The 144,179-nt window shown below is 40.8% G+C and overlaps 4 protein-coding genes across 5 annotated transcripts; 2 read left to right on the forward strand and 2 right to left on the reverse strand.

Annotated features, from left to right (window-relative positions):
- Nucleotides 1–31,092: 31,092 nt before the first annotated feature.
- pcare1 (photoreceptor cilium actin regulator 1) lies at nt 31,093–34,916 on the reverse strand. Its single transcript, XM_029494298.1, has 2 exons — nt 31,840–34,916; nt 31,093–31,216 (listed from the first exon to the last, which is right to left on the reverse strand). The coding sequence occupies exons 1-2, from the start codon at nt 34,914–34,916 to the stop codon at nt 31,093–31,095; spliced, it is 3,201 nt and encodes a 1,066-aa protein (XP_029350158.1).
- Nucleotides 34,917–36,992: 2,076 nt separating this feature from the next.
- On the forward strand, nt 36,993–39,950 carry spdya (speedy/RINGO cell cycle regulator family member A). The gene is made up of 6 exons (XM_029494299.1): nt 36,993–37,242; nt 37,349–37,407; nt 37,497–37,582; nt 37,669–37,840; nt 38,460–38,817; nt 39,889–39,950. Exons 1-6 carry the CDS (start codon nt 36,993–36,995, stop codon nt 39,948–39,950), a joined length of 987 nt encoding a protein of 328 aa, XP_029350159.1.
- Nucleotides 39,951–40,461: 511 nt separating this feature from the next.
- On the reverse strand, nt 40,462–44,899 carry trmt61b (tRNA methyltransferase 61B). Of its 2 annotated transcripts, XM_029494174.1 has the most exons (8): nt 44,864–44,899; nt 43,218–44,240; nt 42,988–43,090; nt 41,985–42,175; nt 41,760–41,851; nt 40,841–41,043; nt 40,671–40,754; nt 40,462–40,585 (listed from the first exon to the last, which is right to left on the reverse strand). In XM_029494174.1, exons 2-8 carry the CDS (start codon nt 44,004–44,006, stop codon nt 40,551–40,553), a joined length of 1,497 nt encoding a protein of 498 aa, XP_029350034.1. In that variant the 5' UTR covers nt 44,007–44,240; nt 44,864–44,899; the 3' UTR covers nt 40,462–40,550. The 2 variants fall into 2 exon arrangements, with proteins under 2 accessions (XP_029350034.1, XP_029350035.1); XM_029494175.1 differs by lacking the exon at nt 44,864–44,899 and having other exon boundaries at nt 43,218–44,245.
- A 162-nt stretch (nt 44,900–45,061) lies between these two features.
- wdr43 (WD repeat domain 43) lies at nt 45,062–58,449 on the forward strand. Its single transcript, XM_029493821.1, has 18 exons — nt 45,062–45,287; nt 46,166–46,300; nt 46,719–46,840; nt 49,255–49,375; nt 49,608–49,726; nt 49,829–49,931; nt 50,123–50,187; nt 50,464–50,623; nt 51,657–51,743; nt 51,837–51,962; nt 52,106–52,255; nt 52,528–52,614; nt 52,747–52,778; nt 52,978–53,041; nt 54,014–54,127; nt 55,128–55,197; nt 57,375–57,427; nt 57,536–58,449. The coding sequence occupies exons 1-18, from the start codon at nt 45,081–45,083 to the stop codon at nt 57,683–57,685; spliced, it is 1,965 nt and encodes a 654-aa protein (XP_029349681.1). The 5' UTR covers nt 45,062–45,080; the 3' UTR covers nt 57,686–58,449.
- The last annotated feature ends 85,730 nt before the right edge of the window (nt 58,450–144,179 follow it).

A 144,179-nucleotide genomic window follows, 5' to 3' on the forward strand; every position in this document is an offset into this window, starting at 1 on the left:
AGCCCAACTCATGGACTCACCTCTCTCTCTCTCTCTCTCTCTCTCTCTCTCTCTCTCTCTCTCTCTCTCTCTCTCTCTCTTTCAGCCCCCCCCCTCCTCCGTTGTTCTCACCAGCTTTCAGTCTTTTTCCGGTATATCTCACTCTCTTTTCTCAGAAGTGGGAGAAGAGAGTGGCCGTGTTGGTGAAATTGAATCTCTGAAATCTTAAATTAGTTTGAGTGCCTGTATGAGGATTGAATGCCGTTAACACACGGCACCACAATCAATAATATTGGAAGAGGTGAGACTTGATGGATGCGGCGCAGGTGTAAGGTGGTTTTGATTTTCAGTTCACTGCCCGTCTTAATGGGGCTGAGCAGACTCCCTCTTGTTTGCCTGACTCTCATGATCCAGCGGTTTCGTTTTGGGGCGTCACAGCAAAAGCGGGCAAAGGAAAGAACCATTGACAGTCATTTTTATTAACAGCAGCATATGGGCACAATACGTCAGAAATCCGGCATTTAATTATTCTGCAAACTATGTAAATAGATGGAGCTACAGTAGAAGCGACACAGCAGGTGGAAACACAAATGCGTTTTTTTTTTTTTTGTTTGGTTGTTTGTTTTTTTTTTTCGTTTTTTTTTTTTTTTTCAAAAAGCAGAACAGCAAAAGCAGCCAGAACACACACGGCAAGCATCCGTCTGTCTCTGGTGTCCGGTTTAGATTAACCTTCGTCAAAATGTGGTCTGTTAAGCAACCGGGGTGGCGCAAGTAATATCATGTTTTAAATTTAGCGACACAGGGACCACAGAGCCTGGTCGTTTGTAGTGCTTGTCAGGATTTCCATATTAAATGAAATTATATGTAGCTGCAACCAACAGCCTCGTGCTTCTGGACGGAAGATGTGATCTATTTAGGTAAATACAGTGTGATCAAGCAAATCACACAAAAACAGATGATTCCAGTGGGTTCACCTATGATGCATCAGTGCATACACATTCTAATTGCAGTACAGCAGCGTGTATTGTACTTTAAGTCCCTGAACGTTGCTCTCCAATGGCCGAAAAGTTGACCCTGGATACTTATTCACGACAGTCACCTTCTTCGCTTGGCAGCAGAGCAGGGATCGGGGCTCGTGACGCTGTTGATCAGGGAAGGGAGGGCGTGCTGTTAGCCCCAGTGGCAGTGAATTTCCATTTTGCATGATACAAGGGGCACTTAGAGGAAAGTCCAGCAAAGCAGCATGCAGATATTTAGGCATTTAGTCAGGTCTTGCTTCATTCATTTCTGGTGAATGTGCAGTTGTAGCGTCTAATTAAGCACAACACTACCCCGTCACATTCACACACTGCTTCCAGATCCGTTCCTGTTGGTCCGCTCAACCACCCAGCTCTTATCACCTACGTTTCCCATAGCCCAGCGGTGAGCCTCTGCATCAGCTCTACCTCCAGACAGCTCCACTGTGTTTTATTTGGTGCTGTCACTGTCCCTCCTGAGCGCCTCAAATCACCGCTGAGCTTATGGCGCTGGTGTCACAGGTCTGATTCAATAAAGCTTCTATGACACACCCAAAGTCACACTCGATGTTGGAACGCTTGTGTTAGTTGCCTGTTTAATGGTCCCACAGACTGATGACAGTTGCTATTGTCACCACTGCAGACTACTAAATTATTCTATTGACTTGTTAGGTAAGCCTCGCGGTCAGTCCTTTCTGAGGCTATGGTTGCACAAGCAGATGGGGTAAATGTCCTAACATGAACCCCTCTAGGCGACATTTTTTGAATTACCTCAAAGGGTAAATAAAGTATCCATCCATCCATCCATCTATTCATCCATCCTTCCTTCCAACTCTGTATCCGCTGCGTTTATTTCATCTAATGCCACAACCATTTACTGTGGCAGTAGTGCTTTAAGTATGGCTGATTCCCAGTTGTCACACACTTCAGCTGTGAATTAAGACGGATGTAGCTGCTGTGATGTCACTGAAGAATGGATTTGAAGCTCAGAGTGAGACTGCACGAGTTCTTGACCCCTTCCACATGACTGCTGGGACTGTTTTGTTTTTATTCTGCTCGACACGATAGAAAAGGCACAAACAGAGCTTCCACCTTCGTGCAAACAGTGGATGTACTAATAGCCAAATCGACGCCTGTGTGAGAGCTACACTAATTATTCTATCTGAAATCACTTTCTAAGGAAGCTTGGTTGGTTCAGTGTAAACATGCAAATGCTTCATGGATCTCTTTTTAAACAGGGTTGAAAGCACCTGGCTTCTCTTTTCTCTGCAGCTTACTTCACTTGGCCGTCATTCTGCCACATTATGGCTCCCCAGCGGTTGGCTGACCTTTCCTCTTCAGTCGGAACAATAGCGTCAGTAGAACTCATCCATTGTCGCCTGAAAATTATTTCCCTCCGCAAGTATTTTATGTCAGTCTCACCGAGATACCTCTTTTCAGCCCAGCTCACTAATCCCGCTCTCTCTGAAAATAAAACAAAACAAACAAAAAACAGTGCTATTCTCCCTGCTGCTCCTGTTTCTTAACCTGGTGCTTTCCACTTACATAGAAGCTCAGTGTTCAAAGAGAAATGTAAAGACGTTATGACTTTGAGTTTTGCCTTGTGTTGTGGTGTTGTGTGTGTGATTAATGGCTTTCTCTTGTAGATGTCAAACAAAGTATGATTACATATTCTATTTGTATTGCCACACACTGGTGGGCCAATAATGTAAATAAATACAACGAGGAATCATGTTCTCCCTGGAAGAACAAGGTTCTATTGTCATTCTGATGGGAAAAAGAATAATAATAACAAAAATAATATGCTGTAGAGTTACTACCTCCCCTGACCGATGGAGTTAATTCATAGCATCATTTGAGATGAAACGCTTTATGGTCATAATATCTGCAGCAGGAAACATTTTGATCATAGAGATACTGCGTGGCTGTTGCGGAAATGTCCATCAGCCATCTGCAGTTGTGTTGGTATTTTGTCTTATCTGTTGTGGAGTTCTTGGCCACTGGTGTTCCCTCTCTCCCTCTACGGTGCAGGTCGGAGGCGTGGCAAGCAGCAGGCAGCCCGGCTGAGTCCCATTCAGCGTTCACCCTCACTGTGCTTCTGCTCCGCAGCGGTCCTCACTGGTTGCCAGATTGTTTCGTCATCTTTGGACTCGGCTTACTGGATGTGAGTGAGGTGTTGCTGTTATACTGCTGGTAGAGATCAGTGAACCTAGATTCCTGCCCGCCCGCCTCCTTTGGTTATGGGCTCACAGTTTGTGAGACACTTTCTGTTTGCTATTGTGTTTTCCTTCTGCGTGAGTGATTTTCTGTAAAGACACTGTTTTTATTGTTTAATGGCCTCCTCAAGTTTGGTCTCTTTGTCTTGGCCTTTAAGTGAAATTGCTTTAAAGTTTAAAAACCTTAGCAGCAGTACGGGTACAATCTATTTTAACTGGCTAAATAGTTTTGTTTGGGCTCAATGCTGGCTGGCAGGCCACTCAGGTGGAGTCAGGCACTGTGGTAATAACTTTACTTTGAGCTGTAAAAATCACTCCTCAGAAATCTTTGGGAGGTGTCAGAGAGGAACAGAACATGTATTATCATATTAAAGAAATATATATTATATAATATATATATTTGAAAACAGCTGGTCCATTTGCTCCTGCCACCCAGTTCTACTGCTCCAGGGAAATAACTAGCTGTCAAATTGATGTAAAGTCTCCAGATATGTTTTTACTAGACATAGAAACAAGAGAAATCCTTTCTCTTCATCAAGCGTAATCCATATTATCTGAACATGACCATCCCCCTATACTCCGACTGCCATGAGGAATTTCATATCAGAATACTGTTTCTTTCTAACATGTGGAAGTCATTCATAGACATGTATTCAACTAGAAGATAGAAATGTAAAGAAAGAAGTAATGCGCAATAAAAGCATTTATGTTATCAGTGGTCTGTCATACAATGTTTGAGCAAGAGGGGAAATTGCATAATCGTTTTCGATCATTTATTCTGTGCTGCCTTCATGTTTCATTATACTTTTTGTCCCAAGGTGAATCCTGTGTATGAATGAAAAACACTCCATTGTGTGAAGTGACTTCATTTAGCATCACTTATGCAATAAATTTCAGCCGTTGATAATTCAGATGTGTCCAGCTAACATTAAAAAGACACAGTATGTATATCCTCTTGTATGCAGCATCTACATGGCAGGGCCTTGTCGCAGCACACCAATAAGCTGAAATCCCCGCTGAGATGAGAGCCACCACTTTCTATATTTACAGGCATCAGTGTCTTTAAACGGCGAAACCATACTGACAAGCTGATGCTGTGTTACATAGGGCAGCAAGATGTAAAAAGAATTTAAATTAAGACTGGAGTTTCTCAAAAGATGTAGGGCTTCTTGTCTTTCAGCAAAGAAGCGGATTATGTGAAATTCCATTTTTCTCCTGTGTCGTGTGTTGAAGTATTTTGATATCACTAGATGGCAGAAACTGCAGGGGAGACTGATGCAATAGGGCTTTGTTATTGCCTACTCAAGTATGCGGGGCGTTTTGGACAAGTGAAGTTACTTTCCAGTATTTTTGCCTGGAGGACATTATGAATTTTTATTTTTTTTTTTTTTCATTTTATTGCATGTCGTCAGAGTCAGGCAAATTTTTTATGAGCCACTGTGCACTGCTGAGAAGCAGCAACAAAAAGAGGTAAGGAGGCACAGCTCAGCCAGGAGAGTCTCATAGCATCGAATATAACACTAATTCACCAGACAGAGAGTGACCGGCGAGTACAGTTAAGCATTCCTCATACGCTAACCCTAACCCTAACCCGCTGGATATGTTAGTCGGGTGTTTACTGCCATTATTTGTCAATTGTATCTTACCGTTAAAGCATATCTGCAGTGAAAATGAAGTCACATAAAAACAAGCCCGACCGAAAGTTTGCAATATCCCACTTATCCACGTTAACTGAACAAACAGATTTCACCTGTGTGTCGGTCACATTTTGTTTGGTCCAAACAAACCTCTTACCTGAGTTTGGATCTGACTGAGTCCCCAACATGTAGCCCACCGCATGGATTTGCGTTACTCTCTCACCGGTCAACCTAGCAAGAGGAGCAGTATGATGTGCCATCATAGGCTGAAACTTCTGGCTGACCCACTGTTTGCTTTGCTCAAGGTCTTGGGCACTGGTTGGTACTGATCCAACACTTAAAACCACTTTTAAAACCAGATTATTCATGAGCCAAAAATCTGAATTGCGTGCCATGATGTCAAGTCTCTGCTAACTAACAGTCAGTTGAGCACATTTGCTCTCTGAGCTGGTCTGGACTCTCTCTCTCTCTCACTCTCGCTGTAAATATATATATACATGATAAATCCAAAAGTTTTTCCCATTTTGCCCTCCCTGACTTATTGCTCAGTCCTTCCAGGGGTCCAGCAGAAGGAGTCTGGATGTTGCAATTTTCTTCTATTCAAGAATGATGGAGGCAGCTTTGCTCTTGAGAGCCATCAGTGCAGCAGATGAGCTCTGCAAGCGGCTCCTTCCTCCACAAGGTTTGGTGTTTGCTCTGATACACAACGTCACAATTAATATAAGGTGTGTGTTTGTGTGTTTCCAAATTAAGTGCAATCATCAGAATAAATTCCACATCTGAAATCCACAAACTTTTCAAGGCTAATTAAGAGAAACTGCAGGAACCTGGGCTAAATTGGAAGTGTCATAGAAAAAGAAAATATTAATAATAAATTTGCAAGTTTAGGGTACTGAGTGTGGATTTATGCGGCTACAACCAAGCAAAATATGGAAATCTATTTGATCTTTTTCTGAATGCACTGTATACTAACACCAATGAATGATGCTTGAGGGTTTGACCCATCATCCATTCATCAGTTTATGCAGATTATTAGAATTAGAAATTATGTACTTGCAAACAAATCATTATCTGATGACAGACAACAGTAAAAAAAAAAAAAAACAAACAAACAAACAACAACAAATTCCTTCCCAATGTGTGAAGTGTCTTTTCTCCTCCCACCTAACGGCATACAGACATAGCAAGCAGAGGAAGTCATGAGCTTCATATAGCTCAAAGCGGTTTTAGATTAGAAAGAATATATAAAAACAACTGTTTTGCACTTTTTGGACCAAGATCTGAATTACTTTCCTGAAGCAGGCCTTGCAGTGTGGCAAAGCAGTGGGAAGCTGCACTTTGATGCCACGGGAATAAAAGAGGACGGTGCGACATCTATCTATGTTTCAGTTGTTTTTTCCTTAGAAAGATGTAAGATGACTTTTCAGAACTAGAAAACAGAAAAAAAATGATCTAGTGCCGACTTCGTATGTTGTCTAGACCTCAGCCGCCAGCAAAGAGAAGAAGGAATAGAGAGTTTTTTGGGTTTTTTTTTCTATTTCTAAAAATATTCCAAAATAATGAAGTAGCTTTAGGTGAGTCATAGATGCCTGCTGCTCTTCCTAAGTTTGGAAGTTCTTAAATATTCAGACGCGTTTTAGTTTTTGGCATGACGTCAGATTTCATTCGAAATCACTTGCCTTCAGCTATGATATTCGCCTTTCTTCTGCGCATCCACGGTGACAACTTCCTCCACAACTCGGAATGAGTCTCCAACAAATAGCGCTGTCAGGATTCTAGCTGCATGTTTTCTGTGCAGTCTTAACACAACACGGCCAGTTAGCACGGCTGCCACGAGCTGAAATGCTTTTTAAGATTTATGAATCATCACTGCTATCACATATGGTGTTCAGAAATGATAGTAGTGAGTATGTTTGTTTGTTTGTTTTTCATATTTTTTACAAGCGGCACTTTTCACAAGATTAAAATTTCATTTCATCTTTAATTTTCAACACAATTTGGCACATCTGACATGGACAGAAATTTATATTATATAACTCTATTGCTACATGCCAAGATTTAAGCTGTGTCCCGCTGTCGTAAGAGGTTGTGGTAAACCAGCAAGACTAAGCTCGTCATTCAAAAGCTGCCGTAAACGTGACTCAAGACACAGGTAGATGATTTGTGGTCCAAACTAGCTCAAGTTTCACTGCATGATTATGAAAATAAGGCAACACAGTACGTGTTGGATTTCAGCTCAGTGCGAGAACAACTGTGAAAACAAAGTGTCGCAAGATTCAAATTTTTGTGGAAAAAAGTTGCGTGGCAAGGTGGCAGGCAACACATTACTGTACAACGTGAAACAGCTTGTGACACCCAGTGAAAATCCTCCACAGGCCAGACTGTGAAGGCTGCATTGAAACATACCACATCTTCACAGCCTGCTGCCCCTGATGGGTCCAGCCCCTGAATTGATGAACAGCATATGAGACTGAGCATGTGTGATCTATAAGCATATTAATATATTTTTTTTTTTAGTAGCAGAAGGCACAAGGAAGTGCAGATGAGGCCCAGCCAAATGGCTATTTGTTGATATTAGACAAGATGTTGACATTGGACAAAACATCATGGCTACTACTATTAATCCTCTGCGAAACACAAAATCTCGCCCTTCCATTATCTATACCACCTGTCAGGGTCGAAGGGGCTGTTGGAGCCGATCCCAGATGGCAATAGGCAAGGGCGGACCTCACCATGGACAGGTCGCCAGTCTATCACAGAGACTGACAGAGATGAACAACCACTCACACTGAGACGTGCAGGCAATTTACCTTATTTACCTTACCTTATTTATTCACCAGTCATCCTTAAAAATGCATTGAACGGTGGGAGGAAACCACCACAAGCACGGGAAGAATATGCAAACACCAAACCTTGAGGTCCCTTAGGTCCGGGAATCAAACCCACGGCCTTCCTGCTGTGAGGCAACTGCTCTAACCTATGTGCTAACCAGCAACTCAATAAGTTACTTTTAATATCCGCTGCCCAGCATTTGCTCTCTCCATCTGCATTAAATAAATAAATAAATAAATAAATAAATAAATAAATAAATAAATAATAGAAAAAAGAAATAAACATTTTCAAAGACTAGTCCTGGGGAGGCAGAGAGATGCACTGGAGCAGAGGAATTAGCAGAGCAGAGTGGCTCGGAACTTGAGAAACTACACCTGGGGAAGTTGAACAGTCAGTGCAGCATGATTAGCTACAGCATCCAATTAATTTGTTGTGAATATGTCCAGGCTTCATCTAGGCGTGCTGTGGCAGGTGAAGCAGCAAGACAGGGTCGGAAAGGGACAGTTATAGCTAATGAAGAGAGAGATGCAGAGGACAGGAGGAGCAGCCGCCAACATGCTGCTGGGGGAGAGCCAACCAGAACTGAAACCATGTTTTTGGAAGTAGACGTATTTTGGATACGCTTCACTGAAAGTACTACAATGTCTATATTGTCGATATCACATACTTGTGCTTTCTTTTCTTCTTTCTTTTTTAATTGCTGCTGTCCGTATGTTTTCTACCATCATGTCACTCTGCAGTTTTCCCTCTCTTTCTAAGTTTTGTCTGTGAGTTTCTGTGAAGCTAGCTGATTGCGGATCCTTCATTCAGTTTTATTGAATTCAGTTGTATTTAACTGATTCCAATGATTAATGGCTCAGTTTACACCTATACTGAAACTGAGTTTTTAAAGAAATCCATCGCGTATGAAACAATTCTTGATTCATACATTTTTATTACCATATCACAGACAAACTAGGTTTGTACTAACCTGAAACAGGAAGCAGATAAGCCATTTACTTTGGAGTCAATTAGTTTTAAAAAATGTCACAAAGGTGGAACAGTCCTTGGTCCTAGAATTTTTTTGAAATGGGTGTGCAGGACCTTTAAAAAGTTTGTTTGGGAATGTGTGGGAATCGTCTAACTCCTATTTATTTACCCAAGAATATAAACACAGATCACCCACCCAGTCACTCATTACAGTAATCAGTAATCCCTCTGACCGCATTTTCTAATTAGCAGCTACTTATCATTACAGACTTGCTGTTTTTTGCAGTCTTCTACTGATGCGAACAAATAAAATTTCAATTCAATTCAAAACAGACTAACTGGACAAAAACAAATGTATTGTGATATTTTTTTAATGCCAAACCCCTGGTACATAGCAGGAGAGACATGTCTCACCCAAAAAGACACTTTCAATTCTTCTACTTATTCCCTGGGAGTCGAAAGTGAGTTTCAAAAGCACAAGAGATCAGAGAGTGTTCATAAATCACATAGAAGCATAAATACTGAGTTATGATTTCAGGTCTCTATAAAAAGAAAATCAAAGAGTGACATTACACAGTTCATATGTAACAACGGAGCCATACTGTCCTGCAGCAGGATGGATTTCCCTGATGCTGTTCCTGTGCCTCCTTATGTGCCATTTAGCAGTGCTTGGCCTTTCTGACTCCATTAAACACTCATGAGCTCACATGACAGCCTGAATATACCCACGAGTGGTGAGCAGTGATTCAGTCTTTTTACTGTGTTTCATTGGATTAATTATCGTAGCCTTGGAGGCTTTAAATGATTCAGTACTTCACTGAGGGGGAAAAAATAAAACCGCAAAAGATGATCATCGATGATTTAATGAAGCACAAATATTATCTTGTTTTTCCTCTTACTGCCCCTTCGGTTGGTCTTGTGACTCTTACGCTGCTTATTTTGACTCCCAGCTTCAGTAATCCCCAGATCAAACGCTTCCACCTTTCTTCAGAGGTCCATACTAAACCAAAAGCCCCTAAATCCAGGTGGCAATTAAGTTGTCACACCACTGGAGTCAAGCCCTCCCTCCATGACTGTGATTGTGTCTTTGTGCCTAGCAGGAGTAAGAGGGGAGTCATCCTCTGCTTCACACTCACACACACACACACACACACTTGCATACGCAGTAGAGTTCCCGTTGACACTGGAAAAGTGTTAAATAAACGCTTTGCACTGATTCGCGTGGGGACGTAGCTCGGAGGTAAAGTGCAAACCCCAGCCACGAGGCGAACCACTCGTAGTCTTGTGCCGGTTCCAAGCTGGGATAAATGGAGAGGGTTGCGACAGTGAGTCCAGCATATAAACATATAAATCAATCAGTCATGTAGGTCACAGAGCTGATTTGCTGTGGCGACCACAACGACAGGAAAAAAAAAAAAAAAAAAACAGCTTCTATTTCTTGAACATTCACACGCATTCTTATCGCTCTCTCACTCTTTATCCCACGCTGAAAGATGCTCAGGCAATTTTAAGCTGATGAATCAATCTGAGCATCATTCACACACTTTTGTCATAGCCTCTTTATAACTGACACACTCACATGCACTCACTGACGTTTGTCTCCGTAAGCTCTGCTTTTAAAATGAGCTTAATTAGCGAAAGGGCACGAGGCCCCAGCCGAAGCGTGAAAGCAGCATTCATTCACAGAGGTGAGATGTCAAAGACTATCAGACAGCTCGGTCTATGATAAGTGCACCTCACTTTATTTAGCGCTGAGTCCACAGAGGTTGCAGATGGAGGAGGACTACTACTTTTTTAACCCTCTCCTAACGTTAAAAGTTTCAACAGATCACGGTGGATGGAAGCTAAACAGTTTTTATGACCAGATTTGCGGCCCCTGTTGGCTGCGTCCTCTAGACACCAATACAAAGTGCCTGTCAGCTCGCTAACCCCATCAGTCCCCAGAGAGTGCTGGACTCCTGCTCCCACGCAGTGAAGTGTATACACAGAGCTGGCTGGTCAATGGAACTGTCAATCAATATATCAATAGCCCTGAAGTAAATGATTCACGCTTAGATATAACTTCTCTTTGCAGGCTTTAATGGCAGCATCACCTTTGGGTTCTGATTAATGGGGAATAAACAGTTTGACTATTGCCCCATGCGTTATTCATTGGGTGTGATGCTTTGGTGACCCTTGACCCCTATGATGTCAGAAAGGTCGGAATGAAAGATGGAGGTTCTTTGAGTAGATCTCTGTTGCTGCTGACTTTGAGCTGTTTGGGCCAACTACAACCATTCATCTAAAAAAAGACGGATGACTGATTTGCCAGCAAAAAACTAAATTGAATCCGGTCAGTCCGATATTTTCACAACTGCAGCCTGCACCTAGTTATTCTGAGAGCGATTCCGGGGAGAGAAAGAGATTGTGAAATGTGCTGTGCATCCATATTAAAACTGTCGTGCCAGTTCCAGAAAGGAACAGAAACAACACTTTCTATTTTTCAGCACAGTTTCAAATTTGAATTGAAGTCACTTCCCTTCAGCTCTAACATTCTTTTCTTTTTTTTATCCACACGGCTACGCTGACACCTTATAACATTTTACAATGAGTCTCCAACAAACATTTCTTTAATGAAGCGTAATAGAAGAAAAGTGCCTGTCACTAGTTTTCTCAACACACCCAGTTGAGACGCGTTCCATTGGAGACACACAACAGTTTTCCTTTTTACCGCTGTGCGCTGAAATGACTGGAGCATGATTTTGGAGTATATTTTCCACTAAGATTCATTTCAAAAGACTTTGTATGGTTCGCGTATCTACATTGACAGTAGTGCGCACTCTGCTAACCACTTTGAAGGATGGCCAGCCGGACAGAAGCACAATTCAAATAGCAGATTTATTTTTAGGACTCAGACAGGAGCAACGCCTAAAACACCAATTAAAGCACAGCTAAGGTAAACTCTGGACTTACCTACTTGATAAATATCAAGAAAACCAAACGTCAAGAAATCAACCTACCTCCTGATTGAAAGACAGGAGAAAGCAGAGCACAAAAGGAAAGGGCCTCTCCCTCCTACGCACTGCTCCTGCGCTAAATGTAATGGGTAGATTTCACATATTCACATGTATAAAGCAGCAATACAAAGTACAACTGAGCGAAGCTTTCACAAAATTGAATCAACCTATTTGCCAACACAGCATAGGGAGCAGTTCACTACGTCTGACAAACACAGCAAACACACAAACCACCCGACTGCATGCCTGGCTATCACTGGCAGTGGGAGGAACAGGGGCTTGAAGCATGCTGTGTCGAGGCTTCCCCTAAACCAGGGACATCACGCAGCAAGAATGGTGGGAACAGTGAGCATGTTCTATGGGCTGCTGTGGTAAATAAACTGTGATGATTAACGCCTTTTATTTCCACGCTGAAAAAAAAAAAAAAAATATATATATATATGTATAGTAGTTACATTCACAGAAGTTTACATTTCAAGTTAGTGATGGAGAATGATGACCTTAAGGACACATTCTTTAATTGCCACTGAACATTGATTTGGAATCTGTCACCATGGATGTAACACCTGCCATAATAGGCTGCAAAAGTCCAGGTCAGTATAGTGCATATTTCAGGTGAATCTGCCAGGACCAAGTCTTCGCTACACCACAGCCGCCTCCTTTCTGGACCTCACTTAAAATGCCAGACATTGCGCTGACATTATTTTGGTCGCCTATTAAGGTGACTGTGGCCTGAGGCACTAAAAAGTAAATATCCAGGTTTTCTCTGTCAAACAGAATGTGATTCACACACACACACACACACACATCACCTTCATATGTGCAATTCGCTCATTAAAAACAATAACAACAAAAAGCTGGTATTGCTGCCTGGTAGCTGTATACAACAGACTAGTTATGGACCTTCATGGATCCCACACTGGTCACAGCATTACTGTGTGTGCAGTTCTCAGTTAAAGACAAAAATTGATTTTCCTTACTTTAACAATAAAAAAAGGTCCAGCTTCAGGTTGATCATTATCTCCACATTTGATCTAAAGGAGGAAAAAATGTTGCTTATCCACCACCTGGTGCACTAAACATGCAAATACCACACAAAGAGAATTTGAACATTAGCAGCTGCAACTTGTGGGAACTCCAGGTATTCTGCCTTCCTCCCAGAGTCCAGAATGTTCATTCATCCATCCTCTTCTGTGTCGTGAGGGGTGTTGGAGCCAATCCCAGCTCACTCTGGTTGAGGGCGGGGTCACCCTGGACAGGTCACCAGTCCATCACAGGGCCAACACACAGAGACAGACAGAGACCAACAACCACTCACACTCACACTCTGACCTACAGACAATTTCACCAGTCACCAGTTAACCCAAACATGATGTCTTTGGGCCGTGGGAGGAAACCGGAGTGCCTGGAGGAACTGAACCCGCAACCTTCTTATTATAGGGCTGCAGCGGTAACCACTACGCCTGTCTCATGTAGATTACAATGAATTCAAAGTCAGCAGAAATGCAATGAAATCTGAAGTGCATCTGAAAGATCGTGATTTGCCTCTCCCTGATGAAACCTCTGGGCTCGGCAGCAGATGTCTGTCTCACATATGAGGTCACATAGAGAGTCCAGCCATCAGAGCTTGCTGATCTCAGTCTCAGTGGTACAAACAGAGGAATCATGTATATTGCCTGCAGTGTAGTCCATCTCTGCAGTGGGATTATCTGACATCTCAGACTGTGCTGCACGCTGTCCACCTACCTTCAGGGCCAACATGAGTGGCATGTTTCTGAAGTAAGAGTAGCTGTAAACCTGTTCGATTTTTTTACTTTACTTACTTCATTGCATTTCAAGACTCCAAACTTTTTGTGTTAAACCAAGAGACATTTTACCATCTGCCGCCTCAGATGAAGATAGCAATATAAACTCAGCTTTGTTCTACGGTGGAGCGTGAAAAAAGTGACGCCCTTGAAATCCTCCATTTGAAATCTTGACCTGTGCCATGCCCTTTTAAATGCAGGTGTTTAAAATGAAGATTCAATGAAATGTTAACGACGTCTGTTCTCGAAAGGATAATGCATGCATTAATTCATCTGCTCACAGCCGATCTGAAGCACGCTTTTGTCCACAAATCACCACTTTCTCAGTCAGTTGCAACAGAGGCAATATCTCCACGGACCAAAAACAAACAGCAAACAGTTATATCTTCCAGGCATGTGGTTGACAAAACTCCAGATCAGCGGGTGTCAGTTTATTTACAAAACACATATAAGTTATAACTTGGAGTCAAATAGAGCTTCAAAACTCAAGAGTTTGTTTTTGTGTGTTTTTGGGGAGTGGAGCCCTGGGGAGGACCACTGCTGTTTGTGTGGCTGCTGTTTTGAGACACAACATTGGCTTAAGATCATCCCTTCCACAGTAGGCCTGTGCTGCAAAACAGGATTTTAGGAAACTTCTGGTTTAACTCTGACTTTTCATTCCTACAACAGTGGCTCACTTGTTTCCAAGGTAAGTCACCATGGTAACCAATGCTGAACGTCCATCCTGCAATGCTGTGCAGTCCAACTACCGACCGATAAGACCTTTTAGAAAAACTCATTCATCATGTCTACAGGAGTCAAATCACTCTGCTGTTCCCATGAGTTTACTCTGAATTTAAAACAGAGCTTCTAACAAACAGAAGGAGAATGAATAACCCGAAATTAAAACATGATGACTATAATAGTTTCATTTCAATTGAACAAAGATGACTTAATTCAACAGGATTTGTGATAGTAATGAAGCTTTTACAGCTCTGCTGTACAGGTTGTCAGAAAGCCAGAGTTAGGTTAAATCAAATGATGAAAAGTTATCCTGGTTATGTTGATCGCTCTTCATGGTAGCTTGAATGCAGTGGAAATAAAGAGTGTGAATGAGAGCATTAAGTGAATGCATTGATGGCATCCAGACATGAGTGCATGATCTTCTGGGAAGATGGAGCTTTTTTACCAAAGTGGATTGTGGGCTCTCGTTCCCTTTGTTGTCACATTGTCTGGTTGAGGCGAAGTATGAGCTGCTGCACTATTTTTGCTGTAATTTATTCCTTTTTTCCCCCCATAACAAATCTATTGCACTTTATGGGCAAAAGTAACGGCTTAGATTTTTTTCTTTACTCATGGTTTTTGTCAGGTTTTCCGTTTTGTCGACCTTTTCTGTTAAGTTTGAACTATATATGTTATAACTATCATAGTGGATGAGACTGAAGATAAACTGTATTAAACTGATAAACTTGTATGGCCAAGGTTTATTGTCACCCCAGACCTGATATCTGCAGTGTCAGGATGTTGAAATGAACCTTTTATTCAGAAAAAAATGAAAAAGGTTCATTTGTGACACTGGGAAAATGACACTGAATGCTGAAGGCATTAATGATTTACCTTTTCTTTTTTTAAAATGTGAAGATTTCAGAACAATAATAAACATCACCTTATAGCAGCACTTATAGGAATGATTTTTGTCTGTGAAATATTTCTATTTTATTCTTTTCTAAACCTAATAGCCACACTTTAATCTGCTGCAGGTAGAGCAGATATATAGGATCAATGAACCGTTTACAGTCTACTCTTGTTAACCAACGACCAAGCAGCACGAGCACAAACATTTCCTAAAGAACCTGTTTTGCCAGAAGGATAATCAATGTTAAGGATTTGGGGAACATGGATGAACAGGGTTTTAATCTTTGCTTCTTTAAAAGTCTGAGGGCAAAACAGTACAGCAGAGAGAAGCATCGATGAGAGTGAACAGACGGCAGGCAGCACGGTGGCAGCATAGTGGTTAGCGCTGTTGCTTCGCATTCAGAAGGTTGCAGGTTCATTTCCCGCGCCTGGTGTCTTTCTGTGAAGAGTTTATATGTTCTCCCCGTGCCTGTGTCGGTTTCCTCCCACTGTCCAAAGAAATGCATGGATAGGTGAATTAGTGAATCTGTCCGTAGGTCTGAGTGTTAGTGGTTGTTGGTCAGTAGAAGATGGATGATTTCAACTGTTATATCTGATGATGTACACAGATCAGCCATCCCATTATGGCCATTGACATGTGCATTGAATAACATTGATTATCTTGTTACCATGAATACCTGTCAGTGGGTGAGATATATCAAGCAGCGGGTGAATATTTAGTCTCAAAGTTGATGTGTTGAAACCGGAACGATAGTAAAGTGTGAGGGTGTGATACACTGCAGCTCTGTGGGAAGATCCCGGTCTAGACCAGGACCTGTGAGAGGTGATCTCCCCACTAAACATCACTGCTCATTGATGTTTGCTGAGGAGCGATGGCTGGACCGCGTGATCCGGTTCAACAGAACAGCTACTGTGATTCAAACTGCTGAAGAAGTGGATGCTGCTTTTGAAAGAAAGGTATTAGAACACACAAATTTCCCCAGTTTGGGGTTATGGAGTTTTGTAGCTGCGGACAAGCCAGGGTGTCCGTGCTGTCCACCACCAAAAGCTCCTACAATGCACACATGAGCATCAGCACTGGCCCTGGAAAAAGGTGGCTTGGTCTTAAGTATCAATGTCAGAGTTTCTTTTACACCATCCAGATGGTTTAGTGTGTATGTCTGTCACCTGGGAAAGACCTACTATAGCACCAGGATGCATCATGGGAAGACTAGTGGTGGAGACAGTGTGATGCCTTGGACAATGTTCTGTTGGGAAACCTTGGGTCCTTCATTCATGTGGATGCGATTTTGACACGTAGTGGAACCTAAATTTCATTGAAACAGTATTCCCTCATATCACTGGCTTCTTTCAGCAGGTTAATTCTCCCGGCCACACTGCAGCAGTAATTCAGGAATGGTTTGAGGAAAAACAACCAGTTCAAGATGTTGATTTGGCTCCAAACTCTGCAGATCTCAATCTAATTCAGCATCAGCGGGATGAAATGGACAGCCCATGGAGGCCCCACCTCACAACTTCCTGCAGTCGTGGTCCATATAATAAAGCTCAGCTTCGGAGGCCTAGAAATAAAAAATAAAAATAAGGGAACCAACACAATGAAAGGCATTTGGTCATAATGTTAAGGCTAATCGCAAGGAAGTATTTTTCCATATTTTAATAATTTGATATTGACTCTTGATGTCAATGAGTGCATTCAATATTTGTCTGAGAGGATGCTCAGCCTGCTTAGAATAACAACATCATGTCACAGCAACCTTTTGCAAGCAAGCATTTCAGCTATTCCAGCCGCCACTTCAAACTGAAGAAAAAAAAAAAAAAGAAATTTAATGTACGACCAAGAAATATACACAAAGGGAGATGAAAACTCATTTCCATGGAGAGTGAAAAAAGTCTAGTGTGGCGCCAGTGGTACAAAGATCCAGTAAGTCAATTCTAATTAAAAGTTTTTGTAAGGATACTGGATGCATCTGAATTTGGCGGGACCAGATAGCATCACTAACCCTGGGACCCAGCGGCAAAATGGTCAATAACACTGATATGAGTTCTAACCGCACATTTCTGATTCGGCAAAAATAAAATAAATAAAAGAGAGAGTAAAACTGTTTGACTGCTGCCGTGTGCTCATTAGCTTCTCATCACACCGAACAGCCTCGGATGAAACAGTGAACCGAATAAGACCATCAGGTAAACATTATTATAAAAAAAAAAAGTGAACTGCATTGATCAATATTTTCATGGTAACAATGAGTCAAATTACTGTGTTTCATGCGAATGGGGTCACTTTTAGAGACAAAGAGTTATCACCTGAAACTCCTTATTCTTCCAGTGCAGTCCGGCTCATTGTTTTAGTTTCTACAGATTTGCTCTTTAGATTCGCTCACCGTGCTTGTTGACCTTGTTTCCAGCCGCAGCAGGCAGTTCTTTATAACAAAGAAATAAGCGCGGTGATGAACTTAATCGCACACCACCTTCACCGAACAAGCGCCAAACAACAGACGGAGCAAAGTTGGCAGCTTACTGCTGAGCAGAATGGAGCACTGGCCTGTCTGGCCTGTTTTTCAGACGGATCATTTAAAGCGAGAGAGCGAGTATTGGGCTTAACGTACAATACTGTTAGTTACAGCTCTTAAAGTTTTCCCCGAGAGGTCATAAAAGTCTATGAAGACTGCCTTTAAATTGTTATGGGGAAAACCTAACATCTGACATCTTATTATGATGAGATGAGTAAGATGGCAATAACAGAGGCAAGCAGGCTGAAGGCTACGCATGTCTTGAAGCTACCCTCATAAATATCACACAGAGGAAACACTTGACAAAAAAAGAAAACTTACCTCCCAGCAGTTTTGCATTAATATGAAACCCTTAGGTTGGAGGAAAATCATACAGTCCTTTTATGCCGTCAAAATATTTCTTTCAAATCTGTCATTTCCACTTTTAACGTTTCTCTTTCTCTTAACTTGTCAGCATATTCAATCTTGATTCAAACACGATTCAATTGCAAACTAAACTGAATGTGCTGCAAAGTTTAGAGAAGTCAACATGGGCGAAACAGAGGACGTCCATCAGTTGAAGGCGCGAGCTGAAGGAGGGAGACATGCTGCTGACCCTGGGTTCGGCCATGGACCAGTACTGGCAACCTTATGTCAAAGCTGCCAATGGTCGTCTTCTTCCTTTTTATTTCTTTCTTTTCTTTCTGCCACACAAAAACTTCCCCAAGTACTGCATGACAATTCTTTGACCTGAGTCCATTAAAACTCTCCATTCAAATATATTATAATGAAAGTCTTACCACAGCAGTTTCTGTAGGACTTCTTCCCACTCTTTAGATTATATCATAGTGAATAAAATATTAATGCCAGAACAAAATCATATTTTACTGCGGATTTTAGAGCTCTTCCCATACAGCTGGGAAGCATAACTTGTCATGATGCTGTTACCAAAACACTTCTTTCTGGTTGTCTGGTTATTCTTATGACAACATGCCTGTAAAACAAACCTTACCTTGTTGGCTGTTGCCAGGTCTGTCGTTTAGTCCAGGATTTGACGCTTCCTTTTATTGCTCCTCCATGGAAGGTGATAGCAGAGTTTGCCAGTCCAACAAAGCTATAGGCCAAGGGTAGCAATAGCCCAGAACAACTGAAGTTTTAGTGTAAATTAAATGTTTGGGGTTTAAGAAGAGTGGGCGATGTGCATCCAGTTCATAATGAAATGTTTATTTAAGGTGTAGCAATCGCTGTGGACAAGGAGGGACAATCAAGCGCAAGTCAAATCCTTTTATTTCACAATACAATAAACAACTAGAACAGCCGATCGGCTGAAAAACAAAATGACTTGACTGGGATGTAACGCACCCAAGAGGACTTGTGATTCTGATGCAATAGACACTGTACACACCGCAGGGAGCCTCGTCACAGAACCCCCCTCAAGGAACCCCACGTGTGTGCAAACGGATGAGTAGCAACACAACAATATGCATTGTAGAGGAAAGCAGACCTAGAGAGTGATTTAAAGAGCCCACCACAGTGCACGCAAGGAGGAGTGTGTATCCCAGGAGAGTTCCCAGCATGCCTGACGGAAGAACAAGAATGAAATCAGACAGTGAAATTACAGTTAAGTCCAGCTAAAAGAACAGTTGGAACATGGACCAGGCAGTCACAATGAACTGGTTCAGCAGCACTTTGGGAGAAAATCCTGCTCATTATAGGACTCTGCAGAGTTATCTATAGTCTACAGAGCCGGTTCTACGCTGCATAATCTGGATCAATCAGGACGCGGCCACAGCAAGACTAGATATACAAGAAATCTTATTAGGAGGTCAACCCATTGTTTCTGTCCCTTACTTTCACAAACAGGCCCTCCTTACCACACATCCATCATGCTCTAATGGCCTACACCTTTCCTTATTGAAGGGAAGAAGCTCTCTAACCATATCTAGTGGAGCGCATCTCCAGCTCTAGAGCCCTGAACTCACATTTAGCCTGGCCCACTCAAGCACCTATTATCTCCAACTGCAGCACCAGCAACCCTTGCAAGGTCCTTCACCAGTAGTGGAATAACCCCACCAGAGAAGGTCCTCTGTCAGTCATATCAACCCTTGGGACACCATGACATTTGGCGAGTAGAACAATGTCACAGCGGCTCACCTGACCTTTCACAAAGGCCCCTGCAACGCCGTGTCGGAGGAGGAACGGAGGAGTTGCTATCGGATGCATTTGTGGACCTGGCAATCCCCAACAACAGTTCAAGTTGTGCTCTTGACTAATAGCTGCAAAGATGTTTGCATAGGTTTCCTTATTAAGTTACTACTGACATGTCTCTGACATTTTCAAATATATATATATGTATACACACAAAGAAAAGAGAGAGATAGGCAGAAAACAATATGGGACAAATACATGTTTAATGGGAACTTGTTTGCTGCTGCTATAATAGTTCCATCTTTACTTTTATTTATGTCCTTATAAATGGAACGTTAATGTGTACCGCTAATGGCAGCAAAACACGGGCAGAGTACATGCTAAATAATCTATTCCTGGAAATAGTCAGGCGTAGAGCAACATGCCGAAAATCATTTTGCTAACACTGCCACCCAGTGCACATGGAGACTCTTACACCTATTTCTCTGCAAGATAGCAACACTCTTCAGCACCACACTGAGAAAAAAGGCAAAACAAAACAAAACAAACGCAAACGATAATCCTGCTCTTCCATAATGCCAAACCTCAGTTGTTTTCTTCATCTATCATCATACGAGTAACAGATATTATCCAAAGATTAGAAACACACAAGTTACCAGGGTTTCTCCACTGCATTTATCTGATCAATCCTGCTCTAAGTTTGCCAGGGTTTTTAGCCCAACAGAGTTTACAGACCTTGAATGCTAATGCTATTATTGAGATGCAGAGCATGCCAGCACTGTGCTGGGACCTGAGCCTTCATGCAGTGAGCGAGTACAAAGCCCAGAGTTATGCACACATGCTCCAAACTAATAGCTTAGCCTATGCAATATAAACACACTATTTGTCTTTAAGGATGTTAGGTCATCTTTAAGCTGAGCGATCTTTTCCCTCTATGCTGATTCCCTATTCACTCTGCTCTGAATACCAATTCTGCTGACCTGTTTGCCCTTCCCTTTCCCTCCGCTGGTATTTATTTTCATTATTACTCATTGTCATACAGGCAACTGATTAAATCTGTTCCTGTTAATCATCAGTTTTCATCCGATCATCACTTTGAGACTAAAGCAATCTAAGAATTCAAACTGTAATGCCTTCTCAGATTTTTTGATTGTGTTGTCTATATGCAAATGTGCCATCAAACTTGAAAGTGGTTCAGCGCGTAGTTAAAGGTTGGGAAGGCTGTACCGGCAAAACTCTCAACATCATCTATTCAAAACAGCCAAGCCATGATTTCAATATAAAGAGACTATCAGGGCACGTGAGAGTGCACAGATGTTGATAACCCTATGGTTCATCATGTCACAGCAGAGCAGGCAAATCATCCGCAGGACACACACTCACATCTCATTTGTAGGTTTTAGAATTACGCTGACATTATCCTGCATTTCATTAAAAACTGATTCAGTATTTTTATTTATAAATATTGAAGGGAGGGAGCGCATTGAATCTTTTACTTCACTTTACTGGCTTGCCCAAGGTTTTGTTGGTTTAATATTTTAATATTATTAAAAAATATGACTAACTTGCGTTTTATTGACACAATCCTTTAGTTTATTATCACATATTTAAAACATCACTGAAAACTAATACAGAGGCCCTCTCTACAATATTACACCTTTGATGAATACAGAAATTTATCACCTCATGTATGTAATTAGTTTTGTTTTGGACCCTGTTTAGCCTCCCCAAGCATGAATATGTAAAACCCTCCCCCAAAATACAGTTAATATTTAGTTTTATGCTTAAAATTTAAGCTTGAAAATGAAGCAAATGCATGCTTATTAGTTGGGATTGGAAATGTTTCCATATTCATGGGAAACCTTGCAAAAAAATGAATATTACAGGTACTGTAATATACTGTTTGTAAATGATGATAAAATTTGATTATTATATAAAATTATCCCCCTAAAATCTGGTTTTGTTAGTTAGTTTCCATCCATCCATCCATTCATCTTTATCCGCTTATCCGCTAGTTAGCTTCCTGGGATATGTATTTTTAATCTTTTGAGAAAAAGACTCATTACAAGCGAAAGGAAATTGATAGTAAAAAAAAAAAACAACAGTGAACCCTTTGAACTCTCAAAAAAAAAGTTAGTAGTTTCGCCATTACTTCAGTAAAAAGAAAAATAACAGAACCCATCATTTTTTTTATTTCTATTTTTTTACTTACCCACCACCACCTGACAATTTTTGTACGATTGTGTACAATCCCTAACATCTAACAAGAGTCCTGTTTCCAGTACCTGCTTGCGGGAACAGTAATCGAACCCTTTACATAACTATCAACACATAGAGTCTGCAGTTTGAATGTTCCCAAGAAAGCAATCAGCAAAAATTAGCATCATGAGGCTCAGTTTGAGCAACAGTGCAAAGAGATGAAAGAGTGTCAGGGCCTCAGGGCACACAGACAACAAAACAAGAAGCAGCTGATCTGCAGTAGATGAAAGCCAGTGCTATATGCAAGTGATATGAAGATACCTCTTGCGAGCACATTAGCATATGGCATCGTAATATCAAAGCTGAGGACTATAGTTTGAAAAACACTGATTTGTGCTGTGGTTTTTAGGACTGCTTTTTTTTTTTTTTTTTTTTTTTTTTATCCAGCGAGCACAATAGATGACGCAGTGTTTCATTTCTGCTCCATTCACTCATAGTTCTGAACGGACCATGGACCCCTGTTGCCACTACACCTCAGCTATCACTGCTGCACTGATCAAATAAACACTGTCAGTATTTTTGGGAAGAATCTTTATATATTGTGCTCATTTTGGAAAATATCAGGGTTGTTCTTTGAATAAGAAGAGGGCACTTTGTCATGTTCATTCATAAGGGCTTTTCCACCTGCCCTCAACTTAATGTGTTAAGGTTCTGCAGACTGTCTTCAGGTAAATGTTTAACCAGCGAGTTCAGACAGCTTTCACATATATTATCCTCCATATTTATGGAATTGTTTAAAATAGAAGCTAGATTCGCTGTTGCCCCTGGATAGTTTTAACAGACTTCATTAAAGAAATGTTACATTTTAGTTGACATCTCTGTTCATTGTGTCACATTTGTGTTGTAAACTCAGCACAGTTGTAGACGAGGGATCCTCTTCTGTATTCTTTACAAATAATGAATTCAGTTAATGAGGACTCCCTTTCAAACAAACACCTCAGGTTTTTATAGCTGAAGAATTTAACTCAAGATCATTTCACAAAAGCTTTCTCCCTTGAGGGAAATTATCAAACCTGCTTTTTTCCTTTAGCGGTATCATACCTATGCAAAACTGCGAAGACATATAGCTAAATTCATTTACAATTTAGCTGTTTATTATGAAGCATTATGTGGAGCCTGTAATTTATAATCATAATTTTACTTTTGATTTTGCTCTGATTATCAACATTGGAAGCAAATTACGCTGCACGTTGTGAATAATTACTCGAAAACATGTTGTACCAAATTCTGAAAAATGACTAAATCAAATAAGATGAAACGTTCACCCCAGTAATCTAAACTTTTCCTTGCAAGATGACCTAGTTATAGATCTTTCTAGGGAGTGTGAGGCAATGAGTCTGTCCTGAAGTTGAATTATTTTTGATTTATGTGACACCACAGCTCATATCTCTTCACAAAAGATGAGCTACATTAAGACATATTTAAAAAGTAGGATTAAAAATAAAGAAGAATGAAACAAAAGAGGGGATTCAGAGCATGTGTGTTGCCACCCTTACAGCTGTTGCCATGGCTCATACTTGCAGTGATGCATGACTTCATGTTTGTTGTTTAAACTTAAAAGCAATAGCCCCTTTTTGTCACCAACGGCAGATTAGTCCACATCGTGACATGAGACAAAGATGTTTTCTATCTGAAGTTAATCAGTGATTCAGTTATGCAGATGAGATGTTTCAGTGAGCCCTCTCGCCAAACATTTCTGCATGCTCATCACACCTAACTGTCCAAGACAGGTTTTCTGCATCAGAGTTCACCTTCAGGCGCTGGGGCCATTTGACACGATCGGTTATCACATAGTATTATCTGGGAGCTGCCATGTCCGAACCAGCGCTGAGCACACAACAAGGACTGATAAGAGGCATTCATGGCAGCTGGTGTGTCATGTTTTTTTTTCTCAGCACCACTGGACCACAGAGTTCACTGACTGCTGGCCAGCCAGATGGGTGAGGCTGTGCAAATGGGATAGTGGACTTATGTATTTGCTGTGGTCTTGGATTCTATGTGATGAATGGAATTTGGGCCAGTTTAGCAGCACAAGGACAGTTTTGGATCGTTAGAGTTTTATTTACTCCAGTGTCACAGATCTGCTGAAAAACAGCTGGTCCCATCTTGGAGGAGTCATTGGATCATTGGTTACAGATTTCTGATGCTAAAAGCTGCATTGGAGGCCCATGAAGGAAAATGTGAATCAGAAACAGATTCAGTCGGACAATATCCAAGTGAATGACCTGAAAACAGACCTGATTTAGTAAAGTTGGAACCATGCTGATATATGCTGCAGGTTATAAAAAATTCTATTCATTTATTTACCATAATATTAAAATGAATCATTTAAGAAATAGCATCCTTGGATTTATATTTATTTATTTACACACAACTTTTTGACTCCTCCAGGGGGCGTCAACTTCTGCCACTGATGTCGACACGTTGACAAATCGACTATTCTGTTAATGCCCTAATACATACAGTACAGGCTAGAGGTTTCACTTTCCTATTGATTTGAATGAGAAGGTGTGTCCAAACTTTTGGCCTGTGCTGTATAAAGATCCTTTTCCAGCTGCGTCGCTGCGTCTTGTCCATTACTCAGAGTCGCATGGGATCAATTCCACAGTAATTAGAGTTAACCTTTAGTTATGTGTCATTATTAATGTAATGTATGCGTCCAATCGCTGGATTCAGGTCTGCAGGTGTTTGTTTTGTCAGCATGGGAGCCGTTCTAGGTGAACTGATGTGAACCTTTCCAGACCCAGACCAATAAATACAATTGTTGGGACCATGACGTCCATTGAAGAGCTGAAGAGCAAGGCAAATGTTGATCTCACCTCCTGACAGGCTGTGCAAATATCCAATAACAATGTGGACAAGCCAATTATGACAAAATGTATATTACATATATACATATAATGTATTTGTATAAATATATGTTATGCCCAGCTTATAGAGGAGCACAACAAAGGAGGGGGGACAAGACTAAATATTCTGCTTTAACAACTAATTTATTAAATGAACCTCTATTAAGACAACTTATGGTGGTGGTGGGACTGTTCCACGTTAATGTCATCTTCAACCACTTATCCATTTCCGGGTTGCCGGAGGGTGGTGGAGTCAGTCCCAGCAGGACACGCCCTGGACAGGTCACCAGTCCATCACAGGGCCAACACACAGAGACAGACAGAAACCAACAACCACTCACATTCACCAATTAACCTAGATCTTTCTATCTTTGGATGGTGGGAGGAAACCAGAGCACCCGGTGGAAAGGGTTAGGGTTAGGAGAACATACAAACTCCACACAGTTCCCAGGCCGGGGACCGAAACCATGACCTTCTTATTGTCGTGCCATATTGCTAACCACCACACCACCAGGTTGCCCAGTGATGTGGATGTAAACAACAGCCTAATAAAAATTTCAATCTGTAAATATCACTTTAGCTCCCTCTCATTGCGAGGGAAATAAAGCATAAATAATGACAAGCATTAATACATCATTGAACCCATTTTACCTCCAATTATTAAGATGGCACAGTTCCCATTGTGATTAAGGAGTGAAAATATGATGCTAACTGTACTGGGAACTTTCTAAAGACTCATCCTCAGCGACAGAGAGACTGTTTTTTTTCCCACTTTGGTGAAGGTGCCTACTCATTTATTTTTACATCTATAGACACCAGGTGCGTTGGCAGTCTAATCTCTTTAAGCATTCAGACACGACTAAAAATTTTTGTGATTATTTGCTATTCAGTTATTCTCAAATGCTAATATATATACCAACTGATCATATCACAATTTTCCAATATTTTGTCATTTTTTAAATGGCATCACTTAAAAATCTCAGAATTCTCCAAGATTAGTTTTTTAATTATTCTTCTTGCTGCTTGTCTTACTGTTTCAGTGTTTTACATCTCCAGGTCGTGGCAATCTGAGAGTTCCTCTATTTTGTAAATATCCTTTTGTTATAATGTTCAAGCCGGAGTGCAGTGCTGCCATGCTGAGGAAAAAAATGTCCACTGATTGCTGTGTTTATGATGAAAACTGTTTCTGTTTAGCCGAAAGTGGAAGGCATGGACAGGATGAGATTTCCCAGTGGGGGACAAAAATTGGAGTTTCCAAACTATATGGCTTTCACAGCAGGTTTCTGGAGACTGTTGGGAGGCTCTTTAACCTTCAAAGTAATTACCTCTTCTATTGAGATATATACAAAGTAAAGTTTGCACACCGCAGTGTACACACCTCAGGTGAATAGTGTCCTTTGACTTTGTAATTGCATTTTTACTTAGATATGTAATTTCAGACCCTCATAATAAACTGAATCGCCCCTATAAATCATATGTTTGTGCCTTAATTCTCCTCTGTAGCCTCTGTAGCATGCTGTTACCTCTGCTGTGACTTATTTCTTCTGAAAGTGAAACTATGCACCTTGTAAAATATTAACTGTCCCGGTAGATTAAGGTTAGCGGACAAATTTCCCAGCTGTATGATGCCTTTTTGTTTACTATACAACTCTGTGCTGTGTTGCTTTTATATGCTGTTGTTTTTAGCATTTGGCAGGTTTGTGTCATTGTTGTGGCTGCTGATTGGCTGACGTCCTCTAGCCTCACTACAGGAGCTGTAAAGCCTTGAATTGTCTTTCGCACTGCACCGTTGGTTTTAACAGCTATCATGGTCTTGATAGAAGTTTCAGCCAGAGGTCAGAATATATCCTTTGATAATACATCCTGCGTGCTTCTTCTTCATGACTGGACATTGCAGTCCTCAGTATAAGAAAGGGACTGGTCCATATGCTTGCTGCTGTGCCAGTTGAATACAGTTGTGTTTCTGCAACCACCCCCAGCTAATTCTGTGACTTTGATTAATATATCGCTTCATTTGTTCATCAAGGGGGTTGCCTTTCAGCATAGTCCAGGTATTTTGCTTTTAATAAACCATATTTGCTATGTTTATTTGGTAAAAATATCATTTCTGTCCATTTGTTCCATGGGGTTGTAAAGTCTGACCTCAGCATAACACAAAGCATAAGACATCAAATCTGGAGATGGTAGAAATCCAGCATGGATGAGCTGTACAGACAGGAACAGGAACACATATGTCTGATAATGAAAGGGGAAAAACTGGGTGTTATCTCATTATACCCAATTTTTCTATTATCGCAACTGGTGCCAATGTAAGGAAGACAACTTCAAATTCAAGAAAGGTCAAATTATACCCATAGGTAATAGTATGGCGGTTGTTGCCCCCCAGTGCTCATTAAACCATTTAACATGAGGATTATTATGGAGTAGGCAATGGCTAATGCATGAAGGCCAGTGAGATGGTTTTTATTGGAATAAATTGCTCTTTCAGACAAGCTCAGTTACTGCATTTACGATGTACTGAAGCGCACTCGCAAGTTATATTTATGTTTAAAAAGAATTAATGTTAATATCATATATACAAGGCCTGTGATTTCTCTCTCTCTTTTCTTTTTTTTTTAGTAACATAATAATAATAATAATAATAATAATTTCTAAATGTAAACATGAATTTACTCTCCTGGAATTGTTTGTCCATGGGGACATTTGAAATAGAAGAATATGAGTACAAATCACAATAGTCAAGTATAATGCTACTATGGGTTTATTCGTGGCTTACTGATGGCGGAATATGTCTAACCACATGTGAATTCTCCCTGCTTCTCTGCATCCGAACTCAGTTTCATTTGTCTGCGTGGGAGTGGTGGGAGATGGATGGAGTGGTGAGATCGTCCTCTGGTGGAGGACACATTTTATTGCACCCCGTCTGTGTTACTAAATGAGATACCCTGAGGGCAAATAATCAACTCTGCTCATTTGCTGTGGTGGTTTGCTTCAGGTAAGCAAAAAAAGTTAATGAATTTATGTTTGTAGAAAATTTCATTTCGCACTAAGTGGGCAATATATAATATATATGTTTAGTGAAAAAAATATGTATATTAACTTAATTAATATATGAAGAATTTTATTGTTGCGTACTTTCTGTTATCTTTTTGTATGTATGTTTTTAAATAATTTTAGTCCAGATTTAAGATACTAGTTTTTTTTTTAGGTTTTACTATTACTACATTGGTACACACCTCAATATACACAGAAAGCAATAATAAAAACAACACAACCGTAACAACTGCTAAGGAAAACCTATTGTAAATCTCCCGAATAAGAATTCACAATGAGGAAACATTACAACAGAAAAACAAATATAAAAAAGAGTGATAAAGATGAAATAATGACAGAAATAGAGTCAAAACCAAATCGAAGAAAATAATAATGATAAGACAATAACATGCTGAAAGAGGGATGTTTCGAGGAGAATAATTATAAGTAACAAAATGTGAATGTAAATTACCATAAATAGAAATAAGGTATTCCAAAGAATAAAATCAAAACATATAGAAACAACTTGCAATGGACAACCAAATGAAGAGATTTAAGCCAGCCAGGCTAAAAAGGTAAGTCTTGAGTTTGCCTGTGATAATTACCTTCACTCAGGTCTCAGAGAGGTGAAGGCAGCGCCACTCATGTGGGCCATAATAACCAAAGGACTCATCAACATGTGGTGACTTTGCTTAAAATTAACGAAATGTGGCATGAACATGTTCGCTAACATGAACAAAATGCCCAAGGGGCCAGTTTATTTAAAAAAAAAACAAAAAAAAACAAAACAGAAGAAGGACTAAAACCACTGAGAGCTTTATAACCCAATAAAAGGGTTTTAACACCAGCCAATGAATACATTAACAATCTGTCCAGAAGAAAAGGTCTCAGGTTTTTCTGCATCAGACTTCACTCATTTTCGGACTGTCTCCAGTACTATCGTGCAACAGTGAATACAACCTGAAAATAGATAAAAAGAGGACAGTACATGAATGAAAATCTGAAAATATTGTTTCAAGATTATTGTCATTCAATAAAATGTTTTTTTTTTTTTTTGGGTTGTTGTTTTGTTTGACTCTAGGGAGTCAATTCAAATAAATATTTTGAATAAGTTAGAGTCCATTCATGTTATTAGAAACACCCCTTGTCTTAATATACACCCATATTTATATATGTGGGATGAAATGTATATATTTCAGTGATCCAAGAAGATCCCAATGAATGAATGTTTACTTTTTACATGAAACATACATTTATTAACATTCATTTGACTCTTAATACTATCAAATTGATGATGTGAGTAAATATTCATTGTTCATTCCAGAGAGAGTAGCACGATATAACTCCTTCTGTCAGAGAAGATCAAAACCTCCACCAAAGAGGAAGAGTTCCATTGACTGACACTGAGTTTGTACGTCATGTCAGTTTTTATCAACTGACAGCTTTCATCCTCATTGGAACTCAAAACGAGATTATTTTTCATATCGTTTTTTTGCAACAAAAATGTTTCCAACGTTCATTCACTTCTTATCCATTTCCAGGTCGGGGGGCACTCAGACCTGCGGACAATTTAGAGTCACAGTTAGCCCAAACATGATATCTTTGGACTGTAGGAGGAAACCATCAGAGGCACAGGAAGAACATGAAAACTCCACTTAGAAAGGCCCCAGGCCGGGAACCGAAACCACAACCTTCTTATTGTGGGGCAAAAGCACTTAGTTATGCCGCTGTGCTGCCCTCCATAGCCCATATTTCAAATACAGATGACATAAGTATTGTTTTGGTGGCCAATTTTATTCTACTGATGTATTTTTGTACTGTTGTATTTCATTACTAATTTAAATAGTTTGAAAAGGAAGCACATGTTTTATTCATTATAGGAGAAATGATCTTTGGAGCAGCTTCATTTCAATGCATGGAAAAAGGCTTAAAGCAAGTCGATGCAGACACAGTCACAGGTGGTGAACAGGAAATCATTTCCACTCTCAGGTTCTTCATCAGGACAAAACAAAGTGCAGACATTGCTGTCATACACTTTCAACTATGTCATCTGAGCCACTCTGCATTTGATGATATTTTTTACGTAGCACGGGAACCCATACTCTAACTCTAACTGCATGATGTTTGTTAGAAGAACCAATTTCCAGCTTTACAGACTCTTTCATACTTCAGCCACATGCATGATATTTGAGAGGGCTTGCTAAAGGTCTGCAGCGCAGTTTCCACTGCCCAGTGGAATTTTACATCACACATTATTTATTTAGAGCTTTTTCCTGTCCCCAAATATTCAGGGACAAATTTTTACAGATTGCTGTTCAAGGGTCATATGGTTTCCTCCTTCATGAATTTGTTTTGATTTGACCATTATAAGCTGTAGCTGACCACAGTTGGTAATGTGCTGATGTGAAGATTATGATGATGATATGATAGTATGATATCAAATCACCATCAAATGATTGGTGTACAATAATGAATTGAAGACCTAAAGTAGCACAACTACTTGTACAAAATCTAATTAATCTAATCTAGTTGATAAATAATTCTTGAAAGTTTGGACCCAATAACAATTATGAAACATGCATGTTGGAACGATGGAATTATTACTTGTGTCTTTTATTAACAAATGTTACAAAGGAAAGATAAAACACAACAACAGCAATTGATTGATGCAACAATTTTCTTGAAAATAATGGCAGACAGGTACACTTTTGCTTGCAGCACAGAAAAATAAAAATAAAATGCAAACATTTAACACTTCAATGAAGTTGAAGATAATCAGTCCATCATTTTATTTCATTATTGATGATGACATTATTGCTTGAATCTATATTTTTTTCCAAAACCCCCGACATTTTCCTCATTTTGATGATATAAACAGTGATATTAGTATATTCACCTTGCTTAATCATTATTCATTTCTAAAACACCTGCTGACACATTCATAAATTGGGAAGTCAGATAATGAGCTTCATATAATGTAAACATGAAATTAGCGATGTGAAATGAAATGTGTTCCTCTCTGAAATAGCTGTGCACAAACATATTCAAGACCACGTTTATGTGTTCAAAGTCGGGCAGGCATAAGAAATGAACCCTGAAAGCATTTATTATAAACACTGTGGAGGCGTGTGCCTACACCGAGTGGACAGAATTAGCTCTTCTTCTCTTCTTAGAGGCAGAAACACCATCAGCAGCAATCCTTGGTAAGGCTTTCTAATCCGTAATCCTACTGGCCCCTTCTCTGGCCCCTTTAGTCTCTGTGCAAAGCCTGACCAACAACACACAGATCTGGGTGTGATGCAGAGCGTGGTGTAGCTCTGAGGTCTGACTGGCTCCCCCATATGTCATCTTTACTGGTTGGTTCACCGTCCAGCCTATAAGAACGAACAGAGAATGTTTTCATTTGCAATTGAGGAAGTGGGGGAGGTAGGTTTGAGGCAGCTATAAACAGAGGTGGTGCATTACTGTGATTATGGTCAGTCACTGGAAGGAAACATGCAAGCAGGGGCAGAGGTGTATAACCCCCTAAAATTGGACAGTAAACTTTAAAATATTGTTTTAAGCTTCTATTGTGACTTAAAACAATTCAAGCATTCAATCCAGCAGGAACACAACAAAGTACGAAAGAGTAATTGTTGTAGTTTAACACTGCCCAATGCACAAATTGTCATTTCTTAATTTTACTTTTTTTTTTTTTTTTAGTTCAAGATTATTATTTTTTTCTTATTTGATCATATTAACAGCTTTGTTAACTCCTACTTATGTTATTTGTTTCTGGGTTCTTTCTGAAAAAAAAATTTATTAAATGAGTTAATACATGCCAGCCAAGCAAATTTCTTAAGAACCAATCACTGTGTAGCAGAAAATGTTTTTCAAATTCAGATTTATTTAAGATTTTAGGAGAATAGTATGAAAATGTGGTTCTTAAAAGACTATGAAGGAGGGAAGAGAATGCAACACTGAAGGACTTACTTTGCATAATGTTGAAATTACTCACCCCTGTGAACATATTGCTGGTTCGCTCCCACAGGACTCAGCCACTGAGATGCCTGGTGATCTTGACAGCAGATTTAGACTTGGCCTTCGGTCTGAATGACTTCGTCGGACGAAGGGTCGTGGCCCCTGAACAGACACAGGAAACGTTCCCCGACTTCCAAAAGGACGCGAAAGGAAAGATACTCCAGTAGCAGTCCATGCTTCAGGTGGTCGTGGAACTGAACAAGGCTGGGCTTCAAACAAGGACCGTGATGCTGGGCAGAAGACCGAACGTGCATTATTGAGCATCCGAGCGCTAGATGAGTCTTCACTGCCACTCTCTCTGGACCATCTTTGTATTTTTGGCGAGGCTGGCGGAGATGGTGCTTTGAAGGGGTATGATGAGGCTGAGTTTGAGGTTAAGATATTTAGCTTTGCAACAGGTGGGCTTGGGAGCCTCCTCTGAACAGCTGGTGGTGTGGTGAGTTTCCTGTTAACTGGGGGGCTTGCTGAAGATGGAGGAGACGGTGGCTTTCTGACGTTGTGGGGACTGGGAAGTCTTCGGTGCAAGCTGTTTGGTGTAGAGGGTGTGGATGGTAGCATTCGACCCCGAGATTTAGGTGTTGTGGCAGGTGGTTGGCTAGTAATTGCAGAAAAAGGAGGCAATGTGGACACTTCAGTATTTGGTTCAGGCACTGAAAGGTCATTTTCAAAGTTTGTGGATTCCTCTTGTCTGGCAGGCAGACTGACTTCTACATTTGTTGACAATCTGTCTGTGTTTGATCCTGAGTGTAATAAGTGTATAATCTTTTTGACTTCATTGTTCAATGAATCCTTTTCTTTTCTGGGGTCTGCCTCTAGTTGAGAAACTGGTTGATTGACCTTTGACGGAGCCAATGCATTTTGCTGATCTGGTCTCGGAAGGGAAACAACCTTGGAAGCTTGTGGAAAGCCTCCTTTGCTTGGCAGCACTGACTGAACTGAGGCCCTCAGTCGGTGTGATGCTACAGTCCTTTTTAACACAGGTGATTTTCCTACTTTTCCAGCCCCATCAACTGTTACACCAGATGAATGACTGTGGGCACCTTCAAAAGAATTGTCCATTAATACTTCCAATGGAGGCGGAGGGAGACTATCAAGATCTAAATCATCAGTTTTCTCCGATGTGATGGGTTCAGGCCTGCAGATGGTTAAACCGGTACTAAGCACAGCTTCCATGTTTCCTAAACCCGGTAACACAGGAACACCACACTTCTTTACTCCTTTGAGCGGTCCCAAAACCTTGGGACTGTCGAGTTCATCTATTCCTTGACTAAAGGTATCAATCAGTTTTTTGACAGAGTTCCTGCCTCTGCGGAGGCCTGATGATGGCCGGGGCGATGAGGGAGGGCTAGGGGGTGGAGTGGCCTTTACAGGACCCTTGGATGTTTTCTTGTCTTTCTGCTTATCATCTTCAACATCACTGCTTCTCTCCTGTTTTTTATTGTTGTGCCTTGTTAAGTCTGCATCGTATTTACGTAGTTGGCTGTTCTGCAGAGACGAATGCTTGCAATTAATTGCCGGTGACTGTGCTGGTGAGCTTCCCTGTGTTTGCTTTGATGGAATAGTCCTAGTGTTTACCCCTGCCTTGCTTTTACTCATCCTTTGTAGCCTGTGGCCTAAATCTTTCTGAGTCCTTTCTAGTTCAAGCAAAGTGGGGTCTTCACCTTTGCTCCTCAGGGATTCTGCTGACCGGGAACGTTGCTCCCTAGCCACTGGAGTCTTCTTTGCCACTGCCTTTTGGACAGGTGCTGCTGCTGTCTGAGGCCTCTTTGGAGATCTGTGTTCCTCATCTGCCCACTGTCGTCTACTATTTTTTGGGCTTCCTGCTACCTTGGTTTTGGCACTGGTGTTCTGTGATTGGACAAACTGTATCCTACCACTAATAGCATTTTTCATTTTGAGAGTCATTTCTACATTTTGAGGATTCTCTATGCGCTTTGGGGGTAGGCGGCGTGGGTGTTCATGATCTGCAGGTGAAGAATCTGACTGCTTTCTAAAACCTACAAACATGCCTCTATCTATTTCCTCATAGTCATCATTGTCGTCCTCCTCCCCATCATCTAAGGATACTGACCCTAGCAATGAGTCTCTTTGGTCATTTGCCATTATGGTACATGTTGAACCCAGTGAGTTGAGTGAGGTGAGGGAAACACTTGGACTTATTTGGCTTAAAAGCTTTTGCCTTGACACTCCTTGTCTAATGTTCATGGATCCCATAGGACTGACAGGAGTAGTTCTATTTGTTCCAGATGATTCACAGCTCTCTCGTCTATGGCGTCTTTCAGATCCGGCAAGTGATTCACTCTCAGCGCCAATACCACTGTCCTCACTAAATAGAGCAGAGTCCTCTGGACCAGGCTTGCGTAAAGAGGCCATTTCAATCCGACACAAGAGTTGTGACAGCCTATTCTCCACTGCACGTTTGGCTTTCAGTTTTACTCCTAAAAGCTGTGAGACTGAAGCAAAGTACTCCACTGCTTCTTCCAAAGCAGAGTCTCCAATTCCACCAACAGTCTGGCTCACATTTCGCATTCGCTGTGTTGTGTACTGAAGCAGCTGTTGCAACAGATCTGGTGGGGGCTCGGCATTAACAGAACCAGACTTCAGAGGAGAGGAGGATGACAGGTTTTTCAGCTGACTTGGCCAAGCGAGATGCTCTCCATTTTCTCTTAAAACTTTCTCTCCCTCATCTGCCATCTCTTCCAGTCCCTGAATTATTTCCTGGTAGCGGAGGGCCAAAAAAGCAACCATAGGGGTCACAGAAACCTGAGTTTGGGTTGCTTGTTCCAGAAGTCCAAGCAGGATGTCATATTTGTTTATACTGGGATTCAAAAAGGCATAAGTGGCTTGGTGAGCTTTTACCAGAGGTTCTGGAAAATCCACTTTTTGTTCTGTAGATTTATCTTTTTCTTTCTTTTTAGGGACCTTACCAGCTCGGATGTTTTTCTTTTGTTTTTTGACAGGCTTTTTTTCTGATACATCCTCTTTATCAGAAATTTTCTCTTTTCTCTGGGACACTATGTTGTTTTCCTTAGCTTGATTTGCCAATTTATCCATGTTCACGGCTTCTGGGGCAGACTCACTGACAGATCTCTCTGTTTGTGGTATTATATGTGAATCTTTTTGCAATACCTGGGTTTGTCCAGCTGCTTTCTTCTCTTTTCTATCACCATCTGTACATGTTGAATTATGACTCGCTTCATCTTCCGGCGTGGATTGTGTTGGCCTCTGTTGAGGTGGAGGGGGTAACATTCTATTCTTCCTTATGGAGCCCAGGGTCCCAAAATTGTTCCCTTTGGATGGTGAGCAGCCCATTTTAGAGTTCTTTCAAATACAAGCAGACTATCCTCTTAGAGAACCAACACAATGCAGCAGACAGTGCAGTGAATGATGTAAAAAAAATTGCCAGTCCTTTAGCCACCTGCTATATCTGTCATTCTCAGATGAATGAGGTTGTTGAGTCTGATAATATTCCTTTCCAGGTGTACGCTACCAAAACAAAATACTGATGAATCCATTTTACGACTTTCTTCCAGCTTTCATAAATAGGCAAATTAAATCCAACGATGATCATCTTTGGAAAAAAAATCCTTGTTGCATTCCCAGAAACACATTCTTCAGTGCCTTACAAAGGACAAGCAGCTGAAAGGATTAGTGAGGCTTTCAGTGAAGTCCTCAGTGAGCACATATGTCACGTTAAAGCATATAAAACTCACCTACTCGTAAGACCATAAGCTCATTTGGGTAATGAGGGCTGGCCGCAGGTGGCTTTTTATAGCCAAGAAAATAATATCTCCCTATTTAGAGACAACTGGAGACATTTCCACAGCAAAAAAGAAGAACCAACTTATAGCAAGTTATTTGTAAAAGTGTGTCATTTGCAATCGAGCTCATTGTTGAATTCTGTTGTCATTTTATGAAAAATTATAAAACAGTAACATCAATCATGTTACAAGACATTTGATGAGTACAACTGTGATATTTTCATTGACTGTATTATCCAAAATCCCTAAAGTCAGTTAATCAATCAATCAGTTAAGTAAGTGAACTGAGTTACTGGTGTCCATCTTGTATTAGTTCATTTGAATATTAAGGCAAAATATTATTTTAGAGCAAATGAAACGGTTTTCTATTAACTCAAACTTAAAGGATGGATGATTGATGAGTATGAATTGTGGTAAAACTAGATTAATAAATAAAACATTTCCTATCTTTTGAAATTACATTCCCATGATACCACTTTCTCTGAATTATCACAACTGTGTACCATGGCGTTCTTGTGCAGAATTTGTTGATGTGAATTATTTTAGTACTGTTGTGTAATTATTGACATGACAGTGGACGTGTCGTGGAGGTCATTTCCGGAATCATCAGTGAGGTCATGTCAGCCATTAATAAAGCAGAAGAAGAAGAAGGTGCGATTGGTATGCGCGTCCCCGCTGCAGGTGGATCGGCAGGCTCGTGATGCGCGTTCCCCAACAACCATCTTCTCCAGCCGGTGAGTTAGAGGAATGGAGGCTGAGCTATCCCCAGGATAAGCGGGTTGAAACGAGTTAGTTGTCGCCAACCTCACCTGTTCTTGAGGACACAACGTCTCCTACCGGAAATCTGGCATTTATGTTTGTTTGTTTTTTTTAACCGAGATTCAAATCTTGTTTTTTCTCTCGACTTCATTCACTGAGGAGAACCGGAAAATTCACCGGGTCGAGTACTGGGTTGAAGGACTTTTTAGGGTTGAATCTAAAGTAACTTTCAGTTTGACCATACCAGCTGGCAGTTACACATAAGTAATTTTATTTATTTATTACATTAGAGCGGACAATGAACCCGAAATAATGTAGGAGTTAGCTTGCTTGGAGCAGTTTTGCTAGCCGGTTGACCGAGAGTCTGGCAGCCATATTGAAATAGCACTAAACCCGTTTTTCATGTAAAAAAAAAAAAAAACAACTCACTTTGGGGTGGCACTTAATGTTATTTATTAATTTTTTGTACCTCGCATGTCCTTCATTACATCCCAGACTGTACCATTATCACTTAATGTTATTTCTTATTTTTGTGCCTCACACCTGTCCTTCAGCACCTATCAGAACACACCACAGGCTCTTGGCTTCAGCAGTTCCAGGCTGCAGCACCATGAAACACACACGCACATGGTGCCAGACTCCCCCCTCAGCAACCCTGCGACACAAACCCAGCAGCACTCAAACTGCTCAAAGCAGAAGAGGTCTCCGACTAAAACGAGCCAAAGTCCAAGACACCCAGGGCCCACCGGGAAAGCGCCTGCAGAACCAGCATCAGGATGAGGTGCATCGTACCAAAATGGCCACGCCTCCAACTATTGTTATCCAGCTGCAAGAAATGTCATCGTACTTCAGACTTTTTGGTGAATAACAATCAAGTAAAAATCATGTTTGAAATCAGCTGCATCAAAATGAATAATTAACTGCAAATAAGCCAAAGGGGCTCATTTAAAAATAACTCTGTGACAGATGATGACCTTATTCATGACTTCCTGTGGATGGACTGTTGTCGTAAAATGACAGACAAGGTAAGGCCAAAATTTTTGCTTCATGTTCTCTTTGAAGTTTGACGATGCTTATTTTTAACTGACTCAAGATTTTCTCCATGACACACCAGTACCTTCTAGCAATGACCTTTGTGTACTTCAAAAGGGCGCACTTCACTATCGCTGAATACACAAGACGGAATTTTTTCATTGCACTGTAAGTTTGAGAGAGAAAAGATTATTAATATTTTCACAACTGCCACTGATTTATTTATAAAATGGCTGGCTTTACTCCATGTCCAGGTATCTTGCCAACACCATGGAGGAGGATGAGGAGGAGAGCAAGTATGAGATTTTTCCATGGGCACTGGGGGAAAACTGGCAGAAACGGTTTCCCCGATTCCTCAAGCAACGAGACAAGCTTTGGGGTCGCATCCAGTACAGAGCTGCTGTCAGCAGACGCTGCTGTGAAGAGGTACACATAACTGAAGTTGAAGAGACTGATAAATGTTTTATTTTATTTTATTTTATTTTTTACTGGGAATTTCAATGGGTTTCCGTTAGCTGCAAATTGCAGTTGTTGTGTTTTAAAGTCAAAAATGTTACCCTGTTTAGTGCCAGCCACAGCTGTGGCTGGTGTTACGTCTTCAGGTTGTCCTGTTGTGTTAAGCTCTGATGTGCACTAAAAATTAAGAATGCCTCAAAGGAATTAAAATTTCAAATTTGTCATGAGCATTCACTAGGATAAAAATGATAAAATCATTTAATGTGAATTCTTCCAGTCTTCACCACTTTTATTATGAATCTGGAGACATGGTTGAGGCATGCAACTGTGAGGCAGCACAGTTTATCAGTGACATGATTTATTTAGGGTTTTTAATCCCTCCTTTCTGGCAAGTTAAATTTTAATTTTGGGTTGTCCATCTGGCTGTGGATGCATTATCTTAGTATTGCTTCTTGGATCGTAAAATTTGGCAAAAACATTCAGTAGGTTTAAGTAGAAAGGGATGTAATGTAAAACCAGCCTAGGTGGCAGAGGGATACATCCGCAAAGTGGTAATTCTTCTTGTCTGTTTCACTCCCTTTCTTTGTAGGTGATGGCCATTGTTCCGTCTCACTCTGTATGGCTGCGAGAGAGATCAGAGCACCACAGTGGTGCCCGGCGACACTATGGTAACCGAGATGATGTCAATATACCCCGCGGGCCCTCAGCCTCCCCAGTCTATTGTGCCCTCTGCAACTGCAGTGGCAGGCTACGTCAAGGCCTGGGCTCTTCCTCTCCCTGTAAAGGTTTCTCTGTACAGACCCAAAACAACACCTATCCAGACCCATTCCCCTCCTTCCAGACCACAGAGACCACCCCACCTAGAGATAGGGCCTTGTACAGGAAGAGGGTGGGAACTAAAAGCCCCATGCAGTATTCCTCCTGCTGCTGCACTGAAGAGGTTCTGAGTAAGTATCATAATGGACATGGGTGTCTCAAACAACCACAGCTGGCTAAAAAGAATAACACTACTACAGTCAAGTCACAGACCTGGAGAACAAAAATAACCCTAACCCTAACCCTCTATTTCCAGAAAGCATCTTAAGGCTAAGATGATTGTGGAATTCATCCAGAAAATGTATTAAACTAAATATTAAAATTCTAAATATTTCTCTGTGTGCTGCTATGGGTAATATAGGCCAATGAAAGCTAACAGTGGAAACTTGACTCCTATTTCCATCTCTGACTTCTGGGTGTCTTTTGGGATGGTGGGCAGATGTGATTTAGCAGGATTACACCTGGGATGAATTTCACAAATCTGGATTACAAAATAAAACTGGAAATGAATGTGTTATATCCTAGTGACTGACTGGAGACTGAATCTGGGGTTGATGAATGGGATTTATTCTAGCATGTAGATGAGTCTTAGAAAACCATTTGAACATTTTTCATGTTTCTATTCAAATTCATCTCGCTCACATCTTCTTAGAGACACCCCTGGAATATATTAGCGTTAGTAGAATAAAAACTTGAAAATGGAGACAGTAGCCAGGCTGCTGTCCTTTTCCTCTTCTGGTATAATTTGAGTCCTTTGACATTTTTAACATTTTTCCTTTTGGTCTGTAAAGGCTCAAATGCCATACAACCACTGAGCACTGTTAGGAACACCTTTACACCTGCTTATTCTTGTGATTATGCTCACAATCATGTGGCAGTAGTACCTAATACATAAAATCCTATAGATAATGGTCCAGGAACTTTAATGTTCAGGATGGTTAAACATGATCACAGTGAGCAGCGGCATTGGTCAGTCTTCATGAGCAATTAATATTAATGGCTCCTTCCAGCATGACAGAAGTTGTTTCAAATTGGTCTCAAAAAGATATATCTAGGACCCTTTCATTTATGTCTCATTTATTTCCTACCTCCAGTGTCTTATTTTAAATGATTGACTATTGGTCGCAAGGATTGGATTGTCTTAGACACTAACAGCAAAGCTCACTTGTATTAAACCTTTTCCCATCTTCACTCTTTGTTAGGGGATGAGTCTTCTTGTGGATCTGCATACGACACCTCGATGGACTGGATTAGTGAGGAGTAGGGCCTCACCACCTCGGCATCTTCTCTCCTCCTTTATAGAGCTTCAACTCTAAAGGTCTGAATTGGAGGTCAAACTATTGTTTTGTGTTAATCTTGCCAAGAATGCTATTTTTATCATATTATTCAATTGACAGTAAGAATAAACTAATGTTCTGAAATATTCATTAGATTAATGTGATGCACTACGGGGTAATTTAAAGAATTTAATCTGCACTTTCCTACTATTTATTTATTTATTTGCTGAAGCACTTTTTTTTTCTTCTGAAAACCACTTAGTCACCAATGATAAAATTAGTTGAAAATTAGCTTAAGTTTAGTCACTGATCGATACAAGTCTTTGCATCTTGGGATTCTTCTTGGTGTGTTAATGTTGAAGTTGCCATTGTGCCTGTTAAATGATCCATTGCTGCCTCTGGAGTTTTCAATAAAGAATTTAACTGAATTTTGTCATCATGCGATTCATTATTGTATCCTGTTTTGTGCAATGAATTATCAAAATACATTTGATACTATGATGCCAGTTTTTATTATGCATTATTTACAGTAACGGTATGGGGGGGGGGGAATAAATCTTTGCCCAGGGTACCTGGAGGCAGAGCAGCTACGGAACACACTTCCTCAGTTTCACTAGGAATGCTGAAAATGCAAGAAAAGACAATGAGCATTTCTGCCTTCACAACTTGTCAACTCAGGGCCCATGTGAAATGTGGTCACATCTCACCCGTGTGGCTTGGTTGATGAGGGCGAGGTCTGGCAATGTAGGGAACACTGCCAAAGGCTGGGTGTTCATCTGCAGTCAAGCCTTCTGAAATACATTAGTAACATTTCAAGTGGCAGAAAACCTCAACCACATCATGGCCTCCATATGTCTGCAAGGTTACTTTAAATTACCTTTGTCAGTCTGAGCTCCTCTCCACTCCCCTTCCTCCTCCTCTGCTTGCAGGATCGGAGCTTTCCGGGTGCAGTACTGCCCATTCTTTTGCACGGCTGAGGTCACCAGCCAGTGTCGGATTGGAACCTCAACGATGTGTTCACACAATAATGGGAGCACTGCAAATCGGATGCCCTCTAATAGGTCAACCACCTGTGTTATACTGGACAATTTGAAAGAAATGTTACAGGGGAGAGTGAATAAAACACATTAGTATTAATAAACACAGTCACAGAATAATAATGTAAGATAGAAAATGACAGTGTTCAATCATCTTAATTTCTTATGTGCTCATTTAAAAATTGTATGGGAAAGGTTTGGAGAGCACAGGCATTGTATGTGCATACTGAGTTCTACAAAGTATATGAAGCATTTAGTACATACTTTGAATCTATAGGTAAAAATGTGACATGCTTGTTCTTTTTAAGTGCATTTCCCTTTAATGCACCGGACAGCTAGAGCCAACAGCTGCTTCTAAAAGATGATGAGTTGTTTACAATTTAACTTCTTCTACCTGAAAGCAGTAGAGAGTAAGCCAGTCTGCAGTAAAATTTGCTGAAAGTCACTGATTCGTGTGGAGAGTGATATAGTGAGAACATGGAGCAAATACAGACTTACACAAAATATGGCACACAATTTCAAGCTGCTAAAGACTGATGGAATTTGTTGGACTCAACAAGGCTGGTTATTACCATTTATAATGATAGTGTATTCATAATAATCGTAAAACTTTCTGTTTTCTGTCATCATGCCTCGTTAAGCTTCACTAACTTGCTGCTGGCTCTAGCTTCAAGTTCCTTTCAGGAAGTAGTAAGCCACAGGAAGTATAAGCCCACATCTTAAGACTTGCTTTAAAAGTGACACATTATATTTACACACTTGGCGAGGTAGATGGCACATACAGCTCCGGGGTGCAGATGTGGAGTCACAGCAGGTAACACCAACTGAGGGTTTGTTAAATCAAGAGCCATCTGCAACAGAGATAATCCATGCTGACGTCACAAAATGGAAATTCCCAGGATCTGAATATATTTCTTTATGTAATGCTGCATTCTTGTTAAGAATCCTGCACTGTGGAGCACCATATTTAAACCTGACACTGACCGCATGGAATCCCTGACCAGCGAGGAGAGAGGAAGCCGTGCAGAGGTCAGCGTTGTGAAACTGGACATTATCGGGCCACTCCTCCCCACGCCGCAAACTCCATGATGTCCTCCAGAGGTTGTAATTCAACACAGCCCTCTTTAGGTGGTCCTGCCGGACCTCCACACTCAGGACGCTGCCCTTTGACCCAACTGGTGAAACAAAAAAAACAAACAAACAAGTTAATTCAGCAGAAAAAAACAGCTTTAACAAATGTGACATTATATCACAGCTGCCTCTCTCAATCACATATTATATTCCTTCACCTAAAAGAATGAATGCAGCATGAAAATGATTTCAACTGTTACAATAATGACTGGATTTTCCTCACAGAAGAATCCTGAGAATAAAAACATGAAGTGATTTCCCACAGAAATCATGGCCCCTCCCTGTCAACAGCCATCCCTCAGGGCATAAGGTTCAAATCAGACTTTCCTCAGCAGTAACTCTTACATGAACCTCTATTCTTGCTTTATTATTACTTCACTGATTTAACGCGCCGTTCTTGTTACTTTAATAAACGTCTTTACTTATTTACTTTATGTGTAAGCAAATTCTCCTGCCTAGTTTCTCATGGCTCTCGTATCAAGCAATACCAGTAATTAATAGCTTCTAATAGTCATATGTAATATAAAATAATAATATAATAAATAAATAAAAACAGCTCCTCAGAAAAAGGAAAAAGAGAGCAGTTTTTAGTCAACAGCAGAGACTGTGACATTGTAATGTTTAAGATTAATACATTTCACCAGTCCTATATTTATTAAACTGCGATGGGCTGGTGACCTGTCCAGGGTGTACCCTGCCTTCGCCCTGAGTGAGCTGGGATTGGCTCCAACACCCACAGTGACCCAGGAACAGAAAAGCGGGAGAAGATTGATCCAAGAAATGTTCATTTTTAAAACTGTTACATTTGTCCAATAAGAGGAAAGCCAGAGAGAGCCAGAAGTGGAGCCCTGCAGACCTGCTCTGGATAGAAACAAAGACATGGCCCCTGACCCGGAGCCTGATTCCAGCACGGAGTCCCCCTCCGCGACGTCCATCATCATCATCATGGTGGCTGCATCCTGGGAACAAATGTTGGCAGAGAGAGAGAAACACTAAGGCACAATGTGATTGCGGAGAACAGAGGAGTAATGCTACCCTGAGACACTCTCAAAATAGCATGCGATGAAGAAATGACGATATGGATACCTTTGGGTAGGCAATGGCAGGCCCCCTCTTCATATGCAGCACAAAATCCTCCAGGCTGGCTCGTCTTATGAGGATGGGGACACCTATATGTGTCTTCAGGACCTGTCCTGCAGGCTGTCCTGCGATGTCGTCATGCGAGATAAACCCCCAGTTGCTGTGCAGATGATTACTTGTCTGAAGCCTGAACATCTTCTTGAACTCCACTTGCTCTTTCTTGTAATACTCAGCGACAAGGAACTCTCCGAAGGTAAGCAACCTCTCCCCTGGGAGCGTGGCTGATATCAACCCCCTTGAAGGGTTTGGTGTCACTACTATATCAGACACATGATAGTTATCTGATTTGTCTCCTACAGGCGCTGACTGCTCTCCCACAAGTGTCTCAGGATGTCCGCTCTTCTCTTGTGTGCAGTGTGTGACAGATCCCAGGATGCCAGTCCCCTCCTCAGCTTCCTGCTGGCTCTGCTCTCGCAGCTGCACCACCTCTGGGCTCAGGGCGTCCGGAGGCAGCAGACCACTGATCCTCTCCAGGGGGGACAGGGGTCTCCTCCTCCTCCTGCCCACCAGTGCCTGCCTGGATGTCGATTTGTCGCTTTGGGCTGAAGAGTCCGAGTCTTCTCTTCTGTTGCTGTTAAACTTCACAGGACCAGTTGAGAATCTTCTTATCTCCTGTATCCCTTTAGTAAAATTTACAAGCACATCTCTTTGTCTGTGATGTCTTTGACTGGATGTGCAACTTCTCACCAGTCTATGCACAAAGAGTAACATACTAAAGGGCATTTGCACAGCCATTTCTTCTGATTACAATTGAATATCTAACGATCCCATTTAGTGACCTACACCTCATAGAAAACAGCTGCAACGAGAAACAACGGCATGTTTTCCTGTTGAAGGATCAATGGCTCAGAGTCAATCTGATGTTGAGCCTTATACAGAATACGCGTAGTCCATTTACAGCTACAGTTCACAACGACGCGGTCTCCTGCTTGTCACGACCGGACTGCTTGGGGAAAGAAGGTCACCATGCTGTAAAAACACACGTGAATGGCGTCATAACTGGGCGACAACTGTAGTACTTGGAGTCTACCGGCAGAAGGAGACATGCACACAAAGAACAATACCTCTTTTACAACCAGTCACTAAGGAAAATCAATGTTCTTCCATAACAGAAGCTATATTAAATTGAATATCTATAATTCCTGTCACAAGTGCAATGTGCGTGTTCTTGTTCTGGTCTATTAGCAAAACTATAGCCAAGAAATATAATTCACTTTTAAAGTGCAGAACAAATGTAATACATTTTTTAAGATTCTTTACGTGAACTAATGCAAATTTTAAGGTTTTTTTTTTTATCATTTTAAAGAAAATCAAATAACAGATCTGTCTCGCAGGAAATTTTCGAATTCATGAAACACGAAAGTTGACAGATTGGTTGACATGGATATGTTATGTTATGGATAATGCCAATATGATATTTTTTACACCAAAAACGAGTCCGGGAATATTAGATTCCTAGTTTCTGTTTTTCTTGAGACGTTTATTTATGTTAAAACGTCGTAATTAATTTCACTGTGCCGCTTTCCTTAATAAATCGAATACACACACATTAAATTAATTATTTTACAATGAAAATCTATTGAAATGCTTACTTGTCTTGTTTTGTTTTCTATTGTTTTTATTTGAAAGGACGTAGCTAAACCGATCGATCACTGAGTGAAATATTTACATATTGTGACTGCAGCCTCGGTTGACTTTGAAGGCAGCATCAGGGAGGGCGGGGCTCCTTACGCTCTAACGCGCATGTCCGCAGACGGCCACGCGTGGTTTGTGTAAACCACGCACGCAGACGCAAGCAGCCTTTCAGAAATGGCGGCCGACGCTGGCAGCTCTCCGCATCAGCTACCCTGCGTTTTTTCACCCAAATCACGACAGTACTTAGCATTGTGTGCGCAGGATGGCAGACTCCGTGTTTGGAACACAGACAGTAAAACACTTCACCAAGAGTATGTGCCTTCAGCCCATTTGAGTGCCACTTGTACTTGCATATCCTGGGGACCATGCCGGACAGTCAAGGTACGTGAGGCTGATGAGGAATTCTCTGTTAGCTCCGTGAGCTAGCGAGGCCTGGGCAAGCTGTCTGTGAGGGAGCTTCTTCTTCAACTGTTCGCGTTTGAGCGAGGAGAGTATTATTATCCATAATCATGCACCAGGACGCCTTCAAGCCCTCGGCTGTTTATTGGTGCAGGACGCGGTCACCTCCCGGCAGCATCTCGGTTAGCGGGAGAGCCGCGTTAGCCGTTAGCTAGCTCTCAACAGCTGCGCAGAACGCACATGTTAGTCCCACATGGTAGTCCAAGAAAACACGGCCAGTGTCCTAACTTGGCATCTCATCGCTTACTAACGTCAAAGAATGCGCTAATCGGTCACACGAATCCCCCCATTTAAATTTCAAGCGTCTTTGGATTTTTTTTATACTGCAAATAAACTCCTTATTTTAGTTAGCATTAGCACGCCGAAGCTTCAGAAGCGTGTGCCACCATGACACGTTAGACATGGGACTTTGTAAAAGTTTTCTTTAACTTTATATGGTGCCAGTTTGGAAACCTGCAAGCGTAATTTAAGGCCTACGTAAGACTTAAAAATACACTTTCACGTGTTTTAGTACTGTCTTGGGTTTGTATATTGCGCCTACAAAGTTGTACCATAGCAGCGCATTTTACTTAAGTACAAATTTCTGAACAGCTTATTATTGTTTGAAGAATCGCTAACATGTAGTCAAAGATGCTATTTGCTATAATTAGCAACCTGTGTGCTGTTGTAGAGTTCAAATTAGTTTCTGTTAATGAGATCAGGATGAAAGCTAAGTGTTTTAAGCATGCTCATACTTATGACATTACAGTAATGATGTCATCCACATTATGGGATGGTTAACACTTTGTGCTGTGTTTCAGGAGGGACCTCGGCGGAAGAAGAGGAAATCGGAGATGGGGCAGGTGGAGGAGAGGACAGACCTGTTGGCAATGGGCACAGCAGCGGGCACAGTGCTCATATACAGTACCACAAAGGGAGCATTGCACTGTACCCTGGTAAGTTTGACAGGGATCGTTGTGATTTATTTCATATAAGTAAGTTAAAAAAAAAATAATAATAATAATGTATACTCTACCCGACAATTTTTCTCTGTCTGGGAGAGGTTACTTCATATAGCTATTCAGTTGTGCACTGTAAAGCTTTAGTTTCCTAATTTGTATGACAGAGTGAGAAACCTTTAGCATTACTCTATTCATAATCGGAGCTGCAGTGATTGCTCTCAGGGAGGGAAGTACATAATACTGTTTAAAAAATATCAACAGCACAACAAATATATTTTTCAATCAACACCTCTATTATTTTAACTAAAAACTTTTTGAGGAAATGTAGAGCTGTTCTGAAATAACTTGCAGTGGTACATTGCCAAAACTTTTTTTTATACAAGGGTTAACTGTAATTTTCTGTCTCTGCCAGGATGGTGGCCACAGTGGAGGAGTGAATTGTGTTCAGTGGCACTCTGATGACAGTTTATTATACAGTGGTTCAGATGACACAAATATTGTTGAGTGGGACCTGCAGACAGGCAAGATGCGAAGGTTAGTATGTACTTTATCAAAGAAGATGGTATTTTGGGAAAAAAAAAAAAAAATCAGCATGGAAAAGATCATAGCAGTGCCTCCTGATACATTGTCTTAGAATTGAAACAGGATAATGCTGTGACCCGTTTAGAACAAAAGCGCCCTCTAATTAAAGCTTTATGAACTCAACACTGTTTGAAAACAACCTCTTTGAACTATAGGTTTTCTAAAAATTTGAAATCCACCAAAGTCTTTACTACTCAACTATCTAATCAGATAGAAAGATGATATAAAAACCCTTTGAGGTAGTGATATACAATAATCCCAAATGTTTAATGTTTAATATCTACAAGTATTAACACAAGCACACAAATTTTCTTCTGAAATGGCTCTCCCTCTGAGCCTTTATTTGCAGGTTGAAGTCAGTGTGCAAACTTTCTAAGACATATCCATTTCATCTGGGCAACCTACTCCAACCATTATCATCCAAAATGATTTGTGAAATGTTTTTGGGCCTAAAATTACTTCAGGGGAAAAAAAAAACCAAAACAATTTCTATATTTTCTGGGTTTTACCCTCCTGTTGTAAATTTAATTTATTTTCACAGTTATCACAGAATCGCCCAATTGCGATAATTTGAGCTGAGAGCAATCGTTTCAAATAGTTCTTAAAATTATTCCATTCATCTGCAAAAATAGCTGAATGAAACTAACTGAAATGTCATATTTCCATCACTATTTGCACGTTATTTTTCACTGAGGGTAGACTATGGCTCTCTTAATGGCATCTTCTCATTGTGCCCCCTTCTATTGCTACGGTTTGATGGTCCACGAGGAGAGAATTCATGCCACAAACCAAAGTGCTTAATTTCTAATATTTGACGGCCACATTTCGACAGGCATTTATTGACATTGGTGTTTGCGGCTTTACTTGTGGGTGTATGCTAATTAATACATAATTTATTAATACTATAATGAGTTATACTATAATGGTACACTGAAATGATTAAAAAGGCAATTACATTTTTAAACGGTCAACTAAAATTTCATGATAGTGACAGCCCTACCAAAAACTTTTGTCATTGCTACTGCTTATTTATCCAAAGGTTTGATGTTTACAGACTTCGAGATTTCAAGTGACTGAGCCAGTCGTCTCAAATTTTCCCTCTTTTTAAAAATTCACAACTAAAATGTCTTTTGTTGAGCATGCTGTCCTTCATACTTTAGAAGGGGGGGGGTAACTTTTTCATTCCAAATGTGAAGTGAACAGCAGTTTTTAACCCAAAGCATATCTGTTGCATCACACTCAGAATGTATTCAAACTACCGCCTGTTTTGTATTCATGTCTGAAATTTTCTCATCCATAAAGATAGGTTTCAGTGTTTTTGTTTTTATTTTAGTGGATTGTCAGGCAGACCTGCCTTACAGTATAACTCAATATGAAGTCATTGTAATCTCTCAAACAGAAAAAGGATTTCTATGGCCACATTTAAGTATGAATACAAAAATAAATCAAGCTTAAACTGCTTCTCTGCTACTTGCCAATAAAAGTGAGAAAATTTACTATTCTCGTCAGTACTTAATACACTTGAAGTGCAAAAAACTATTTTCTATGAGGAGTTTTCCAGGGAAATAACACTTATTGTGGAAAATATTGTCAAGTCAGAAGAAGAATTTGATTACAAATCACTGAGCTGTGTATGGCCCTGCATTAAAATTAGGTTTTGGTTCATTATAAATGTTGGGAGTAAATTGACTGTGGTACAGGGTGTAAATTGAGTAGATGGTCCCTCCACCACCTCCAAATATCCATTTTTCAATCTTAAATCTGAACTGAGAGCTGTTCTCTTTTGCTTGGATATTAATTCTGGCTCAGGATCAGAGTGCGGAAGCAACTTCATTTTTATAAAGCTCTAGCACCATATTTCAAGATGTGAAACCTCACTTCTATGTGGTAAAATACCCCATAAAGCCTATTGTACTCTATTCTATCATGCATCATTGTCATTGTATTTCATCCGAAGGACCATTTCTCTGGAGGCTGGTGTAAGGGAAGTAGAGTCAGTTGGTACAATCATGACCTGTAATGTGACCATGAATCCTCACTTCATGCTCACTAAAGCCCTTTTGTGGCTCACATAATGGTTTTGGAGAGTAGTGAGTGTTTTGTGTATTTTCTGCTGCTGTTGGGTGGAGTGCAACAGTAAATACTTGTGTAGAATGTGTCTCCAAGATTTCAGGCTCTTCCCTTTAAATATGAAAAATACTGCAATAGAAATAGAGGAAGGGCTACTTGGATGTGACAATAATGTGGAGTTAAACAAATACTGCTGAAGGGCCTGTTGAGTTGTGTCAGAAAGAATAGGAGAAATCTAATAAAAATGGACGAGTGCATGAACCAACCACTGTCATTGTCTTCTCATCCTGACACAGTAAGTGGAAGGCCGACCGTGCAGCGGTGACCAGTTTGTGTGTGAGCCATGATGGTAAACTGCTGCTCTCAGCTGGACAGATAATCAAGATGTGGGACTTGGAGACCAAGGAGGTTTTCAGGGTGAGTCTTTATTTAATGTGATGGTTAACATTTCGATGTGTTGATTTATTAGACTGTGTTCTACCAATAGCTTCCTTTTTAAATGCCTTATAAATATAAGCTACAAACTTGACAAACCAGTAATAAAAGATTTCCACATGCATTTGAGTGTTAAGACAGAGAAAAGGGTTGTAATAATCATGAAACTGTCTAATGTAGCTTTTTTTTTCCTCTCCCTTCCCAATCTGAGTAGAAATTCACAGGCCACTCCACAGCTGTGACGACCCTGCGCTTCGCCACCACACGACCCCCTGACAGCAACGGCCTCTATTTCCTGTCTGGTGCTGCACACGATCGACTGCTCAGTGTTTGGTTAGTTCTCATCCCAAGTCGTGACATGCTATCTTAAAACTATTCTTCTGTTACTTTGCCGTGCTCTCATAATCATACTAATGCGAAGTTGTGTAACTATAGGCAAGTACGAGACGATGGAAAGGACAAGAACTCAGTGGTGTCCTTCACACTGACAGACGAGCCACAACACATTGATCTTGTGATGTCCAACAGCAAGGAAGAGGTGAAATATGATGGACCTGAATGAATAATGTTACATTGAGGGTAGTTGTGCTGAAAGGGCTCTGAGCACTTTGGAGCATGGGCTTTAAGCATTCAGTGAGGGGAATGTGTATTGACAAGTAGATTTTTTTTTTTTTGAAGCTCTGCTTTATATAACTTATTTATTGTGTTCAAAATTTTCTGTGTTCACAGGGAGTGAGGCTGGCAGTGGTGTGCAAGGATGGACAGTTGCATCTCTTTGAGCACTTTTTAAATGGGTATGCTGTGAGAACACTGGTGATAGAGCTCAGCTCTGCAGAATTAGAGACAGGTGTATTTTTATATCTAGAGCACCTCAAGGAGCTGGGAAGTAATTTTCATATTTGTTCATAATCAGAGTTGGTGTGTTTGCTCCATAATTGCTGTTAGGGTACATTCCTAACAGATGAAAATTTCAACTTAATCACCTTGAATTGTTGCAATATCAGTTAATTTTAATCAATGCTCCACACTTTCCATTTTAATCAGTTCTGCAAAAACTCTGACACCTACAGGCCCTGTAAGAAGCCCCTCTCACCCATATGTACGGTGCAGATGTCAGACACAAAGGACTCCCCAGTGCCGATCCCCCTGTTGGCAGCAGCCCTCGGCACAGATACTCGCTCTGTGCTTCTGGCCTATGGCACGCACCTACAGCCTGTAATGGAAAGAGTGGTGAGTACACAGGAGGCTGTGTGCAGTGTGCTACCATTGGTATTACCCACCTGCATTCACGTATGTAAGATTATGAGGTTTGTCATACGAGTAAATTTCAGCTCTTGCTAACATTTATTTTTACATAGTTTGTAAGCATTTACACAAGGTAACATGAATGTATGCATGCATTACACGATGAACATTGCTCATCAGACAAACTATGATATCCGGAGAAATAACAAACATTTTTACTTCTAATAACAAATCTCTATGGACTACTTAGGCTGTTAATCGTGGATGCTTCAATTTTTACTGTTGAATTTCTCAAGTGCTTTGAACAACATTTCTCTCTACACTATATTCAGATAATATGGGTACAGTTGTATTCTATCACACTGTAAGAAAGGTGGTGAAATTTGCTGCTCATTGATGTTAATATGAAGCTTGGTAACCATTTTGTGTAGAGAAACAGGAAAAGGGGGGAGAGAGGGAGAAGAATACAGCACAACAATTAGGCAGGCTGCGAGTCAAAATAGGCACTCATCTGCTCAGAGCATATGTGCCCAAATGAGAGGTACCCAGCCGCTGAAAACTTTTCTTTGGGCATTCTTGAGACTTTCTATTAGAATTAGGCAGCCCCATGTGGTACATTATTCCTTTTTCTCTTTTGTAAATTGACTGGCTACTGCACGCCCACAATGATGTGGGTGAGACCACTATGAAGAAAAACGTGGGTGTGTTTTTGTTTTTTTCATGTATTAATCTGCATAAACAGTCTAAGGTTATTAATGTAGGTTTTATCACACCAGGTAAAAACACATTTCCAGCTAATCAATAATGTGCTCTTTGCCTTCCATTTTAGATTGTTAGGGCTTAGTTTACTCAAGATCTTCCCCTAAGTGAAATACAGTGATACTATTTCAGTGAGTGGCAGCTCAGTGCAACTGTCCCCAGGAAAATTGCCTCATGGTGAAATACAGTGATATTTTTACAACAGTGTACAGTTAGTAAATCTGAATTCACTGCCACCACCCCCTCTCCATTTTTACAGGAGATCAACACAGCAGAGAGACATGTGTGTCTGACCCGGGATGTTCAGACCAGTTTGTCCCTTTCCATGGAAACCACAGTTTCCAAGGTAACAATCACATCTTAGTTTTAATCTTAAGAATTTCAGATTAATTCAAACTTAAACTTAGGCTATAGTTAAACATATTATACCCTGTTTCAGGTGAAAACCCCGGTTGTTAATGCCAAGAGCAGACTGCTGGTCCCAGGACTTCCTGGCCACCAAGCCCCAGTGAAAGGCACTGCACAGGGATCGGAGAAAAGGAAAAAGGACATAGACACCAAAGAGGTGAAATCAGTGCTAATTATGAAAATTCACCAAAGAATGAATTGACATTTTACTTTTCCTGCTGCCAGACTAGTTTTATCTGATGGGCTAAAGGTTGAACAAGTTCCTGTGTAAACTCACTCAGACTAAATGTTCTTCTCTAGATGTCCATAGCAGAGCGGCTAGGTGAAATTGATCTGTCTACAGTTCCCACTGAGAAGGGAGCCTCTAAAGGGATGGCCTCTTTGCAGACAGACAATTTTGCAGTGCTGCTGGTACAGGGCCTGGAGAGCAATGATGCCAACATCCTAAATGTAAGTTCTCCTCAGTCTTGAGATCGGAAATGAAACCACTGGTTTCTCATCCAACTGAATTTCTGAAGTTTCTTCCATGCAGAGAGTTAAACGCAGAATGTAATACCATCGTAAACTCTATTTGACTCAAAATGTCTTTCAGATAAACTTGTGCAATAGTGAAGCAGTGTTTTTTTTTTTTTTTTTTTTTTTTTTTTTTGACTATTTTATGTCTTCTAGGTCTAGACATCTGTTTTACTAGTAAAATCAATTTTTCCCTTTGTCTTTAACAGAAGGTTTTCCAGACTCGCAAAGATGTAGTCATAAAGAAAACGGTTGCTCGGTTACCCCTCTCAGCTGTTTTACCATTGGTGGAAGTGGTGCGTGTCAACTTAATTGCATTTGATTTTGTTGTTGCTCTTGGTGACATCAGTTAGCCCAGATCTTCAGTCACGCACCTATCTTTTTGATGTAAAGTTGTGATAATTGGGCTTTTATTTCCTTTCCTGTAGATCACAAAGAGGCTCCAAGGACATCCTTTTGCGTAAGTAAAAGCTCGACAGACACTCTTAAGCTCTTAACAGGCCTGGCCTTGGTATTTCTGTACGTTCAAATCTGTTTATAATGTAGACACTGATATTAGTTACAATGCTTTTACTTTCAAGTATTAAAACCTTACGGATAGATACAACCAAGAAGTAAGTTCCCCATTTGACAGCACATACCCTTGTTCCTTCTTACAGGGCGGTTTTAATGGTACGGTGGCTTAAGGCAGTCCTCATGCACCACACCTCATACCTGGCATCGGTGAGTTTGCTTCAACGACCTCCTGTCCTCCTAGTAGGGCTGCTAGGCTATTTGACTTGTACCTTGCCTCCTTCTGTGTGGACGTAGACTTTATTACACCTGAGCACCACACACATCAGTTTGAATAACACAAGCATTCAAACAAACACAGAGCACCCTCCTGAGTCGGCTCTGCTCTCTGACATATTTAATCTCATTTTGATCTGCAGTCATTACCTCCAACACTGAGATTATAGCATCCCTCACGCACGCATGCTTGTCTTATTGCAAGCAAAATATCTCCAAGCAGTAGCTGGATATTCATTCATTACATGTGTTGAAGCTCCAAAGGCAAAATATATGTAAATATTTTAAGGTATCCTGTGATCTGTAGCACAGCTTAATCAGCTCACTCTGATTGTCATGACATATTTGAAGCATTTTTGGTTACCTTTGACGTCAGTCCATGATACTCTTGTCTACACCAGTGTTATCGTTTTAAAACAAAATGGATTTCATCCAGATGACTGCTTTAGCCCTTATCCTTACACCAGGTCTGAAACGATTACTCAAGTCATTCAAATAATTAAATCAAAAATAATTAAGGCCATTTTTCTGGAATGAAAGCATTAGTTTCACTCACATTGTACGACATGCTCTGCAAGTGTGTCACATAGACGGTTAGTGCTGACACACATTTCCGAATTCAGTGGTGCGATAATAGAAAAGATGGGGCAAAAAAGCCTCAGATTTAGGTCTTCGGAAACTCTGGAGTGCAGTGGACAGCAGGTGTAAATGTAGCAAATGAGATGGGTTTGAAAGGGAATAGTGGTCGTGTGGGTGAAGCCTTACATCTTGCTCTGTTGCTGCATAGAAGAAGTGGTGAACTGGCGAGACTGAGGCCTTGGCAGAGGTTCACTTGTTGTCAGGTGCCATCTTTTTGTGTGTGCTTGTGAAATACTTTTCAACTGATCCATCTGCATATCTCAACAGCTGCCAGACCTGGTTACCCAACTGGGAGTGCTTTATCACATGATTGAGAGCAGAGTGAAGATGTTCCACAAGCTCACAAAGCTGCACGGGAAATTATATCTCCTGATGACACAAGTGAGTATTTTAATGTATAGCTAATGGGCACTTTATCTGTCTTGTTTTCTCACAGTTGGGTTCTGGTGTTGAATGTGTGAAACTACATGTTATAGGGTCCACGAAAAGATAAAAAAAAAAAAAAACAATTTTACTCAGCTGACTGTTTAAAGTTTGGCTGTAAAATGTGTTGAAACACCCCAAAACACCCCAGAGTAACAGATGTGTAAGATGGTAAAAACATGTTAAGTATATATTGATCAGTGCAGTGAGTAGTTTCCTGCAATCTGCAGCTTCAGGAAATCAATATTGAGTAACAATTGTGATGGTCTACAAAAAATGTTTGTGATGAATCTGGACTCATTCTTGACCCACTGCACAAGGTTTATTTTGATTTGAACTCACTATATTTGTTAATTGTCCCAAGGCACACTTCTCCTAAAACAACCATTATCAGTCCAAAAAAACAATGTTATAAAGTTAAAGTTTCCAAGTTTTATCAGCGACCCCTTTGCTTATGAACACACTGCTCTTTTGTCTCATCAGTTCTGTGTATGCAGCATTCACAAAACTGATGTGTGGTTGTAAATTGTCAAAAAAACAAGTTGAGAATCTTGTCAAAAAGCTGAGCTGCACAAATTTGATGGATCAGTCCAAAATAATGTTGCTGTGTATTTGCACCAGTAATGTGATGGCACATCAGCTTTTGCTCCACTTCTGCTCTGATGAACCTAATCCAATGAAGATAGTGTGTAGACACAAAACAACCCTAGGTGGATCAGATGTTCTCAGGACTAAAGAAAACCTGCTGAAAAAGTGCAGATGAAACAGTCAATTGTTTGCTCTTGCCCTCAAGAATTATTTTAAAGAGACAACAATCACTGATAGTTGAGATTTCCAGGTGATGTACTTTTAAATGAAACATGGCTTCATTTTATGTTGAGGTCCCTGTCTTTGTGAAAAAGAAATTTAATTAAGAACGTACTTCTGAATTAACACCTCCCTCCCTCTACACCACTAGGTGGCAACAAGTGACAGCAGTAACACAGTGACAGATGTTGACCACACAGCTAAGCTCGTGTATGAAGAGGGTAAGCTGTGTTCTTGTCTTCCTTTGTGTTTGGCAATGTTAACCCTTTGACCGAGGGTTGTTCAAACAGAATGTCACTAGATTTGTGACCTTGTTCTTTGAAGTCTCAGTGGCATCTGTATCTTCATACCCTGAAATCAATCATGTTAAGATGCTCTTAACCTCAGTCTGTTTCTGAGACACATGAATGAACTTGTTGCGGAGAAAGTGATCTCAGGATTCAAATGACCTGTTTCCAGCTTCAAACTTTCACTTAATTTCAGGACTTCAAGTTTAGTGACTCCTGACACATGTTGTTGTTGTGCAACAAGTCACACTGACATCCTGAAGTATCTGCCCCATCAGATTGTTTATGCCCTCTGTCAGTTTACTATACTTCTATTTACATGAAGGTACTGCATCGATTACACTTCACGAAGGCAGACAGGCCCCTCATGCAGTCGCTCTTGGCAATGCACTGCACGCAAACATGACTCCTGTTGCCTGGCAACCTGACCGGCAGCGTTCAGATCCTCCCCTTTGAGCGGAATAACAAGGCCCCGCTCTGTTCACTCTCATTTCTCATTACCGTACTGTAGAAAACGCTTTATTGAACCACCTAGAAAATTGGCCTTCATGAAATAATTAGCCTGCACCTTAAATTCCAGCTCCCCTGTCAGTAGTCCAAGATGTGAGGGTTCATTTAAAAAAAAAAGGTTGGGGGGGGGGTGTGACGGTGACAAAGCTAAGGAGCAGGAGATGGTTACAGGGATGTGTGGATGTTTCTGTGCACTGAGCTTATTATGGCTTCAAGATGAGAATCTGACTGCAAGCTTCAGAGTTCAGACTAGTCAGTGAATGAGTTTTTAACCAGGTTTGGAGTCAGGTTTCCTTTTGGCTGCAGACAGTTGCTGTGCTCTCTAATTGCACTGATTGTTACCTGTATGTGTAACATTAATTAATAATCCTGTAGCGTGAGCCAGAATAATTGGACGGTAGCTGCTGAAATGTCTGTCAGATGACAGAATTAGATTTGTGCTTATATAATGTACATCAGCCACCCAGAGGAGATGCAGATAATAGGACTGCCACTTTCAGAAATTGTACATTTTATCAATTTGTTATTTAACAGCTGCTATTGCATGCAGCAGCACAAACATTTTAGCCTTGACGTGAAGTGATTTCGCTCACTGAAGTGATGTATGAATGTTGTTATAATGGTCAGACTCTCACATTGACCTATTTCAGTCTCTGCCTTGTGATTCAACTTTAAATGTGTGCAGGCTTGTCATGTCACCAGCATATGCTATGGAGTCAGAATAGTCTCATAATGAATGAACTCTTGTGGGGCTTTTCACAAATGCACATGCTCTGTGTCGTAGTTGTATTTCGGACTTCATTAATGTAATTTTGAGGCATACTTGTAATATAAATTCACGGAGCATACAAATTGCTGAATGTGCATTTACAAAATCTGTACGCAGAATTTTTGAGACTGAGCTGACGTCACAGGTCAACCAATGTCACCATTTCGCTAAGGCAGCATGTAACATACTGTCACACAGTTCATGTTCATTCCAACATTTAATTTTTAAGTTTCTCCATGCAATTGGTCTGAATGCAAACAACCCTGATTGGCTGATGAATCTGTCAATCAGAAGCATATTTTATTGACAGCTTTATCAGCCAATGGTGACGTCAGTTGATCTGCAAAATCAGATCAGCCTCAAAATTCTACGTACAGATTTTGTAAATGCACAGTCAGCAATTTGTATCGTTTGTGATTTTATATTACAAATGTGTCTCAAAATTACATTGATGAAGTCGGAAAAACATCTACAACACAAACCATGTGCATTCGTGAAAAGCCCCACCAGAGTTCATTCATTATGAGACTGTTCTGACTTCATAATACGTTCTTTATGAAATGGTCTTTAGCATTTGTCACATCATTGGCTAAGCACAAGCCCTGTCCCTGTAACCATTTGGTCCATATCATGTTTGAAAATGTCATGTTAAGTCTTAACATTCATAGTAACAAGCATATAAAGATTACATTAGTAACCTGGACAGTAAAGTCCAACATTAACTGTTTTTGCAGCAGACTGGTTGACTGAAACTCAGTGCAGCTATTAATGTGACGAAAAAGTTTTGCAGCATCAGCTGATGGATTTGTTTTTCTCTGCTTTTTCCTTGCAGAATCATCTGAAGATGAGGCCTCTGGTGACGAAGGTCTTCCTGATGATGACTCTGTAAGTATGCAAAGGAAGAGCGAACAATAGTGCTGGGCAAGGTGGATGAACTGGATGACCAGAAGATGTGGAGCCGAGCACTCATAGAATTTTTTTTTTTTCCCGCAGAATTGGGAGGAGGAGGAGTTGATGGAGGAGTCAAAAGAAGATAAGAAGGATTTCACAGATGAGGAGGATGAGGATCCAGACAGCAGAACAGAGTGCAAAGCAAACGGAGAGGAAGACATGGAGCATGAGAATGAGAGTGAAGAAGAATGAATGAAAAAGATGCCAATCACGAAAAATGGACCTGAAAGAGTTATATATATACTTTCATTTTATTTTCTTGCTTTTGATTTTACCAAAACAAAATATGGTTTTACAAAATTGAGGGACACATTGAAACGTTGGCCAGCTTGGCTCGGCCCCCTGCCTCGTCGCAACTTGGTTCATCTGAAGGTTTGCGATGTGATGCTTTCTGTTTTATCCCCATCTGAGTAACAGATGCAACATATTTTGGAGGAGGGCAAAATGTCCTGTAAAAACAAATCTGATGCAAGTTCTGCTGCCCTGTCAGATCAGTCTGCATACCAGCTCTACAGCACGAGTCTGACTTAAAATGACTGTAAAGATCATTTGGTTTTCCAGTTAGCCTACACTGCGGTCTGCATTCCAATATCTTTATATAATAGTGTTAGTGTATTGTATGTCCAGAAATATCATTAGATGAGACAGCAGTCTGTCTGTAATTGGTTTACTCAACTCCGTAGGTCATCTGGAACAACCTCACTCCCTCCCAGAGCTCCCAGATGCAAACAGTCAGGCTCAGGTGTAGAGTTGGGATGTAGGTCCCCTGGCCGTTGGTTGTACAGATGTGGGCTTACCAGGCAGGACTATACACCATGTCTCCACACAGTGTAAATCTGTATGTACAGTGAAGTGTTTGTATGAGCTCTTCCCTCTACAGCTATTCCCCAGAAATCCTTGGGATTAAATGAACTCCTGTAAAGTCTCTTGAAAGATGTTTGGGTTTTTCTGTAGTTTTTCTCTCTACATTTGTTTTAACTTTTTTCTTTTTTTTTTTAGTTTCTGGGCATGCCCTCATGTCCACTGCCATGAACCCCCAGTCACAGGGGAAGTTGATAAAAGATGTGAATTTTGCGCTATTAGGTGAATAAATGGGTTTTCAGAAAGGTTTTACTTAATGTGGTGACAGGAGAGAGAGGACTGCTGCTTTTTACATTTACCTGATGTTAGCATGGCAAAAAACAAAGTTTTTGTTGAGAGGGGCAAATTTTATTCACCAGATGACTGAAAATTTGAAGTGTTTGTTGGGTTAAGGCCAGGAGCAGGCCATGTAGATAAAACTGTCTAGCATCTAATGTTGAGTAATAGTACATGTGCTTTATTTTGATAAATTTAGGCAAAGATGCACATTTGCACTGATGCCAAAAAAATATTTAATTTCATAATGACTATTGAGCCACTGCGGGCCGACACTCTCAGGTCTGTGTGGGCAGCCCTCACGACTATTTATCAAGAGAGTTTCTACTTTAACAAATACATATTATGGCGTAATGAAGCAAAAGAATAATTCAGGGAAAAAAGTCCAGAGGCAGTGAAGAGCCTTATTTCTATTGTTTGTGCTGTTTTAGCACTGTCTCCCAAGTGTCCTCAACTGTCATTGATCATATACAACATCAGAATTTAATTTGGAAAATGGTGTGAATTTATAATTTGAACTAGAAGCTGTGTGCGTGTGGTGCCCTCCTGTGCTGCAGCACTGCATTGTGATTTTAGGTGGATAGGACAGTTGGGGCGCTCTGAATGTCCTGTAAAAATGTCTCTGATGTCTTGCCTTTTTTCTTTTTTTATACAGTAAAGGACAAAGACCCTTATTATACCTCATCTCAGGAGCCATGGCTGCATACCAACCCTTTAATGTCGTGAGTGCACTTGCACAACAGAAGATGGGGAAACTGCAGTTGCTTTGGATATATAATATAAAAAAAAAATGAATTTTTCACAAAAGTTTGGTCGTCATCAACCGATAACCATTAGTAGTAAATCTCTCTAATGTGGTGGGGATTTAAGACCATGTATCTTCTCCATGGTCCAACTGGTCATTAGGCAAACAGCACTTGTGGATGTGGACTGATCTGTGGTGGAAAAGCTGGGTTCAGTTAGCGAATGGAGCTTCCTGAGTCGCCTATCAGGATTGGCGAGGTCTTAACTGACACCAGGTAGTTAAAAGAAATTAATTAGGGGCACTAATTAGGCATATGAATCCAGTTTTAGTGATACAAGCCCCTGGATCAGTTAACCCTGTGTTTACCAGTGCGTTCATTATTTTTCCCAAATAATTAAGAAGTCCTCAGTATGCTTAACCTGCGTCAGGGATATCCTGGATGCTACTTTCCTCATTTACTCTGAGATTTTCCACATTGTGTCAGACATTTTTCCTACAGAAAAGACAAGAGAATGTTCTTGACTGTGTCAGCATACTTTTTGCTGGCGGCTTCACTTTTACTGTATTAAACTTGCATTCACCTAATGTCCCACGGCAAACGGTAACGGTGGGTGTCAGGGGAGCACTTCCACCTGTGTCTGAACTTCTGTTTGTCACTGGAAGTGACAAGAATTTTTGACATTGAGGCAGTTACCGCAGAGTCATTTATTTAAGGACACACGGGAGTAAATTGATGAGACACGCACAAGATGAAATTATTGTTACATTGCTTGACACCTGTTAGTTTCTTTCTTTCTCCCCAGAGGTAAAGGAGGCTCTCACTGAACTGCTGGTACCGATCACTGAATGAAAATCATTTGCAATATGAGGCAATGTTTTTAAAAATAGGAACATTTTAGCCTCAATCAGAATAATCTGCAACACGTTCAGCACCAATGAAAGCTTGCTGGGATGGGAGATAAACATGAGCCCGGTGCAGAGGACCCCACACGGCCCATCTTCACATCTGAACTCTTGCTGCTGAAGAGGTCTTCCAGACACTTAAGGGATTTTTTTTCCAAGACTGAAGTACTTCTAAGCTCCTAAATGTTCAGCTTGCCAACTGCTACACTTCTGGTCTGGCCTCAGTGGTGAAGGCTTTAAACCCCTGGTATCTACCAGCTCACTCCTCTTCCCACAGCGTGCAGCTCTGACTGAAAAAGCCTCGGCAGAGCTAGCACTGCTGCAGATTCCCCCCCCCCCCTTCGCAAGCATCCATCTGCTTGTTGCCATATGTTTGACACAATCTGCTCTCTGGTGATGTGCTCCAGAGTTGTACACTTGGTCAGGTAGACATATCTTACAAGTAGTGGCAGCATTATGGTCCTTGGCTGCATGTTATAGCTGTAAACCAGGCGTCCTACAGCCAGCTTCAGGTGCCTCCCGCCAAGTGTCATGGGAGTGAAAGGCGGTGGTGGAGCCTGAGCGCCAGGTGCAGATATTGGTCATGGCCGTAAGGTGCACCAAACGGATTGGGCAATGTTCCTCTGAGCTCCAGCTCATACCAGTCGTATCGTCTATCAGCGCATCAAAGGCAAATTAGTCTTGTTCAAGTCAAATCTGAGTTTCTAAGAACACATCACTAAAGTTCTCATTCGAAAAGCTCAGTCCAATGGGCCACTGTAACTCCTCTCTGCTCTAAACCACAAGTTGCTATATACAGTATATATATATATATATAAAAAAAAAAAAAATGCAGCAGCTAGTCCTTCCTTGGCATTTATAAGACATTATCCGAATCCTCTCCCACACGAAAGAAGCATTGTTTGATAAGTCTTTATTTATAAAAATGAGTGAGTGTAAGAAATGTGACACTTCTTACAGCAAACCAAATTTAACAACTGATGCAAAGATGGTGACCTTCCTATGATTTTACCAATTATCATCTTTCTTTTTTTTTTAAATAAAGAGTCCAGGCTGCACAAAAGGCATTTTAACCCCCAGGCAGAGGCTCAGGCAGTGGCGCTTGAAGGGTGCACTCGACGTGAAACGACCTGCATGAGAACACAGCGACTTCTGTTAGAAGTCATTTTTATAAATTTGCCTTAGTCACATATCACCTTTTTAAAATTGTGCTTTTATCATTTTTATTGTGTGCTGCTGTATTCCTGATACAAGTATCTTTTATTGCATTGAAGCACATTGCCCATCTTCTCTCTAACTTTATTTGTCCTGCTTTTGCTTGACCCTCACTACAAAGCTATCACAGGTTTAGGCAGGACTGAAGAACAGCACAACAGCAGGAGCATAGATATAAAAAGTCAAGCAACAGGAATTTTCTCAACGGTCAGAGTTCAGTTAGTGCCTCTGCCAGGATGTGAACCCTCTTCTGTGGCGTGACAGCCACTGATAATACCAGTCACTGACAGGACAGGCTGGCTGAGGCGGCAGCAGAAACAGAGTCTCAAAAGAAGTAGCAGGCAACTCCTCCCAGGTTAGCCAGAGCCACCAGAACCAGGAGACACACAGGATGAGGTCAGGGCAGAGACGATGAGACGTGCTCAGGGGCAGGAAGAGTCAATACCTGGCGATCAGGCTGGAGAGTAGTGCGTGACACAACAACCTTCTGGTGGTGTCGGTGAGGATCTGGGCCAGTTGACGTACTGGCCGGCTGATGAGCGGAGAAGAGCTTCAGCTGGGAAGACCAGGTGCAGGAGATTGAGACTGATGAGGCAGGAGGTGAGCGAGCGTGACACAAGCTTTTGTTTGCATTGCTTTCGACCTTATTATCTATGTCTGATTTGAATTGAATTTTGTCAGTGCACTTTGTGAAATGTTGCTGTATCAGTAATTATTATCCCCTCTGATTGGTGGGTTGGGGTTAGAATGTGTCTGTAAGTGGTGCTGCCTTTTTCCTCCAGCAAGACATTTTGAAAGCCGCTGCACATGTTTGAAAGACAAATACTTTATATCCCTGTGTTCAGCAGAGTGTCCCGTTCAGGAAAACAAAGCTTTAGCTGGAAGGATTTCATAGTGTTTGATTGCTAAGCTAGAGTTCAGCTGAATCCATGTCTTACAAAAAGGGGTGGTGCAAAGATAAATGAACCCAAAAGATTCGGGAGTCTTTTACAGAGATCAGAGACAAGGTTTTTAATACAGAAACAGTTGGTACACGGATAATCCAGCAGATCAGGCGAACAAATCCAAGCGAGTAAGGCAAGACACAAGGTCAATGATGAAACAGGCCAAGAAAACACGCCAAGGCAGAACATGAGGAAAAGGCTGGACCACTTGTTCCTGGAGAAATGGACAGAGGACAAAGTAAAGGGCAGGTATATACGCACAAGGGAGGCAAACGCAATCAGAAAACACATTAGAGCATATAATCACGAGGGAGGGAAGACAGACAGGAAGTGAAGACACCTCAGTGTGGGAGGTGGGTTTGACACAATGTCTCATTCAGTGGAGATGGCAATCCCTGGGTACAGGCGGACACGCGCTGCTGATTTACATCACTTATTGAGGTGACCAAGGTGTTTATCAACCACTCTTATATCTGACATTTCTAATATCCCCATAGATACTACTCCGACGCTTCATACAAGACAGATTCAAACACCCTTTAAAAGAAATGTGCTTCAGCTCAGTTTTGGTTAGGAATGAATTCAGTATTTAATTTCAATTTGGCATTCAGACTTTCTCCACATTGACACATAGGATGCTTCATCTTATTATTGTATTATTGAATTATTGTTTCTAAACAGCCAGCAGCCCAGTTTAACATCGACTTTCACAGACGCTTTGATTCCCACCAGAGTGTAAATCTATTGCATTCCAAAAAAAGATTTTATTAATAGGGCAGCACGTCAGCATAGTGTTAGGCGTTGTTGTTCCACAGTAAGAAGGTCACAGGTTCGGTTTCCGGCCTGGGGCCTTTCTGTACCACCCACCGTCCGAAGACATGCATGTTTAGGTTGATTGGTTAAGTGATTAATTAATTAATGAACTGAGTGTGCGTGTGAGCGGTTGTTGGTCTCTGTGTGTTGGCCCTGTGATGGACTGGTGAACTGTCCAGGGTGACCCCCTCCCTCACCCAGAGTGAGCTGGGATTGGCTCCAGCACTCATGATGAAGATGAATGAATGAATAAATGGGTATTTTATTTATAAATGTTCAAACTTTCCCCCCACATTCAAAAACATAACAAAATATTTTAAAATGGGAAAAAAAAATTCACTATATAACACATTATCATAAAAAGGAAAGCATGTTGCAGCCAGTAGTTTATATATTAGTGACCTCACCGAACAAGAGGTTGAGGTCCCATGAGGCACATGTCTGTTCCTTCTAAGCCTCTGAAGATGTTACTTCCCTGAACCATGTGAGGAAATAAGGGGGGCTGGTAGCGTTCATTTTCTTGATGGGAATGATCCTCTTTGCATTAAAAACAGCAAATGTGACAGAGCTTTAGAATAATGCAAAATCTAGCAACTGCAAGGCTTTGAGCTGAATCCCTGTGATGCAGCATTGCTTGAACCCTAAATGGGTGAGAGTCAGCGGAGGTAAAGCCGATGACGCATGTGTGTGATTATTCTAATGTTACATAAATGGCACCTCCAGTACAGTGCGTGAACTGGAGGAGCTGCAGATAACTAAATCAAATCATTTAACCTCTGATGCCTTAAGCTGTAAGTCTATTGCTCGACCAACTTCTTCTGGCTTTTTGCTACGTATAATTCCCCTGCTCTCTATAGCTCCCTTCCCTGCCTTTCTTTATCGTCCTGTCCTATGGAGGCATTAAAATGTGCAAGTTCTGCACAGCAGTGCTGATTGTGAGGATTTGGTGGATGTTCGATAAGTTTGTTCACTGGGCTGAAAAAGTTTGAGAAGATTTTTAATAAAACACAGTCTCAGTTGATTTATTTATTTGATCCACACTCCCCAGGAGCCAAAATTCATATGTGAGAGGCTCCAAGTTGACTGATTGGTAATGCTCGTGCAAACAGCGAGCTACAGAGGGCTTATGAGCTGTGTTGAACTTTTTCCCCCCAAATTTTCTGTTTCATAAAGATAACCATCCATCCAGAATAACCTGGTTCCAGTCTGGCTCATCTTTTAAAGCTCGCAACTTAAGACCTGCTCGGTTTGTCAGGGTCACCCAAGTTAGTTTTGACTCTGTGCCTCACTTTGCTGAGCCTCCTTCATTAAACCCCACCTCTGTTCGACCACATCATCCTCCCAACTCTTCTTTCCTGAAGCTTGGAACGGCACACGTTTGGGTTAAAAAGCAAATTTATCTTAATAGAAACCACAAAGGCACGCCGCTCTCTTCAGATATACGGCCACTGCCCTCAGATTTGCCTGCAGCATCTCTAAGATTAAAGGGAACTGTCCGTACAGATTCTTCCTGTCATGCTCTTGACACTGCTTCCTGAACCCTGACTGAGGACAACGGACAAAATCAATCTTAGCTCATTAACAGATCTTGTGTTTGAACAGGTGTTAGAAGAGTTCAGCCAAAGGATGAGAAAACTTTGTTTTGCAAAGGATTGGTGATAACCCAGAGCCATCAGTATTGGTGGTTAACCATGTATGAACTGTTACATAAAATGTACATTTTCCAGAGAGGCTATAATTGTGTGCGCAGACAATGGACTTTTCGCACATTGAATAATGCATTTATGAGTGTGCATGAATAATGCATGGCATGCATAATTCAGCGTTCAGTTACAATAGTTTAAACTTCTTAACATTACATCATTTAAATCACGCAGCGGGCCTTGGTTTGTCGTTGCATTTTATCCCACTGTCAGCGATTGGACGGACAACAGCTCTTCAAGCTCACTTCGGGCAAATGGAAACTTTCAGTTACACATGGCGAGCTGACCTACGGTCTGGCTTCAGAAACCAAGTTTATTTATTCAGCCAGTCTGTGAAATAAAAAGAAGCTTCAGTCCACCCACAGCGGGGATGAGGAACATCAGCTAACCTTCTAACAGAGCAGCAATTTTAGGTGAACTAACACCTCAGGTGAGATACTGCATGGCGATATGGACTGGAGACTACTGAATGGACTAATTTGTGAAAAAAAAAAAAAAAAGGATCTTCGGTGAAATGACTACATCTTTAAGCAGAAATACTGAAATCGATTTAAAAAAAAAAAATCCTTTTGAAAATGAGAAATCCATGGATACTGCAGTATTGACTATTCCATCGTGTCACAGTGGGCATTTCTTTTTGACTCACTTTTTAGACACACAACAGCCATGACTGCATGGCTGCAAAGGGGCTCACAGGGGGTGAATAAAATTATATTAGCTGCTGGGCTGTAGAATTGTTAGGTTGAAGGAGCCATTTGGGGCTCCAGAATCGTGGGTCATTCATATTGTTTGTGGACAATTTTGGGTGAGCCACAGTTTAATCACATCTGTAGCTTCATCTGTAAAATATAAATGAATACTCGTGATAAGTCAAATATAGTAAAACCTCAACATAAAAAAATACAAAATGAAGTGTGAACTCTAACTTTCCAACTAATTGCAGCCAAGAAAACACCCACAGATTGCGCTGTGTGAGCCAGTGGTGGCAGCGAGAAGGCAAAGTTTACACTTTATAAAGGATTTCATAATCTGCGGCGAGAGTGTGAATTAATAGGTTCGCGTAGGCAAACTTAACAAAGTGCCTCTGACTGCCTTCTCTTGCCTCAGCAGCCTGACTCTTATGTACTGTGGTGTGTAGTTCCATCTGCAAAAACAGCTTGGGAAAAAGATTTATGAAACAAAGATGAAAACTGCAAAAGCGTGATCAAGGAAGACATTAAAGACATTCAGATATGCTGCGTAATTATAAAACAATGTGCTATGATGAATATTTAGTTTAACATGGTTAGCTTTCATAAAAACTGATCTACAAAAAAAAAAAAAATCTAACTGCCACACACTTCAGGTTGACAAATAAAAAACAGTGGGTGTCAAGATGATTAATTAGTTTTTACCCAGCGGGACGTGATACTGTGTCAGTAACAAACTCTGCTCAGTGTAATGACAGTGATTTGATGATCAGTGAAAGCAGTCGAGAGGTTGGATGGTTAGTGTTATAGGAAACATCGACATGTTTGTGCCGCAGCGAGATCCAGACTCAGCCGTGAGCTGATTGTACTGTTTGTTAACTCCGACTGACAGCAGGTGACACGGTTCATGGTTGTGCGCCCCCCCCCCCCCCCCCCCCCCCCCCCCCCCCCCCCCCCCTTACGTTATGGATGGTGATGATTGTTTTAATCCGGTTGTGGTGTTGGCTGATTATTTCACTCATAGGATAGAAAGAAGCTTTATTTTCACTGGATAAAACGTAGATAACAGAAGCAGGACCCTCTTCAAGGCCCTCATCACGCTGATTGTACTGCTGTAGAATAAATTCTTAGAGTTAACACAAAAAGCCCGGAGCTGTTGGGCCCAGCAATCTCTGTTTAACCTGTTTGTCATCAAACCGTTGCCTTTGATTCATTTGAATCTTTCAAGAGTTAGTGTCATTTCTCACTTAGCCATTCAAGTTGCCTTTGTGCTATTTGGTGCTATATGTATTGTTTTAGAAGCGTAACAGGTACTGAATCTGTCTGAATTGGTTGTCTTATCTCAGCAGCTAAAATCCACATATCTACTCTCTGCAGGTATCGAGCAGCGCTGCAAGAACTAGAACTGGTGAACAGTAAGTAAGTGAAAACCACAACATCTACACACATTCATCTTCTACCGCTTATCCATTTCCGGGCCACGGGTGATGCTGGAGCCAATCCCAGCTCACTCTGGACAGGTCACCAGTCCATCACAGGGCCAACACACAGAGACAGGCAGAGACCAACAACCACTCACACTCACACTCAGACCTACAGACAGTTTAGAGTCACCAGTTGACCAAACATGATGTCTTTGGACGGTGGGAGGAAACCGGAGTAGCTGGAGGGAACCCACACAGGCACAGGGAGAACATGCGAACACCACACAGAAAGGCCCCAGGGCAGGAATCGAACTCACAACCATCTTAATGTGGGGCAGCAGCGCTAACTACTACTGCTGTGCTGCCATTAAATCCCCGCTGAGGAGTAAAAATATCATGTGAATGAAAATTATCCATCCTGTTATCCAGTATAAAGAACAGAAAAGCATAAATCCACACACCCAGTCGTGCAGGCTTTAATATTTGATTTTTCTCTCCATGTGGAACAGAGGCGTGGAAAAGTTTTAACTCTCCACCTGGCTTCAAATATTATTATCTTCATACTTCCATTTCCTTTGTAAGAGAATGGAATAAAGTGATCCACCAGTCTCCGGAGGCAATTGCACTCCCACAATACCTCAGCACATCTGTCAGAGAACCCCTGGATGTGGCTCTGCCGGAGTTCCCTGGTGAATTTCTATAAACCCCTGCATGCTTTGTCCCATTTGGGCTGAGCAAACCCCAGGAGATGAAGGGGCAAAGGGCACCGCAAGATGTGCTTCAGCTGCCAATAGGAAATGTCAGTTCCTCTCACAGAGGAGGAATAACAAATAGCCTCTTGAGCATCTTGACAAGCGATGGTGGCTGCAGCACACTTACTTCGCCCCTATGTCCATAGAGAATTATGCGTGACAAGAGAATTAACCGCCTCCTGCTATCTGGGAAATTCATCTCAACCAGCGCCTGACGAGATTCTGACAAGAGTTTCTTCCATATTTCATCACATTTCACAAGTAACGCAGCCATACCAGCATCACAAGTAATAAAAAGGACAAGATTTGACATTATTTACCTTCCATCTGAAAGCTGAGCATCAGCCTGTTATTTATGTCGGTGCATTGGCAGGGCGGTGAATAATTTTCCATTTTTAATACAGCATTTTACTTGTTAGACCGAAAACCCATCACACACCAATGACTGTTGAGTCACCAGTTGAAATTGGGCACCATACACAACTTGTTTTGCTTTTTTTTTTTTTATTATTATTTTCCCTACTACTCCTAAATTGTTGCCAAAAGTAATTTCCCACAACTGCAACCCCTTTTAGAACCTTTGAAAAATATTTCTGGCAGCACACAAACAGATGCACATCAAAAGGAAAAATAAGCACTGATGGCACTTGACATTTTAATTTGAACCATCTTGGTGACACAGAAATTACATTCATTCTACACAGTGGCTGCACTTTCTTTACCGTGTAGGTCGGCGCCGCGTCCACCTGTAAATTGCCAGAAAATATTTGAACAGTTTCATCTCAAAAACTTCAAAAAAAACGACATCTATGCCCCAAGGCTCCAAACTAAACTTGATCACGACTTCCAACTCATGGGAGGTATTAGACTATATTTCTTAAAAGTGCAGATTTCAAATTTTTCTACTTATTAATATTAAACATTATGATGAACAATATGAATCACCGCTATGTCTCACTCTGTGGGTTGTCATACTTTCCATTCTGGTTTGTGCCCTGCTGTTTTGAAGCTGTCATTTTTCTTTTCTTTCTTTCTTTTTTTTTTTTTTTTTTTTTTGTTTTTAAACCAGAAGAAACCATTTTTGGTAGAGGGTGAAGCTGAGGAGGAGTGATGGTTGGAGCTGACCTGCTCTGTATCTTTTCTGAGTAGCCACACAGTATCCACGTCCTCATTCATACTCTGTATTTTCCTCAAAATCATTTTGAAAAAAAAAAAACAAAACAAAACAAAAATAGCTTCATGTCGTGCTGCTAATACATCAAGTGACTTCAATGCAATCCGACTCCTTTTTAAAAACCTGTGGTCTTGCTCTTTGCTGGTCATGATATAGAATGCAGGTTTAGCGCTCCTCATGGCTTCACTTTACAAACTTGGAAACCTGTAGACAGTCTGTGGTTTTAAAAGGAGACACACTCAGCAGGTCGGTGGATCCATGGTGACAGTGGCAAAATCCTGCACACTGTCTAACTTGCAAAACAATCCCTTTAGAGTAGAGACTGACCCAACAGTGTGTAACATGATGTCAGCGTGGCCTGCTGTGAGCATGTTATTGAGTCAAAAGCTTAGATTGCAAGAATCTGTCTCTCTTCTCGCTCTGAAAATACTCTGGAACAATCTTGTGGGGTAGCGTGCTGAACAACTTTAGCTTTAACGTTGGTTTACATATTTAAGTCTATGCTGTCCAAAGTGTCTGGAAAAAACGTTTGAAAGCCCTCAAACATGCGCGGCAAAGATGCAAAAACTGAAAAAGAGACAAATGTGTTCAGTCACACATTCCTAAAATAACAGCCGACTGCAGGTCTTCACCTCTTCTGGTTCTGACCCTTTGATTTTCACAAGGCACAATGTCACAGCTGGGGAAAACAGAGTGGAAGGAAAGGTCACGGTTAACTCAGACGTAGACAGCTACAAAGTTTAACATAAGGAGAGCAGAGGTGGCTTGCAGGACCTGCACTTCAGCATTCGTTGTTTTCTCATTGGAGCTGCAGGTTTTCCTTCTGCGTACACAGAATAAATGCTGGCAAAGGCCTGGAGGCTCTTGACCCGGCAACCTTTCCTTCAGCCCCTCAATCACTCCAACCTTTTGCAGCCCTTACACAAACATTGTCCTCAGCCCACTATAATGTTGTCTCTGATAATAACAGCTGGGGAGATGAGTGAGTCGTAACAGAGGTCTCTATTCCAGTGAGTGCTTTCTTGCTTAGCTTGTAAATTTGCATCACGCTCCAGCAGTTCGTGTTAAAAGTGGAGGCAGTTGAGTCCCGGTTAGAGTGTTTATAATCAGCATTACTGCAAGCCGCTGATGATCACAATCACATTCAGCCGCGATAAACAACGTCCTTGTGTCGAGGAGGTGAGCAAAATTACACAGCAGGCACACACACGCACGCACTCTCACTGTCAGTCACACAACAATGCACATCAAAAGAATCGTATGTTTGCAGTTGTTGTCTCAGGGCAGTTGGGAAGGAGAGTGTTTGAGGCAGCTTCTTTGCAGGAAATTGCCTTGGCTATCAGGCTGTGACTAATACACAATGTTGAACAAATGTAAAATTAATTCTAAAATATTATTTATTCGAACTCCTCTGGACTCCTGCAGAAATCAAGCCACTTTTATACATAGTGGTTTGAAATTAATGAATCTGCCGACAGCTCCGTTATTCATATTTTAATACACAGCCTATGTGGAGTCAAAAGTAACACCATATAAATACTGACTGAGAGTTTTGTCTGATAATTTTTTTCTTTAACCCTGATAATTTTTTTTCTCCACTCTGAATGATAATAAACGTGAGAATTTGCAGAAATCACCTCCTACACAATCCCTTGTTAAATAAATTCTCGCTTTGTCCTTTTGACTTTGTTTGACTATAAAGTTATGATTTAATTTTAACTTATGTGATTTGTGTCTTCAAATTGTATTTGTTTTTGAGCCTTTATCTGAATACACGTGTTGGTTCTGTTCAGCGGGCTACAGCTAACTCCCCATCTGAAGCATGGAACATTAATGCAGCATTTTAGTAATTACAAAGGAAAACGGTTCTGATAAAGGAATCAAATCTGCAAAGTTGACATTGATACATTCAAGACATTGAATGAAGCCAAAGAAGAATTATCGGCATTCAATTGTTTGCATTTCTGGAACGGGAATGTAAGGGAAGGGATGGCAATTATTCCACAGTATTTACAGACAGACACACAGCTTCCTGTAATCTAAGATACTGGCTCAATAAAGGAGATTGTATGGCACACTGTTGGGTGAAGTCGCGCTTCTTTTAAAACCATTCACTGCCTACAGAAATGAATGTTAGTTTCAAATTTTTTAAAATGAAGCCAATGCTGGGGAGCCCTAAACCTTCACTCTATTAAATAACCATCAGGGGTGACTCCACTGGTTTTAAAAAAAGAGTCCGATTGTATTGAAGTCTATGGGAAAATGTCCATACTGTCACTTGACTTACCCATTCATTTGTTCATCTTCTACCGTTTATCTGTTTCTGGGTCATAGGGGGTGCTGGAGCCAATCCCTGCTCACTCTGGGTGGGGGCGGGGTCACCCTGGGCAGGTCGCCAGTCCATCACAGGGCCAACACACAGAGACAGACAGAGACCAACAACCACTCACACTCACACTCAGACCTACAGACAGTTTAGAGTCACCAGTTAACCCAAACATGATGTCTTTGGATGGTGGGAGAAAACCAGAGTACTTGGAGGAAGCCCATGTAGGCACAGGGAGAACAAACACCGCACAGAAAGGCCCCAGGCTGGGGAATCAAACAGGCGGCCTTCTTATTGTGGGTCAACAGCACTAACCACCATGTTGCCGTGCTGCCCTCACTGGATTTCTTTTTTACAATTTCCCTAATGAATTTATGGTCTCAGTCTCTAGTTTCAAGTTTTGAACATGTTCTTTTTTAAAATGACATTCCTATTTATAAAAAAATAGACCGTAAAGCAGGGTATGGGCTAGAGGGCGTGGCTACTGTGTGATTGACAGACAGTACCACAGAGCATGTCAGATTCAGCCCTCAGTCCTCCCGAGCTCAACCTTTTCCACCAAATATGGTTTCTACCGCTTTCTTAAAACCAAGATGATAATGGCCAAAGTACAAACAGGAGGCTTCAAGATGTCCGTTCATCAACCAACATCATAATGGGATTTTTTTTTTTTTTTTGCATTATGTTAATCTTGAGAAGCTTTCTGTGTCCCCTCTGAAAGCCTGAACCTTTGCATACAATACCCGGAGGAGCACCGTGTCTGAACACTAAATGTCCAAATCAGTTGAAGGGCTCATTAAACCGACTTTACTCTGTCAGCTCCTGTGTATGAAGTTTGCATAATGTCTGATCATAGGGATGTGTGAATACAGCTGTCCTTTACAAGCTAGTTCACAGAAAGTTAGTGGGTTTGTTTGTGATATTTCTATCCTGCTTCCTGCTGGACACTGTTGAGTTCAGCAGTTTTTTTTTGTTTTTTTTTTTTTTAGTAGGCATAATCTCAGCTTGCCTGAACAACCTCTAGGTGGTGTGCTGCGCGTTTTAATCAGACACTGTGTGGAATTACTCAGTTTGATCTTATATTTTGCTGACTGCAATTTAATAATAGGAGCAACAAGCCATATCCTGCAGTGCTGGAATAATAGTGTTTCTCTATTTGTATGGTTCAAGTGGTTAAAATGCTTTTCCCAGCACATCCAGCTTCACACTCAGTGCTGAAGCGTGATGTAGTTTTATATGTTTTATCATATTTTATAGGTTTTACTGTGTAACAATGAGTCAGCTTGAAAATTTAAATCAGCATCAGATCGTTGGGCCAACATTTGCCCGCAGATGTAAAAATCCACTAGACCGTTGCCATCTAATTTTGAGAAGCTCATTTTAGTCTCTATAACACCTGAAATCAAGAACCTGACTTTTACATAACTACCTCAAATAACCAAATGTCAACGATATTAAGGAGTTAGTGTGATTACTTATTCATTGTCCGTGGGTGGGTTGGTGAACCGATCCTCTGCTCTGCTTGATGCTTCCTCCCACAGGAGAGAGGAGACAGAGGACTGACAGAGGGGGTTAGGGTGTGGAGGTGGGTGGGCGGTGGGGTTGTCTTAAGATAAGGCTAGATACATTTATTGAATTGCATTAGTAAGTCAACAGCATACAGATGTTGATTATCCGGAGCAATGAAATTATTAGAACTGTCACCTCCGCTTTCCCCAAGTCAGACAGGACAGGCTGATGTTGTCATCCAGGGAAAAACTGGAAATTGGATTCTTATTTCTGCAAACATTTTTCAGAGCAAGCTGTTGGGTGTCAGATATTTGTTCAGTTAAACCTCAGTGGGGAAACAGTTTATGAGTGAGGATGTCAAAGAAACGAGAGTATGGCAAAAAAAAAAAAAAGAAGAAAAACAATAACAATAACAAAACAAAAAAAAAAAAAAACACAACCCAAAACAAAAACCAAACAAACTGAAAAACTACTTCTTTATTACTTTTGTTCCTCCTGGGGCTCTATCAGATCTTGGCTCTGAGGTTTGAACTTTTTACCGCCACAGCCCTGTCACATGTGGCCCTTCATTATTCCCAATGATTTCTTTTAATTTAACAACACTGAATGTGAATCAAAGCTATTCATTATATATATAAAAAAAAAAGTATTTATGTAGGGTATTTCATACAAAGAGAAAGTGCTTTGCATTAAAAATAGAATTCAAAAAAAGCATAGAAAAATAAAAGAATCATTCAAAATGCATCAAAAAAATAAGAACAAAAGATGGAAGAGTCGGCGCAATTACTAGCAGATGTACACATAAGCCTTTCCAGTTTAATATATAATATATATATATAATAATGTATAATTTTTATACTGTGGAACTACAATAGACTGGAAACCTGTCAAGGGTTTATTCATCCTGGATAAAGAGGGATGGCAACTGGAGCCGATGGGACTGCTGCAGTGTTAACTTGTTTGATAGTTCTCTATTATTTTTTTATTTTTCACTTTTCATTTCAAGTTGAATTTGTGTCAGTTCTGCTGCTGCTAAGCTGCACACGAACTGTTCTTTTTTTTTTACTATCATTATTATTATTATTACTTTTTTTGCACACTCTCAATCATAACTTTTGGAAGTATAACTGGCCGGGGGTGGTGGGAGATGCGCCTTATGCCGACAGCCTATATAGTTCGTGTTTATAGTCACAATGTAGAAACTGAGTAGCGGCCTCACAACATTTCTTTTTTAAATTAGCTGAGCCACTTCACATTCTCTCCACATCAGCCCTGGTGAGGGGAGATGTACCGCTGCAGATTGTGAATCACTGAACTAGCCGGAGTTGCCTCTGAATATTCAGGGGAAAGTGTCCGCTGACCTTGAAGTGGATGTTATTGGTTAAACGTACAGGTCGCTGGGACAATGCAGTCCACACTCTTCTGTGCTTTTTCAGCCCCCAAATATTAGACGTTTTGTTAACAAGGATGGATGCTCCCTGATTGGGTCTTATCAGCCTTGACTTTGGTGGTAAACCCACCATTAAGGAAGAATTACAAGTGTCACTGACCTTGTTGTTGTCTTTTCTCGCAGCTGTTGTGCAGTTAAATTCCTGCAATTTAATGCTGCAACTGTTATCTTGTTATGGACAAGGAATTGGGCTGAAATGAATGAAACCAATAGAGGATTTGTTTTTTTTTTTTAAACATTGATCATTTGTATTAGAATAATTTTAAGTCGGGCAGCACAGTGGAATAGTGGTTAGCGCTGTTGCGTTGTTTTCCCCACGCCTGGGTGGGTTTCCTCTGGGTACCAAAGACATCATGTTTGGGTTAACTGGTGACTCTAAACTGTCTGTAGGTCTGAATGTGAGTGTGAGTGGTTGTTGGTCTCCGTCTGTCTCTGTGTGTTGGCCCTGTGACGGTGCACCCCGCCCTCACCCAGAGTGAGCTGGGATTGGATTGAAGATGAATGATAATACAAAGACACATAGTTTCACAGCAGACACGCTGGACCAATATCAAGTAATGGACTGTATACACTGGCATATTTTCAGAAGTGCAGTGATTCATATGCGCATCTTCAGTGTGTCCAATGAAATAAGGAGAAGCATCTTTAATGTAGTTGTTGGATTTTGAGACAATATCTGAGTGACCAACAAAAGTGAAATTATACGACGGTGTCTGTCAAGGTTAAGCTATTCAGCACCCTGTCGCTTGTTCAGTTGGAAGACTTATTTAGTAAACAAAAATGACTTTCAGGAGAAGGCAGACTTGAATATATATGGGTTGGAAAGCGTAACTGAAAAAAAGTAACACACATCAGGGCAGCAGGGAAAACAAGGCAAAGGCAGGAAGTGAAACATTTAACAGAAACACAATAAAGATTAAAAAGAAAATAAAAAGAAAGGAAGTAAGCAATAAATACAAAGTTCCAAACAAGAGTCCCATCAGTGAAAGGCTGCGACAGTGACTACTAACTATGACCACCGGCCCATAGTGATTGGACTGGATTCATATGATAAAGTAAGAGAGACTTTTTGGTTTATTGGCTGAATGGGTCCTATTTACACGATTTGAGTAAGTGGATAGAAGCACAACAGGAAGCATGGGATGTGATGATGAGTAAAAAAGAAAGACCAAATCACCATCTTGATAATGTTAACAAGGCTCCATCCGAAACATCATGCCGGCGATATCGCTTTCTATGATGATGCTTTCTATAGAAAATGAGCACTATTTTCCAGTCTCTGCTTGGTACTCCATCAGGAAAATATTGAATGTTCGGGATGTTTGAGGGAATGTTTCCCTCTTGATGGTAAGAACATTTTGGTGAGAGCTTTTCAAATTGCCAAATGTGAATCATCTGTCTTGACATCACGGACTGAGGTTGCACTGAAAATGGTCGATTCAGTCCAGAGGGAAGACTGGAAAAATGATTTTCTCTCCTGTAAAGAAGATTGAGGACTGAACATTCAGAAAGTAGCGAAAAGCCCAGAGTACAATGCAAGACACATCAATGTGTTGTGGTTGCTGGGTAACTCACAAAGGCGACGGTGCCACTAACAATGATGTGGATTTTTGGTCCCAACTTCCCCTCGCTCATGTTTACTCTTCAGCGCTTGTCACCGGTCCTGATGATCTGTCTGCTATGAAGTAGCATCTTGCCTGAAACTGAGCTCACCAGAGTCCATTAAGTCAAAGCAGATGGTGAACACAGATAATTTGCAAAAAAAAAGAAAAACAATGGTATTTGTCGTATTGTGGCTAAATGTAACGGCCTGCTCATCTTCTTTGTGTTTCCTGCTGTTTTCCTCAATTCTTGGTCACGATAAGTTGTATGGTTTACGGCCAAAAATTTGATAATGGAGAACATACCTGAGGCATATAGCAAATCAAATCAAATCAAATCAGATTTATTTGTATAGTACCAAATCACAACAAGGTTACATCAAGGCACTTTACATATAGAGCAGGTCTAGACCAAACTCTTTATAAAATTATTTAAAGAGACCCAACAGATCCCCCGATGAGCAAGCACTTGGCGACAGTGGCAAGGAAAAACTTCCTTCCTAGGAAAAACCCTAACCCTAACCCTAAACCTCGAGAAGAACCAGGCTCGGGGGGGGGCGGCCATCTGCCTCGACCGGTTGGGTTGAGAGAGAGAGAGAGAGAGAGAGAGAAAGAGGCATGGGGGGAGCAGCAGGCGTTCCAAGAACACGGGCTGGTGATGATTCATCACCTGCAGGATGGGGACAGGGAGAGAGAGGAGAGGAACTGGGAGAAACAGGGATTTCAGAGAAGCATGGTTACTGGTATGTCAGCGCATGTGAGGGCGAGAGAGGTGTTCAGTCCTTCCCCCAGCAGCCTAGGCCTACAGCAGCATAGCTAAAGAGAAGATGGACTTTATAACTATACACTCTGTCATACAGAAAAGTTTTAAGCCTTGAAAATTGCTAAAGAGTTTGCCTCCCGGACCAATAGTGGAAGTTGGTTCCATAGAAGAGGAGCCTGATAACTGAAAGATCTGCCTCCAGATCTACTCTTGGAGACTCTGGGAACCACAACCATAACATAAGTAAACCTCCATCTAGAGAGCCATTAAGAGCTTTATACGTTAGAAGAAGGATTTTAAATTCTATTCTGAATTTTACTGGCAGCCAATGAAGAGCAGCTAACAGGAGAGATGTGATCTCTTTTCCTAGTTCCTGTTAATATTCATGCAGCAGCATTCTGAATTAACTGAAGGCCTTTTAGAGATTTGTTTGGACATCCAGATAGTAATTAGTTACAGAAGTCCAGTCTAGAAGTAACAAATGCATGGACTAGTTTTTCTGCATCATCCTGAGAAAGGATGTTTCTGTTTCTCAGGTGGAAGAGAGCTGTCCTACTGGCTTGTTTTATGTGAGGGACAAAGGACAGGTCCTGGTCAAAGGTTACTCCAAGGTTTCTTACAGTGGAGCTGGAAGCCAAAGTAATACCATTAAGACTGATTAGATAACCAGTGCTATGATGGGCTCTAAATCCTGACTGAAACTCTTCAAGCTAACCATTCCCGTCCAGACGGTCATGTAATTGGTTTGCTGCTGCTTTCTCAATGATTTTAGAAATGAATGGAAGGTTTGATATGGGTCTGTAGTTGGCCAAAACATCTTAAGACTCTGGGGTACATAACCCAAAGATGAGGTCAAATTAATCAGATATAAAATGAACGGCTCAATCCAATAAAAAATCTCTTTAAAGAGAATAGTTGGTACTGGGTCTAACCCAGACAGGTTGACGGTCTGGATGATGAAACTATAGAAGCTAGCTCTGAGAGATTCAGAGGTGAGAATGATTCCAGATGGGAAAGAGGCGTTGCAGTTGATTCAGGAGTTGCTGTATTCAGTAGAAGATCGTTGTCTAATGTAGGTAAGAGCTGATGAATTCTCTCTCTGATTGTTATAATTTTATCTGGAAAAAGTCCTTAAAATCATCACTGCTGAGAGCTGAGAGCTGATGCTGAACTGAGCTATGGCTCTCTGTCAGCCTGGCTACAGTGCTGAAGAGAAACCTGGGGTTGTTCTTGTTTTCTTCTATTATTGCTGAGTAATATGAGCTTCTAGCACTGTGGAGAGCTCTTTCATATGTTTTTAAGCTTTCCAGGCTCTGTGAGACTCTTCCAAGTTACTGAAACGCCAACATCTTTCTAATTTCCTTGACGTCTGCTTTAAGGCACGAATTTGGGAATCATACCACGGAGCCAGCCTCCTCTGTCTGATTACTTTCTTTTTGAGAGGAGCAGCATCATCAAGATTTGAACACAGACTGCTAATCACAAGGTCATCAACCTGCGTATGGGAGAAATCCTCATTTGAATTTAGATATGGCGTCGTTGGGAATGATGACCGAATGTTCTCTTTAAATTTAGCCACAGCATCTTCAGATACCAAATGAAAGTAAACTCAAATGTAATGAGGTAATGGTCAGTCAGGAGAGAGTTTTGAGGAAAATTTGTTAACTTGTCAGTTTCAATGCCATGTTAGAACAAGGTCAAGGACATGATTGAAGCTGTGAGTGGGTTCATTCACATTCTGGGAAAAGCCAATTGAATCTAATAAGGAAAGAAACCCAGAACTAAGGCTGTCGCTTTCTACATCAACATGTATATTGAAATCTCCCAGGATAATGATTTTATCTGTACTGAGTACTAACTCTGATATAAACTCAGAAAACTCTGATAGGAACTCTGAGTACGGACCAGGTGGACGGTACACTGTAACTAACAGAACTGGTTTTTCACCTTTCCAGTCTGAGTGGGAAAGACTAAGAGTCAACCTGCGGTCTGGGTTTTGGCTTTCTAATAAACTCAGCCATATTCCTAGATATGAGAGCAGCACGACCCACGAAGGGATGGACACTATCTCTTCTAATCAGACCAGGGTTGTGTCCAAAACCACCCCCTGATCACCATATAGTGTACTATATAGTGAGTTTGTCATTTTGTAGTGGTGTCTGAATGTTTAGCTACAAAATGTTGTGCACTCAAAGTATCCCACAATGCATTGTGAAAAGTAGTGAATACCCGATGGTCACTAACCCAAGATGCATTGTGCTCGCGGCAAAAATTGAATATTAATTATTTAATGGCGATTACAAATTAATTATAATCATAGCGAGGGAAGTTTATTCCATCGTTTATTTTATAGGACATTTAAAAAAACAAGGCAATTAAATGTACTGTTTACATGAATGTAATGAGCATTAACGTTGTGCAAAACACAGTATAATCAGATCGTTAGATTACAATTCAGAGCTGTTACCTAAGAGCCAGGAGAATAGAACATAAAAATATAATAAAAGAAGACAAAATATGAGAGTAAAAATTACAGTGCAGTGCAAGACTATCAAAAGTCTTGAACGAAATGCAGTGATAAACATATATTTATTTTTTTTTTTTCTGTCTTTAGCTGTGAGTTGGGTACGCTTTTATTGCACAACAGTGATGACGCAATTAACGGCGCCAAAAGTAGTGTCTGAAACACTACATTAATCTCCCTATATGGGGAGTAGGGAGTGAGGAGGATATTGAGTGATATTAAGTTAAAAAATATATATAGATATTGAGTGAATTTAAATGTTTGGGTGAACTATTGCTTTAAGATAAAATTTCAGACATTTACCCTTTTTAAACCCCAAGCTGTTGAGTTAACATTACTGGGGGAGTTGGGGAATATATTCAAGTTGTTTTGTTAGCTACTTTTTCTTTCTAGATGGGATTTTAACATACCCATCAGAAAATGTCCGGATTTAGTAATGTTGATCGGCACACAGACATTTAACAGAGGCCACCTCCACAGTAATGCAAAGAGATGGGGGACCATTTAACTCAATAATCGTCCTTCTTAAAGCCAGTCAAATCTAAACATAAAACATATGTTATCACTGTGATTAAACTCCTTGAAGACATATCAAGTGTAGTTTGTCAAATCTGTGTCAAAAGCTTTGAAATCCTATTTTTAAGTTTTCTTCGGTGATAGTTGGCTGTGCATTGTGGCTGCACTGCAAACAAGAGCTGCTAGCTCGCTCTTTCATCATTTTAATTGCTTTAGTTTGCCAAAATGCAAACAGGTATCGGCTGACAATAGGGTGACCAGATGTCCTGACAAATTTGGGAAAGTCCTGAATTACAAGTAGTTGTCCCTACTACTGTCATTTTTGTCCCCAACATAAAATGTTATTCTAATCAATAATGAATATGATATGAATTTGTGAAAATAATCTGATCAAATCACTTATGTAGATTATAATTCCTGCTTTTAGCTGTTAAAATATGTATTTTCTCAATATCTGGTTTAAACCAGATGACAGAGAGTGCAGCAGCCACCATGGAGGGAGTTTATGATGTCGAATGTGCTTAACTCCTACAATTTGACAATTTTGGGTGCTGAATAGACTTCTATAATGACAGCAACACCTGTGCCAGGACACTGCTTCATACCGTCATCAGAATCTGAAACTGATCTTTATCACACTAATAACAAATGATGTTGATCTAATTTGCTCAGTTTTACTCCTTCTGACATGACAGCTCACCCCGAACCTGTACTGAATTTATTCTCATGTGGTCCCCCAGGACCGGATTAAAATCTCTAAGCAAGGCAGGTAACTCATTTATACCCAGTTCCCAGAAATAAAAAACATCATCATCATAAAATTTTAAAGTTAACTTTAGACAACTAGTTAACTTAAGAAGTTTGGGAATCACCAACTTAAGCTAATGTCAATGCTAATGTGCTGTACCGTTAGCTAGCCTGACTTGCCGTAATTGCAACTTTCAGAAATGAAAATGGCCTTATCTGTGGTCGGTGTTATTTTACCAGTAAAACAAAATGACATATTACATATATTTTTGAGTGTATAGTCTACTTACACGCCTTCTGACGTTTAGGGTTAGGGTTAGTGACGTTTCCCTGCAGAGACTCTGCTGTGTGCTGACTGTTTAAGTTAAGAGACGGGTCAATTTGTTTCCCTCAGGGACGGCGCATGTAAAACATCCTTGGTAAAAAATGTTCTTAAGAATAGTGCTAAACCAGAGCTAGTCAGACATCTCAGTAAGAACTGCAGGTTTTGTGCGTGAAACCTTTCAACGGTATTTAAGTGGCTCTCTAGTGCTGTCTGCAGTGTTGTAAAATGAGTTCTGCAATCACGTATAAATTGTGCCCTCCCCGCAAGCGTCGCAGCCAATAGGCCCCCTGAGGTGACACATCAGGTTAGATCACATCAGTCATCGCAGTTTCATACACGTCTTTGTGTGTCTGAAATCACTCCCTTGTTCCTTCACTCACTGCTTCCTAATAAAAGTTTGGCAGTTAACTCAATAGCAAGAAGGAAATTGAAGTTTCAGCCACTTGTGAATCGTTAGTTTGTGTCATCACTGACGAGTGTTGGGTCACAGGAATGTAATTTTCATATCGACAAAACTAACTGCAGCGCCTGATTGCTGGCAGGAAGTGGCACATGAGCAATAAACACTTCATTATTGTTATATATTGATGGTCTGACTGTATGTAATTGTGTAAATTGATATACAGTGATCTATTCGGGGTGTAATGGTACAGGGTGGTACGAGCAGGCCAGCCTCACTGAGCTTCAGCTACCAAGCAAATAAGTTAAGTAATCTGACTAACGACCCAGTCTAATGTTAGTAAAGATGAGCCACGAGGAGCCATCTGGCAACTGGTTTGTGAGGAAAATATGAGCATGTGAGTTTTGTTTCAACTTGCAAAGACAAAGAGTTTTGTTTTGTTTTTTTTTTTTCATTTAACTGAGCAGTTTGAATGTGAAGTTAAAAATGCTTCCAGTATTTTCTACATGCTGAACATTAATTGATCTTTATTTTGTTACTTATTTTCTTTTTCCCAACTAGACCCAGGTATGTTTTTATTTAAAAAGAAACATCCTGTGATCAGAGAATTGTGTTATGTTTAATGTGTTCCCTCTTTTATGATTTCAATTTGATAATAAATGGAAAACAAGATCACGTTTTTGTTTTTATTTTTTTTATTGGATTTTTCTGTACTGAGAATGTAACAACGTTGTAACATTTTCAAAACTGAGGTACGTAACAAACTATGGCTTGATATTGTTACACCACTAATATATGGTCTACCAGTGATATATGGTCTACCAGTGATACTTATTTTTAGCTTGCATTGCTTCTATGAGTTTTGTGCGATGAAATATTGAAATGGAAGATGTAGGACTTTGTCTAACCACAGAAAAGGCTTCTTTTTCACAAACATTTCTTTTTCGTAAAGTTGATCTGCGTAACAAGTGTAGTGTGGGACAAGACTAGAACCTTGAGCTGGTCACAGTTAAAGAAAACCTTCAAATGTGCAGTTTTATCTTGGGAGAAAAAAAAAAAGACAGTGTTTGGCCGCTGAACTCGGATTGTGCCACAAACGTTTATTTCAGCAAATGTCTCCATGTACCCGGCGTGGCCAACACTTGGCTCATAAAGTTTAAAGCGTCCAAACTTCCCCCATGCAGCTGAGGGAAGTTTGGAAGTGGTAATTGGAAACTCTGTTATGTTTCAGCCTGAGGAATATAATCTGTATTCTGTCGGTAACGTTGACAGGAGTTCACTGACAGCATCAGAGTCTGTTACTGGTGTTTTCTGTAGTATATTTATACTCATGCAAGGCTTACCCTAAATTATAAATATAGACCTATAACCACAGAAGCATTTTTGTCCAGACTCAGGAAAGCAGCTATATCTGCTTTTTTCATAATCCCCGAATGATTCTTTCACTCAAGACCAGGACATATGCTCAAATCTAATACAATTAAAGTAGGAGTAGCTTTCCAAATAAATCCCATTGGAATGTTGCCTAAGTTATACAGCTTTGGTGACTGTCTTTCATATTCATATCACATTAATAGAGGTGCGGAGCAGTTAAGCGACGGCGTAACTGCTGATTAGAACAGTGTCTTTCCACATGAGTGCCACAGGAAGCATACACCGGCAGTTTTCGCTCTGTGCACTGTCGCGTGGGATTGTGGGGATGAACTATTTGCTCCGGATGAAAATTGAGGTAAATCAATTTTCCATTTTCTTTTAGGACTTCACTTCTATCTGGTGTCAAGCTAATGACAACAGGAGCCACTGGGACAGGAGTCATTCATCAAAGGCATTTAAAAGCAAACGGCGAGCCAGCTTCTCTCTCACTGCTCATTAGTTCAAACAAAATTACTTCTGAGGAGAGCTGCTTCCAGCTATCGTCCTCCACTTGTACAGAGGAGAGGGGAATGAGTGAACGAACTGTGTGAAGACAGCGGGCTCCCGGTTCAGCGTAATGGTTGTTCTATTTATAATGGCCCTAAAAAATAAACAAAGTCAGTGTAGATGTAGCAGATGAGCGAATAGCTGTGGGTCAGGTGGGGTCAGGATTTAAACATTTATAAAAGGCACTTAGGCTCAGTCTAGAACTTGTTGCTTTCTGAAGAAAATCTGAGAAGCTACAAGAATATCAAGGATAAAAGCATGGAGAAGGGCAAACGGGGCTATCACTGATTGGTTTTAATATGAAAAAGATGTGTGTATAGTCTTTGGAGTCTATTTTCAACTTATTTGGAGCTCACGGCCTGATGTTTTCAGTGACTCTGACAATCTGTCAAGGAGCACTGAGGCACCAAGGCCCCCAACTAATACTGACTTGTGATGAAGGATTAAATTCTTTTTTGTGGTTGGAGAAAACCACGCAGCTTGTGCGAGCTCCAGTGAAAGACAGTGGGACAGTGTTTGGATGTAAAACTGGGTCTTATGTAAAGCCCAGACACAAATTTACAATTTAAAAACAAGTGCAGCGCAGCATGCACAAAGATATTCTCACTATTGATTCATACATACATTCATACGTAGGTCAAGTTCCCCAAACGCTGAATCCTACACCTCCCATAGTGCATCAGAAATCTGTCCGCAGAGCACACACAGATGTGTGTATATACAGCTCCACATAATCAGTTTTTTACATCATGCTGCCTCTGCAAAGAGAAAAAAAAAAATCCTATAATTCTTTTAAAGGCCTCTTCATGGTTTGTAGTTTGACTCTTAAATTTGATTGCTTTTGGCTTGAAATTGCAATGACGCTTTATAATGAACTCTTCTGTGCTGTCCTGCTGTACTTAATTGTTTGGCAGGATGTGAGTTTTTGTAAATCCTGGCCGCAATAAAGATACTTTGACCTTACGGGAAATTAAGACAAGGTGTGAAAATATTTATTCAGGAAGTGCTAAAAAGTGCCTTAGAATGGCAATGACTGTAGTCAGGTAATGTTTTTCACACTAGGGTTGTGTTAAGGGTTGTTGCTATGTTGACCTGAACAAGCTAAATTTAGTGTTTGTGGATGCTGTGAATGCGTCCAGCTGCCACAGTTCACACACAATAACAAGCTCAAGATTTCAGCATATTTTGCAGACGTTTTGAGGCTAAAAGTTAACTGAAGCTTGCTTACCCTGAGTTCTGCGCACTGAGTTTCGTGCCTGGAGTTGAATTACTTAAATAAGTTTGAGATGTTTCCTCCGTTCATTTGAAATGCTCGGTGTTTGATTGTGTCTCCGATTTGCATCAAAGACCAAATATCTCCTTGCGAAAATCTTGCTTTGCAGTCAGCCAAAAAGAGTTCTTTTCAATCCTGAGAGAGACGAGTTTCCAATATCTGTGTTAGCTCTGGTACATATTTTCAGAAAATTTGGCATCAACTTGTCGACCAAAGTGTTGCATCTTGTGACATCCCTGATTGAACCGACTGTGATGCATAGTAAAGGTAGTACATAGTAAATGACGCTACCCCATTTTTGGCTTGGAGTCCATACACATAGAAGGCCAGGGTCCACCAACTCAGACACCAGGACTCCTTCATCAATCACTGGGCACATCTAGTCAAAGCTGCATTAATGAGCTCCAGTGAACAACTGGTGACTCCTGAAAATGAAACATTTAGCCAGTTTCGATATTGTTACAAATTCATGGTAATTCTGTCTCTGGGGGAGCATCCGGTGCTCATCTATCACTCAGTGGCCACACTGCTCAGAATAGAGGAGTAGGAGCTAATGTTACTTCATTAAAGTATGATTTGACACCGTGATTGGAGCTGCATATTGACTTGGAGGTAGGCCTAGTCCTTGCTGGCCCATGACTTCTGGCTGCACCACGAGGGAAACAGTTGGCTGACTACAGTTCGATGATCTCGGAGGATTCCTATGGTAAAGTAGATTCAAAAATGCATTGAGCTTTAAACCCACTGAGAGATTTATTGGCAAGGAAAAGGAATGTAAGAAGTAATAAACGTTTTTGAGCAAAACCCCGCAAGCCAGTGCAGAGGCCTGCCATCGCTTTGTCTTTTTTCAAAGTCGTTTTCCAGTAAAATGAAATCTAGAATAACATCACAGAGAAATTCTGAGGAATAATCATCGAAAGATAAAGTGCCTCATTTTACAAAAATGAAATAAAACTAGAGTCTCCTTCTTTGTTCTCTTTTGTTAACACTATTCCACATCTTAGCGGTTTCTTTTGATTGAATGATAGCAACTTCCTCACCTTCTTATAACCCCCCTCTCCGACAACTGCGTGTCTCCTCTCGTCTCTCCCCATGTGGGTCTATCTCATGACCAGTTGTCAAAGTAGCATCATGTCAGCATCTGCCAAAATTGAATCAGTCTCAATAATTCACGGGCACATGTCTGAGGAGGGAGGAGAGAGGAGGTTACAGTTTAGTGCCCTTGGCGATTGTCCAAAATCACAAAAAAACCGTTAATGCTTTCACATAAAAAAATCTGAATTCCCTCTTCTTTGTGATGCTGGAATATGCCTTTTTTATTTGCTTTTGTTAGGGACTGTGGGGGGAGACAGGGAAGGCAGGGAAGAGAGAAAAGTTACAAACAGTAAAGGGCTCAGACTGGATTCATACCCAACCAACAACCTGGAGATTTCTGGTAAGTATGGTAATTTAATAAATGTTAGTCTCCAGTAATTGATCAAATCTGAACTATTTTCTGTGGGGTGGATAAACAGATGGACCATCTTAAGTTTAGCCAGACGATATAATTGTGTTTTTCTTTCATCTTTTAAAAACTGCTTTAGAGCAGCAGAGAACACGTTACTGCTGATTCTCCCCTCAGTGAGTAAACATATCTTTCATATCGAACACTGTTTCCTTCCCTTTACAACACAGCTGTTTCCTCGGTTACTTAAAAGCTGATGTAAGCTTTTCAAAGGGCAGAAAGTGTCGGTTGCATCACCGTACCATCATCAACTAACATCAGGTCCACAATAGAAGTCAATACTTGGCTGGCATCACGATCGCTATCAAATCCAATAAATGTATTACAGTTGAATTTATTTAAGCTGTACATGTCATGCGAGATGAGTATGAGGAAGAGAGCTAAGGGAGTACCGCCGAAGTAGAACTGCCAGGGACATGCTGAAAATGCACCACATTTCAACATAATGACGCTAACCTTTGGTTCAGAATGAAGTCATATTTGCCTGTCAGTGAACAACTCGGCAATGCTGTGTTTAATTGCATTTTGCATTTTGCATTTTTTTTTTTGTGTGTGTGTGTGTGTGTGCGTGCGTGTTCGAACCACAGAAGCGGGGGTATTAAATAAAACTCCGTTGTACAGTGAGAGAAGTTTTCATTTATCCAAACAAGGAGATGGGTTTCGGTGAAGGGAGTCAGGAGGTAAATTATATATTCATGAAGTTTTTGTAGTTATTTTATTGGCTTTAGGCTAGACCTCAGCACCAGGCCTGTAAACTGAGTCTGACAAGCCTCCGTGTGTAGCAGCGGGAGCGGGAATAAACCTCTCACCGCTCACCCTTCCTTTAAGTGCCTGGAACCTTCTGGATCACAACAACAGCGAGGAGGAGATGAAGGAGCCGATATGGATATCAGCTCCTGGAGAGGTTGACCACTTTTACCTCTCCATATTTTTTCATTTATGGTTATTAAAATGTAACCAAAAGAAAAGGAAGAAAAACAGGGCAGCGCAGTGGAATAGTGTTAGCACTGTTGCCCCACAATAAGGTCGTGGGTTCGGTTCCCGTCCTGGGGCCTTTCTGTGCGGAGTTTGCATGTGTGGGTTTCTCCCATCTGACCAGAGACATCGCGTTTGGGTTCACTGGTGACTCTAATGGGTAGGTCTCTGTATGTTGAAGGTGAATGAAAAAAAGAAGAAGAAAAACTCCTACTAGCAGCAGCGTAAATATTTTCTAATGTCTTGTAAAGTTTTGCTAAGTCTGATACTGACAGGTAGTGGGAGGCAGACTCCCTCTCTGCACTGAGGAAATGGACTCCATTTACACTCCACTGAGCCTCATTTAACATCAGTAATGATGACATTTCAAGTTTTGAATCAATACAAGTAACTCTGGAAATAGCCCAGGATGCATTTAAGACATGATGTACAGGCCGAGTGTCTGTTTTTTTGAAGAGTCTGCTTCTACTACCAGTGTGAGATAAACAGCATTTATAAACACTGTGGACAGGATCGAAGCGCAAAATAAGCCTGTCATTAAGTGCCAGGGGTCCACTTGAGAAAAACAGGATTACACTACTAAACTGTACTTATAATTTGATCACATTTTAATTTGAAATGTTCTTGTCTCGTCACGATGCACGAAAAGCAAATTAAGAGAACATCTACTGCATATGCATTTGTGTCAGTTGCAGCGGATTCAGCTCTCAGGGCCAGCGTAGTTCTATCAGCAGTAACAGACATAGAGTTACGTCTGTGGCTCTGGAAAAGGGTTAACCCTAACCCTAACCCTAACCCCCTAACCCTATATGTTACACTGTAGTATGTCTATTCTCTAGCTACTCTGCACATTTTTTTTTTTTTTTTTTTTTTTTGTATTTACAGTGTGTTGTTGTTGCCCTATGTAACATAAGAAGAATGTTTGGGATGGTAGTAAATCTACCTACCTACCTGTAAAGCAGAAAGAGCCAATCATACTGCACCACTAACATATCTGCCTTTGGGGCTTCTTTGAGGATCGATCAGGCCTGCGGCCACGGAGCATTACGCCAATTAGCGTCTCAGGCTGGTGGGAAAAGTCTGTTAGAAGCAGTTTGAGCCACAATGTTGAGTTCATAGCCTGGAGAAATGAACCAAAAGGATTCAACAAAACCGACCACGACCCAAACAGAGCTCAGCAGCAGAGAGCTTCTGGGCTGCCTCCATTTTGCAGCTTTTGTCAACCATTTGTCAAACAAAACTTTCCAGGGATGTGTTCTTCTCTGTGAAAAAATTGCTGGAGGCAGACCCAAAGACTAAATGCTATTAGATTACAGATAACAACAACAACAGCAACAACAGTGATGATGATAAATAAATAAATCAACAAAGGAGAAGAAGAATCCGTGAAGAAAAGTGAACGCTGGTCAGTCTAATGTAATGTCCTGAGACATGGCTGTTTCATTTGTGTCTTCGTTTGTGTGACTTGCAGCCAATGAACATGCATACACACACGCACAGATGCTTGCTGCCGTGCAGTAAATAGTGTCCCTGTAGGTGTCAGCACCAGCAATCAAATTACAGTGGTAATTGTGCCTTTCTGGTCCAACAGCACTGGGCCTGGGGACAGGTCTGGTTATAGTATTTGTACACTGACAGATAGTGTGGTCACCCGAGTGTTGAGCTTACATCACCGGAGATCGAAGCTAGAGCCAATGAAGACCTGTGACAACTGCAAACTCATTTGACCTGGGAGCAAATGCTGATCGTGTCCTTCGACATTGCTGACAAATGCCTGATGGTAGTGAATTAACCTAGTGAACTATAGGATCAGTGTACAAAGAGCTTTATAGATGTCGATGGGAGTTTTTCTGAACACGTTGGATCAGGACTCCACGGTCGTTTTCTCTCCCTGCTGTTTTCTGATGTTTCTTTCTCCCTTGTTTGTATGTACCCCAGTTTGTCCTTTGCGTCTGCCTGTGTGTGTGTGTTCAGATATCAGTGTTTCTGGACTTCTCCCTGCTCACCTACTCCAGCTGCAGTATTTAAAAACCCGACTCTTCTCACGTTTCTTCATTTCTTCAGCTTGTTGACTGTGAATATTCACATCTCACGCTGTTCAAATACAGTTTGTGATTTCATTTTTTTTGTATAATTTGGGACCAATTTTCAGTCAGTAAATTATCTGAGATCAACTGGTTCCATCTCCAGTTTTCCACACTATTTGGCACACTCCACGTGCCCCTGCTCCATTATGTTCCCTGCCAAATCTTTTGTCAAAGTGAAATCCTCTAACTTCATGCAGCATCATGTTTCTACACCCCCCACCCCCACCCCACACACACCTCTCTCACTCTCTCTCTCTCTCTCTCTCTCAACCCAACCGGTCGAGGCAGATGGCCGCCCCCCCTGAACCTCGTTCTGCCTGAGGTTTCTGCCTCTTAAAGGAAGTTTTTCCTTACCACTCATCGGGGGATCTGTTGGGTCTCTTTAAATAAATTTTGTAAAGAGTTTGGTCTAGACCTGCTCTATATGTAAAGTGCCTTGATGTAGCTTTGTTATGATTTGGTGCTATACAAATAAATCTGATTTGATTTGATTTAGACCGTTCGGTTCCTGCTGCACTGAATCAGTTACCTACTCAGTTAGTGCAACGCTCTAATGTGCTTTGTAATTCAAACTGACCATCGGCAGACAACCAGCCAGCTACTCTACCTGCTCCTTGCCACCCCCACAGTCCAGAAGCCTATAGAGTCTATACTCTAAGCCCTATGATGGCCACATTCTTTCTAATAAAGAATCTTGTGTTTCCGTTACCTGGTTAAGTCGGACGCATTTGAAAATGTGAAAAAGAAATATTGCACAAGTAAAGAAAGAGGGGTATAAATCCAGGTGACATCATCTTACATTGTATTTTCAGGGCTTCATTGCCTTTCATTTAAAAAAGAAAAGAGAATTGAAAAAAAAAATAAAAAAAAATATATATATATAATGCAGCTGAGCACATCACAAGTACAACCACTATTTATTTGATCAAAGGCCCTAAAGAAAAAAATGTTAGGTTTTGTCAGACTCCCCCCCCCCCCCCCCCCTTTTGCTTTACTGTGATAGCAAGCGCTTTAAAAGACACAGATTGAGCTCCAACCCTTTGTTATTTTAAAGGAAGAATAGTTTGCAAGGCTGACTGGTGACAGCTTGCCTCCAGACCTGTGTTCAGACCACATCTTGTTAAGGGGTTTAAATGAAAAGAAAAAAATAAATAAATCATGTACTGCATCTCATTTGTCACTAAAGTCTCCCCTCCTGTTGGCTCAGCTGAATGGCAGCTCTGTGCAAATTCCACTGAAGCGGCCTTCAAGGGGAAAACTCTTAGCATTTTGAAAGTTGGTTATGCTTTATGTTTTGGCACTTTAGTGTGTCTTTACAGATCATCTCACTCTATATACCACTGCAATTCAAACAGGTGATCTTGAACCTTCATGATGCGGTTAAAGCCTGTAAATGTGAACCCACCCCACCCCCCCGCCCATTTGGCATATTAGTCAGCACCACTATTTTCCCAACAGCACAATGAGATAAATAAGAGCAGGTCTTTGTACAGCTGTACTGGCATTAAGGCTTCAGCATTCAGTAAGAAATCATCACAAATCCATTTTAAGTGGTCCACCAATTTACTCCTGGCACAAAATGTCGTTCTTTAGGTTCCTTGGACTTCACTTTGTGCAAAATAAATGCATTTTGCAACAAATAAAGCGTCTGTACTTACCATATACAATATCAGCCGATGATCATTCGCTAATTGCTGATTCACTGAAAAAGGGCAGGGTCAGCTTTCATTCGTGGCTGTAATTTATATGTCTCCACAGGAGACACAGTCTCCACACTGTGCACTGTGTTCTTTATATCCATTACAAGTGACAATAGTTTTATAATACATGACAGGTAATAGTTTTGTTTTTCCAGAATGGGCACACAGAGACAGAGGATGGAACCTTTCATATGCAGTCTAAGATAAAGTGCTTGGACAGAGAGAAATGACTGAGTCACAGAGCAGCAGAGGGTCAAGTTGGCCCATCTCATCGCAGAAAAGAAACCTCAGGTCCGTCTTGTGTCGAGCACATTCATATGTACGCATCTAAGTGAACAAATGTTCTGCATGACGAAGATCAGCAAATCATTCCTCTGGTCTGGGCAGGCAGATAAAAAGCTTCTCCTCATTGCGAAGGCGCCAGCGGCTCGGATTGATGAAGTCCTCAGAAAATGAAGACAGCAGCTGTCCAGAGGGACAGAAAGGTCAGAGGTCTCCACAGGGCTGCTGCGGTGCATCATACAGAGAGCTCAGTTTTAGGGTCAGCAGGGTTCTGTCACTGACTCATTCCAGTCAATAAATCTATGAAATACTGCCTGAAAATATTCCATTTGTACCAGTTTTTTGTTGCACGCAGTATATGCTGATGTTATTCAAAGATACGGTTCACTCTGTGTTCAGAAAGGTATTTTTTTCTGAGACGAGACACCAACGTGGGATCCTGGGGTCACAGCAGCTGTGTCACGTTGACTCCTGCTATGGCTGCTTTCGCTAGAGAGAGTGATTGATTGATTTGCTATATTGACCCCAAAACTGGTACTCAGTAGTCAAGGGTTAGACCACATCTACGTTTAAATATTCAAACCGTTCCTTTTCACTAACCTAACCTCATACTGCAAATATGGCTTGTTTGGCTATGCCAGACTCAACCAATCCTCCGGCAAATCCAAAATGGATAGTGGATGTGAAGCCAAGCTTTATGGGGAATACCATCCGGGTTTAGCGTTCACTCCTTACAGAGGCAAGGGCCTCCATCGCGTGGAACTTCATGCCTGAATGAAATGTGATGGCGTGTATGTAAACTCATTTTGTACAGTTTTCAGGAAATAGAGACCAAAGCTGTTGCGTATCAGGTTGGTGAAAAGCCGGACATTTTCACAGCCCCTATGGTTTCATCTGTCATGCATGGTTGCAACACACCAATAAGATTATCACAATCAGTTTATTTACACATGCAACTAAAGGTGAGGATGTGCTAAATGCTGTCCTGAGTTTAGTTAAATAGTTGTGCTGTTTTTAATCCGTGATATTTAATGTGAACGTCATCAAGTTTTATAAAAAAATAAAAATAAAAAAAAAGAAAAGAAAAGAAAGACATCTCAGTTCTGCAGGGATTCATTATGGGACACTTGCTGGCAGTAAAAACCAAGAAAATTTACAAGCATTTTCTACATATGATCCCTTTCAAAGTAATTTGAGCCTTTTCTTTATAGGAAAAAATATTAACTGTAATCCCCAGTTCAACATTATTTTCGGTAGCTCTGTCACATGAACCAGTTTATGCAAGAAACATTTGTCCAAGTCAGAGGGAGGGCGTGAGTCCCTGCTGTGTCGGTTACAGCGACAGATTCGGGTGCAGATTCTGTCTTGATCTGGCATCTGCATCGTCTGTTTCTCTTCCCGTCAAAGAAGTTTCTCTTTTCTCTCCTGTTTTACAATCGTGCTTGATATTGGCATAATTTTTTTTATTTTATTTTTTTTTAATTCACCCAAGGTTTTGTTCACACCCCGCTCACACCAGCAAATAATTATATTAACATTTCTATTTCTATATCTGCCACACGCACGGACTGCAATTTTTTCAAAAGAACAGTATGATTAGCAGTGTTATAGCGGCAAAACCTTTGAAAATTGAGAAGTTGCAGAAAAATCAGTCTATACTTTAAACACTGCACACTCAATTAAAGGGATGTTAGGTGTTTATTTGTCACCGTAGGCAGATAAAGAGAGATAGTGAGATTGCTTAGCTTTGTTTAAAAATGATCCTATACCACTGTTGTTTCAAGACTACACACATAAAGTAAAATAAAGTCTGAGCACCAGAATAGATAATTCTCACTTGACAACCCTTAACACTTTCATGAAAAATTATTTGTGGAACATTGCTGCACGTGATGCAAAAGTTTTTAAGGGCCTAATGAATCCCCTGGGTTATGAGTTATGCATACTAGAAATAAACTGTGAAATGTATCATTGATCGCTTGATTGTCCTCGATGAAAACTCTAATTTTACCTTACGGTCTGTCACTGTGGTTGAGCTGAAGCCCATTTTCTTCAGCTGAGTTCCCTTGTGGCTGAGAAAAATGTCACCGTGGTTGTAGCTGCGCCTGAGCAGCACTCCCAGGAGCTGCGTGACCTATATAGAAAAGCGACTAATTTGGATGTTAAAGCTGTGTCGGAGGTTGGCCGTAACAACCGACTACATTGGAGGTTGTTGTTGTATGCTGTAGCAGTGTGTCTTAAAAAGAAATTGCACAATGACACACTCATCAGAACTGTTTAGGTCTCCCTCCTTAGAAGCTCCTTAAAATTCCCATTACAGGAAATCAAATGGCAGTGGAAGTTTTTATCTCCCTATAAACTCCCATCACCTTCATTTCTCTCACCAAAAAAGTTGATTTGATTTTATTTATATTTCATATTTCCAGATTATATTGCAGGGTGTCTGAGTGGATTTATTCAGCTCACATACTCAAGCAGCAGACCTTAAACCAGTGGGAAAGGTTTCCCTGTCTTTTCTCTGTCTCACAGAGATAAATCGGCTCTTGTTTGGAGGTTACTTACTTCTGACATTTTAGAACAAGATCTAAGAAATTTATTGTGTCTGATTTGAGAATGGGAGGAGAAACCCATGAAAAGAAGGACCTTGTTTGCTGAGCCTTCATTTAGAAAGAAAAAAAAAAAAAAAAAATTTCAGTTTAAGTTGAATTGAACTTAGCCTGTGAAGGCTATTTCTTAGGAGTTGGAACAAAGGGTTGAGTTTCGTCAAAATGTTGTGAAAGTAAAAATGTCGAAAAGAAATACACTAAGGAAACAAAACTTGGAATTTTCTTTCCTTGGGGAACAACGGCGTGCTTCTGACATGGTTTTTGGGGAGATCTTTTGTATGGGCTTGCCTTTTTACCAGCAGAATATATGTGTATATGCATGTGCGTGTGTGTGTGTGTGTGTGTCATCACAGAGACATTGACTGTTAAGCCAGTTCTTTGGCAGTGTTTGAAATGTTACAGGTGTGTCGTTGAGATCAATATGAAGCCCCCCCATCCCCCCGTTGATGGATATCCCAGCAGGTCTGAGCCGGTTACAAGAAGGTCTCTACTTAGAGGAAGGGAACAGAGCATCGCCTGAAATGCATTCCCGTCGGCAGTCTCATACACACCACCTACAGCCACTAAGCCCAGTGTGTAGAAACTGCCAGCTCGTGTGCCGGACTTATTATCAGTGTTAATGGTACTAATCAATAGACGCATTAACTCAACATGGGTGATAGTGCTCATGGATTTTTTCTTAGCTCCGCTTTGTATTTTTTCATCTCCACCAGACATCGATGAAAAACCAGAAAATGTGGGACTCTAACGGCAACTCACTGTTGACCTTTTTTTTTTTTTTTTTTTTTTTTTTAGCAGGTATTATGTGAGTGTTAAAGCTAAAGCAGCCTACCAGAATTGCATGTCCCACGGCTTCTTCTTCTCTTCTATCGTCCTCGATCTTTCTTTTTTTTTTTTTTTTGTTAATGTAGCTATTCACTTTTATCTTTTAAAAACTTGGACTTGACATTCAGCTGAACAGGAAGAGGTCTGGAATAAGAGTTTGATGCTTGAAGACTGTTTTTTGTGTCCATCGGCTGTAGGTCTCTTGCTTCACGATAACAGACTCCACGCATCCATCCATCCTTCCATCCATTGTTTATAACGCTTCTTAGCAGCTGGGGCCAATCCCTCCTGAAGTTTTGTGAGGACAGGTCGCCAGTCCCTGTCAGGGCCAAAACATATACAGACAACCACTCATGTTCACACTCAGACCTGCAGGCAATTCGGTGTCACCACCTAACCCAATGTGCATCTGTTTGGACTGTGGGAGAAGCTGGAGAACCTGAATGTACCCACGCAGCCACAGCGAGAACATCAAACTCCACACAGAAAGGCCTCAGGCCTCAGGAAACACTGCGCTCACCGAAGAAGTCGTCTCTGACTTAGTGGTGTCATGCAGACAGCGACGTCTGTGTTTTCCATGGTTGCAAGATGTCCTTGAAATTTCCTCCTCTCTCCTAACCAAGAGGTGACGAAAAGTTGCATTTGTTCCAGTCAGAGCGCAGGAATTTTTATTTCATTTCGTGACTATTATTCTGATCATTTTGCTGAAAACTATCAATAAAGTGTGCTTTTCTTTCTAAGTCTTCTGTTTCCTTCTGTTTTTTTTTTTTCGCTTTGTGCACACACAAGACACGTGTATTTTCTCCGCTCTCATGCCAACACATTTATTTAAGCAACTGGACAGAAGAACGAAAACTGAGCCCGCACAATGAAGACTTCACTCTGGTTTTCACACAGTTTGCTTGGTGAAATGCACATTCTGCGCCTCTTTCTCCCTCTCGCCCACCATAACTCAGTTTTTATGTCCCTTATCTTGTTGTCTGAGGCGCTCTTCTTGCCTTTAAATCAATTTCCTCCATGGGGATTAATAAAGTTGAGCTGAATGGAATTGAACATGAGCTGGAGCAGATATGAAGATGCAAAGGCAGGGGGGCATCTCTTTTCACATATTGAAATGAAACATAATGTGCTTATCCTAAATGCCTCTGACAGGATTAACTGTAACGATTTAAAGTTTGCCCCCCACCACCCTCCGAGGTGTTCGGCAAAAGAGCCACCCCTCCACATGCACGTACTCGCACACATGTATGCACACAGGCACTCCAGGATCGCAGAGTAATTGCCTTTGGTGGGAGTGGTAAAATCTGGAGAACACACAGCAGTAACTCATTGATTCGGAAGTGTTATTTATGTTCAATGGAGTCTGCTACTAGCTCCGGGCGAATACGCCACCGTCTCATTCAGCACTGTGTGTTGGCGCTGAACGGAAATGTAATAACATGCTCTGTGTTGCCGTTGTTTTTCCAGACGACTAACACCATTTGGGTGGAGGATGAATGCTTCCTGAGGCTGTGCTGTGACTGCTGGTGGTTAATACCAAGTCTGCCCGTACCATGGTCTTCTTCTGTAGCCATCGTCTTCATCGTCAGTGGGGGATATGCTGACATGACACATTCAGAGAGTAATGGTTAAAAATAAATCCCTTATATCTGGTCATATGCAAATTTCTCAGTACGCCCACACGGAGTAATGATACTGGTGGGGAACATGGTGGCCAGCCTTCAGCATCTTTCCAGAGACAGCATACAGTGACAACCAGATTTCGAGCCTTCACTTCAGACATATATCTGGACCAATCTCTCCATCCTTGCTGTGGCAGAAAAATAGAAATATTTTTCCAGATCTTGTGGTTTCCATGGGGTGCAACCCCAACGGGGATCAAACAGCTCCAATCACAAAGGACAGGGCCACTGTAATCTACGGCCACCTTGGCTCACATCAAAGCACTCACCAGGCTTGAGATTGAATCGCTTTCCACCCACCATTTCAGTCCCCAGCCGTCATTGTGAGTGAGCATTTGAACTGCAGCCACATCTTGATCACAAAGATGCAGCAGATAGTGCGATATGGCGAAGCTGCTGACACGGGGCTTTCAGGCAGATGGCACCTTTTGATTCCAGGCCAGAAGTGTTTCTTCCCATGGTGAGGAGCTCAATGTTGTCGCACTGCATGAACATTTGATCAACTAAAAAAAAAAAAAAAAAAAAAAGAAGCCTAGTATGACTCTTATTTGACTCTATTAAAAAAAAATAAAGTTTTTGAAGGAAACAGTTGCCATAGTAATACCAAATTACAGCCACCCCAAGCACATACTCCAGCAACTTCAGAACTTGTCTTGAACATGCAAACTCATCTTTAATTCATTCCTTTCAGCATCATAACCTCAGTTGTGATCCCAATTTACATGTTTAATGGCAATACTTAATGCTACTTTATTAGGTTCTGTATAACTAGAGGGAATCCCCTTGGTACTGCACATAAAAGACAAACAATGGTCGCTCTCACAAAGAGAAGAGAGTCCCATTTTATTGTTCACCTTAGGTCACCATGAGCTTCATTAACAGATTAAATATGTACACAGAGAGAAGCTCAACTCATCCACTGATCAACTGATCCACTCAAACTCAAGAATTCGCTTGGACTGTGCAATTGAGTGGCAATCTGAGAATGTCATTGAAAACCAACATCACCACATGATGCTTTCAGGCCTCTCTCTCGCTCGCTCTCACCTTCAACCGAGCTCAACAGGTTTTCAACCGTATATTATTTACTTATTTACTTATTTATCGTGTTCAGTGAAAGATCTTGCTAGTTTTAATGGAGAAGTTTAAGCAATGATGCTGTCTCACAACAGTGTTTTGTTTTCTGATTCAAACTGCTATTTTTTTTTTTTTTCTGCTAGGATTGTCCTTATTGAAGAGGGTAATTGTCCCAGGGGGAAGGACAGTCAAACGATCAGGAGTGGCTGGTAATTGTTCCAACAGGAGTTTATTTTGGTTTTCAAAGCCCACTGGAGGGATGATTAATTAGGATTATGCTTTTGTTTTGTGTGGCACTGTATTGTTCATCATCCAGATCCTTGTTTTGATAGGGACAATTAGTTTGCTGCTCAGACAGAATGTGCAATTATTTTTCCTGTTCAAATAAAATAAACACTGTATGGGACAGAGTTAAAATCCCAAATGGACACAGAACGCTGGATAATCAAGTGGCAGGTTGATCGATAGGAGATTTTAAAACCTGCTTGTTATCTGTCACATCAAAACATGATTGAAACGCTGATCAGAAAACTAGTAAGTATGCATTACATTTAGTTTGATTTTTCACAGATTAATCTACATTGTCCCAACCTTTTTTTATTTATTGTTGTAATTCTGGGCACAATGGTGGCATAGTGGTTAACGCTGTTGCCCCAAAACAAGAAGGTCACGGGTTAGATTCCCGGCCTTCCCCCCCTCCATGCCTGTCTGGGTTTCCTCCCACCATCCAAATACATCATGTTTGGGTTAACTGGGTTAATCTCTGTCTGTCTCTGTGTGTTGGCCCCGTCCAGGGTGTACCCTGCCCTTACCCAGAGTGAGCTGCACCCTGGATCAGTGGTAGAAAAAGAATGAATGATGAAATTTTCTCTTTCTTTCTTTCTTTCTTTTATTTTATATCTTAGTTTATCACTTAGTTTATGAACCTCAGTCCACGTTGCCACCTGTGTTTTACATCTTGTTTTACCAAATTTCATAATTTCATTTTCAAATTACCAAAATTCTCACGCCAATCCTCACACTGTTAGACTGTGTTACAGTTAGAATTCACAGTATATACAGTATATATATATATATATATAGGAAATAGATGTTCTGATTACACTGATTCACTTTCAGGCATCACACTGCTGATGTTTTTTTTTTTCCTGGCTGAACATCAAGCTTTCAGTAATACTTTTTCCTGAGACATATGAATCTGAACTCGTGATGAACCTCCCCTCTTTCCACCACAAACTATTTGGCTGTTTAAGTTGTCGAATGCTCTAGTGGTTGACTGTGTCTGTCTGTCGTTTGGTGCTTGAGCAGGTAATCTACACTTGGTTTCAGGAGCTGCTTCGTGGCAAACGGCTGTGAGAGCGGTGACATTGAACCGACACACTGAAGTTGCGGGGCAGACAGCTGAACGATAGAATGAACCTCAGTGTAACGCTGAAGGGAGCTGTGGATTCCTGTGGCTTCGTCACAGCAGGCAGCCCTCTTTACACCCACATTTTTTAACACATTGTTATTGCAAAATATTAATCATCTCTCAAACGTTGACATTTAACCGGTTGAAAAAAATCAAGAGAATGTGGTTTGCTTATCGTTGTTTGGTTTACATTTATATGACAGAGTCTCACGCTAAACAAAAGAAGGAAACAAGGATGCATTATCTGCTGTTTTGTCAGATGGAGGAGATCAATACTGCTCCTGTGACAGCATCTACAATACACTTGTTTTATCAGCCTGAACGGCAACACATCAGTGCATTCTTCCCGAAGACTTAAGCTTTTTCTTCAAGCAATGGCAAGTACACAAAGTACCAGACTGCCCAAAGACACAAGACAGCACTGAGGCTTTCATTATGTGATTGATTAACCATAGAAAGCGGTATTTGTAGTATATACTTCAGAACTAATGAGGAGAGTCAGGCAAATTTGGAGGCTTTGAAGTGAGGAGCTGAAACCCAAGTGGTCGGCTTTCACACCCACTGACTGATTTAAGCTCATTATCTGTCATGATTGGTCCAACTTGGCTCCCCTGTCTGTGCTTCTAGTTGAGAGAGTGACAGCTGAAAGCAAAGGCTTGATGAAAGAGGGAAGTCAGAGCAAACGGCACGGTGGAGATACCGACAGGACAGGACTAATGCAAAATATATCCCCCTCCTCACATACTGCATGATGGACTTGTCTCCAGTCAAGGACAGCACGGTTTGGGCGGACACCGTGCCATATCCACCCAGCGCTGACAGGTCGGTGCTGTGAGTTCAAGAAGATCTTATTTTAAACATTTATTCTGGCAGGACTTGAAAGCTCCAGTAGTAAGTTGAAGGTTCTTTTCTTTTACTCTCCCTTTTCTTCATGCACTTCTGGTTTTGTAAAAGGTACTTATTTTGCATTGTATGATTTGAGTCATCACATTTGAGTGTGTTAATATCCTGCCTTCATTGCCTTGAGTGTCGTGAAATAACACCATAGTTATGACTGAAAAATAATCAAGGATGTAATGAACATTTTCATCACTACTCATCACTTCAACTACATTCACATATCCCATGGCTGCAGAGACAGGAAACATAGGAAAAATAAACAAAAATAAGTGCTAACATAGCACAGAATTAGAGACACAAAAAAAGTTTAAAAAAGCAAACCAAAGATAGATTAGATGCAGCGCGTCATTGGAAAATACCGTACTCATACAAGTGGTTATTGTTTGATTATGCCTGAGCAGGCATTTCCGGCAACCACAGCAACTGAGCAAATACAGAATCAAATCAAATCTTATTTTTATAACACAACACAAAGTTTCGTCAGGGCACTTTACACATAGGGCAGATAAAAACCAGACTCCTCGTAGATTTAAGGGACCCGACAAGTTCCTCAATGAGCATTTGTTGGCAGTGGCAACAAAACTTTCCTTAAAGAAGCAGAAACTTTGAGCAGACTTGGTGTGTGTGTGTGTGTGTGTGTGTGTGTGTGGGGGGGGGGGGGGGGTATTGACTGATATTACTAAAAATACATTAGTAAATATCAACATTAAGTTAAAAGAGCAAAAAGCAATAACAGAAGTGTGTAACAACAATGTCAATGTTTTATCTGAATTTAGGAGAAGAAATTTCTTTATGTCTTTAAGACCTGCCTGACATCTGACAGGCTCATTAGCCTCATTTGGCTTCATAGATAAATACAGTTAGGTGTCATCTGCATAGTAATGAAAATGGATGTTTGCTTCCTGATAACATTGATAAGAGGAAAGATATAAAGGGTGAAAAGTGTTGGTCCAAGCACAGAACCATGCTGAACACCACAATTAACTTCTCAATGAAAATTGACTCTATCTGATAATTATGATTTCAATTAGCTTTTTGCATATAGCTCTTGAATGCTCATCAAGACCACATTATTCAGGGAATCAATTTCATTACCTTTAATGTGGGTAGACATCATGTTTAGGTGAACTTGTGACTCTGAACTGTCCGTAGGTCTGAGTGCGAGTGTGAGTGGTTGTTGGTCTCTGTGTGTCTCTGTGTGTTGGCCCTGTGATGGACTGTTGACCTGTCCAGGGTGACCCCGCCCCCACCCAGAGTGAGCTGGGATTGGCTCCAGCACCCCCCATGACCTGGAAATGGGTAAGCAGTAGAAGATGAATGAATGAATGACAGATTAGGGGTGCAACTGACAGCTAACACCATGACTGCATCTTTCTAGCTTGGAACAGCAGCACAGTAATGGGAGTCTCGTAAAAACAAATCAAGGTAGCCAAGGAACTGATCCTTTTAGCTGGTGGGTTATAGACAAGAGCGAGAGTTTGAATCAGCACAACAACTAACTCTGCATCAGTCACTGCCAGTTACAAGCTAACAATCAATACAAACAGATGAAAGATGCTAATACATCTGCAACACCTTTGTTTCACAACAAACTCATCAACAAATTCATGAGTCTCAGGTGCAGAAAACAAATCTAATTGAGCCGTTCAGCTTTTACTGTCAACCTAGTAGAAGCAGCTTTGGGGAGCTGGGCCCAGGTCCTGATCCAGAATTTTTTGAAAGAGGAAGTGTAGACATGCTTCAAACTCCAGTTTTTCTTTTTCACCTTATATGTGGGAGGAACATGTTAAATGAAATAATAATCGTAGCAAATAATTTGTGACTGGCAGCCATTAAGAGAAGACGGGTGATTGCAGCTGGATGGGATAGTGACACACAGCTGCGCTGGTTTCTGCTTTGTTGGCTCAGCTCTCACCGACAGCAGTGTCTTCCCTGAAATCAGAATTTTCCGAGTCTGTCTCACACTGACTGTCAGTTGTAAAGTGTCTACATCTCTGCTGTGTTTTACCTCAGACACCAGGTGTCAGTTAAAACCAAGAACTATCACAGCTCACTTAATCATGCTTGATTAATAAAAAATCACGGCTTAATTAAGGTCCGATTATTTGGTTGAGTTTCCACACAGTTCTAGCAAACATATCCAATCCATTTCATTATACAATCATTCGGTGAAAGAGTTACAGAGAGATGCCATGAGCAAAAAAAGCACACATGGAGGAGTTGAGGGCAGCAGTTCAATCTGAAAGGGTTTAAACACAATAGGCAGAGAGATTGTTGGAAAGTAAAAGTGAATAGAAGACACCTTCAGAAATCCTTTATTATTAAATCCAGCGTAAAACAAAAACCTGAAACTGCAGATTTTGTTTTAGCAGTCCAAAGACAGACAATATTCTCCTTTATTTGACGTGATGTTACATTATTTGAATGGCGAAAAACAAGTTGTGATCACAATTGCAAGGAAAATGTGAAAGCTTCATTGTTCGCCTGATGGTACACAGTAACGCACATATTTTTCAGCCCATATAAAAAATACCGTGAGACTGCATAGCGCCAGCTGAATACGGAAACAATGACAACAACAGAAAGTTGGTACGCTGGGGTGGAGGATTCGTACTTAATATAGCTTTCCCAGGAGTCTTTTGTGCTCCAAGGTTTCTCACCGTCGAACTTGTTTTTCATGTACAGTCATTTTGTATATGAAACACAAATTACATACAATGTCATCACATTTACCACAGCCTGGCAAACTCCACCCTGATCCTACGCAGATGGGGAGGACATTTGAACGCAGGGCATTTGACTGCCAGGCATTCAATTAACAAAACTTGTTAATGTCACATTTATGTAATGATAAATGCGATGGAACATGAGGACTTTAAAAGAAGCTTGATATACACACATATATATATATATATATATATATATATATATGTGTGTATATATATGGACACATGCCACATCTTAACACAACTTAACGCTTCACTTCCTAAGCTCAGGTTGAGTCAAAATCTTTAACAAAATTAGCAGTTGCAACCGGAGACAGCGGAGTCTCGATATGTGGTCAGAGCAGAAACCCAAAGTTGGCTAAAAATACATGACATCAATAATTTAGCAGGCGAAAGGAAATATTTTACCATTGTGTGCTCTCCATAATGAAAAGAACTCCGTTCCAGACTCAATGCCGTATCCAAGGCAGACGCGGCATCAGGCAGGCAGTGGGTGCTGAGTGTGACACCTGACATGGATGTGGTATGGCATCTACAGAACATCCTTTCTCTTCAGAAACTTAAAGGCCGATGTCTAGGTTTTTCAGGAGACAGGTCACATGACATTCGACCTTCAGTGAAAATGTACTGTGCTATACATCTCTTAGAGGTACACTTCAATGCGGCACCTTTGTAGCACTTTCTCTATGGTATCTAATCCCATTTGTCATTCTCTCTGTCATTCTTTTACCTCTACCCCTTGCCCCTGAAGCAGAGTGACACGGGGTAGAAGTAATGATTCTTTACCACAGCAAACTTTCAAAAGGCCGTCAGCAGACGTGGTGTCTCAGCTGCCTCAATCTACAGGCATCTTTTTACATTTGTCTTCAGCGAATCACAACATTAAAAAGCATGCACAACAGGAACGTTTGACAAATAGCTAATTATCAATCTGTCATGCATTGAAACCAGAGAAATGTTTCACTTGAAGGGACATCTTGCCCTCACCCTCAGCCCTACCGCTCGATCCAAAAGAGATACCCCTGCCCTTAAACTCATCAAATGGATGGGCAGTCCTAAGGGGTAGAAATGGGATTGGCCCCCCCGTGTGATACCTAATTAAAAAAAAAAAAAAAATCTACTTTTTGTCTGCACTCTATAATCTCAGATGTCCTTAAGTGAATGATCACTGCTCCACCATTGGTAAGGCAAAGGTCATGTGACTCAGTTGGAATTTCCTCATCTGTGGTTACACTTTCAAGATGAATTGATACAAACTCTTCCAACAACTGTGAGTGTTTACAGGCTCCAGTGCTGACAGATTATCTAATGGCATCACAAAATAAAAAAAAAAAAAAAAAAAGTAACCTCACAACAAATGTAGCGTGGAGGCGCAGTTTCTTTCCCAGCTGGAGTTTGTGTTTGAGTTGAATAGAAAAGATATTCTGCCACGTCTCTCCGAGCGATCCCTTTAAATACACCCCAAATCATAGCACCGTCATTGTTTTGGATTTTGGCAGAGGAAGTGGTTATAAAATCAGGATTTCATTTGCAGGCTAACCATTAATATTTAGTTTATAATATTTATTATTATATAATATTTATTTCAACTTCATTATTTTGCTTCTGTTCCCTTGACTGTAAACAGACACAGAAAACCATGTAAATCAGGACAGCGTATTTGGAATTGAGCTTTATTGAAATACTATACATTTGAGCACAGAGAATGGGAGAGAAGTGAGCAGATAATGGGCTAATACCAGCAGGCATCAGGCTGAATGGTGAACACAGTGCAGAACAGATGCAGTTTTTAATTCCCCGTCCTCGATCTCATACGTGGCCCCAGCATTTCACTGTGTCCTTTTTCTTTCAGAGTCACACATATTACCGTTTTTTTGGTTTTTTTTTTGGTCGCTGTACAAAATTGGCAGCTTGGATAAAACAATCAGTGAAGAGCCTAACTTGTAAACCATGAATCATTAATGGTGCTAAATTTGTCAAAAAGAGGAATCTTCACAGTGTGAGTGCTCGCCACACAGACCCCCAGATCCACACACAGACACAGAGAGAGAGAAAGAGAGACAGTGGGGGGGCGGCTTTGAACAAGGTCTGAATGTTGAATCTGCAATTGGTGCGGAAATGAAAATCCCCAGAATTGTCTCTCATCAAACATTTACATTTGTGAGAGGATTAACAGCAGTGAGAGCTCTGATGTGGTTCTTGATGACACTGAAGCATTGTGACTTGCATTGGATACACTGATTCAGTATTTGTCACCACTGGATTACACCTCAACCTAAAAACTGTCCAGAATGAGAGCGCCACCGTTTTATCTGGTCTGACATTTCTATTTTATTATTTTTTTTTTTTTTTTACTGTGAGCTTGAGGAGGTGTGGGGAGAAAATGATAAGTAATGTATGAAAATTTGTGCTGCAGAAATGGTGATTCAGCACCGGGAAACCTGCCTGATCCTGTCAATACGAACTGAGAACAGACTGGTACTAAAGGCATGAAGGTCAGCATGCTCTGCCTTGGGGAAAATTTAAGATCTGTCCTTAAATAACATTCATACTGACCCATAAAGGGCAAAAAAAGAGAGAAAATATGGAGCATATTTGCATATAGATTATTGTCTTAGATACGTCACAGACGAAGGGCATAATGTGATTGATGCTGATGCTTGATTCATTTGAAAAATTCTCTGGTGTCATGCCTGCTATTTGCCTGACTTTGCAAATGTGTAAAATAGACTTTTTGCTTCAGAATATTGTTTTTTTTGTTTTTTGTTTTTTTCATACGTCTTTGTTTCTTCTTCTTTCTCCTCATTCATTCTGGGAATAACTATAGTATTTGGGTCATGCCGACAATAGAACCTATTGCTCTGTGGTGTAAGGACTTCCCGGGGAAGATGATTAGTAAAAGAAGAAAAAATATATCTATATCAGCATACAGGGAGGTCTTCATTGATTTACCTACAGAGCAAAGCACTCAGCACGATAAATGAGAGGCTACGCTGCGATGATGCATGAGTGACAGCTGTTTTAGAGGCATAATACAACCATTGAGAGTTTTATTTCAGACTAAACTGTGTCATTCCCAGCAGTAACTGCTCAGTAAATCACCGAATACAAAGATCCATCATCTTTCAAGCGTTCCTCACCAGACAGTCACAGGCCTCAGGAAACACAAACTTGCCTTATCTGCCGTATTCATTCACTAATAACAACTCGGCACTTGCATCACAAATCTTCTGACCATGTGCACTTGGTGTTATCATGGAGGCTCACTGGAGATTTGCAAACAATGGCTAAATATATAACAACTGAGCCTAAAGAAGAAAGGCGCCTGAATAAAGAATGTGTGGCTGGAGGCCTAGTCGGGCGAAAAAGAGTACAGTCTATACGAGGGACACCGGATTCCATTTTAAGTTTGTAGACACAGGAAAGTGTGTTATCGTTATCATTAGCCCCTCTGGTCCCATCATTTCTCCAAAGCAGTATGAGCTGTAGTCATCACAGTGGAAAAAAAATATTTCACCAGTAAAATTTGTGCTTTATTCTTCTCACTATTGCTGTCCTTGAGAATTCGAGTGTTACACTCCAGCTGTGTGTTTTAGTGTGCGGTTTGCCTTCCCTCCTGTGAGTCTCAGGCTCCCATTGTTTCAGAAACACACTAATACAGCTCAAAGGGACAAGCCCGGCTGCTGCCAAGTCAAACTACATGCAGTTTACAACACCGAGCTTTGCTAGTGATTATCCCTGCTAATGCGACTAGTCCTTTACCATATGCAGTGTTAATTAATAATGCAAAGCAGCGCTGCACAGAAATGCTTGAGCAATAAAAAAGGGGGAGCAGTGGTGGAAAAAAAATCCATAGATTCCGTATATCTTTTGCAGCCATTCCACATAAAAAGTTGGAGTTAATAACTCTTTTGCAAAAAGGAAAACAGACAGTGCTTGTATTTTTTTTTATCGGCACTCAAGGCTTATATGAAATGTACCACGTCACAATAAAGTGCCCCACTCTGGGCTTAGATTTTTATCAGATGCACCGCTCTGTTTCTGTTACACTACTAAAACAGGGGTGAGCAATTCTTCTGGGGTTTTTTTTGTGTTGTTTTTTTTTTTTTTCTCTCATTTATTATAACACAGTCCACGCTCCTCCTCACATTGATGTGAGGGTGTTTAAATAGAGCGCTGGTTTACAAATTACTGCTTTTTACTGCATTAATCAGGACAGGCTCGTTATCTTATGACAAAACTGTCTCCACATATGATAACCTCATTTAGCTGAAGATAAAATGACACAGAGGAACATTTCTGGTTTATCATTCAGGAGCATGGCTCAGGAGCAATGCATGGATCAGCATCATTATGCACTGACAACAGTGGTAGCATGCGTTAGAAATGAATACAACAGAAATGCATCGCAAAACGCGACAAGCTGTGCGTTAAAGTGTGATTGCATTTTTGATTCAGCTACAGATGTCGTGCCCCCAACCTCAAACCAAGCATATAAAGTTTGGCCAAGGTGTCAAACATCAGTCACCTGTATGCTAAATATTTACAAGGAGACGGGAATGAACAAAACATCTGAGCAATCTTATTCTTGTTGAAATAATTTTGTTTTGTTTTTTTTTTTTTTTTACACAAAACCGTCATTCTAGTGGTGCCAGATCACGGGAGTCTGTCGGATACACACCACTGTGGTTGACTTTCTGCAGTAATATTAATGGCAATCTACTTAACAGTTGTTGTATTACATTTTTGTGCAAAAGACGTGGGCCAGATGACCTACAGGCCATCCTTGCTTTGCTAGCGTGACGAAAGTGGGAGTAATATTTATGGTTCATATACCATCTCTGGCTAATGATGGCTGAACTCTGAAATGAATCCTTTCACTGACCCATTTCTGCCACTCTCCACCAGAAATCTTGTCAACTGCTGGTTACAGCTGAGTTAATTCCGTCTAATAAGCCACAGTCGTTAGTGAAACGAGAGAGATATAAGCACGATAAGATGATGTCCTGACTCTCACTTTTCATCGGTCTGAATTTTTACCTTCCACCGCGGTTAAGACTGACGAAAATGTGTTCAAATGCGAATCTACTGTTGAGTCACACCAAAAAAAAAAACAACAAACTGTTAAATTAGGCCAGTAAGAATGAGCAGTATAACTATGCAACTAGGCAGACATGCAATTATCTGCAACAAGAGCAAGGAGCAAGGATGTTTGTGTGGAGTTGCACTTGCTTGTGTGGCAGTGGAAATGCATCATTAACTCTCATTTGACGATCAACTTCTTCTTCCGCTCTGTGGGAGTTAGCTTGAGTTTCTCAAGACCTCTTTCTGTCAGGGGTGCAGCAGTGAGAAGGTGTTTATAAAGCTCTTTATTACTGGGAAATCTCAAATGGGTTTAATGAATAAACAGAAAGAGAAAAAGAGTCTGCAAGAAATATAAAACATAACAATATTAGACAATACAGAATCCCAGGCAGCATCCATATCAACTGCTGCATGGGACGTTAGCACACATACAGCACATGCATGTCGGATTCAAGCAGAGGTGTCACAGCCCCTGTGTGTATCTCAGGGCCTGTGCTGGGAGCTCCTGGAGTTGTGTGTCTCTCTCTCTCTGCTTTTCTTCCAGATCGCATCAGTGCATGGGGCTCTGATTGGGACAACTCAGCGCACCTGACCAGTGTACTGAGGGGTGCCCTGTTTCGGCATCAGTCTCTCTCTGACTACCTGAGAACAGCAGCACCTTTTTGGTTTTGTTTGACTTATCCTTTGTTCTTGTGTTTTGCACCATACAACACACATGCAGCACATTCTACATTCATAACATTCCCCCACTACTGATTGCCACATTCCACCTTTATTTTTCTGTTGCACATTTTGGTTTGGTTGAGAATTATTTAAATAAATTGCATTTTTTGATTCATAAACCAGTGCACTTCCTCCTTCTTTTGATACGGCCGTAGAGCCAGGTCGTGCCAGAGGAAAGACATGAATTAGTAACCTGGCAAATCGCGATCGGTGCCGCAGCGGGCGGAGACTTAATTTTCATTCATTCATCTTCAACCATTTATCTGTTTCTGGGTCGCGGAAGTGCTGGAACCAATGCCGGATCACACTGGGCGAGGGCAGGGTACACTCAGACCTACGGACAATTTGGAGTCAACAGTTAACCCAAACATGACGTCTTTGGACGGTGGACGGAAACCAGAGTACACAGAGGGAACCCATGCAGACACATTGAACGGAGAACACACAAACTCTGCACAGAAAGGACTCGAACCTGCAACCTTCCTATTGTGGGGCAACAGGTGGCAGCAGCTCCTGGTTTTCATAACCACTGCCAATATATTGTATTATCAGCACAGAAGAGTTCCCTCACCATGGACTTGCACACAACTTATGAGCGATAAGCATTTTTGAAATTCTGGCCTTTATTTGTCCATTAAATCTGCCAGCAACAAGCTGGGATTAACAACTAGCTGGTAACACAGAAGTTAAAGGGACCGATCTGAAGAGTTTGAAGAAGCAAGACAAAGATTAAAGAGCTGTGAATGTCGGACAGACACATCAGGCGGCCACTGGAGTTCTGTTAAAAATACTGTGTGGCCAAGCTAACACGGCCATAACAAGCTACTAACAGGATATTTACGGTTATTATGCAGTGTAGGACAGATGATCAGATGCTGCTGCTTCCAGCAGTCTTAGGTGTCTGTTTATTATTCCAGTGATCGCATGGTACATCTGAAATTAGAACAAATGGTTTCTATGGTGATACCCCTGACCCTCCACCACAGTGATGCAGGAAAAGTGAATTTTGTGACCTGCTTCATCTCTCCTGCATTGCGCTAGAACACCCCTCACAGAAACATCCAGGAGATCTGATGACCTTGATAAAATGGTATTGTCATCAATCTTCACAAGTGCTTTTTCCTGCTGCTTGACAAAAAATGGTTCAAGGCTGTCAAAGCAACACAACATCGGACATTAGTGCTTACATTACTCACTGAGTGCACAGGGCAAAAGCTATATGAACAATGTCAAATATTCGAAACTGAATTGATGTAATGGACAGTGACAGATTTTGAGAGGTTAATCCCGTGCACACAGATATGTAGAATGAGCTCCAAGAAGCCACAAACCCAGAGTGAAAGACAACAGGGATGTGTCATTTGTTGGGGATTTTGGCTTGGATTTGACAGGTGTGTTCAGTCATCCATTCACCATACCGAAAAGACGAAAAACCATCGCCTTCTGACTTTGCCTTATCAGATTCCCGGAAAGGCATCTTTTGGGCCCTGCCTACAGCTATCAGCTCCGCAGGATCGTATTCAGAGAAGATCAGCGCTTTTCACTTTCATCCAAGCTTGCATGAAACGACGCCACAACGTGAATGCGAGCATATTAAGAGATGGAGTACTGCATTACAGAAAACATTTTAACAGCACAGCATGGGGTCATATTAAATCAAAAGGATCGGGAATAGTTTAGCGTCAAAGCCTGAGAAAATATTTAATCTGGAATATTGCAGCTGATTGCATCCTCACTGATATTTTGTTGCAATACCAACCACAGTCTCTTGTTGGAAACAATGCATTAAGTATAATTTTGTGTTTATGCAGAGTGAATTATTTGGCCTTTTTTTTTTATTGTTGCTTATGATGCCTTATGATGTCTAATAAGAATCCTATTATTAATAATGTACAAGGACATGACCGGTGCAATTAAATCAAATTGCATGTTACAGAAACCAGAACCAGAAAAAAATTTGGGAGGTCTTGGGCTGACTTTTACAGAGCAGATGATAAGTATGATGGAAGCTCATTATAAAACATCTTCTGCTTTCACGGGGACTTGAGAATGAGATGTATTTGTTTGGATTAGGCCCTTGTGTTGCTTTTTATTTCCCCATGTTGTTCTCTGCTGTTTCCCCCTCCCTCATGTGTTTGTTTGTCCCCAGTTTGTCCTCTGTGTGTGTGTCTGTGTTCAGCTGGGTGTGTATTTCTGGATCCGGCCCACCCCCACCCCCATCTCCATACTCACATGCTCCTCATCGTGCAGTCACCTCCACAACTAGCTGCAGTATTTAAGGAGCAGTTGTACTCTTGGCTTTTTGTCAGATTGTTCAATCATCAGCCGTCCTGCCTGCTCTTTGTTTCCTTGCAGCACAACATCAGTTATCGGCTCAGTTCAGTGCGGTTCTTTGACTTTGGACTCCTGTCAACCCCCACTCAATTATCTACAAACAACAAGTCAGCCCCTCTACCTGCTCCTCGCCACCCTCCAGTACACACAAAACCCAACAATAATTGACTTTTTTCCCATTAAGAACTTTCTGTGTCTGCAAGGTTTTAGGAAAACCTTGCAGACACAGAAAGTCTAATTCTTCATCCATTTATTATTTCCATTCGAAGCAGGCCACTAGGATAATGCTGTTGATGCATTTTACACAGCCATAATATAGACTGATAAGCCCAAAACCTCTTAAATTGCTGTCCCCTTTTTACATCTTATTCCTCAAGGCCAATTTATCAAATGTTTTCGGTTTATCAAACGATCAATGCGGATGTGCGGTGTGAACAGATCCATCACTCATGCTGATGAAGCCATGGAGAAACACTAAGTAATTTCCAGATGCTGCAGGGAGCTGCTCTCTGGGAAAAAGCTCTACAAACCCACTGTACATTAGACCTGCCAGGCATCGCATGGCAGACATTTTCAGCTGACTCTGTGGAATATTTGGCAGTGGGTATGTAAGGAGGAAAAGAAGGCGAAGTATGAGAGTGGAGGAAGGTGCGCAAAGGTGAGGCGAATTACACTGTCTTTTAGGTAGAAGGCTCGGTCAGAGAGAGAGTGGAGACTGCAAGGTGGTGACAGGGAACAGTGTGGAAAGACAGCATCAGATGGTATTTCAGACGACTTTGGTGTTCAGGACAAGGAAGGTAGAGAAAGCATGGCTAAAGGCTAAAAGGTGGAATTTGGAAAAGGAAGTAACTTAAAATGGTGAGGTACACAGAACAATGTTTGGTGTGTCGTCTGAACAGAGAGAAAATGACAAGTAGACTCGGTGGACAATGGAAGTAGAAGAGAGAATAGAGACAATAAGTTGGCACGGAAAAGTGTGTGAAGCAGTGAGATGAGAGCAGATGTGCAAAAAGCTATGGTGAAAAGCAAAGAGAGAAGCAGTTAAGCCTGAAAAAGGCCAAATAATGAGGGAATGGAGATTAGGGAAGTAGGAAAGGACCTCTGCCAAGGGGCAGCGCTGGGAAGGCTTACAGCAGGTCAGGCTGATAAATGATAAAGCTGGAACTGCACTGACGAATAAACACACAAACGTGGCAGATAAGTGGAAATGAAGTAAGGGCAGGCGCATATAGGGTGATGAGTGGAAAGCTGGTTGGTCAGGACAGCGGCTGACCTTTAAACAACCCTGTTTAACAGTTTTGTACATTCAAAGGATGCCTGCATAACATAGACACGCACGAGCACAAGTTTACGAATTTCAATGAGCGATTAACCAAGCATGTGGTGGTAAAAATGAAATGTTTTGGGTAGTAGCATTCAGTAAACCCATTAGAGACAGCGGTACTTCAACATTGCACCTGACCGACAGACCCGTGGGTGCTAGTTGCTATTCAAACCTTGCGAGCGCTGGAAAGGAAATGGTACTCGAGTTGGGCCCTACGTGTGATGGTGAGAGCCGTCGTATCTACAGGGGTGTAAAGTTGATTAGCCACAGCTTGACGACAAAAGAATGAGTGGTGGAAGTGAGGTTAAGAAGAGAGGTGTTGAGCGCATAATAGTGTAGTTTCATGCATGAAAGAGCACCAAAGATGCAATGTTTGCTTTGAGCTTGTCAACTGACGAGTGTAGAAGAGGCCTGGGGGAGTTACACTGAGTCCTGGCGGATTTAGAAACAGGAAACAGGGCGACATTGGATGGGAAAGTTCAGAGTGGTGGTGAGACGGAGGTGTGGATTAACAGATGCATTCAAATTGGGCATGGGATTAGATCGGACTTTGGCTTTTGAGCCCTTTCTGGTTTGCGGAGGTGGTGGACAGGTTGACAGATGAAGTCAGGCACGAGTCTCTGTGGACGACAACGTTTGTTGATGACATCATGATTTCTAGTCAGAGTAAAGAGTAGGTTGAAGAATGATGGAGATATTACACTCATCAAGTGGCCACAGACACACCAAGAATCACAGGTTGGTTCTGGATTTTTAAGACAAGAAGTGATAACATGAGAGGACTCTGAAACAAAATCAGGTGTTATACAGCAAAGAAAGCAATTTTGTCCAAGAGCTGTGTGGTGATGTCTTGCAAGTCGACTTTTAATTTTATGTGGAGAGATTTTTTTGTTTTCTGTTGCTTTGTTCGTTAAATATCACACTACCAAAAAAAAAAAAAAAAACAACAACACTGTATCTTTTAGGAAACAATGGATTTGAAGTTGTTGCTGGACTTCTTGCCACTGAAAAAGTAGTCTATGAGAAGAAGTGGCAGCTTGCCCGGTGATTTAAAGGAGCCACTGTTTCTGGAGACACACGGCTTCGAGGTTTCAAAATCTAATTTTGGAGTAAAATAATTGGACCCAGCCAAGGAGCAGGGTTTCATAAACTTTCAAGGACTTACTTTCTGAAATGAGTCATCTGACAGACAGCTGTTACGTTTTTTGATTTGGTGTCAATGATTTTAAGAGCTCATTTGTAGACTGTCAAGGTCTGTCAAGTTGAAAAGTCTGTTTATTAATTTAAGACTTTGCCTGTCATTTCCTGTGTAACTTCTAAAATCTGTCTTGTCTGGTATCAATCCCATGTGCTCTTAAACTTTCCGTGTGTGTGATCACTATTCCCCGCCCCATATGTTTGACACCTGTTTTTTATTACAACACCCCCCCCCCCCCCCCCACCTTTGTGTGTCTACGGTGGGTTCAGCCTTCTTTCTGTGCCAGATGGTCATTACCCCAGCGTGAGTCTCTCCAGCCGTCGTCCTTGGGCTTGTTTTTTCGTCGATTTTGTCTTTTGAGTGGTGGGTTTAGCCCAGTGAATCTCACACTGTTGCCTGAGTTACCACACTGCCTGTAAATCAGGCCAGAGAGTTTAGCCCAGTGATTCTGACACTGCTGCTTGATTGTTTGATATTTAGGTCCAGTCTGTCTATGAGCCTGCTAGAGATCTGGCTATATTATATTTGCACTATTTGTTTGGTGAGACGTAGGTGAATTCGGTAAACTGCAGTTTTTAGGTCACTTAAAGAGTCATGAACAGAATCCACAGGTGTTCATTTTCCTATTTAATATGCTCATATTGCAGCAGCCAGAGCTTCTTTCCAGATTCATACTTTAATGATTGTCTCCCGCTGTTGAAAACATTTTCATATTATTGCCTTATTAGTTTTTTCATATATCATAACCAGCTCAGTTGGTTTTCAGGAAAGTAAAACGGGGTTAGCTTTCCCATTGTCTAACCTGTGAATCATAAATATGTGCTATTCAAATCAGTCGAACAGATAATAATGACGAATAAGGAGAAGAAGATGCAACCCCCCCGCCCCCCCTTTGATCCATGCCCATCTGACGATGAGCATTGCAAACAAGCTTAAGCTCGCTGAGGTATGTGGCAAAGGTTGACACTATGAACTGTAGTCTCTTTGCAAATAAACACGACTGATGTTCTGGATGATATATTCATTCATTCATCAGGGGGTGCTGCAGCCAATCCCAGCTCACACTGGGTGAGGGTGGGGTCACCCTGGACAGGTCACCAGTCCATCACAGGGCCAACACACAGAGACAGACAGAGACCAACAACCACTCACACTCACACTCAGACCTCACCAGTTAACCCAAACATGATGTCTTTGGCCGGTGGGAGGAGACGCACACAGGCACGGGGAGAACATGCAGACTCTGCACAGAAAGGGTCCGAACCTGCATCCTTCTTGTTGTGGGGCAACAGCTAACCACTATGCCGCCGTGGTGCCCCTCAGTAATAACAACTGTAACTAATTAAAAGATCCAGCATTAAATAAAGTGAAACATGATGAAATGAAAGTACAGACGGACTGCCTTTGAGAAATACTGATTCACTTTGCAGGAATTTACAGCAGTGCAATGGCTCACTTGTTGTTGAAAAACAGGAAAGGCATGGTCCTTGTGGTCCAGTGCATTTCTCTGAGTGTCATTTCCAATCTCTTTGTGTTTGGTTCAACAGGAGTTGAGGGGCGAACACAACCAGAAGGTTAACTATGAATTAATGTCTGCTTCCTGTCTTTTACTCCCACCCTTCACTTCTCCGTCTCTTCAGTCTTCATTTTGCTTTCTCTCTTGGTAACAGCTCCTGCTATAGACACACTTTGCTGGTTGCGAAGTGTCTGATGAATTTCTCATATCCAGTGTGTGGTACTACAATGGAGTGGTGAAATACTGACGTTGGAGCTTGTGCGGGCGAACATGTCAGACTGTGGAGATGGAAGCACTGATTAATGGAAGTTGGAAGTGCAAACAATTACAGCTTGGGTAATGCAGAGCAGCGCTGAACTCTGAACACCTCGCTAAAAGAAGAATGAAGGAGCAGACATTCACGATGCAATCCCACGTATCAGCCTGGGGAAATTAGAGGGGAGTTTTGGATTGTTAGCCCCCTCCACCCCTACAAGGAGCAATATCTCAGTTACGCTACTCCAGCTTACATCTAAATGAAACGCGTGCATAATGAAAGTCAGTGTGCAGTCATGTAAAGCATAAGCAGCAGCCTGGTATACACAAAGACGCACTCTAATCTTTACACTATTTGCATGAAAGACAATATATGAACGTTTCCTGCTTCAACAACAGCTGCTTAACTGCTCTGTTCGATCAGGAAATAGCTTTTTAAACAGAAACATCTTTTGAGCTCCCCCTTTTTTTTTTTTTTTTCTTATGTCCTCTTCACACTGCTGTGTTAGAAACTCCATGTATGGAGACCGTGACAGTTGACAGACTGGCTCTTTCTTCCATCCCTGCTGACAAGTAGGGGTGAATATATAGGCCCTGGGGTCAAAGTGCTTGTGGAGTAGAAAACCTTGAAAGGTGCTGTTCAGCTTCCCTCACTACTCTGGATGTCCTCTGAATCTTTAATCTGGGAAACTGACATTTCAGATGCTACCTGGATGTCACTAGACCTGCCAGCGAAGGTGAAATGATCATGATAGGCTTTAGCTTTTCAAATTTTTACGTAAGACATTCTGCAGCCTTAGGTGAAGTCTTAATAAATAACTTGCCAAATGCCAAAAGCAGTCTGGCCTCATCCCAAATTCTATGAGACCTTTCAACAACATGAGATTAATGAAAATGAATTAATAATGTGTGCCTACTTTTCATCAATAGTGCAGTCAGATAATTAAAGATTACCTGCAATGTTACTTTTTATCATGTTATGGATCTCTCTGTTGTGGGACCTTGAAAGACATCAAGAATTCTGAATGTACTCCGATGGCACGTTCACAAATGGTTAAAAAAAAGTGACAGCAAATAGTGCAACATAATTGAACAACCACAATTGTATTTGTTTTGGGATAAAGGAAAAGACATTGTGAGAGCATTTGTTTTGTTTTGTTTTGTTTTGTTTGTTTTGTTTGTTTTGTTTCGTTGCACTGTATTTGTTTTCTCATGTAAAAGACTTGAGAGGCATATGTATGGATTTATTTCTTTTGTTACATTTTTGTATTTGACAAACCCAAAATGTAAAACCTAATTTGTTTCATTCCTTTTCTTTTTTTCAACTTCACGCTACTCCACCCCCATAATTACTAACAATAAGTGCTGCTTGGAAACAGAATCCAACTATAGTCACTGACGTTAAAATAGACGTGAACTTTTGCGAGTTTAGCTGGGACTAATTTTGTTCTATTTTCAGCTACGATGCTGCAGCGGGTTAACTCCAAACTCAGACAACAGCTGACACTCTGAAATGGAATCAGAAGCTCTTGAGCCCTGAATTTTTCATCATCAGGAGCATCACAGAATATGTAGTACAACCAAACACAAAAGCAAACTCTTGAATTAAATGTGCCCAGCTGCATTTTCACTTCGCTGCCTGTGCTGTTATGTCGCAGCCCAAACTACTAGCAGACCTAAACTCTTTCCTCTCGTCTGCCAACACTCCAAGTTCTCACGAGGCATCGATCTAGGAATATGGCCGATTTTATAAGAAAGCCAAAACCCTGACAATCCAGAGTCAAGGCCAGGACCTCTGAGGACCTCTGCACCTCAGTCAGCACGGTCACCTGCCGAGAGTAGAAGAGTCTCTGTCTTTGTTTAGGTCTATAGAAACTGTGTCTGTCCCCCGACCACTTAAATTTAGGAAAGTTACTCAACCCAAATTAAACAGAAGAGGAGCTAAAAACAAAAGTACACCACAAATTCAATCTAAAATAACACTGCAATTAAATGTGGACTGTTCAATATTCAATCACTATCATCAAAATCCCTACTAGTTAACGATCTCATAGCTGATCATCCTATTGATTTATTTTGTATAACTGAAACGTGGCTGCAGCAGGATGAGTATGTTAGCATTAATGAAGCTACACCCCCAACTCATGTTAACTTTCATATCCCTCGTACCACAGGTCGGGGGGGGGGGGGGGGGGGGGGGGGGGGGGGGGGGGGGTGGCTGTGATATTTCAGTCAAGCCTATTAATCAACCCCAGACCAAAATCTGGTCTGGGGTCTCGCTCTTAGTCTTTCCCACTCAGACTGGAAAGGTGAAAAACCAGTTCTGTTAGTTACAGTGTACCGTCCACCTGGTCCGTACTCAGAATTCCTATCAGAGTTTTCTGAGTTTATATCAGAGTTAGTACTCAGTACAGATAAAATCATTATCCTGGGAGATTTCAATATACATGTTGATGTAGAAAGCGACAGCCTTAGTTCTGGGTTTCTTTCCTTATTAGATTCAATTGGCTTTTCCCAGAATGTGAATGAACCCACTCACAGCTTCAATCATGTCCTTGACCTTGTTCTAACATGGCATTGAAACTGACAAGTTAACAAATTTTCATCAAAACTCTCTCCTGACTGACCATTACCTCATTACATTTGAGTTTACTTTCATTTGGTATCTGAAGATGCTGTGGCTAAATTTAAAGAGAACATTCGGTCATCATTCCCAACGACGCCATATCTAAATTCAAATGAGGATTTCTCCCATACGTAGGTTGATGACCTTGTGATTAGCAGTATGGACACACTGTGTTCAAATCTTGATGATGCTGCTCCTCTCAAAAAGAAAGTAATCAGACAGAGGAGGCTGGCTCCGTGGTATGATTCCCAAATTCGTGCCTTAAAGCAGACGTCAAGGAAATTAGAAAGATGTTGGCGTTTCAGTAACTTGGAAGAGTCTCACAGAGCCTGGAAAGCTTAAAAACATATGAAAGAGCTCTCCACAGTGCTAGAAGCTCATATTACTCAGCAATAATAGAAGAAAACAAGAACAACCCCAGGTTTCTCTTCAGCACTGTAGCCAGGCTGACAGAGAGCCATAGCTCAGTTCAGCATCAGCTCTCAGCTCTCAGCAGTGATGATTTTAAGGACTTTTTCCAGATGAAATTATAACAATCAGAGAAAGAATTCATCAGCTCTTACCTACATTAGACAACGATCTTCTACTGAATACAGCAATTCCTGAATCAACTGCAACGCCTCTTTCACATCTGGAATCATTCTCACCTCTGAATCTCTCAGAGATAGCTTCTATAGTTTCATCATCCAGACTGTCAACCTGTCTGTTAGACCCAGTACCAACTATTCTCTTTAAAGAGATTTTTTATTGAATTGAGCCGTTCATTTTATATCTGATTAATTTGACCTCATCTTTGGGTTATGTACCTCAGACTCTTAAGATGTTTTGGCCAACTACAGACCCATATCAAACCTTCCATTCATTTCTAAAATCATTGAGAAAGCAGCAGCAAACCAATTACATGACCGTCTGGATGGGAACGGTTAGCTTGAAGAGTTTCAGTCAGGATTTAGAGCCCATCATAGCACTGGTTATCTAATCAGTCTGGATGGTATTACTTTGGCTTCCAGCTCCACTGTAAGAAACCTTGGAGTAACCTTTGACCAGGACCTGTCCTTTGTCCCTCACATAAAACAAGTCAGTAGGACAGCTCTCTTCCACCTGAGAAACAGAAACATCCTTTCTCAGAATGATGCAGAAAAACTAGTCCATGCATTTGTTACTTCTAGACTGGACTACTGAAACTCATTACTATCTGGATGTCCAAACAAATCTCTAAAAGGCCTTCAGTTAATTCAGAATGCTGCTGCACGAATATTAACAGGAACTAGGAAAAGAGATCACATCTCTCCTGTTAGCTGCTCTTCATTGGCTGCCAGTAAAATTCAGAATAGAATTTAAAATCCTTCTTCTAACGTATAAAGCTCTTAATGGCTCTCTAGATGGAGGTTTACTTATGTTATGGTGGTGGTTCCCAGATTCTCCAAGAGTAGATCTGGAGGCAGATCTTTCAGTTATCAGGCTCCTCTTCTATGGAACCAACTTCCACTATCAGTCGGGGGAGGCGAACTCTTTAAAACTTAAAACTTTTTTGTATGACAGAGCTTATAGTTAAAAACTTAAAGTCCATCTTCTCTTTAGCTATGCTGCTGTAGGCCTAGGCTGCTGGGGGAAGGACTGAGCATCTTTCTCTCTCTCTCTCTACCTCTCCAACCCTCCTGCATGCGCTGATAATAACCAAATCCCTGTTTCTCCCAGTTCTAAGCATATGTACTGCATTCACTAACCATGTTCTCCCGAAGTCTCTGTCTCTCCCCGTCCTCATCCTGCAGGTGGTGACTCATCGCCATCCCATGTTCCTGCAATGCCTGCTGCTCCCATATCTTCATGAATACCACAGTTCATCTCCATGAACTTCATGCTGCATCATGTTCCTGCCTACACCTGTTTGTATATCCCCCCCGTCCTGTCTGACACAATCAATCTTGCCAACTTTTATGGATGACGGGAGAGCGAAATAAACCTCAAACCTTTAAGTATCAGTGTCAGCTGCTAAATGTCGCCAACCTTGTATATCTACCGCGTCTGAGCAGATAGCGTATAATGGCTTTTTGGATCTTTTCCACTGAAAACAACTGTAGCCAAAATGACACTGTAATAGCAGTGAGACTGAACCAGGGCAGTAAAACTGCAAGGCACACATTTAAACTATCATCTGAAACTCGCTATAATTCTGAGCTGCTGATTCAGGAAATCATTCTGATGCTGCTTCTCCAAAGTCATTACATTGATTTCACACAGTCGCACTTGATGCATTATTGTAAAAAACGTCCAATATAGCTGTTTTCGAGTTTTCTACGCATTTATCATTCTATCTGGATCTATATCTTGAGATAGTTGCACTACAGGCTGGATTGTTAGTGAAGGTAATGCTCGCGGTCCAAATTATAAATATTATTGACAAAAGCAAAGCAGATGCTGCAAGTCCGAGCGTAAACTCCAGCGGCTGTGACACAGGCAGAGACTAAGATGGAGAACAGACCTGGCAGAATAACATTATCATCACATTTGCATTAGCAGTTATTCACTTTACTAGACGTTGTTATTCAAAACAACATAAAAGTGATGGACACCACTGAAGCTCAAGTGCAATGAGAGACCTCGGTGTAAATACTATGGGGTAACATCTGTTCAAAAGGAAGGAGTTCAGCATAAGAAAGGCCAGTGAAAGTGCACAGTAGGCGGAAGTTGGTGTTAAAGTGAGGGTGAGAGGGACGGCCCTGCTCTTATAGCATTCACAAGCCTATCTCACCATCAGGGAGCCAGAGTAAAGAACTCTCTGGAGTGTGATTGGCTTGTGTTCAGGGATGGCAGTGCCAGATGATATGAGCCCGTATGATATCATCTAGCTTCTCCAGCAATGAGCAGGTGATGTAAATGCTAATCAGTGCTCTGCCTGTCGAACGGGACAGAGCAGCTGTTGTTTTACAGGGCGACAGAAATGTTGATGATGCTGCATGTTCTCAAGACCTTCTCCCACAGACACTAATGCCTGTCTCCCACTGAGAGTCATGTGGGGATAATCAGCATTTTACAACAGACAAGCAGGTTAATTACTGCACAACAGACAGAACATATCCAGATGAGATGCGTTAGTTAAAAAGAAAGACAGAAAAAAAAAAAAAAAAAAAAACTGCTTGAAACCAGAGCAGCTTTCAATGCATCTTTTCTGTTACTGAAAGTGCCTGAAGCGCAGCAGGTGGGATGAATACCGGTCTTTCATTTATTGTTTTGATAATAAGAGATAAGATAAGAGTACTACCTCCTGTATGGTAAATTTCTTGTTACAGCAGCAACCGCAGGTCTGGAAGAAGACGTAAGAATTTAAACCAATATATACAAAAATATAAACAAAAATACAAAAAACAGGAAATATTAAGATGCTGATGATAATACTGGGGAGTGCAGTGAAGCAAACAAAGTAAGAGGTGTGAGGTATGAATTGACAGGGTTTTGGTGACTCATCCTGTCTTATCAGAACAAAAAGAGCTCATTAAAATTCAAGAGATTGACGGAGTCTCCTGACTGTGTATCATGAGTACAGCCGTGAGTTGGACCAGAGGTCTGTATTATGAAGAAGGGTTTGAGGTTAGTGATGCAGCATAAGGGGTTTCACTCTTGGTTTTCAACCCTACAGCTGTGCTTCACCCTTTGCTGCAATAAATCACAATGGTAACTGTTAGGTTTGGCTGAGTGGTTGTTACCGAGAACAGACCAGAAATCCTGCATGCAGTCCAGAGGGAATTTTATTTACAGTGTCCCCCAGCAAAACTGTGCAGCAGTATGTATAGTGCAGGCCTGGCAAAAAGTAAAAACAAAAGAAAAAGAAAATAACCAAACATTTGATTCTGAGAATCAAAAGAATTAACTAAATGCAAACACTATGGACTGTACTACATATGAGATTATATAAATATCACCACACCAACCAGTTCCTGGTTTGTTTTGTTTTTTTTATGTTTTGAATGCATATCACTTCATAGGGCACCGGCTACCCTGTGACAGTAACCAAAACTGCTCCAGTGCAGGTTCTTTACCAGACCAGACTAAAACAGTCCAAGATGTTATCCATCTCAATGTTTTTGAAACCAGAGAAAATCCTATATAGAGATAGACCTGAGGAGGATCTGAGCGGCCCTGTATTCTACCCTAAATTGATTGAAAATGTCAAGGTCAATTTCAATCAAACAGTTGTGATACCGCTCATGTTCTGTTTTCTTATAAATTGTCATTGTGGTGTTGAAGAAGACTTAAAACCCGAGACTGAGACTATAAATCCATTAGGAAAGGATTTAGTGAAAATGTGAAAAATGTGAAAGGACAATTTTCCTACAAACTTCAATACAATCTGACAAACCCCCCCCCCCCCCCCCCCCCCCCCCCCCCCATCGGGCCACTGGGCCAATGTCCACATCCACCTTTCTATACAGAGTCTTAGAAAAACTCAGGATGCTGGAGAGAACAAAAAAAAGTTCACAGTGAAGTGATAAATGAGGTTTGTTTTGTAGTTTCAGCCCCCCATGTGTCCACACTGGTTTTGGAACAGAACTTCTAACAAACAGAGGGAGATAGGAGGGGGATAACAATTCTAGCCTAATTTTAATTAAACACAGATTCTTTCACACTACTGGATTCCTGAAAGTGATGAAGCTTTTCCTCTATTCATCCTCACTGCAGCTCACAGTAACACAAGGAGACTCTGTGACCAGAAATGGAAATGAAAAGTAAATCTTTGATGCTGAAAAAATTACTACACATTTTCTAGTATTTCCCATAACTGCACAGCAAATTTGATTATAAAACTGAAACAAGCAAGTCAGTCAGATTGAATTGATCAAACGTCAGTTGCTCTCCTGACAGTGTTTTTTTTTTTTTTTTTTAATCTGCCATGTAACATTCATTATCAAATGAGACTGTGAATAGAGAATAATAACACTGATAATAACTGATGCACTTATTTGCAGTACATCTAACATTATACTTCTAATAAATAATAGGAGAGATTGCTCATAAAGGATGCAGTTCTAACCAAAGTCACAGCAGGTATCAGTATTTCTCCTCTCAAGGCGTTAAATAATTCATGGTTCTGATGTTGGTGTATATAATCAACAAATCTACCTCTTTCACATGAATATTGTCGATTCCACACAAACTGGCTCTGTAGTGGAGGTTAAAAGGAAGTCAGTTTTTACTTTAAGCATATAATGTTTTGCTGGATATCTTGAACTTGCCTCATGATACAGGCCTCTGACCTCATAAATCATAAAAAAAAAGTAGAAATCATAAAAAAAGGAGCTGTGTGGTACTGAGGCACTTTATTGTGGCATAGTCTTTTTTTTTCTTTTCCCACCATGTACCGCACCAGCATTTTACAGGAACACCAACCAAACCACAACTGGAGTTTATTCACACAACAACAAACTGGAGCTGTAATACCCCCCTAACTATTCACTGAACATTTGTCAAGCTGTATCATTTTTCACCAGAAAACGGAGATCAAGTGGGCCTCTTCTGCCTTTTTGCCGTGTCACAGAGCATTATGGTGGGTTAATTGTTAAATTGCATCAAACAGTTTACCTGCACGCCAGAGGGAACAACAATAGTGGTTGTGTTATTCACACAACCTTTTATTCAAGTTATCCGCTCATCCGTGTGTACATAGTGTACGAACCTGACAAAACCAGATACATTAGTGTAAACACGACACAGTCACAGGGTTCAATACTATGAAAGAAAAAAATCACAAATTGCCTTATCCATTAGTTGAAACAATTCACCGTAATCAAGGCCAATTTATTCTTGACATTTCAAAATATGTCGGGAGGATAAACACGTGTCACACTCTAATCTGATCAAATCAAAAGTAATTGTTTTTGTTTTGACTGAATTATATGCAGAGATGTTGGTTTATAGGTCAGGTTTGTCTGTTTGTGGCATTTTGGGATTGCAGTAAATAGCCAACTTTTGGTGAACCCAACTAAATGAAATATGAGGATGCTCTAACATAAAGCCTGATATATGCACACATGCAGGCCTGCAACTCATCAGAAGAGGCACTGAGGGCAGACCATTTCCCTAATGTAACATCAAAATGTGCTGTAACAAAGCTCCCGGGACTAAAACCTCTGCAATCACCTGCTGAAATGGCTTCACGCTGTGGATATTTCTTTACTGGCTCTGCAGCAGTAATAACCTCAGAGTAGCACAAACAGGACAAAATAACTCCAGAGGAAATAAAATATATGTAACTATATATATCCACAGCATATATAACACATTATGTTGAGACATGGTAAGAGTCATAGAAAACAGCAAAGGTACAGTTATCCTCTCTGCGGACTGGCTGTTTTCTAAATGATCGAATACAATTTCAGACATCTCAACATTGAGAGAAACCAAATCCTGCAAGGCTGGATGGTGGGTTTAGGTGAGCTGAGCTTCAGGTATCCCATCTGGCACTGACCTTTAATTCTAACACTGGAGAGATATTACATTTTGGATGGAAATGAAAATGAGGTCCATTTCAAAACCCAACACTGGCAAACTCACACTGGGATTTTCCACTGCTCTCTAACCCACCAGAATGTGAAGATCACCTTGACATAGGATAATCGAATGGATGTTGGATTTTGGTGACTCAACAAGAGAATGCAAAACCAATAATAGTAAAAGCGGTTAATGTTTTTGCCCCACAATAAGAAGGTTGCAGGTTCGTCTCTTGTTCTCCCCGTGCCTGTGTGGGTTTCCATCTCCCACCGTCCAAAGACATCATGTTTGGGTTAACTGGTGACTCTAAACTGTCTGTAGGTCTGAGTGTGAGTGTGAGTGGTTGTTGGTCTCTGTCTGTCTCTGTGTGTTGGTCCTGATAAAGTGGTTGAAGATGAAGATGAGACGATAATAGTCATCATCAATATTAGCCTATACCGCAAATTAATGGTAACTTTAGATTTTGTTATGGCAGAGAATTTTGGGACATTCAACCAAATATGAACATCTAATGACATTGGCGTCCAGCTACTTGCCTTTAGGTGTGGCTGAGGGTGGTTGCCATTTTGGTGTGACACCACAAAACATCCAGAAGTCCTGACAGCCGGTTTGAAGGCTCAGCTTTCTGACTACTGGCTCTGTGCATTTCACTGCGGACTGAACACTTGGATGTTTTCACAGTGCTGAGTGCATACATAGATCAAATCTGATTGATCACAAAACGCCACAAACAGGACCCTTTAGAATATCTGAGACTTTTTATGCAGTGCTTAAAAACACACAATGAAAGGCAATTATTCATCTTGGTGATTTAATGATTAAAGCTTGATACGAACCTGCAGTCAGCCTTGATGTTCCAAACCTGCGAAACCTTTTGTTAAAATTCTGATGTGGTAATAATTGGTTTTTATTAAGACGCGACCTCTTAAAAATTCTGTCAGCCAGAGCTTGGTAAAGTAGCCTAATGGTGAAAAAAACTAAAGAAAGAGGCTTCATTATTAAAGTTTTGCTTAGAATGTCTGAAAGCTGAAATGCTTGGGAGTTAAAAGTAAAAACCTGTTCTTAAAGCCAATTTCAAAGAATTCTGGCACGGCCACTGGTTGTCTTTTTCTTCTTCTTCTTCTTCTTCTTCTTCTTCTTCTTCTTCTGCTTTCACACATGTTCTGTGCGACTAGGATGGTTTGAAACTTTCAACACAGACTCTTTTTGCAAATATGCAAGAGACTGACTTCAGGATGTTCAGGTTGTTAAATTAATTGGATCAAACAACACTTCTGTTTTTCATTGCATCTTCAAACCATGAGAGGCATGCCTTCATTTCCACCATGTAGATTCCATGCATGTGTCAACCCCTGGCATGAAAAACCTCTTATCATTAGTGTACAAAAGGAAGCTTCTGAAGCTATGCTGTTGGTGGTGTGCTACTCGGGTCTCTGCTGCTTTGCTTTTCCCCCCTGGTGGAGAACACCGTCTGTCTAGCGGCTGTCTTCCGTTCTGTCAGGCATCTCGTGTTGGGTGGAGTGATGCCTGAGGCTTGTTTACTGTTGCCCCGTGGGGGGATCGTGATTTGAAATAAGAGGTGGCTGAGCTGTTAGAGGGGCTAAGGAGGGATCAGGGTAGAATGTGACTGTGCTACAGTTTAAAACCCTTAAATCCCGGGGGAGACGTGCAGAGTCAGTGCCGCAGCATTGTAAAGCCTGCAGGTCTTGCACTTCCAATGCATAGGCTGCTTGCAGGAACACAGACTTGTAATGCAACCCCTGGTAAAGCTTAAGTGGAAGCCCCTGAGGGAACAACAATAGGTTTACATCCAAGTTACTGTATCTTGTGAAAATAGTTCGTCTGCTATCTAGCTTTATTGTGCATTAATGTCATTGCTGCTGCCGACCTCTATCATTGTCAGTTAACATGAAAAGATTTCCTTTCCGTCCACTCATAAAATCTCTTTAGCCCTGGAAAGCAGCCGCTGAGGGGTCTTCAGAGGACAACAGGAAGGCGAGAAGGGTCAAATGAAGTCTAGACGGCCATTCATCTATTTCGTCCATAAGTGAACCTCCCAAGGTAGACAAGATACAAACAAGACATTCTTTTATATGATGGCCACAAATGTCTTTGAGGCTGCCCAATAACGCTGTCACGTTGTGTATGAACCTTTTATAGTAAGCTACAAAAGAAAAAGTCTTTGTAGTGAGGCTTAAAAGGGAGGCGTGGGCCTACCTTTAACACTAAATACAGTGTAAAATAATAATCAGGGATGACCTAGAAACCAGCACTTTCGCGGTCTTTAATCAAACAGACAAATGGGCTTCTATAATGGTCTTCGTTAAAATCGTTTGCCTCTTAATATTAGGCCCATTTATATTAGCTGGGATTCTGGTTAATTGCACCAGAAATGGCGTAAATGTTGCCACATTAATTCTGCATCCTCGGCACACAGAAGAGCGCAGCCTGGTGTGTGTGAGTACAAATATTGTCAACGCAAGGACAAAGGAGAAGTGCATGTTTCCGAGTGTGTCATTGCTGACATAATGTACAGATACGAGTTTATATGACTCAAGTTGCAAAATATAAGTAAATTCGTTTACTCAAGTACCACATTAAAGTACATTTCTTGATCGTTTTTATTTCAGTTTTCCTTAAGCTACCCATAATTACTCTTTTTAATTCTAGCAGCTGAACTTTCTATTAAAACAATTGCTGGCCTTTTAGTAAATTCAGACATCGAGAATATGACATGTATTTAAACTTTGCAGCAGTATGTAATAATATGATTTTTCCAACCATAAAAAAATAGCAGTAATAGTAACAGTGAAAAGGCAGTGTCGGATAATTTTACAACAACAACACCAATCACAAGAGCCTTTTAAAAACATAAAAGGCTTTATTACACATGAAAAATTATAATAACCATACAGCCAATACCATTCCATCATAGAACAATCTTTGTGAGAAAAAGACAAAGGGTCTGAGTTGAAACAATTTGCTGGGTTCAGGTTATAGCCTGAACAGATGGAGACCATCAGGAATTAATCAAAAACCAACAATTTCTTCTTCTGTAAGTGTCTTGCCTGCAGCAAAAATTAGGCAGTGACATCAGCAAATTAAAAGATGAATAAAACGAGGCAATCTCACCGTGAAAGCAGCGCCACGGTATCACATCCCTTTCCTACATTTTACACCTTTTTCACTGTACATCTCACATCTTTGTTTTGATTTACATACTGGCACTTAAGGCTAATGGGAATCGTCTTACTTTGGCAGATATTAGTAACAAAGTCACAAGTCAAGCAATGAGTTAATCACAGAGCAGTGTCTCATAGTGAACCAGAGATTGAAGTCAGGATCAGTGCTTTATGTTATCGGCCAACCAATTCACCGACTTCTCCTCCCTGGAGCGACATCGGAAGAACGGTCAGACGCTAAACAGAAAAGGCCTCGTATTTGCAGATTTTTAGCCTCTACTCAGAGTCGCACGCCACAAACACTGCTTCCTATAATTCTCAGACTCAGTGACCCCTTTTTGTTAGACCCTCTCTGCATTATAAATCCCCACATCTCTAAACTGTATTGACCTGGTTTGAAACCGAGGCTCATGCCCATGACAAGATTACCCTTGTTATGGAATGTGGGTCATCATGAAGTCTCAAATCATTAACATTTAAGCAGTTCCATTTATTTATTTTTTTCTGTTTTTTGGAAGCGTGACAGTCATTTTAATTTTGAGAGATGGGAAATTTGGGTTTCTGCGAAACGTGTCCCTGTGTCACGAGATGTGAGTGAGTGATATCTTACATTTATTTACATTCAGTTGGTCATATCTAAGCTCTTTATTTTATTATCTTTATTGATCTAATTTTTATTTGTACTTTATTTTGTCACTTGACAGCAACGAGCCATTATAATTCTTGTTATTTCTTCATCTTGACCCCTCCATTTTGACATCGTAATCCCCTCACCCTCATCCATACACACCCTACCACAGAACACATGGCACACATGAAAAATTAGCAACAGTGTAGCTATGAGTGAATATATGTAATTCAATTAAATATTTGCGTACAAATAGTTACGTGCAGTCAGCTACACATATACAGACACAAATGTTTGCGGTACGCATATACATTCACACATGCCCAAACATGCACATATACACATATTACACATAATTTGCGACAGAAAATTTAAAAAAGTTCAAGATCTGCCCCTTTTTTTTTTTCAATGTAATTTGCACACGTTTGGCATTCTAAGGTAGAAACACTTGAGCAGAACAGTAAGACCAAAATTAAAGTTTGAAGCGCTTTTGCCTTTCTTGTCATGAAAGAGAAAATGTGAGACAGAAAAATTGAGGCGAGATAAGAGATAATAACATACAGGAGAGGTCCACACATCAAACTCAAACCACTACGGAGCAAAAACAATTAATGAGAAACCATTTGGAATGAAATATCTTCCAATTTAGTCAGTCAGGTTATTATTTTGAAGGTATGTTGAGATATGGACAGATAACATCTTCAAAATTAGGGAATGGTCAATCTTTGCTGGTTGTGCTGGTTTAAGATGCTGGTTGATTTGAAAACAGCAAGAGTTTTGGCGTTTATGAAAATGTGCTTATTATTCGGTCAGGACGTCACACTTTACATACGTAATAAGTCCCGTAAAAAGTAAACTTCTACCGAAATTTCCGGATTATAAAACGATTTAAACCCTGCAGCTTCCTCTTCTGCAAGTTCTTCAGATCAGTCATTTATTTTGCGCTCCATGCACACACCCTTATCATAGAAAACGCACAAAGCAAGGCATATGATGCAGCTTTCAAGTTAAAGGCGATCGATCTGGCGAAAAGACTAAATCTTTCTGTGTAACGTAATTCCTGCCATATGCCATTTCTTCCCATATTCCGACACGAAACAATGCAGCCTATATATGTACAAAACAGTTTTTCTTTTCTTTTGAGTCCGGAAATTACTGGAGTTGGATTTACTAACAGTGAAAATAGTCACCATCAGTGATCATCTGTTTTGAGGATGTACATTGCCAAATTGTATCAGACAGCTGCTGTGGATTCAGTTGTGTTCATGATGACCAGATTAGTGATATGCTGATTTGACATGGCTGGACAGTGGAGTTTCTGGTTCTGAGTGTTTTTGTGTGCACACACATGAATGAGTGAGCAAACACTGCAGGTCTTCTCATCTGAACTGGGGAAAAGATTGTCCACACAGACACCTGTCTGTCCTCTCAGTAAGACACACACCTAATAACACTTGCCTGTAAGATTAGTGACAATTGTAAAGTCATTGACACAAATACAATCAGTGTTGCATTCAGACAAACAATTGTGTTTTACTACTTGTGTAACAATAAAAGTCTGCATACAACAAGGATTATTTTTATTGTTATGAAATGAAAGTGAATGGTGAAAACTATGGTTCCAGTGTTTAGTCAGTATTTGCCAGTACTCAGGAAACACAGGAAACTATTAATGGCGCTTTTTTTTTTTTTTACTGACTTAGCTAATGACTATTTATTGACTAACTTAAACAAATTCATTTTCCACCTGAAAATGTAGATGACACTGGGACAGTTAGTCAACATAGGACAGGCCCAGATTCAGGCCTAACAATGTTTTCAGACTTTATGGCCAATTCTGATATGGCACTACATGATATTATGTGACTGTATGTATGAGTTTATCAACAACAAGGAGCAAACACATTAAAAGCCTCATCCTACTCATGAAAATACAACACCTACAAATGCAGTAAAAACAAACAAACATAAAAAACAATAATCACAAAATAACCCTGATTAAACATAACTTGAAGGGATTTGAACTGGGATTTTCTCGTCTGCTTAACGTCAGAGCCTCTAACCAGCTGGATTTTGTCTTTATCTCAACCAGTCACTTAATTTACACAGCTCATACCATTACCGTCACTTCATCATTAATAATGAATTGTGTCTTTTCAATGATCATTTCTATGATAAAAATAAAAAAAAATAAAACATTTGTTCTGGTTTGTCTGATCCAGTTGCTTGGTGCATCAGCCAACTATAATTGAATCCAATTTTCATAGTTCACCATGAATCCTGTTTTAGGGGGGGGAAAAAAACCATCAGACTCACATAAAGATGTCATTTTAGGTTTCCATAAGCTTAACAGATTCAACCTTGCTTTGCTTTGATATAGTTTTTACTGGTCTCAGGGCAGTCTCTCCAATCTGCAGTATGCTCTGTGTGTTTGTATGCAGTCCCACATCTCCCAGAGAGCAGAGGACTGCGAGACATTGTGACCATAAATGATAAAATGGAGAATAAATATACAGTGGCGGGTTGCCAAAAACTAATCACAAGTCAATGTGGGGGCAGATGCGTCAATATAAAGTATTGACATTACCGCATTTACAGCGTTGACATCATCAATTACAGGGACTGATTGTGTCTGTCCTACTTGTGGAGGATGTCTGGACACTATGGACACCATGATATGTTTTCTGTATGTTACCTCTGAGGCATACACTGAATGTTCTCTCAGCCTTGGAGCCAAACAGAGCTTAATGTGCCAGAGTCATTTAATTACTATGTGTTGCTTCAGAGGCCACTGCTGCTGCTGCTCAGTGAAAGTATAGTCAAGCAGCTTTCGCCGCTGGCTTTCCCATTTTGGTCTTAATCACACAAAGAAGAGTCACGGCACACAAACATATTTTGCATTCTGTCAGGCAATAGCTGGGGAGGAGCTGTGTGCAGAGGTAAAATACTAATTGCTTCCCCCTTTAATCCATCTGTCCGTTCATCTTGTCCTATATATACTAACCTGTGCAGGTAGCATATGACAACCCATTGTGACACTTCTCATTGGTTTGTTAAGAAGAAGATGAGTGAGTGAGTGAGGGGTGGAGCTGACCTGCTCTGGACTCTACCCTGACTCTCAGGTAGATCGCTGTGTGTGGTACTGTCTGTCAATCACACAGTAGCCACGCTGCCTAAAGCATACCTTTATTTTCCACTAAGTGGGGTCTCATGATGGAAAAAAATGAACATCTTGTATTGAAGAAGAATTGAAGCTACAGACTGAGACCATAATCTCTCTAGGAAAACCTCTACTTAGCTAATAAATCAAGTGAGAAGCACAGCCATTTTCACATAGACATGTAATTCAATCTGCCTGTTGCACTGAATCGTCAATTCAAACCAGAACTGAAGTTTCATTCTCAGCCAAGCAGGATAACAAAAAGGGCAAAAATGGAAAGTTCAAACATAGGAGCAGGCCAAAAGTTGCAGCCATAGTTTAAGCTGGCTGAGATGGCAAGGCACGAGCCAGGAAAGCCGAACTGCAACAGAGAGTACAAGTTACTGCAAGGATCCAAATAGGAACGAACAGCAGAGCAGAGCTTATATCGAGGCTTCAGATCATTGCTGAATGGTTCCAGCTGGAGTGTCTAGTTAGAATGGTCCTCATACACCAGTCTCTAGTCAGACAATAGCAGGGGCATTACAAAGAAGTAGATGTAACACTGACTTTTTTTCTGAGTTAGACTCTTAGAGAAAGTCGATGGTCCTCGGTGGTTCCTGTATCTATTTAAACTTCATTACCGTTTCTTTTTATTATTCTTTTTATTATTCTTCCAAAAGACACTAATAATCCCTGAATCTGCTTGAATGAACTTTTACAACAGCAGAAATCAGAGAACATTTGGTATACGTGGCAACTATGTTATCTATTTTCACAAAAAAATTCCTAAGAAAATAAACCTCATGATGAAACATACCTGAATTGGACAACATGTAGTCACTCACAATTAGAAACTATTGAGTCATCTCCACAGGGTCATAAGACAGAATGAAGATTTAAGGCTCTTCAGAATTGGCTTCACTTTGTAGCCTGGAAATCTGTGTACATTTTTATAGACAGCCTATAATCACTGCTTATATTACAAATGTCACCTCCAGAAAACGTGCAGACTTGATTTTCAAATTGCTGATGAATTGTTTGCAGGGCCATCATCCAAATCAAAAGCATTTATAAGAATAGCAATTTGCAGTGGAAACTCTAACCTTGGTTCTTTGCTAAAGGCAGACTAAACCATCCTTTGTTACTGGTAAGTATGCAGGCTTTTGTTACATATTGATATCTGGATAATGTTGACTGAACTGAAATCAGAACAATTGTTTCAAAGTTTTGCAAGACCCAGAGCTCTCTCCATTGTCAGACTGGCCATTGGGCTGCCGCTGCATCAATATGTCAGAGGATAGTAAAAAAAATAATAAATTTGATTTGTTTGTCCTTATTCTTCCCTACTTTCTGTCACTCTCCTCATTCACTTTCACCATGAACAAACAGCTGGGCTCTTCTTGTTTTGGCTGAATTCCCACGGATCCGCTTGACCTGGGCGTACTCCCGACCACTGGTGGAGAGACACCCTTTGTGACTCACTCTTTCCTCCCATCTGCTTCACTCAGCCTATGACACCTTTTAAAGATGAGGTGAAAATGTTTATTAGTAATCCATTAATTATTCATTGGAATTTAATGTGTGTCCAAGGACATACTCTAAGTCACTATTAGAGATTTAAAGGCCCAATAAATCTACCATATACGGCAGGAGGCACCCAACAGCCACCGCCCAGTCTGCTCCACTTTTATGTGTATGATTCATTCAGGGCCAATTATACAACGAACAACTTGGTATTGTTGCAGAGTACAGCTGAGTGCTACTTGCAGTGGCAACTTTCCACGTTTGCTATTTATCATGAACGACACAGGCAAGATGTCTGCCAAATGCTCTGTCGTCAATTTGCAGAGTAGCATGTAAATATAATTAAATGATGACATAACCACATTATGTAAGAGCCTCTAATGGAGTCTCTAACCTCTTTTAGTTCTCCACATGAACATTGTTGTGTCAGGCAGCTTTAGAACAAGTGGACCACAACTGAACAGCAGAATTAACGTTGGAGAGAGTGAGAATAAATGTTAGATTATAGGCTGCTTTGACCCCCATGACTTGGTTTAAGGCAGTGTTAAAGGAAATAAAACCGCCTGTGTGAATGAGCTAATTTTCTATACTGAACTAGACGGTGAGCATGACAGTGGTGGGATGGGAACACAGAGAGAGGGGAGTAGACTGAAAGCTAACATGGAACAAATAAAGCCATGAGTGGGAGAAAAAATCGGGTGCTGAGAGGGGAACACAAGTAAACAGGATTATGAAACAAACCCTCAGGCAAATGAATATCATTGAGAGGTATATCACTGCAAACAAAGATGAATCAAATCCTTCTGGGTGAAGAACTTGTCCCACAATGGCAAAAAAAAAGAAACAAAATCTCCTCTTTTTTTTTTGTGTGTGTTGGGTGGTGGAAATAGTTGCCATGTTTCATCCGGTTTTTCTTTTTCTTCTCAATTATAAACTTGGATTTGTCACAACTACTCCCTCAATATATTTTGCACATATCCCATGGGTGCTCCATACTGAGACCCAGCATGGGGAGACACAGCGTGTGTGTGCCCTCCACACGCTTTAATCACCACCATTCTTAATGTGAGTGATTATTAGCGGTGGAGCTAATCAGATCATTTAAATCTCACGCTTTCCCCCGTTTTATTTACTTCTGTAGGCAACTTCCAAGAGCAGAGAGTAAGGGCGGCAGCACAGGAGGGATGGGGAGGGTTGACTTTCCCTCCATCTCCCCCCCCGCTTTCGGAGTGTGTCTGCTTCACAGACCTAACAAGGAGGATAGGACTTCAACCTGTTTATCTCTGGACTGAAGAACTTCATTAAGAGTGGCTTTAAGAGGCAAGTTGATGACAAGGCGTGGGTGGAGGAAGAATTGGACGAGCAGAGGAAGGGAAGGGGACAATTAGAAACTCAGCTAGGGTCCTTCGATGATAAAGCTCACAAACTACCCAGTGGCTCTGCAGTGATCTAGCTGCATGTCACCATACTTACAGAAAATCATATGGCAGCGTTCACTTTTGTTGTATTATGTGTTATGGCAGTTTTTTGATGCAATTTTTCTCAAGATGTGCAGTTGTTAGGGGGAGTAGAATGGTTGGAGTGGTGCATCATGTCCAGCATAGATATATATACCATGTAAGTTCAGTCCCCTTGAAGGTGGCCTTGGATGTCTGTTGCATTCCATCCCATTCGCCTCTTATTTGATCATCACGGAGAAATTAATCGCAAAAGTGGAGTGGCTGGAGTCCACACTTTGGTTCTTTGCTCAGACAGAAGGATGGGGGCAGAGCAGTCATTGTCGTACATTGGCCAATTTTGTAATGTACCGCCAGCAATTGTGAATCATTCATTCATTTGGCCCTTATCAGTGTGGTTGTATTATTATATCATTGGATTATTGAATATGTGGCAAGATCATTATTTATTATTTTAGCATGTACATCTATGTTGTACTTTAATGTTGTAATTGTTAGCGGTACAGGTTTTGTAATGTGCTTCATATAGGTCATAATCTATAATAATGCAAAATATGTTATCTTCCACTGACTCATACAACGAGTATTGTGACACAGTGGTATTACATGACAGACCAGAGAAAGCTAATTAGCATGCTATTTAGTAAATATATGTTTTGTTTACATTCAACAGACAGGACTTGGCCATTAATCATTGCGGCTCCTTCACACACTGTTAATTGTGGTAACTTATTTTTAGCTTTTTTTTTTTTTTTATGTTGTTGTTGATGATGTGTTTTTGGGAGGGGAAAGACATAATACCCTAGGTCGGATTCGAACCGCAGATGCTGTAATAACAGCTCGACCATCCACACTGCCCATCTGCTGAACATTTTAATCTAAATGTATGGCAAAATGTGATGCGTGTAGATTAATAATACAATATTGCAAGTCTTTCTCTGAAAATCTTGACCCATTACTTTTATTACTACTCCTGCTCCAGTTGTTCCACTGGAGAGGCTTATTGTCTTATGAGTCTTTTCCAGCCTGACCCAAACGGAAATAATAAAATACATCATCTGCCTAATTTATCATGGTTATGAGAAGACATCTCACTGTGTAACTTTCAGGGCAGAGAAGAGCCAAAACTTGCTCGCTCTTATGTGTAATACATTATCTCAAAGACAACGGGTACTTTTATAGTTGCTTATTCAAGCGAAACAAATGACATCCAGACAACATGGTGCCAGAGAACATGGTGCAGAGGCAGGAAATGCAGAAATTAGTCAGAAGAATGGGTAATGAATAGGAAATTGTAGCCAAACTTTTGACTGGTAGTGTTTATGCCTGTTCGTATATACAAGCTCACACTGTGCAGCATTTAACTTGTAACCCTGTGCAAACATAGTGCCAAGAAAAAAGCCTTTAATATTAACTTTGCAAATCCGCAAAGGCACTTTTGAAATCAAATCATCATATTTATTTATAAAAAGCACTCAAACATTGAGTTTGCTGCTCACAACAAGCAGCTGCTGATAGTGTCTTGTAAATAGGAGGCATCGAGGACTCGCTATCAAGAATTCCGATTTACATAAAGATTTTGCAAAGTGATATAAAGTAATTGCTGAAGCTGAGTAACATCCCTCTGGCCTATGAAAAACATGATGCATGGTTTCATGGTTTCAGATTGAAGTCTACAGCAGGACACCATGGAAGAAGAACACATCTCTCTGGCCCTGAAGTTTGCCAAAGAGCAGGTTAACTCAACATAGCTTCTTCGGCAAATGTTAGAGGAAGCATCTTAAATGTAGGCTTTGCTGTCCTGGGCAGCTCAACATCATAGGGGGAAAATAATTTTGTGAAGTTCATAAAGGTATCTGACAGCATACAGTCAGGCTGATGTTCAGCTCCTGAATCTCAGAGGAAGCTCGCCCTCAACATCAGTGTAAATCTACTACAGAATGTTTAATTCAAGAAAATCGCAAGAAAATCCTAGATGATTTAATTGAAATCTTTTGAAATTACCTGAAGAAGATCTGCTCACACCAGCTATTGTAACATTGTTTGATCTGAAGAATCTCTTGTTTGGTCGAGTGTGGTCCAAGCATCCTACTGAATGTTGTACGAATCAAATTAGCAGCTACCGGCGGATCTTGTTTGAGGTTATTACTGCAGAAGTGGGTTCAATCAGATGACGAAGAAGCTTGTTTTTGCACTGTTAATGTTTAATGCCAGCTGTAAATAGAGAAACGGATTTCAATTTGGGTGTTTTTGAATGGAGCACATCATGTTGTGTCTACGTTTGTAATCTGATGAAGCTCACACTACACTGAGTGACAATGTAATTCATAAAACATTAGGGTTCATAAACTTTGTGTAAACGGATTTTTTGATTTTGTCTTATGTTTGTTATTTCTGATTTACATACACCTTTGTTTATATTCCAGGCCTTTATTGGAACGCTGCCTTCATGCCTCAATTCCATGTTAGCTTGGTAGATTTCTAATCTGCAACTTTTTGCATTGGTGAGTCTAATGATTTTCATGTTTAAATAACAATTGTAATAATACTAATTAATTTTATTTCCTAAATGACACCATTCAGAAACACATTGTCAAAGTTCAAATGATATGAAACTATTCATAACACCATTTTCTGGTCCCCCACCACAGTAGCTAAGAGTAATAATGTTGATCTGCAGTTCTTAAAATTTTAAGCCACATACAAAACAATTTAGGCCACGTGGGGGGGGAATGGAGACATGCTGCGTGAGTGCAATGCTGCCATTATTACCTTAGCAGTTGCTTATTCACATTCAGGAGTTACAGACAAGCATTAACATTCATGTGAAGTTGTGATTGTGATAAATGAAAGTCTAGTCTTCACTCTCCTTCTGGCTCTTTCTATTTAGTCTCCACCAACCCCTGAGGGAAATATCTGTTGTTTAGAGCTGCTAAATGCTCTGCTATCCTCACCAGTTGGTCACTAATTCTGACAAACAGTCGCTTCATCAAAGATCTGTCTGTGAGGAAAAACTCTTTGACATTACCCATCGTCGTTTCACCCTTTCTCCATTCAAATATTGATTATAGTCTCTTATGGTGCAGAGTCCAGGAAGAGGCGGATTTCATCCCCTCCTGACTTTAATGCCTTTAGTCTGTACAGAATTTTTCACTGTGCCATAATACCATTTAATACAGCTTTAGTTTCACAAGCATTTTGGCATAAAAAAAAAAAAAAAAAAAAAGCTGTACAGTGTCTTTAGTGTCTTTAGTTACACTTCACTCCCCAAAGGCCCAGGTTCACATGGGGGGCGGAGAAACCAAAGAATATGATGTTTACTTTTTACTGTTGTTGATGATGTATTTTTGGGGCTACACCTTTCAAGTGCAAAGCACCAACTAATATTTTTTGCTTTCAAATTATAAAATCAAGAGAACAATTTTTTTTTTTTTTTTCCCCCTCTAGCACTCTTCCAGGGCTCCAAAAGTGCTCATAAAATATTGAACACCTTCATTTCCCTCTATAGAGGAAATTCATGTGATGTGACTGAAAAAGGTAAATCAGTTAATCAGATAAAGGGATGTTAAGGTTAGATGTTTTATTATTAATATTATTATTATTATTATTATTATTATTATTATTATTATTATTATTATTATTATTATTATTATTATTATTATTATTATTATTATTACATTTAATCTGAGTCATGATTAGATATGACTTTATTGTACCAAAGCGCTAATTTTATTGATTTTATTTTTACATCTCAAAAGAAAGCACATTACATCACAAAAGCCCTGCATCAAAATAATGTTGACAATCAGCAGTCCAAATGAAGATCAGCTATGTTACAAGAAGACAAGCAAAGCACTGGTCCCATGTGAAAGGATTCTATTTCTTACAGGATTTATAGGGCTCTGCTTTTTGCAAGGGCACATACACTATCAAGTCATGCTAAATGCTAGCCAGGTGGTCCGCTTCAGGCAAAGCTGAAGAAAAGGTTTCCCTGTCAGAACAATTCTGCATCCAGACTTCATCTTGAAATGAAATACAGAGGAGCCTAGAGGCTCTTGCATTGTTCTACATTTTTATTACTATTTTTTTTTTTATTATTTACGAAGTACACATGAGAAAACAATATTTTGAACATCTTGCATTTATTTGGCCACGACTTACGCGTTTAGGTCAGATGTAGAACAAGAAAGCAAACTTGCATAGTTCAGACCAGGACTATGAAAGCACAACCAAGAGCACAGGTATAGTGAGGCAGGGATCATAGGAGCCAAGTTGGTAATAAACAAACCTAGAAAGAATTGAAACATTGGAACACAAGGCCAGTTGATTTGGGGGCCGCATCTGCTTTTACTAGTAGCAATTTGAGGAAAACAAGATACTGAAATGAGGGCAATTTCTTTTCTGCCAGCCCTTGATGGTCAACACATGCTGTAACATCCACACTGGCCTGCCTGTCTCTTTTTTTATTCAGCAGGAGAGAGACTGTATCTGCAAGTGGAAGGTGCCTCTTATTAGCAACATATTCCTGCAGCTGCGCTTCAGCAGTTACTTTTCTTTTGGGCGAGGGGTTGGGGGCGGGGTAAAAATATGCACATATGCATACTAAACAAAGGCCACAATTTATATTCCTATGGCCGAACAGGGTGAATCACCCACATGCACACTGATCTGTTACCAGGGAACCAGTGAAATGGGAAGACAGAAGGAAGGGAAGAGAGGGGAACATAAAGAGGCTGATTTCACAAGAAGCGAAAGACAACTGTGCATTGAAGATACACAGTCAAGTACCATCACTACAGTCTATTTTTGGCGCTGAGCCCCCCCATCAACCCGCCTCACTTACATACACATACACTGCCACAAATGCCTCTGAGACCTTCTTTTTCTTTCTTTCTTTCTTTTTTTTTTACATCTTGAGTCATTGGTAAAAGGTTTACTCTTTCTCAAGGTAAAATAGATTGTGCAGATTTTGTCTCCTGCTCACCTCCATCCTCCACCCCTATCCACCACTACTGCCAGTCAGATAATTCGCTATTAATTCACCTCTAACCTCTCCCCTGTGATGTATGTCATTGAGTCAAATGCTAGGCGGACCCCGTATCATGGTCTGCTCAACCAGTAGATCATTTTCAACCCTGATGTGCTGCAGTACAGCACCAGGTCATATTGACACGGCACCGGTAAAAAATAACCCCTTGACTCCTGTTGGAACCTTCTTCTTTCCCATCCTTCTCCACAAGAAGCTTGATGCGTGAAGGAGAATGAATAGGTTCCCACCATCCAACCAGCAATCTAGCTGCCCAATTGCCTCTTCCCTGAGTCCAGAACGGGAATTCATCAGACTGGAGTGGGCCGCCAATGGCCCATTAGGCCCCAGCAGGTCGATAGCTAACTAATTGAGGAGAGATCTAACCGTGACTTCTTCACACATCTATCCGATCCATAACTGCATCTGAATGATCAGTCAAAATCTCAGACTCTGCTCCAGCTGCCGTCACTGGCCTAGATGACTGATGCATTGAATGGATGAGATATTGATGAAATGAATCATGAGGTTCAGTTGCCTTTCTGCTTATTCATTTATGCAGGATAAGGGTGAGTAGAGGAAACACTTGTCTGCTGGTAGCTCAGAGGATTTCAGGTGGGCCCCAGGCATGCACTGTTTCAGATCAGCTGTGTGTTTCCAGATGGGTGATGAATAGTCCTTGAGCTAAAAGCATTCCAGTGTATAAAGGCTGGACTGTATTTACTGATATAAGAATACAGGAAACACCAGCAGGCTTTTGAAAAATGCGCTTTTATAGATGGAGGGATAAGCCGCAACACGAAGAAAGCCTCGTTTTGAAGCTTTAAGCATATTAAACTGTGGCGATCTAATCCCATGCCTCATGATAAGCACCAAAGGTATTGTTTGTGTGTGTGTGTGTGTTCTGGTTTTTATTTGTTCGGGGACAAAAAATGTTTACACAGTGATGGTATGGGGACCGAAAATGGTGTGTGAACAGAAAGTGATGTCCTCAAAAGGGAAATGCTGTCAAATGAACCATGGGGAAATGTGCAAATATGTGCCAATGTGATTTTAAGGTTTGGCCCAAATGTCACCTTTTCCCCAAAAACTTTTGCGTGTGGCATGCATTCACTCACTCCTGCACACACACTTCAATTCCAAATATGGTCAGTGCGGCCCCGCCCCTACAATGAATGATTATGAATGGTGGCCATTTGCAACCATGGTCATCTCCATGTGGGGATGGAAGCTAATGAAATAAGGGTTAAGGAGCAAACTAAACCAAAAGGTAAGGTAGTATTTTTTGTATTATTAAGCACATAGCCCGTGCACAGCGGTCTAGGACTAATAGAATAAGCTAAGCTAACATATGAGCCATGCTTTCCTATCGATATTCATTAATTCATTATACTCCTGGAAGCTAAGCTAGCACAATTATGTTTTTGCCAGACACTTTCATGTATCATACTGACTGGAAGATGCATATATGCATATGTGAAATACTGTAGATTATTACAGCTAAAACGATAATTATTACTAATGAAGGCTCTGTCAATATGGTTGTATTTCAGCTATAGCAATTCTGCATAATTTTTGGAAGCTCTGCCTCTTGCTCAGATAGAACGTATTCTACACCACATAACAATAACAATTATTCATTTTTTGTGGGTCTGCAATACTGACGAAGAAACCGCAAAGTCGTCATTGAGCACGAGTTCATTTCTTCAGCTAAAACACTTTTTTTTAAAAAACTGTGTATCTGATTTCCGCTACGAGCACTTTTATTTTGAAAAGCGGGAGAATGTGGAATCGTGAATGTGACGCTATCTCTACGTCACCATTACACGGCCTAAAGTCATTAGATGCAGGACTAAAGTTGATGTTAAGTGAGCATTGGCTGTTTTTTGCACAATGTTGCCGAGTATTTCCATAATTAGTGTAGCGTCTTACTTTCGAAAACTATCGTTAAAAAAAACGTAGTTGAAAAGCAAAAGAGCTGACGTCACTGGCGTCTTATTAAGCAAATGGCCGCTGAAGCTGACGGAGGCAGGTGCGAAGTCGGCGCTGAGTGAGTATTTGCTTTTTTAACTCAACATTGCTGACTACATCCACCTTAATGGTGCTAAAAGATCTAAGAACGAACTCTGTCTCAACAAGCTATCCGGTATCAAAAGTCTGATACCTTTGCTGCTTTCGTCATGAATATGGACTGAGTTAGCTTCCTGTTACCAATCACATGGATGCTGTGGGATTTTAATTGTTCCAACTGTCTTTTGATTTGGACAAGAAATGAGCTGATGCCATACGCCTCCTTAGATGATGAATACGCTTCATTTCAGTCATAAATGTTTGCAAAGTTACTGTGGCAGACGGTCCCCAGAACCTTTTCAAGGTGAAATAGTACGTAATCACCTATTACTAATAGCAAAGACAAGACTGTGAACCAACACTGACCAGGACCTTCATTATTATTAATTACATTATATGATTAGATATGACAAATATATTATGATCATGTATAGTGCAAAGATAAACTGTATGGATGGCGTATTTATGTGGATCCCAATACAGAATATTGAGGTTACCATATATTTCCTTAGTGCATGTGTGATTTCTGTTAGCCACAAGATCAAGACTGATAGGTAGTATATGATAAAATGACATATGATGGTTACAAGAGTCTTTGATGTAATTTAAAATCATTGATTTAAAATTGCTAGAAACATAGCCAAATATTCTTCACATTTTAAATCTTTCCCTGCAGTTAACAATGCTATGCACATGTGCCTTCAAAGACGGATAAAGCAAATAAACTGGAGGCGAAATACATCAACACGATCAAAGGTAAGACGTTGCTGCTTTTATACATGCAGGCATATATATGGTTTGTTTGTGTCAGTATGTTGAGCTATCAGTAGATATCCTGTTACATTGCACAGGCTTTATTTTGACAACCTAAGGCACACAGATGTGGATCGCAGTGAAATTTTATGTGCTGAAGGTGTGGCCAAATTGGGTTCTGCTATTTGGTCAGCTGGAAAAAAATCTAGCCAGTGCAGACAAGAAAAGGGTTGTCCTGACTGATTGATAAACTCAGTATGTGTTTTGGGTGTGACATAAGAGGATAGACCAATCAGAACGCCAGCTGTCGTTCTTTTTAAAATCCAGGTGGTCCAGCAGAGTAGTTATCTGCATATATTACAAACATGATGGGGGATTTGAATGTGCAAGACCCGAGCATTTCTCCACAGATGTACCTGATGCAGTGATGTAGGGACAAACAATTGTGTATCATGCAATGACAGCAGAACAGACTGGTTCCCTGCTAAAGTAGTTGCTCATGATTTGGTCCTGTCTTGCACCCCTAAAATACCAAAAAAATAAATAAATAAAAATAATGCTTGTTCGTGGACTTTATACCTGTGACCAGGCTTTGGTTGGTCTAACATTTTTTGCCCTTTCAAAATTGCAAAAGCCTACACCTAGCCACACCTCATTTTAAATGAGGAATCAATCTAGTATTGATTCGGCTTGGGTGCAATATATGAAAATGAGAACTGAGCTGGTGTAAGATATGACACATGTATCATCCACCCATTATTTGTTCTACTCTTTGTAATGAAAATAAAGCTGCTGCTGCTTCTTCTTGTGTTCTGTGCTGGGTGTAAGATTAAGTCCTGTCTGCTATTCACAGGACGTGGTGTATTTGTACGCGGTCCATTCCTCAAATGGGATTTTGTGGCTGAGTATCGGGGCGATCTTGTAACTGATGCTGAAGCTTAGAGAAGAAAAAAGTTCTATCTCATGTTGTGCATTTTTGTGTTACTTCAGGTGGAGAGGGAAAACATGGTGGCGTGAAATTGAAGTTGCATCATAACTGATTGTACACAGAATTATACATTTAAAATGTTAATTTGAAGTTTCTTAGTTTGTTTTCCCTGATTTGGTCTTGTTTTTGTACAATCAGTAATGATACTTCAAGAGAAGATGAATCAAATGGGCAACTGGTGAATGATGAGCGTAGTAGTAGTAATACTTAAATAAAGACAGCTAGGAGGTCCATATAAAATAGACACCAACTGTAAAATGAAGAAAATTGATGTGAATGGAAGGCTGCATCTTTGTCTTTTTGCCCATTCTGACATAAAAGGAGGATAAAAGATCACATATGACTATGGGGGAGAAGACAGCCCATGGAGGAAGGTATACCAGTCAACAGTGGTTGAAAATCATGTAATTTGAAAAAGTAGTGCAGTTGATCTCGGAACAAATAGAATAATAGTAATTTTATAGGAAGTGCAGGACACATAACCCTGAAGATCATTTACATTGACTTTCTAGTTGAAAGACGGTCTCAATAAGTCTGACCTCACAGTAAGTGAGGAGCAGTATGCTCCAGACACAACCTGTCAGAGTGAAGATAGTGATGCAAGCGTCATACCACAACAACCTATAAATGGAACAATTTTCATGCTGTGCTAGAGGAAGGACTTACCAGATGCATACAAGTCCTCAGCTGGTACTTCAGCTGAGGACTTCAGTGTTTTGCACACAACGCTGATGATGTCCGTTTCATGGTTTTGAAGGAACTCAGTGAATGGAGTTCATATTTTGATGTAAACCATTGTCAGTTAGGACTGCCACACATTTTGTTATGCTTTTTGACAGCCAATCATAATAGAGTACTAAGAACCGATTAGAACCACAGTGTTGATTTTTAGTTTTGCAGTGCATTCTTAGATAGCTATGATGTCCCAAAAATGCACATTAGGTAAATGCTTGAATCCAATATTTGTGTGAATCAGCTGCAGAACCAGAGATAAAGTCCCCATAAGGAATGACAGCCTGTTGTGTGAAATGTCCCCAGTGTTTGTGTGTGGGGATCATCTGCTGATCTAAGTAAATAGATTCTAGATGGAAGATGGTTTTGAAGATGCTAAAGTGAAGATAGTGATGAAAACTTCAAACCACAAAAACAAAACAAAACAAAAAAAAAAAAACAAACCCTTATGCTACACTGAAAGAAGGACTTAGCAGATTCCACAGTGTGACAACACCACACCTGGCTCTGAGTCCCTTGAAGGGAAGACATGGGAAGAATCCCTTTCAAATCCCTTCAATTATGTAATTGTTTGCCACACAAAGAGAATACATGGAAAGAAAGTGTATGATTTAAAAAAACATCATTACTTATATTGCTGTAAACTGTACTCCAAGATTGCAAGACATCTTGAAAATGCACTCAATGACAAATGTAATGGGGCAAGCGCTATGAGCCTTCCATTGAGTTCCAAAGAGAGAAAATGGCAGCTAAATTAGAAACAAAGGCAATTTTGCCCACAATGCTTCTGTTCTGGAATAAGGGGAACAGAACACTCATTCTATTTAAACAACCACCAAAACAAGTGCGGAGAATTGATTTTATACGTTGTAGATACTGCCAAGGACTCTGTGCCAGGAAAGGCCTGTGGCAACATCTATGAAAATGCCCTTTGAAAACAGATTCACATGCCACAAAGCCATGACAAAACAGAGTTCAGTCTCTATGTACCTACGCAACACCTGTGCCT

Source organism: Echeneis naucrates, chromosome 22 (assembly GCF_900963305.1).
Source record: "Echeneis naucrates chromosome 22, fEcheNa1.1, whole genome shotgun sequence".
Taxonomy (NCBI): Eukaryota; Metazoa; Chordata; class Actinopteri; order Carangiformes; family Echeneidae; genus Echeneis; species Echeneis naucrates.

What these genes read in the sequence shown, in the direction of transcription:
- pcare1 (XM_029494298.1), bottom strand. Translation starts at nt 34,916, where the DNA reads ATGGATAAATTGGCAAATCAAGCTAAGGAAAACAACATAGTGTCCCAG. An exon ending in CCAGCAATATGTTCACAGGG is followed by an intron (nt 31,217 to 31,839) that starts GTGAGTAATTTC and finishes TCGTTCTTATAG; the next exon opens with GCTGGACGGTGAACCAACCA.
- spdya (XM_029494299.1), top strand. Translation starts at nt 36,993, where the DNA reads ATGAAACACACACGCACATGGTGCCAGACTCCCCCCTCAGCAACCCTG. An exon ending in GCAGACGCTGCTGTGAAGAG is followed by an intron (nt 37,841 to 38,459) that starts GTACACATAACT and finishes CTTTCTTTGTAG; the next exon opens with GTGATGGCCATTGTTCCGTC. An exon ending in CTGCACTGAAGAGGTTCTGA is followed by an intron (nt 38,818 to 39,888) that starts GTAAGTATCATA and finishes ACTCTTTGTTAG; the next exon opens with GGGATGAGTCTTCTTGTGGA.
- trmt61b (XM_029494174.1), bottom strand. Translation starts at nt 44,006, where the DNA reads ATGGCTGTGCAAATGCCCTTTAGTATGTTACTCTTTGTGCATAGACTG. An exon ending in TTTGTTTCTATCCAGAGCAG is followed by an intron (nt 42,176 to 42,987) that starts GTCTGCAGGGCT and finishes TTGTTTCACCAG; the next exon opens with TTGGGTCAAAGGGCAGCGTC. An exon ending in AGGAGCTCAGACTGACAAAG is followed by an intron (nt 40,755 to 40,840) that starts GTAATTTAAAGT and finishes AATGTATTTCAG; the next exon opens with AAGGCTTGACTGCAGATGAA.
- wdr43 (XM_029493821.1), top strand. Translation starts at nt 45,081, where the DNA reads ATGGCGGCCGACGCTGGCAGCTCTCCGCATCAGCTACCCTGCGTTTTT. An exon ending in TTTGAGCACTTTTTAAATGG is followed by an intron (nt 50,188 to 50,463) that starts GTATGCTGTGAG and finishes TGACACCTACAG; the next exon opens with GCCCTGTAAGAAGCCCCTCT. An exon ending in AGCCTGTAATGGAAAGAGTG is followed by an intron (nt 50,624 to 51,656) that starts GTGAGTACACAG and finishes CCATTTTTACAG; the next exon opens with GAGATCAACACAGCAGAGAG.